At 49.0% G+C, this 141,110-nt stretch overlaps 3 protein-coding genes across 8 annotated transcripts; 1 reads left to right on the top strand and 2 right to left on the bottom strand.

The window, feature by feature from the left end:
- The first annotated feature begins 50,909 nt into the window (after window positions 1-50,909).
- SOX13 (SRY-box transcription factor 13) lies at window positions 50,910-100,499 on the top strand. Of its 4 annotated transcripts, none has more exons than XM_066261634.1 (14): window positions 50,910-51,457; window positions 85,750-85,948; window positions 87,085-87,196; window positions 87,294-87,380; window positions 91,227-91,399; window positions 91,726-91,794; window positions 92,182-92,293; window positions 95,024-95,109; window positions 95,235-95,397; window positions 96,094-96,203; window positions 96,354-96,450; window positions 96,761-96,904; window positions 97,744-97,960; window positions 98,501-100,497. In XM_066261634.1, exons 2-14 carry the CDS (start codon window positions 85,751-85,753, stop codon window positions 98,757-98,759), a joined length of 1,827 nt encoding a protein of 608 aa, XP_066117731.1. In that variant the 5' UTR covers window positions 50,910-51,457; window position 85,750; the 3' UTR covers window positions 98,760-100,497. The 4 variants fall into 4 exon arrangements, with proteins under 4 accessions (XP_066117731.1, XP_066117729.1, XP_066117730.1 ...); XM_066261632.1 differs by having other exon boundaries at window positions 92,179-92,293; XM_066261633.1 differs by lacking the exon at window positions 50,910-51,457 and adding an exon at window positions 80,653-80,671 and having other exon boundaries at window positions 92,179-92,293; window positions 98,501-100,498.
- A 3,487-nt stretch (window positions 100,500-103,986) lies between these two features.
- On the bottom strand, window positions 103,987-122,917 carry ETNK2 (ethanolamine kinase 2). 2 transcript variants are annotated; one of them, XM_066261631.1, is made up of 8 exons: window positions 122,594-122,917; window positions 120,733-120,992; window positions 117,666-117,788; window positions 112,085-112,227; window positions 111,435-111,518; window positions 108,881-108,952; window positions 106,487-106,560; window positions 103,987-105,096 (listed from the first exon to the last, which is right to left on the bottom strand). In XM_066261631.1, exons 1-7 carry the CDS (start codon window positions 122,849-122,851, stop codon window positions 106,502-106,504), a joined length of 999 nt encoding a protein of 332 aa, XP_066117728.1. In that variant the 5' UTR covers window positions 122,852-122,917; the 3' UTR covers window positions 103,987-105,096; window positions 106,487-106,501. The 2 variants fall into 2 exon arrangements, with proteins under 2 accessions (XP_066117728.1, XP_066117727.1); XM_066261630.1 differs by having other exon boundaries at window positions 108,881-109,026; window positions 122,594-122,915.
- Window positions 122,918-124,968: 2,051 nt separating this feature from the next.
- On the bottom strand, window positions 124,969-135,316 carry REN (renin). Of its 2 annotated transcripts, XM_066255158.1 has the most exons (9): window positions 135,185-135,316; window positions 132,000-132,150; window positions 131,335-131,458; window positions 130,618-130,736; window positions 129,241-129,437; window positions 126,842-126,961; window positions 126,325-126,469; window positions 126,003-126,101; window positions 124,969-125,404 (listed from the first exon to the last, which is right to left on the bottom strand). In XM_066255158.1, the coding sequence occupies exons 1-9, from the start codon at window positions 135,280-135,282 to the stop codon at window positions 125,243-125,245; spliced, it is 1,215 nt and encodes a 404-aa protein (XP_066111255.1). In that variant the 5' UTR covers window positions 135,283-135,316; the 3' UTR covers window positions 124,969-125,242. The 2 variants fall into 2 exon arrangements, with proteins under 2 accessions (XP_066111255.1, XP_066111256.1); XM_066255159.1 differs by lacking the exon at window positions 126,842-126,961.
- Between the last annotated feature and the right edge of the window lie 5,794 nt (window positions 135,317-141,110).

Raw genomic sequence — 141,110 nt, 5'->3', positions numbered from 1 at the left:
ATCACCCTAAAATTTAATGACTTAAAACTGTAAGGAATGTTTTTATTATCTCTATTTCTGTAGGTCAGGAATTTGAGTAGGGTTGGCTGGATAGTTGTGGCCTGGGATCTCTTATAGGATTGCAGTCAACTGGCTAGAGCTGGAACAAAAGGGATCTGAACAGTTTAGGGGGATGTCTCTCCCTCTCATGCAGTCACAGGACCTCTCCACATGGTCTCCTGCTTGAGCTAATTTCAGGTTGCTTCTGACATGGAGACCTCAGGGTATTGTTTACATGATGGCTGAGAACTTCAAGGATGAATGTGCTGGAGATTTAGCCTTGTAAGTCACAGTGTTATTTCTCTCACAAGTCTGCCTGGTGTCAATGGAAGAGGATGTGGAAATCACTTCTCAATGGGAGAAGTGTCAAAGTCACTTTATAAGATCACACAAGATGGGCAATGTGTCTTGCCTATTTTTGGAAAATAATAATTGTTATGCCAAGTTTGGGTTCTTATACCTTACCTCCTTCCAGGAAGTCTTGTTAGAAGGCTCAAGACCACGTTTTTGTTTGTTTATTTGTTGACCTTAATCATTTTTATGTTAAGAATCCTAGCCCAAACTGGACTTTTTACTTAGCTCCTCTTCCTGATATGTGGTGATGTGTACAAAGGCTTTGCTCTGTGTCTAAAGGGTTTAGGGAATGGAGATTGTAGGTTTTACCTCCTCAGAGGTACACTTGACAGTGTCATATGAACAAACAGCTCCATTTCAGCAGTTTAAGAGATTTATCAGGATACTACTGATGATTGATTAGATTTTTTAAATTAAATTTAGTGGTTTTTTAAAATTTTTTTTTATTGATTGATTTGAGAGAGAGAGAGAGAGAGAGAGAGAGAAGAACATAGATCTGTCACAGGAACATAGATCTGTTCCTGTCTGTGACCTGACCGGGAACCAAACTAGCAACTTCTGCACCTGGAGATGGTGCTCCAACCAAGCTATCCGGCCAAGGCTGGATTAGTTGTTGTTTTTTTCTTAATTTCTGTGTAACAAATTACCACAGTTTAGTGGCTTAAAACACTACCCACTTATCATCACACAGTTTCTGTGGGTCAAGAATCTGGCATGTTTTAGCTAGTCTCTGCTCATGGTGTCACAAGGTTGAAATCAAAGTGTCAGCTGGTTTGTCTTCACCTGGAGGCTCAGCTACAGGAAAGTCCATTTCCAACTCCTTCAGGTTGTTGTACAGGTGATTTCCTTGTTAGTTGTATGACAGGAGTCCTTATTTTCTTGCTGGCTATTAGCTGGTCTTCCAGGCCAGCTGCAGAATCTCTTTTATGGTTCAAATCTCTAACTTAAGGATGAGCCCTGTCCCTTTTAAAGGATTACCTAATTAGGTCAGGTCCATCCAGGATAATCTCCTTTTTGAATAGTTCAAAGTTAACTGATCTGTAATCTTAATTACATCTGCAGAATCCCTCCAATTTTGTCAGATAACGTAACCTAATCATGGGAGTGAAATTTATCTTATTCATGGGTCCCACATCATTCAATAGGAGGAGAGCCTGACCAGGTAGTGCAATGGATAGAGCATTGACCTGGAACACTGAGAACCCAGGTTTGAAACCCTGACATTGCTGGCTTGAGTGTGGGATCATAGACATGACCCCATGGTTGCTGGCCTGAACCCAAGGTCTCTGGTTTGAGCAAGGGGTCACTGGGTCAGCTGTAGCCCCCTCCCATCAAAGGCACATATGAGAGAGCAGTCAATGAACAACTAAGATGCTACAACAAAGAACTGATGCTTCTCATTTCTCTCCCTTCCTGTTTGTCTGTCTCTATCTGTCCCTCTCTCTGTCTCTCTCTCTCTCATTAAAAAAAAAAAAGTTATTTTAAAAAAAGTAATTTATAGAGATAAAGAGAGATTTAAATAAATGGAAAATCAAAACTATAGTAAAAGACACTCTAAAAAGAGATAAACCATAAAGTTAAAAGTGATAAGAAGAAACAAAAAAATATGCTTGAGAACAAAAAGTTTAAGTGAACAAAAGAAAGAGGTATAAAATAGTAAGAAAAGGCAGCACTTTAAGAACAATTAAACTGTGCCAAACTAGTTCATAGTAAAAAGTGATTAAGGTACACATCTCTATAGCATTTCAACTGTTTATCTGAAACCTATGTGTTCTTGTGGACCAATGTCATCTCATTAAATTTAATTTCTAAATTAAAAAACAAACAACAACAACAAAAAACAAGTAGTAGAATATCATAAGCTATATAAATTAGTAATATGAAATTAGAGGGAGAGTGAATGATTAAAAGGACTCTTGCATGTGCCTGACTGGAATCCACCTGGCATGCCCACTAGCAGGTGATGCTCTGCTCATCTGGAGCATTGCTCCATTGCAACCGGAGCCATTCTAGCACCTGAGGCAGAGGCCATGGAACCATCCTCAGTGCCAGGGCCAACTTTGCTCCAATGGAGCCATGGATACAGGAAAAGAAGAGAGAGATAGAGAGAAAAGAGAGGGGGAAGGGTGGAGAAGAAGATAGATGCTTCTCCTATGTGCCCTGATCAGGAATCGAACCCAGGACATCCACACACCAGGCCAGTACTCTACCACTGAGCCAACCAGCCTGGGCCCAAATAACTTTTTAAAGCTAAAATAATAAAAGTAAATAAAATGTAAGAAGTAAGGAACCATGATAAGAGTGTAAATATGGAGTAACACCAAATTCAAAAGCCTAGCAATCTCATGCTAAGTCAACAGAGTACTTTAAGCTGAAGCAGCCATAAAGCCCACCATACCATGTGAGTGTCTTTCTCAACCAGGGTTCCTCATTTGAACCACAATACAAAGAAAATTATTTGAGTGGTTATTTTCTCAATTCTCCAAAAGATGGTACATATTATTTAAATGCAAAGGAGATAAATTAATTCATTACTCACAGTGAAAGCCTAGAGCATCGGAGTTTAATTCTCTCTCCAGACTGGCTGATCTCTCTCCAGACTGGCTGATCTATGTCCAAAAGAATGTAACTGAGAAAGGATCAGTCTATTTGATGTAGAGTTCTGTGATGCTTTTGAGAGACAAGTGTTATGTGACAAGTGGAAACTAAAGTCAGATTCCTGGAACATTTTTTTACTCAAGAGTGGCTCAATCAGGTGATGACTGACTAAAGTACAAGTAAGTCACTTAGGATCATTTACTGAAAATAATAAAGCCATCAACAGATGTCTTGACTTTACCCAGAGGAATTCAGAGAAGTAGCAGAGAACATTCTTTTATTTGATTTTACTCCATCAGCCTCTTGGCCAAAGGCACAGGGAGGAGTTTTTTTTTAAAAAAAAATAAGACTTCTCCAAGTTCACATTGTGTTGGGCCAAAACCATCTTGTAAGTAAGGACTAATGCCAGACCAGTCCCAGATGTTCCTTTTTTTTTTTTTTTTATCCCCTCCGGCATTACATAAGTGAAAAAACAAATGACTGCTACTTTCACACAACTGTACTCCTTGCCAAGGGACCTCTACAAAAGCTTAGTTAGACTTCTTCAACTCTTGAACAATCCATAGAACTCACTGCCCACCAGAATTTCACTTATGGGTGCAACCAGCTAAATTCTGCTTGACTTCTTAGCTGCAGGGACGTGGTTGATCACTCTTTTCTTGAAACACTTACTTGATTATATTAGCTATCTTTGTTGTGTAACAAATTACTCCAAAACTTTACTCAGTTAAAACAACAAATAATTATTATCTCACAGTTTCTGTAGGGCATGAATTCCAGAGCTGGATGGTTTTATTCAAAGTCATCTACTTATAGTTGGGCTGTTGGCCAAAACTGCAGTCATCTGAAGGCTTGGCTGGGGCTGGGGACCCACCAAGATGCCTCATTCACATGGTTTTAGACAGAAGACCTCAGTTCCCTTCTGGTTCTCGGCAGGAAGCCTCAGTCCCTCATTATGTGGAGGTTTCCACAGTCTGTCTGTGAGTCCTCACAACATAGCATAACTTCCTCTGGAAAGACAAAGGAGGAATTTGTAGTCATTTCATGACGAAGCCTCCTAATTCACATATTGTCACCTCCACTTTGTTCCATTTCATAGAAGTGAGCCTTTAAGTCTAGCACATACTCAAGAGGAGGAGAATAAGGCTGCCTTTTAAATGGAGGAATATTGTAGGGAAGTATCAAACTTTTTCCCTCTACCCTCTTAGGTTTATTGGCTGGGTTCCTGCAAATTAGATTGGCAAAAGAGATTAATAAGAGAAAAACAGTTTGTTAACACAAGCAGAGCTCATACATGCAGGAAAAACAATAATGAGTAAGTCAGAGGGGTGATTAGAACTTCGGTTTATAGCATCTCAACAAAAAAACAATAAATTTGTAGAGAAGTGATAAGACAAAAAAAAAATGCGTTTAGGTTTCCAAGAGTGGCAAACTAATATATGGGGAAAACTGACGGAAGAGAAGAGTTATTTCAGTAAGGTTCGTTGTGTCTCAGTGCTATCTCTGGTAATTAAGAGCCGAGATCTGCTTTTACACAAATAATGAAGGAAGGCAGAGAGCTTTTTTTGGTGTTTGCTGTTTCTCAGTTGTCTTCAGCTCAAAATAATCCTCATGCTAAAGTGGCATATTTTGGGGCAGCATATTCTGATTCCACAATATCAAAAAATTTGTGGACATATTTTAAAACTGCCACACTTATCTTCTGCAGCAAGACAACCCTCCTGATTGTCTTCCTATGTCCCTGGCATCTTACTCTCAATACCCGTCTATGGTTTCTAGTATTATTCCTGTTCTTTGACTCAATCATACCTTTGGGTGTCTTGCAAAGCATCTGGAAGCTCCAAGTATAGGTTTTTCTGTTTCTGGTTGAAGATCTTGTTGAGTTTTGGGGGAGATTTATCGGTATCGCTTCCTACCCCGCCATTACTCTGACGTCATCTCGCCTATTCCTGTTCTTTGAATGGATTTCTCAGGCCTTTTGTTCTTCTCACTCCATGTGTTTGCTCTGGACCATCTTACACTCCTACATATCACCTTTGGGCTGATGATTCTCCAGCCCAAGTGTTGGCATACATTTTAAGAATGGGACATATGGCTTTGTGGTCCAAATAATCTCTATTACAAATATTTAACTCTGCTTCTATAGTTCAAAAGCAGCCATAAACAATGCATAGATGAATGGTCTGACAATACTTTATTTGCAAAAGAGGCTGCCAGCCTGCTGGCCATAATTTGCTGACCCCTACTCTAACCTTTTATTGCCTTCTCCGACCCTTCTCCTAGACTCCAGATACAGCCCACCGGCCCTCTGGGTATTTCTTCTTAAATGTCTCAGAAGTAGCTCAAACTTAACTTGCCCTGTATTAGACTTCCACACCTAGTTTTTCTCTTGTAATTAATATCCTCCTCTCGTCCACTGCTGGAGCCTGAAAGCTGAAAGTGATCCCTGCTCCTTCCTCTCCCTCATTGCTCACATCCCATCAGTCAACTTCCTTAAATTATTTCAGATCAATCCCCTTGGCTCCATCCCCACTGCTGCCCAGTTGAAGTTTTATCATTACCTCCTGCCTAAGATACCACAATAGCCTCTTATGGTAGGCAGAACAATAGTCCCCCAAAATGGCCACATCCAAATCCCCAGAACCTATGAATGTGCCACCTTACATAGCAAAAGAGATTCTGCATTTGTGACTAAATTAAAAATCTTGAAATGATTATCAAACTCACCTTGAGATGAGACAATTATCTTAGATTATCTAAGTAGGTCCAATATAATCACAAGGGTCCTCATAAGAGGAGGCTAGAAGGTCAGACATAGACAAGGGATGTGATGATGAAAGCAAAGACTGGTGTGATGCCCTTTGAAGATGAAGGAAGGGGCCATGGCCCAAAGAATGAAAGTAGCCTCTGGAAGATGGAAAAGATAAGGAAATGGATTCTCCATTCAAACCTCCACAGGAACCAGTCATGTCAACATCTTAGCTTTAGCCCAGTGAGTCTGACATTGGACCTCTGACCTCTAGAACTATAAGACAATACATCTATATAGTTTTAAGCCACCAAATTTGTGGTAATCTGTTACAGCTGCAATAGGAAATGAATAGGCCTTCTAATACTTCCTCTAGTGTTTCTCTGTTCCAGTTTATTCTCTACACCACTCAAACACAATATGATCTGTCATGTACCCATCTGATGTAATTACCCTGTATCCTTAGAATAAGTTCCAAGCTTTTAACAAGACTCCATCACTGGGCCCCTAGCAGTTTATGCTTTATAAATTCATACAATAAATTCTACTCCTCACTCTCTTCCCCACTAGACTCAATGCTCTCCATTTAGGACCTGCTTCCCTCCCCACTCTCACCTAAGTGCCCAAGTTAGATATCATTTCCTCAGTGATGGCCCTGCCCCCATTCTGAGTTGGGTCTCTCTGCTGTAGGCATTACCTTAGTTTCTTTCTCAAACCCCTGGGCCACTTTATTGCTATAACTTGTGAACTCAGAGATGACACAACTCTCTTGCTTGCAGTGCAGCCCCCAGCACCTAGCATGATTGTTGGCACACTCCCATGTACAGGGAATATATGTATAAATGGACCAGTGGTGAGGGGCCGTGGACTGCCCATGGAGGAGAGAGATGTGGAGCTAATAGGGGGCGGGTGGGAGTCTGAATTGCCCTCATTTCCATTCCTGCTCAGGCTGGTGGGATGGTGCTGGGAAGGGGACTGGGCTTCACTGCCCTCCTGCTACAATTAGCTGAGCCTTTCATTCTTCTTCTACAAAGAGGGTAGAGCAAATCAAAGGGAGATAAAAGTGCATATCCCACAAAGGATGTTGAGAAGAGGGCGGGAGGAAGGGAGGTTAGTGAGAGAGAGAGGCAGAGGCAGAGAGAAAGCCCTGCAGCCCAAACAAAAGCCTAAAATCAGCCAATCCCAAGGATCAGACAGTGGAGGCACAAGGACAGGAAGAGAGCAGGCCACATGGGGATCCACAACCCATCAGCCAAGGAGGAGAGGGATGAAGGAAGATAAAACGCCTATGTGAACAGCCAGGGAGGGGGTGGAAAGGGACCCCAAATGGATATGGGACAAAAGCATGAAAAGACAAGATTTGCTACCATCCCTTGAGCCACTCCACCTGGGGAAAGCAAAGAGGAGCTGGATACAAAAGCAGAGCAAGGCAGCCGGAGTGAGTGAGAGACAGCACACTGGTCCTGCCCTGGTGACGGGGCTGTAAGTGTGGGGGGTCAGCAGTGCATTCTCTGAGGTGGCCTATATTTGATGAAAGAAATCTTACCTGATTAAATTTCTTGTGTTTGAACTTTATATATAGATTTTAAAGAGATGAACAGAGAAAAGCAAGGTGGTCTTGAGAATTCCAACAGTGTGCTTTTGTGCCTGGCTTCTATCTCTCAACATTATATTATATGTAGTGAAGATAAGTCATTGTCATTGCTGTATAATATTCCACTGTGTAAATATAATGCTCACAAAAATTAAGGGATATTTTATTGCTTCATATTCATTTTGAAATATCCTCTAATTTTTGTGAGCAGTATATTTTATCATTTTTATATTCATTCTTCCCTCTGGAAGAAGATGCTAACTTAGATCCACAATCTTTAATCTGAAACCTCAGGGCCAGATGTGTTTCAGAATTTTAGAAAGATAATTAAGGTGCATGCAGCTCCTTATGCAGGGTCTATGCTAGGACCCTGTAATCAAATACATCAGTGTTTCTGCAAGGAAATGCACTAGTATTCATCCGAGAAATAGCTTCACCCCAGTGAAGGTCAGTCTTTGCCACAAATAAGTGCAGGCCAGATCAGGTTATGCCTCCAAGGAAAGGATGACAACATTTTTGGTTTTAGGATATTGGAATTGAAAATTAGGCATTTCAGACCTCTACTTTACTAGTTCCCAATCAAGTTTGCTTTGGGACATCTGGCATAAAGAGAAATTGCATACCACCTTATGAATGGATATCAGTAAAAATCAGGAACAAAGGTCTCAAAGCAGTGAGATGCGGTCTGGGAGGGAAGTTAGAAATGGCTAAATCAGGGCTAAAGCCTGACGTGTAAGCAGGGGTAGACCCAGTCCTGCTGGCTGCTGAGATCCCTGATCCCTTGAGTCTTTTGGAACACTGTAAACCTTTTTTGTTTTTATAACCTCAGCTTCTAATCTTGTAAATTGTTGACTATATTTTTTGTATAATTGAAAAGCTCATTTCTCTCTCTTAGTCTTTTAATCTGTTAGTCCTCTAGTTCTGTTTTACTTACCTCGATCATTATCTCTATTTTGTAGTTTGTTATTTTATATTACATTCTTCTATCTCATCTTCTTGTTTTGATTGTTACTGTGTTATTACTTTGTGACTGGGAGCAGACTGTTGGGGTTTGAAGGAGCCCCTCCCTTGGGTCCAGATTGCTTTGTTCTCGGGAAAGTTTCTTTCCTAAGAGATTTCTGGGTGGTGAGGAGTCCTCAAAATTTAAGCTCAAGCCTTAACCAAAAATTGGTTCTAGGACTTTTTTTTTTTTTTTTTAATTTTAGCGAGGAGAGAGAGAGAGAGAGAAGAGGGAGAGGAGCAGGAAGCATCAACACTCATACATGCCTGGACCAGGCAAGCCCGGGGCTTCGAACTGGTGACCTCAGCGTTCCAGGTTGATGCTTTATCCACTGTGCCACTGCAGGTCAGGCTGTTCTGGGATTTTTGAAGCCTTGGAAAACACTTAGGCTCAAAACAAGAAGTTGTTCTAAGTGGCGGGCATTTATTTCTGGGCAAGTATTTCTTTGTTCTGGGAGACTAGATGCAGCCTTCCCTATCCCCACATGTATGTTTTCATCATCCTTTCCTGAGCTTTCATCCTCCATGGTGAGGATGCAGCAGTGTGTATTAAATCTCTCCCCTCATGACAGATGTTTCTTTTCTGTGGGGATATGGATGGTGTTTCTATAAGTCAAGTGAGGATGTGGCCCTGTTCTAGCTACTGCTACACGGGGCGCAGAGAGGAAGCTCCCAGAGGAGGGCCAGGCACTACCTCCTCTCCCACCTGGCAGAGATGCCTTTTCACAGCCAGAATTGAGAGAAACTTAGACCAATCTCAGGGGAATATTGGTAGCTCCTCATGAAATTACTGCAGACTGGAGAACCCAACTTTGGGAAGAGTATTAAATGGAGAGAGAGAGGCTGGTTTAATGCTCTACTCAGCTGTGTCAAGTCCTAGACTATCCCTTTGGTCCCAACAGCATTGCACACAATGTCAGTTGCCCTAAGGTGGGTCAGACCCCAAGAGTGAGGGAGGTCTTGGAGAGGTGGGCTTGATAGTGCTTTGGAACTCCAAGGATACCCATAAGAAAGCCTGGATGTCCCCCTCCCCAAAATCTGCTCTTTGAGGGAGGAAAAGGCAGGCCTGAGGAATAGATGGACAGGTTGAGAATAGGGCTGGGGGACTCAGGGAGCGTACCTGGTCCTAACTCGTTTCTTTACAACTTCATGTCCCTCTGAGTTTCCCAAGTCTTCACCGAGCTTATGTCTGACAGTCTCACCAGATTCCAGCTCAGCTGTGAGCAGTTTAAGGAGCAGCCTGTGTCCTCACTTAGGACAGTGTAGTAGAGGGGAGACCCGCCTCCCCAGCTCCCCCTCCTAGGTCAGTGCAGTCAGAACAAAGGGGAATTCACGAGGACCAGCGAGCGTTTGGCTGGCAATCTCAGCGTTCACTGCTGGAGAGCTGAGAGTTGAATTGGGGGTTATTTTTAGTTCATTTCATCATTTAGTTGCACACAGCTTTTTATATCGTTTTAATAATCTTTTTATTTCTTTAAATGTATTTTATCTTTTTAATGAACTACTATATTATTCTTTTATTTTCTAATATTTATTTCTTCACCTTAATAAACTGGGTGCCATGAGGCAACCCAGCAGAGAAGGCTGGATGCTCTGCTCTTCTCAGGCTAGACCCCACATCCCTTACCAGTTATGTCTTCTCCTCAGTGGCTCAAAAACTTCTAGGGCAGGGGTCGGGAACCTATGGCTCACGAGCCAGATGTGGCTCTTTTGATGGCTGCATCTGGCTCACAGACAAATCTTTAATAAAAATAATAATAACATTAAAAATATAAAACATTCTCATGTATTACAATCCATTCATTTCATTTCCTACCGCTCATGTTCATGGTTGCGGGTGGCTGGAGCCAATCACAGCTGTCCTCTGGGACAACACCAAATTTTTATTGGATAATGTGTAACGTACACGGATCGTTGTATGGCTCTCACGGAATTATAAATACATTTTAAAATATGTGGCGTTCATGGCTCTCTCAGCCAAAAAGTTTCCTGATCCCTTAGTTAATACTCACTATTCTTATAATTAGAAAGGTAACATGTATTCTTCATCAAGAAATGCAAATATGGGAGTGTGTGAAGTAAAAAAAAAAAAAAATGTATGTCCCCCAACTGCCCTAAGTCCTACTCCAGACTCAGAGTAACCTTAGTAACAGAACATATGTGGGAAATAATCTGCAGCAGAGATATACCCATGCCCATTTACATATTTGTAAGTAAGGCCAATTGTTCCCAAAAATGCTGAGCCAATTTTTATTCTTATCAATTCATTATAAGAGGATCCCTTTCCCTCTTTGTCCTCCCCCTCATCAACACAGCAGAGGATTCAAACCAGGCCTTTCAAAATGCTTTCTGGATCAGCCGGCCCCTGCCCTGCACTCCTCCCCCTGTCCCAGGCTGCTGGGACTCAGGAAAGGGGTCAGTGCGAGTGACCCTTGTCCATTAATCACTAGGAGATGCAGTGTTCTTGCTGCGCTAGCCTCCTGCTTTGGCTCTGTTCCCAAGCAGGCTGGGCACTGCCACAAGGAAGGTCCAGCTCCTTAAGCAAATGCCAAGGGGCTCCCTTCACCCAAGCAGAAGTGGGCTCTTACTCATGCAGAAGACCCCGGGCCTGATTGAGAGTCAGTGGGTGCTTGACTTCTTGTTCATGTGGGCAAGACACCCTCTGAACATTAAATGTGAGTCATGCCTGAAAGTTGGTCTGAATTTTTCTCAATTCTGATCCTCTCCCATGGGGAGGGGGCCGAGACTTCCCTCCATCTCCATATGAAATAGAATCACATCTTTCCAACAGTGTGTGTGCACCTGACATGGAGCTGCTGCTAGGGAGGTGGGTCTCACTGCCAGCACACTGCATTAGGGTGGGCAGTATGTGTGTGGGCAGGGAGGAAATGGATGTCAACATAGTCAGCTTCTGAGATGCTTCATCCGCAGGTCAGAGAGAGTAACTGGAGGATGGTCCAAGCTAAGGGCAAACAGTGTGGCTGTGAGGTGGGACCAGGTGAAAAAGAGCTGGGTATGAGGGAAGAGGAAACGGTGCAGAGCTGCCTAAAAGGAGGGCTTTGTGTCCCGGACCTGGGTACCGTCTCTCTCACCAGGGCCCAGCAGCTGGTTGAAAGGTGAGAACTAGTCACCATCCCAGAAAACTGGTTTTACTTCCTCCTGAGTTAACTGAGTCTTTGGCCTCAAAAAACAGCCCTGAGTTTTATTACTTGAAAGCCAAGACAGACATCTTCTCCTTCAGTGGTGTGGCTCTGTAAGACAGGAACCCCAGAAAGGGAGAGATTAGGGGGCTGTAGCCCATGGTGCCAGGTGCCTGGATAGTTCATCTGGGGTCAGCCTGGTTGTGGTAAGTGAGAGGGCCCTAATAGGGGTCAGAGGTCTCTTCAGCCCCAGCTGTCCTCAAATAAAACAAAACATCTCCTTTGAGGAGTTGCCATTTAAATCAAACAACTTTGTTTTCATCATAGACTGGCTTACCCCATACCCATTCTAAATCTGCTTTTCTTTACCATTCTCTGCTCTGGAGGGTGAAAAATAAAATCCACCTTTCTTCTCTTCTGTAGCTGTAGGTGACTTTGACAATTTCCTGGCCATTTATATGTAAGCAAAAGCCTGTTTGGGTTTTGAGAAACCCTTGTATCTGGTACCATCCCTTCCTTCTTTTGCCCACCTTGAATGGGAATGTGATACTTGGAGCTATGGCATCCATATTGTGACTCTGAGAAAAAGGCCAAGAAAAATACAAGATGTTATCTTGAATATTATAATGCCTGAAACCAATGCCAGCTACCGACAACCTCCAGACTTCTTGTTATGTAAGGAAAATAAATCTCAATTTATTTAAACCTTTGTTCGTTGGCCTCTCTGTTTCTTGTCATTGAAAAACATTCCTAAGTGATAAACTTGTTTGTGAATGTTTGTGTAAGGAAGAAGGCTGAAAGGAGCCCTCCGCCTCCAGAGTTGAGCAGGGTACATGAGTCACCAAGGCCTCCATCTAAGAAAGGAAATATCTGCAAAGGAGCATTCTCCCTTCACAGCACGACCGGGTCCTCCTAGCTCTGTCCCACGTTTGTCTCATCTGGCCTCCAGATTAGGGGCTCTGTGTTGTTCCCTCGGTGTTGGATAAATCTAGGCTCCTGAGTTAAATGTCAAAGAATTAACAAAAACAGCTTCATCCTGATGGTCCCTCTGCCCCCTTCTGTTCCCTGAGGCTCCCAGAGTGTACTCTGGAAACGTGAGCCAGGTCTTGGGCCTCACTCCCAGAACAATGATAGGGCTGCTGCAGAGGCACGTTTGTCTGTTGCTTCCCTGCTCCTCCTCCCTTGGCTTCTGGGAGTGGCCAGTCGGCATCTCATGAGGCTTTCCAGACAGACTCTGGGGATTCGGGCAACCTAAAATATAAAGAACAGACCCCAAGGAATAAGTAGAATGAAACTAGACTCTTAACTATGTCATCACATTACTACATGCATTAGGGGAATGTGAATCCCCTAATTAATCTTCACTAATTTTTCCTTTTCTCTCTCCTTCAAGGACACCTCTGCTTCTTCTTTTTGGATTGCCTTCCATCCTGCACCCCTCCTCACTCTCATTCTTCATTCATTTTTATGACTGCCATTGATCCTAAAGCTCTGAATCTCTTTCCCCAGCCCAGGCTTTGCCTCCTTAGCTCCAGCTTCCAATACCCAGCCATTCCTTACGCATCTGCTCCTGGGCTCCATAAACTTAATATGTCCAAAACATAAATCTTGGCCTCAAATCTGCTCTTACCTATTTATATCTTGAGGGCACCAATACCCCCTATATTAATTTCCTTTGGTTGCAATAACAAATTATTACAAATTTAATGGCTTATAACATTATCTAACAGTTCAGAGAATTAGAAATCCAAAATGGCTCTCAATGGGCTAAAATTAAGGAATTGACAGGTCTGCATTCACTGTCGGGACAATCCATTTCCTTGTCTATTCTAGCTTCTAGAGGCTGCCCGAATTCCTTGGCTTGTGGCTGCCTTCCTACATCTTCAATGTCATCAACTGCATCATTCTATGCATCACTCTGCACCTGTCATCACCTCTCTTTCCAAATGCCTTGCCTCCCTCTTTCACTTAGAAGAATCCTCTGATTACATTAGGCCTACCTGGATAATACAAGATTATCTCCTCATTTCCAGATGCTTAATTTAATCACATATGCAAAGTCCCTTTTGCTACGTAGGTAACATATTTATAGTTTCCAGGGATTAAGATGTAAACATCTTTAGAGGTCCATTCTGCCTATCACGTTCATCTAAAATTGTTACCATTTATTGAACATATTTTTAGTTTAGTCTTTGGGCTATCTTCTTTTCTAAGTTTTTCATATATTATACATCAAATACAAAATTAAAAGAGGCCTTTGGACTCCCAGAATTCTGCTGAAAGGAAGCAAGCTGAGAAAACTACTGAGCTGCAAACACATGCTAGCTTTCATGGAAAATAAGGCGTGACACAGAGGTCAGAACCAAGAGTTCAGAGGGGAAAGCCTGGAGTCATGGAGAATCATTCCATCTGCCTTGCCTGGGTTTCAGAATTGCTATGGACCATTTTTTCTTTTTTTGAACAAGAATGTATATAGCAGCTATCTTATGCTTTAACATTGTATATTGGGTATGTAACTGGATAACTCATCTCTTTATTTAACTGGTCAAAAGGAACCTTTTATGGTAGCTGTACTTAAGGAACTACATCTGAGAGACTTTTCTTCACCTGGGCTTGATTAGAGATATATTGGGGCAAGACTTTTTGGCCTTTGGGATAGCAGGGCTCCCTGCTGGCTGAGGAAGGGGTGCGACCCAATTTGCACCTCTATGTACATTAGTGTTTTCACCTAAGTGAAACTCACTGTGTGAAACTACCCTTGAGAGAGCAAGGTGGATTGTGAGCACTGGAAATAGTCTTGGGGTTGGGTAGGTTAATGACCTCATAAGCCAGGCACTTGCACCCCAGAAAAGCTCTCTATAAATCTCCAGTGGGATACTACTGCTTCCTCTGCACCCTGGGTCCAATGGGTTCTGTGGAGCTTCCAATGGTGCGAGGACCTCTGTCTTCCTCAGGGCACTAAAAGCTGCATAATGGCCCTGCTCTCCTATCACACTGTAGTGGGGAGGATGCAGGGTGATGGCAGGGGTGACAGGAGGGAACAAATGAATAAGAGGCCGACAGAAAGTGGGGGAGAAGAAAAGGAAGAATGGGGACCATTGCTGGATTGCATGATTGAGGACTCTTTCACTTTAAAACTTCCAACACAGCCCTCTGGACACACAGCATCCTCCCACCCCAACATAAAAAGCCCTTTCTCAGAACAAAAGACCTGTCACCAAAAGCACTTATTTAACAACAATAACAGCAAAACACACAAGGTACAGAAACATTTTTCTCAAAAATTTTTCCAATTCAATTCAACAAATATTTATTTTCCTGAAAAAGCAGAGATATATAAAGAAATAGAAACATGTGGATTTTTCTCTTGTTTTTGATTGAAAAGCCTATCGGCACAACCAGGAGAAAAACATTGCCCTAGTGAGCCAAAGCACAATAGGAAAGCATTTTTAAAATAGAAAAGAACACTAATATATAAATATAGCAGGGTAATTTTAAAACACAGTAGAACCTCAATACTACAGTGGGGGATGGGTCTAATGCTCACAGGCAACCTGCGTTCTGTCTTCTGTGTAGGCTGTGGGGGCTACAGTTTAATCCAGGGTGAGTGTCCGTCGTCCTGTTAACAAACCATGTGATAGGGCGTACATGTCAAACTACCATCAATAAAGATATATCTAATTAGGGAAAACCAGTGGAAAAATAATTTAGAAAGCAAATGGGAGTCCAGAGACCTTGCTTCAAGTAAGAAAAGAACACTGTTTCCTCAACTGGCAAATGGTTTGATGACCTCTACTGTTCCTTCAGGCACTAGTAGGCATGATTCTAATGGCGTTATTCAGGAATCCAGGGGAAAACATGGTAGAGAGAATATGAAAATCCCATTAGGGGCCTATAATAGGCACCTCTGCTAGAAAATAAGGATCAGGCAGATGAATTGCAACCTCCAAACTCCTCTGACAACCATGGGTCTGGCTCAGATCCTAACAGGATGTGTAACTATGTGTTAGGCGTTCATCCTTCATAAGTTTGATTATATGTGAAATTGATCTTTGCCCCTGCTGTATTTGAGTGATGTGTATAATGCAGAACGTGGACCTGGGCAAGTTGTGTAATACAGTATACTAAATAAGATACAGCCTGTGGCAAGGTAGAAGCGAGAGGCATTGCTGAGCACTCAAGAACTTTGCCAGGATGGTGTCAGAGCAAGATAGCTTGAGCCCAAGTCTAAAGAGTAGGAGACAACTTTCCTGGACCCTGCATCTATGTATGCTGGAGCCGTGAGTGAAATAATTACGCTGACTTGTTTAGTGTTGTTTTGAGTTCTTTGAGTCCCTCCAAGGATGTTGCCTACAACCGTAGTATTTGCAAAAGTGCCAGGAACACTGTAGAGAAGGCTGAGGAAGAGGGATCCTCAGAGGGCAGCTGTCTCTGTGGGCCGCCTTACTGGGCTGAGATGGCAGACCCTCAAGGCTCACTGCAGTTATCTGTCTGTCCCTGGAGCTCTTGTCCACCTCAGCTGCCTCTTGTTCTCTGCTGCAGTTTTCTGTCCATACCCCAGGCCCACACAGATGCACCAAGGGGGGACCCTCCATATTCTCTGCCCCTTACCCCACACCTACAGACACTTTTTTCTTGAAGGCTTAATTATTTGCAGATCTTCTTTCTCTGTTGAGTCTCACAAAGTCCAAAGACTGTTCAGATAATTAAACCTGGAGGGACCAGGCGGAAGAGACCCACCCACTGGGCCTTTGGAATAGGGCTTGGGTAATGAGGTCATAACTGATCTGTATTGTTGCCAGTGAAGGCCATTTATCCCACTCCCAATGGAGTGTTTTTCACCCGCTTGCCCCACCTCCAGCTTTCTGAAGCGAAAGCCTGGAACCTTGCCCTTAGCCCAGGGACAGTGGCTGGGCTGTTGACTCATTTTCTCTCCATGGGGGCCTCAACAGTTGTGTCCTTCACCCCCAGAATTTATTGCATTTATCATTCTCATCTCTGCCACACCTTTGTCTTTCTGGCCATCTCAGTCCCTTGGGCTTCCTATCCTGATCCACCTTCTTGGGCACCAAAGCCCAGGGTCAGAGAGGAATCTGCTACAGAACGGCCCTGCAGCAGCCTCCACTCGGAGTTCTAAGAGTTTCCCAGGCATGCCCTGGAAAGGAAACTGGGGCGGAGGAATGAGGTTCCCTAAAAATACATTTAGAATTCCCAGTAGAGGGACGGGTGGGAGGGTGGAAGCCAGGGCTGTGAACTACACTGGACATTCAGCTCCGCAAGGTATGGAGGCTCCTTCAGCTCCGCAAGGTATGGAGGCTCCTCGGAAAAGAATGGGAGAGAATAAATTCTTCTACCCACAAATAAATCTCTAAGGGTTGTCCTGGGCCATGGAGATATTGTTTGTGATAATAATACATTTTATAGAGTACTCTAAAACATTTTAACTGATTTTATTCTGCTCATCAGCATGACCTCATATGTCTGGGACAATGAGGCAGGGCAGAAATCTATGTCAGAAACAAGGGAACTGGGAATAAGAGCAGCGAACTGACTTGCCCAAGTCAAAACCAACCCAGTACTTTGCCCCTTCCCCTCAGGTCAAATATGCAGCTTCCTGTGACAATATGGGAGCGTCCTCAGGGAGCTCATGACTTTCTTAAATTTCCTAGTAATACTGCCTGGAGATGCATTGTCTCCCCTGGCAGAGGATTCAAGGTTTCCTACTTCTTTTAGGCAGCAGGTCCTTCCTGGGCCTACCCACGTCATCTTGCTCTAGGGAGCAGTGTCCCTCAGAATAAAGAATCAACCACACATACCATAACTGCACACCCACTGAGTGCCAGTCTATGCCAAAAGTTTACGTAGATTATCCCACATACTTCTCCCAATAACCCTAGGGAGAAGTCTCTCTGATCACTCTTATTTCTTATTTTTTAGATGAGATGTTAGGATCAGAGAAGTCAAACTGCCCTAGGTCACACAGCTAATAGGAAGCAAGCTCTGAGATTGAAGCCCAGGACCTCCTGAACTCTGGAGTAAATGCCCTTATCTGTGAAAGATGTACTGTGCCACATATAGACATTCCTTAGAGAGCAGGGCAGGGCAGGGGACGACATCTAAGCTTATGTGCCAACCTATTAGAGTAGGGACCTTGCTAAGAGAAAGTACAGTGCAGCAAAGATGAATTCAGTGTCAGAAAACATGAGTGCAGGCAGGACTTCTAGAGATCACCTTCTGATGACCACAGAGTACAGGTGAGAGAACAGAGGCCCACAAACAGGGAGCGATTTGCTCTGGATCAAATGGCAGAGCCAGAACTAGAACCCAGGTTCTCTGGCTTTCAGGCTCACAGCTGTCCCTTGCCCCATCCTGGATCATTGGCCCCTTTCTACTTCAGCTTTATAATTGTATCCCCCACTGCCTGCCATATCAGAAGCCTTCAGCAGAATCTGTGAGCATCACTCCTTTTCAGCCTACAGAGAAACTTCTCTGATTAGAAACAACCCCCAAAACACAAGGAAACAAACAAACAATTCTTCAAATAATTAATGAGGTCTCTGAACTATGCTCCTACAAGAGTGCCCTCATAGATATCTATGTTCAACTCACATGGCCTCCTAACCCCATTCATGCATTCCCATGCCCATTCCTTCATCCTCATCCCCATTTCCACCCCCATGCCCATTCCTCCATCCCCATGCCCATCCCCATCCCCATTCCTCCATCCCCATGCCCATTCCCATGCCCATTCCTCCATCCCCATCCCCATCCCCATGCCCATTCCTCCATCCCCATCCCCATCCCCATGCCCATCCCCATCCCCATTCCTCCATCCCCATCCCCATTCCTCCATCCCCATGCCCATTCCTCCATCCCCATCCCCATCCCCACCCCATGCCCATCCCCATGCCCATTCCTCCATCCCCATGCCCATCCCCATCCCCATTCCTCCATCCCCATGCCCATTCCCATGCCCATTCTTCCATCCCCATGCCCATCCCCATCCCCATTCCTCCATCCCCATGCCCATTCCTCCATCCCCATTCCCATCCCCATCCCCATGCCCATCCCTCCATCCCCATCCCCATACCCATACCCATCCCCATGCCCATTCCTCCATCCCCATCCCCATCCCCATCCCCATGCCCATTCTTCCATCCCCATCCCCATCCCCATCCCCATGCCCATCCCCATCCCCATCCCCATGCCCACTCCTATGCCCATTCCTCCATCCCCATCCCCATCCCCATGCCCATCCCCATCCCCATTCCTCCATCCCCATGCCCATCCCCATCCCCATTCCTCCATCCCCATGCCCATTCCCATGCCCATTCCTCCATCCCCATCCTCATCCCCATTCCTTCATCCCCATCCCCATTCCTCCATCCCCATGCCCATTCCTCCATCCCCATCCCCATCCCCACCCCATGCCCATCCCCATCCCCATTCCTCCATCCCCATGCCCATTCCCATGCTCATTCTTCCATCCCCATGCCCATCCCCATCCCCATTCCTCCATCCCCATGCCCATTCCTCCATCCCCATGCCCATTCCTCCATCCCCATCCCCATCCCCATCCCCATGCCCATCCCTCCATCCCCATCCCCATACCCATACCCATACCCATGCCCATTCCTCCATCCCCATCCCCATCCCCATGCCATTCCTCCATCCTCATTTCCATCCCCATTCCCATGCCCATCCCCATGCCCATCCCTCCATCCCCATCCCCATCCCCATGCCCATGCCCATCCCTCCATCCCTATCTCCATTTTCATGCCCAACCCCATTCCTAGTCCCATCCCTGCTGTGTTTGAACCAGGGTAGAAGAAAACCCAGAACACAACTGGAGCTGTGGTTTGACTCACAGATTCTTACACCTCAGTGTGGTATAGAAGAGACAACTCTTTTAGCTCTGGCACTGGAGATCAGCAACTCCCAACTCACCGACCACTCCTGCCCCCTACTTTTTGGTCTGGGGCCATTTTCTTAACTGCTGAAATCTCCAGTCTCTGGGGGGTCTGTGTCCAGAGGGAAAACATGCCACATTTTGGCTGGGACTGCTTAGTGAGACCTAGGTGGGGTCAGGGCAACGTTGAGTGAGCCTCCACAGACCCTACCTGGAAAACCAGCTTTAAAGAAAAGAAAAAAAGGCCCTAGCCCGTTGGCTCAGTGGTAGAGCATCGGCCTGGCATGCAGGAGTCCCGGGTTTGATTCCCGGCCAGGGCACACAGGAGAAGCGCCCATCTGCTTCTCTACCCCTCCCCCTCCTTCCTCTCTGTCTCTCTCTTCCCCTCCCGCAGCCAAGGCTCCATTGGAGCAAGGATGGCCCGGGCGCTGGGAATGGCTCTGTGGCCTCTGCCTCGGGCGCTATAATGGCTCTGGTTGCAACAGAGCGACGCCCCAGATGGGCAGAGTATCGCCCCCCTGGTGGGCGTGCCAGGTGGATCCTGGTCGAGTGCATGCGGGAGTCTGTCTGACTGCCTCCTCCCTGTTTCCAACTTCAGAAAAATATAAAAAAAAAGAAATAAAAAAGAATAAGAATAAGAAAAAAAAGAGGAAGAAGAAGAAAGAGCCCTGATTTATAGAGATTACTGATTTCTATAGTGTAAAAACTCTTACCGTGGCCTTATTGCAAGCTACCTAACATTCCTGAACATTTAACACACTTAGGAGATGACACAGGCTGAGTCCAGCACACTATTGCCCCTCTGATGCTGCCCACCCATGGGTTCCAGATGTCCTGATGTAGGGTGGTTTTTAATTTTATCTCAGTCCCTGGCAGGTGTCTGCAGTCTAGGAAAAGCAAGTCCCAGACAGTACATCTCCACAAGTCTCAGGTCCCAGCCACAGGGTAAAGAAGCAAACATGAAAAGCCTTGATGTCTAAAAGGTTTTTGCTTCCAAGAACTTCAAAGCAGTTGCTATGTCTGATCTTACCTTCTAGTCCCTATACCCTGGGGAAGTGGGGAGGTAGCAGGAAGGATTTGGGTATCTTTTTCCAAAAGATGAAGACACTGAGGCCCAAAAAGCTTAGAAAGATTGGTCAAAGCCATCGGCAGTTTGGAGCAGAAGCTAGAATGGGAAGCCCAATTATGCCTCCCATTCTCGGCCTCAGGCCACTTCCCCCACTCTGCCTTCTCATGACCCCCCCACCCCCAGCAAGAGTAGGACAGCGATGGAGAATCATGAGCTTCTTCTGTGGTTTTCCCAGACAGAAGTCAGTCTCTACTTCCAAGCTCTCCCAGTCTCAGGCCACACACTCTCAGTGCCTCCAGGGGAGCTGGCCCGACAGGCTTCCCTTGGGGCTGTGCCAGCTCTGTCTCCGCTCATTAGCAAGTCTGTTTCCAGGTGGATCCACCAAGGGGTCATTAAAGCAATAAACAAGTTCCCGGATTGTCGGTGGGCTGGACCTGGCACCCATTGCTCCCTGCATTGTACGGAGTTCCAGCGGGCCCACACAACCCCTGAAACAATGCCTCACTTCCTTCCAGGAAGCTGCAGACCCAAGCCAGTCTCCTGGGCTCGCCCACATGCGCTGGCCAAGCCATTGTCTCCAAGTCAGATGCGTCCAGCCATTCCCATGACCAGGGCAATCACATCATCTTTGCCATCCAAAAGTAGGAGGACCAGGGGCTGGGAGCAAAAAGCCATAGCTCCCCGAAGGTCAGTCTCTGACCAGGAGATTTTTTGCCAACCACCTCCCCGCACACTACTCCCACCTCTACTCCCACCTGGATTTCATGCTTCAGCCTCTCCCTAGAGCAGGGGTGCAAAGAAGCCCTAACCAAGCCTCTCAGCAGTCCCGGCAACCCTTTCTCCCTCTGGCTCAGATTTCTCCCTATGCTCCCAAAGGGCTGTGTATCTACCCCCAGATAGGAGCTGAATGGTGGCAGGAAATAGGGTCCATCAATAATGTGAGCAACAAGGAGGTCATCCAGCTCTGCATGTCACTTGCCAGGAGGGAAGGAGCAAACACCGGCCAGCCCAGAGTATTCTTTCTCAGGGGATTCTAATGGGTCCTCAGTGGGCCTACGTCACATCACTGCACACCTGTATTTCTTTTAAACAGCTCTATTTGGGATTTTTAAAATGGAATGATGTCTTAGGGGCTGGAGAGGACCTGGGGCAGGGTGAGCTAAAATGTGAAAAGAAGATGAGACTCAGGGTGGGGAAGAGCCCAAGCAGCCTAGGACAGGACTGGGAAACGGCACGCAGGCTACAGAACCTGGCCCTGGTGGTCCACAGGATAAGAGGTGTTGAGGTCTGACCCTGATTGGATAGCTCGGTTAGTCAGAGTGCCGTGCAGATGCACAGAAGTTGCTGGTTCGAACCCTGGTCAGGGCACATATAGGAACAGATTCCTGTCTCTCTCACTCTCCCTTCCTCTCTAAAATCAGTAAATAAAAAATAAATAATAAAGAGGTGTTAAGGTCTGAAGGCAAAGGTCCCAGAGGCTCTGTGTGCAGTCTTTAATTCTTGCCAAGACCCAGTATGAGCTGGTAAGGCTAATATGTATGAGCTGGTAAGGCTGATATGTTCAGTTGAACACAACTTTTTAAGGCCGTTCAGCATTGGCCCCAAGCCATTACCTGGGGAAGCACAAACAGCTCATATTTAAAGCCAGCTCTGGATGGTGGAGGCTGATGAAGAAAGGTCCTGGCTGGGCATGGCAGGCGGGGGGAAGTGCTGGGAAAGAGACCTTCCACAGAGAAAGGAGCCCCTGCTGTGGCTTAGAAATATGCTGAAGGGGTATGAGAGGACAGAGACTGAGACCAGCTTCAAACCACACTCCTTCAATGTAAGGCACAGCAATACTGCATTTTCTTTAAAAAGTAACTTCATTGAGATATAATTTACTTAAAAGAAAATACACCATTTTAAGTATACAGTTCAGTGAGTTTTGACACATCTATATAAATCTATGTAGCCATAATCAAGATACAGAACATTTATTTTTCTCACTCCTCAAAAGTTCCCTCTTGGTCCTTTGTCTTCCTCAACCACTGGCCCAGGTGATCATTGATCAGGTTTCTGTCACTATGGAAGGATTTTCAAATTCAAGATTTTCATATAACCAGAGGCCTACAGTATAAGCCTTTCTGTGTCTGGCTTCACCCAGTTATTGCATATATCAGTACTTTGCTTCTTTTTGGTGTTGAGTAGTATTCCAAGTGTGACATTACCACAATTTGTTTATTCATACTTGTTAACAGACATTTGAATTATTTCCAGTTTGGAATTGTTATGAATAAAACTTCCTTCATTGTTAGTATAAAAGTTTTGTGGATATATATTTTCATTTCTCTTGGGTATACATCTTGTAGGAGAATTGTTGGGTCATGTGGTTAGTGTATGTTAACTTTATAAGAAATTGCCAGACTATTCTCCAAAGTGGTTGCAGCACTTTTTGTATCCACCAGCAATATATAAGCATTCTGGTTATATTCTGCACCCTTGCTCACACTTGGTATTGTCTTTTTTCTTTTAGCCATTTCAAGAGCAGTTAGTAAAATCTCATTACGGTTTTAATTTGAATTTTCTTAATAACTAATGATATTGAATATGCCTATTGGCCATTAATATATTTTCTTTGGCAAAGTGATTGTTCAAATCTTTTGTCCATTTATTTATTTATTTATTTATTTATTTTGAGAGAGAGAGAGAGAAGAGAGAGAGAGAGAGAGAGAGAGAGAGAGAGAAAGGGATTGGAGGAAGGAGTGGGAAGCATCAACTCATAGTAGTTCCATATCATATGTTTTTTGACCAGGCAAGCCCAGAGTTTTGCACCAGTGACCTCAGCATTCCAGGTCAACGTTTTATTTACTACACCACCACTGGTCACTCTTGTCCATTTTTTAAAATTGGATTGTCTTATGATTGAATGTAAGACTTCTTTATAGATTATGAATACAAGTCCTTTGTCAGAGATTTGTATTGTAAATACTCTCTCCCAGGTTGTGACATGACTTCATTTTTTGTTTTGTTTTGTTTTCTAAAGATATCCTTTGAGGAGACATTTCTAATTTCAATGGAGTAAAATTTATTGTTTCCTTTATGGTGTCCTAGAAATTTTTTTCTTACTTCAAGGGTCACAAAGGTTTTCTCCTATGTTTATTTTTAGAATTGTATCATTTTAGTTCTTGTGTTTAGGTCTATAAACAATATATAGCTTTATATATTATGAGGATTGAAATCAAGTTTTTTTTTCCCCATAAACTGTTGAAAAGATATCCTTTTCTCTTTAAGTTATTGTGGCAGTATTTGCCACAATTAATTGATATATCCTGCTGATTCCACCTAAGGCTCTAGCCAGACCAATGGTGGTGAAATGGATAGACTGTTGACCTGTAATGCTGAGGTCCTCTGTTCTAAACCGTAAGGTTGCCAGCTTGAGCATGGGCTTGCTAGCTTGGACAAGGAGATCCCTGGCTTAAGTGTGAGATCATCAACATGATCCCAAGCTCACTGACTTGAAGCCCAAGGTCACTGTCTTGAGCAATGGGTCACTGGCTCAACTTGATCACCCCCTCCCTGTCAAGGCAGGTATGAGAAGTAATCAATGAACAACTAAAGTGAAGCAACTATGAGTTGATGTTTCTCACTCTTTTTCCTAACCCCCTCCTTTCCTGTCTCTCTCTTTCTCAAGTCAATAAGAAATAATTTTTTAGTCAATTATCAAAACATATGTGGGCCAGTTTCTGGACTTTCTATTCTGTTCACTGATTTATGTGTCCCTACTTACATCTGTACTACAGTGACTTGATTACTGTAGCTTTATAACAAGTCTTTTTATAAAAATTCCAAAGATTTTTTAAATTAATTATTTTTAGAGAGAAAAGGACATCAATTTATTGTTCCACTTATTTATGCATTCATTGGTTGATTTTTGTATGTTCCCTCACCAAGGATAAAACCTATAACCTTGATCTGTTGGGACAATACTCTAACCAACTGAGCTACCGAGCCAGGGCTCTGTAACAGATCTTGAAGTCAAGTAATTTAAATCTTACTTTGCTCTTTTTTTTTTTTTTTCAAGATACCTAGGATATTCTGTATCTATGAATATCTACATACATTCTCGAATAAGTTTGTCAATTTCAACAAAAGTTACTGGATGATTGCCTTAGTTCATTTAGGCTGCTATAACAGAATACTATCAACTTACCATAGGGTTAAATAACAGAAATTTATTTCTCACAGTTCTGGAGGCTGGTAAGTCCAAGATCAAGGGACCAGCAGATTAAATGTCTAATGAGAACACACTTCCTCATTCATAAATGGCCATCTTTTTCCTGTATCCTCACAAGGTAGAAGGGGCCAAGGCTCTCTGTGGGGACTTTTTTAATAAGGGCATTAATTCCATCTGTGAGGGTTCTGCCCTCCTGACCTAGTCACCCCCAAAAGGCCCCACCTTCTAATACAATCACATTGGGATAAGAATTTCAAAATAAAAAGTTTGGGGTTTGCTTGACCTGTGGTGGCACAATGGATAAGTGTTGACCTGGAACACTGAGTTTGCCCATTTGAAACCCTGGGCTTGCCTGGTCAAGGCACACTCAGGAAGCAACTACTACAAGTAGATGCTTCTCCCTCTTCTTTCTCCTCTCTCAATAAAAAAAAAAAATTAAGGGTAACACAAATATTTAGTCTATAGTAATGATTATGATTGGGATTGTGTTGAATCTACAGATCAATTTTGGGAGAATTAACATTTTAACAATATTGTCTTCCCATTCATGAATATTGTATACCTCTTCTCACATTATTTTCTCACATTGTATATTTCTTTCTCACATTACTTTTTGATTCACTTAGATCTTTAATTTCTTTCAGCAGTGTTTTATAATTTTTCATATAATATCTTACACATCTATTATTAAATTTATCTCTAGTTATTTCATGTTTGTTGATGCTACTGTAAACGGCACTTTTTCATTTCTAGCAGTTAGTTACAAATATATGGAAATACAACTGAATTTTGTATATTGACTTATATTTTGCAATCTTGCTCAATTGACTATTAGTTCTAGCAGTTTTTTTAAAATTCTGTAGTTTTCTGCATACATATCATTTTAGCTGTGAATAAAGACAGTTTTATTTCTTTCTTTACTGTCTGTGTGTCCTGGATTTCTGAACTATAATATTTGGTCCTGATTTCTCCTTTTTAAATATTGCTGTGTTCTATTTGCAAAATTTTGTTAAGGTTTTGTGTCTATGTCCATGAAGGATCGTAGCCTGTAGTTTCCTTTCCTTATATTTGGTTGTGGCATCAGGGTAATTCTAGACTCATAAAATTAGTTGGGAAGTATTTCTTTCTCCTCTGTTTTATGAAACAATTTATGTATGATTAGTATATTTTATCTTTAAGTGATTGATAGGATTTTCCAAATATTTTTCAGTTTTAAGTTCAGGTTTTTAATAGTTATAGGGCTATTCAATTTTCTATGTCTTCTTGGGTCAGTGTTTTTATTATCTCTGTTTCAACTAATTTGTCCATTTCATGTAAATTGCCAGAAGTAGTCTATAAAGTTGTTAATAATACTTTCTTCTTATCCTTTTATTATCTGTAAGATCTGAATTGATGCTCCGTCCCTTTCATTTCTGATATTGATAATTTGTGTCTTCCTTTTGTTATTGATCAACATGTCTACAGGTTTATCAATTCTGTTGATCTGTTAAAAGAACTAGCCTTTGCTTTCATGATTTTCTTTATTGTTGGTCTGTTTCTTAGTTCACTGATTTCCACTCTTATTTTCATTATTTTCTTTCTCACATTACTTTTTTTTTTTTTTTTTTTTGCATTTTCTTTTCTGAAGCTGGAAACAGGGAGAGACAGTCAGACAGACTCCCGCATGCGCCCGACCGGGATCCACCCGGCACGCCCACCATGGGGCGACGCTCTGCCCACCAGGGGGCGATGCTCTGCCCATCCTGGGCGTCACCATGTTGCGACCCTCCTGGGCGTCGCCATATTGCGGCCAGAGCCACTCTAGCGCCTGGGGCAGAGGCCACAGAGCCATCCCCAGCGCCCGGGCCATCTTTGCTCCAATGGAGCCTCGGCTGCGGGAGGGGAAGAGAGAGACAGAGAGGAAGGCGCAGCGGAGGGGTGGAGAAGCAAATGGGCGCTTCTCCTATATGCCCTGGCCGGGAATCGAACCCAGGTCCTCCGCACGCTAGGCCGACGCTCTACCGCTGAGCCAACCGGCCAGGGCCTCACATTACTTTTTGAAGGTTGTAGAAAGGCATGGGTTCTTACTCCCATCTTCAATCATAAGTCACCGGAGGTCTAAATGGAAAGGGGGTCTTAGACATAATCTTGTCCAACCCTTTTTATTTCATTGGTGAACAGAACTCCTAGGGAGAAGAAATTTTCCTCAAGCAACTTAGTTTTCTTCCAAGGTCAACTCATTTTTTCATTTATTTATTCTTTCCTTTAGTAATATATTCTTATTTGTTCATGTAAGACTTATAACAAGGGCCAGAGACTGTGTTCTGTTCTAAGAACAAAGATGAATACCTCAGTCTCTGCCTTTAAAAATCTCCCAGCCCAATGAGGGAGATAGTAAACAATTAGGCAAGTACAGTGCTAAGTGCCATAACAGAGGTATAGATTCACTGAAGGAAGAACGACAAATGGGAAGATGAGGCTGGAGGTAGAGGGTAGTCAGAAAAGATGTCAGAGAAGACTTTAAAAATGGATTCACCAGGCAAAATGGATTCACTCTTCTTTACTCCAGAAAGAGCTTCGTGAATCAACTAAATGTTTGTTTAAATAAGGCAAATACAATGCAAGTGTCAGTAAACAGCCATCAGTTAATCAATTAGTTAATTTTGTGTCCAGCATCATGTTAAGAGATTCAGGAGAACATCAATTATGCAGGTGCCTCAGTCATGCTTTCCAGAGAATAAATATTCTCTCAGATTCCCAATTATTGATTTTTTTTTTTTTTGCAGACAGTCTATCCCATCCAAAGAAGGTAAATATACTTGAAGCTGTGGAGTTATTGATACTGACATTCTTATCTAATCTCTCCTTATTTATTTCTGCAAGCAAATTACCCCAAAACTTTGCAACTTTATTATCATCTTACACAGTTTTTGAATGTCAGGAATCCAAGAGTGACTTAGCTAAGTGTTTCTGGATCAGGGTCTTGTTGGAGGTCTCTCATGAAGTTAGTGGCCTGGGCTACAATCTCTAACAACTTGACTATAAGGTTGAAGGGTCTACTTTCAAGGCACTCACGTGACAGTAGGATAGGCCACAGCTCCTCACAATGTGGACCTATCCACAGGACTTCTGGACATGGCAAGAAGCTTCCCCCCAGAGTGAATAATTCAAATAACACTCTGTCTTTTATGACCTGGTCTCCAAACACACATTGTCACTTCTACTTTATTCTATCCATTAGAAATGAGTCACTAAGTCCATCTCATACTCAATGGAAAGAGATTACACTAGGAAAAATGTGCACACCAAGAAGTGGGAATTATTGGAGGCCATCTTGGATATTTACTTACCACAAATCCCCTCATAGACCAATTACAATTTTAAGAATCTAGAAGCTTAGTTCCACTGAGATTGAAATCATCAATTCATCTTTGCCTTATATTTTATTTTTAATTTTTTATTTATTCATTTTAGAGAGGAGAGGGAGAGACAGAGAAAGAGAGAGGGGAGACAGAGAGAGAAGGGGGGGAGGAGCTGCAAGCATCAATTCCCATATGTGCCTTGACCAGGCAAGCCCAAGGTTTCGAACCGGCGACCTCAGCATTTCCAGGTTTTGCCTTATTTTTTTGCACACAAAAATGTAAAGAAAAGGGTCTAATTCTTAGAAATGAAAATTTTGTAGAATCTAGTCCTCTTTATAAGTATTATATTGTTACATCCTAAAGTACAAAGTTTTTACTGAGAATTAAATACAACCCCATGCTGAGAAAAATACCCGAGATATTAGGAGGCAACTTTAAGGAATCTTCTAGATGAATGTAACCATTATCCTTTGACAGTTAGCAATTATGCAAGATTATGACTCAATTTATTTATTTTAGAGGCTGAAGAATGCAGCCATAAACAAGACAGAGAGGAGTGGGATGAGGAGTGTTATGGAATGAATGTTTATGTCTTTCAAAAATCCGTATGTCGAAGTCCTAACCTCCAATGTGATAGTATTTGGAAGTGGGACCTTTTAGAGATAATTAGGTTTAGATGAAGTTATAAAGTGGGACTCCAATGATGGAATTAGTGTCCTTGTATAGATGACAACTCTCTCTCTCTTTACCATGTAAAGATACAGGGAGAAAGTGGCCATGGACCAGCCAGGAAGAGAGCTTTCATGAGGAACCCAATTGGCTGGCACATTGGTATTGGACTCTGGCCTCCAGAACTATAGGAAATAAATTTATGTTGTTTAAGCCACCCAGTCTATGATATCTTCTTATAACAACTCAAGCAGACTGATGTAAGAGATTGTCACCTGATTGAATAGAAGCAAGGTTAAATTCACAGTATTAGGGTTCTACAGAGTTTTCAGTCTTTAGGGTTTCATGTGGCTTCTGTCTGCAGAAGGGCAGGACTGATGAAAGGGAGTGCACCAGCACCAAAGAAGTTACTGCATATGTGACTGGAGAGCATGGAAGTAAATATCTTAAGAGCCAATTTAGAGTTCTAAGTCAATAGTAGAAAATTTAGAGAAGAATCACGTTGTTGGTAGAAGAGTGGGGTCAGTGTGGTCATTCATATAGATTCCACTAATAAAATATTTTTTAAACAAAATAGTTTCTTGAGGTTTCATAAAGAGTTTGTCATGAAAAAAAATATCTAAAGTCAGAACAAATGTTAAGACCTAGATTATTTTTTCAGGACTCAAGAGAACAGGACATAGTAAAAAGGGTTACATAGACTCAGAGGTCCAGCCACGAATAAGCAGATCACCCACCCTCATGAATCCTGATGACGAGGAAGGACTCTCTTGCTTACAGAAGTAACCCAGTAAGGATGGGTTTTTTTGTTTGTTTTTGGCTTTTTTTTTGTATTTTTCTGAAGCTGGAAACAGGGAGAGACAGTCAGACAGACTCCCACATGCGCCCGACCGGGATCCACCCAGCACGCCCACCAGGGGCGGTGCTCTGCCCACCAGGGGGCGATGCTCTGCCCCTCCCTGGCGTCACTCTGCCGCCTAGCGCCTGGGGCAGAGGCCAAGGAGCCATCCCCAGCACCCGGGCCATCTTTGCTCCAATGGAGCCTTGGCTGCGGGAGGGGAAGAAAGAGACAGAGAGGAAGGAGGGGGGGGGTGGAGAAGCAAATGGGCGCTTCTCCTATGTGCCCTGGCCGGGAATCAAACCCGGGTCCCCCGCATGCCAGGCCGACGCTCTGAGCCAACCGGCCAGGGCCCAGTAAGGATGTATTTTAATTCTTCTTTAAAAGTTCTGGAAAGATATGATTCCAGGATCACCTCAAAATAAGAGAAACTTCTAGGGAAGACCTACATACTAAAGAGAACTAATTCAGCTGCTGTAAGAAAAGCCAATGTCACAGTGGCGTATTGAAGATAACAGTTTATTAGTCTCTGTTGTAATTGTCCAAGAATAAACAGTACAGAGCTTTATGGGGGCTCTGTGGTATTACAGACCAGACTCCTTTTTCAGTGTCCTTTCATCTCAGGGCCTGAAATAGTTGTTACAGCTCCTGCCACTGCGCTCACATTCCAGCCAGAAGAGTGAAAAACAGGATGGGAAGAAGTCTTGTTAAGGACACGACCAGGGAATTGCATATATCACTCTCTGTAAGTCCAATAGGGCAGAACCAGGGAGTTGTGTGTATCACTTCTGGTTACGTCCTGCAGGGTAGAACCTGGGCACATGACCATACTAAGCTGCAAGGTAGGCTGGGAAATACAGTCTTTTGAATAGCTGTCATTTTCTCAGCTAAAACTTATATTACTCTAGTTTTCGATACTGGAGGTACAACTAGCAGCTTCTGACATAATAACTTCCTGTAATCTTACCTGAAAGGAAGGCCAAGTAGAACAGTCATAGGTAAACATCCTGTCATTAGTCTATAAACTTTATGACAGCAAAGACCCCCTAGCTCTTTTTGCTCTTCACCTCATTGTCATTGCCTAGCAAAATTCATGGCACAGAGTAGGTTCTCAGTACATAGTTATCAAGTAAATAAACGAATGCGAAGCGGCCGGATTTAAGAGTTCCAGAAGACCCTCCTTGTACTCCCTCCCAGGGCCTTTTGTTGCAAGCATCAAGACCACTTAGTTTCTCATTAAAATTAAACCTAATGTTGAAAGCTCTTCTTGAAGTGGATTTCCTACCTACCACTGGCACCCTGACAGGCAGTGTGGTTTCTTTATAGCCTTGGTCTAATGTCCAGTGATGGTGAAATTTAGATGACACGTTGTATAGAGAGCAGTTTAACGGCAAATGATGTGAGCCAGCCGGGCTCTTCTGGCTGTTCTCACGTGTTATCACTACAAGCAAACCTGGTATCTTCCTAAAATGATTTTATCCTAAGATCTCCTAAATTGCACGGATTAATTCTTTTAGCTACAAGGGGCCAGGTTTGGAGGAGTGGAACAGCTAGCTATTGGGAGGTGCTGAAGGGTCAGCTCGAGCAGGCTGAGCCTCCCGCCTCCTCAGCTTGGGCCTGAGTTAGCCTCTTAGCTCTCCCCTGAGGGCTGTGTTTCCAGCCTTCGCACTTACTAAGCTGAGAGAATAAAAATGGTAAATGTGAAAAATAATATAATAGTCAATGAAAAGATAAACTAACAAAAAATAAAACAATGGGGAAAAAAGTTAAAAAAAAAAAGGCAACAGGCAAATGATAACAAAACCTAAAAATAAACCAAATAAACTTAAAAGAAATGAAAAGATAGAACAAAGAAGCAATAAAGCAAAGGTTAGAAATAAAAGATGGGAGAATAAAAAGAATACAGTAACAATAAATCTGGAAGATAAGATAAAATTGTATAAAATAGCTAGAAGACAAAACAGAGATTAAAAATGACTGAGGTAAGTAAAATCATTAAAACCAGAAAAACAAAAGACTAAAGGGATTAAAACAATAAAATGTGTTAAACCAAAAGAAATAAAAAATTTAAAAGACTGTGCTCTGTGGGAAGAGAGTAATAGATTAATTTTGTTTCCAGTTAAAATAGCCCTGCAGTGTAAGTACAAAAGCCCGTCTCTCACGCACATGCACTCCTGGAGTCCCGCATCCTCCCAGCTGTGCAGACGTCCCAACCTCTAAGCATCCATGTAAGCTGCCCTAACAAAGTGCCATGGGCTGGGGGTTTAATCAGCAGAAATGTACTGTCTCATAGTTCTGGAGACTAGACGTCCATGATCAAACTGTGGACAGCGTTGGGTCCTGTGAGCATCACGAAAAAAGACCAGTTCCAGGTCTCTCTCCTTGACTTGCAGGTGACTGTCTTCTCTCTGCGGGTGTGGAACCTCTGTGCAAATTTCCTCTTCTTATAAGGACACCAGACACATTGGATTAGGACCCACCCTAATTTCATTTTAATTTCATTCCCTTTGCGAAGACCCTATCTTCAGATAGTTGTATTTTGAGGTCACGGAGTCTCTCAAAGGAGACCTTCTAGGAAGAGAGATAAAGGCAGAGAGCAGGACTTTGACCGATTGCCTGGTTTGAGACCTCTGATGGAACTGACTTTCTTTTTCTTGATTTTAGCGTCTGATTAATATTCTTCATTTCACTTGGACCTGCAGGACAGTAATGCTGAGCTCTAGAAGAATAAGACTCTAGAATCCATAACTCATTTTCTCACATGATGTTAGGGCTCCTGGGAACAAGGGATGTCCTAGCAGCCAGAGTCCTATGGCTAATAGAGGCCCACTGAAAAGTCTGGGCTACTGTACTTGGCTTCCTAGGACAAAAAACTTCTGCTTTAGCTAGAAACACTTGTGAGATCAGAGATGCCTTCTAATTTCCCCCAAACTGGCAGCATGATCTCTCGCAGCCATTTGGAGCTTAGTGTACACTTCTTTGTCTTCTGCCTCTTCCATACAGGGAGGCCTGGGAGAGCTGGGCACCAGCCCTCACTCATGGGAATGAATTTTCTGTGCTTGGCTTCTCCCTTGCTCCAAAGGTGGAGGTCAGAACTGTGTGCAGCAGAGCGAAGCCTGAGAAGTCCTCCTTTCATCTGGGGGAAGGAAGCACAGAGTCATAGGAGAAGCAAGGCAGAGCTCACCTAGTTCAATCTCCTTGCCAATAGTTGAGGAAATGGAAATCCAGGAAGGAAAGATTCCCCCAAAAGTAAGTATTCTTGTTCCCCCTCCTTCCGTCCCTCCCTTCGTCTCTGCCCCCCCCCCACCGCCCCCCAAGCAGTCAGAGAAAGCCCAGGCCATAAAGTTGCCTTCTGACAGGGCTGGCTTGACAGCAGTCAGCCTGTGCAGTTGAATAAGCCCTGTGCTCAGAAGAACCCTGAGCTTGATTAAACGTTCTGCTGTTGCCATCTTGAATTCTTACACATTTTGGAACAGGGCTGTTATATGTCTTTCTGCAGTGGGCTCTGCTACTTCTGGTGGTCATCCCGCCATGACTCCACTTCCCACTGTGTTGTGATGAGGAAGGACCCACAGCCCCCCAAGCTCCTTTTGACCATGAGCTGTTCAGAGCAGAGACTCTGGCTACTCTCTCAGCACAAGATAAGCTTTCAGAACAGGAGGAGGATGGGGAGGATGCCTTGGAGTCAGTCCCCAAGGCTTTCTCTCTAGCCTTAATTCCCCACTGGACTTTTAGCTGGGGATTGAACCTTAGAGTCACCCACCTCGAATCTCAGCTTGCAGACTTGGCCCGTCCTAGCCCTGTTCCCTTCAATATCCCCAGTCTCTGACCCGGCAGGATAGGGGAGGGATGAAAGGAAAGTGAAAGTATCAGCCTCCCTGGATGGCCCTTCCCTCCTCCTCCTCCTCTTCCTCCTCCCTCTCTCCCCCCCTCGTTGTCATGGAGACCAGAACAAAGCCTCTCTTTCCCCTTTCTGGATTGTTAATTGTCTTTTCTCCATGGTGCCTTTGTTGATTGTTGCCAGTTCCTCCCAGGATGAGGATCTAGGTCTCCTCAAGACAGGAAAAAGGGTTAGAAATAAAAGTTAGGTGGTGGGAGTGAGGGGCCAGAGCCAGGTGATGAGGGGCGGAGGTGAAGAGGACAGAGGAGGCAGCATCAGGGTTTTTTTAATTGCCCAGGCTCCTGGAAAGGGAACACCTCTTGACCTCTTTCCCTCTCTCCCTCAATCAGCTGCCTTTTTTTCAGGTAGGGCTCAATGGCAACCTGTCTATGGGAAGGGACAAGAGACAATGGAAAGATAAAAGAAAAACAACCATTGTGTGTATGCACGTGTGTGACTGTGTACATGTGAGTGCCTTTGCCCTGCATTCATTGCACGTTGATCAGCAAGATACGAAGCCTGATCTTTACCCCCAGCGTTTGGGCCTACTAATTAAATGTACAGAGAGAATCCTGGCTGCTATGGAGGGGAAACTAATTACTCCAGCTCTCTTCCCCTGCCCGGTTCCCCATGGTGGCCAAGCATGTAAAGAATGAAGTGGTTTAGGAAGTGTGTGTGTGTTTGCGTGTGTGTGTGTGTGTGTGTGTGAAAGACTCAAGTCACCAGCATTGGCTGAGCACATGCATTGAATGGGGTCCCTGTGTGTGTGCACCTGCAAACATATTGGGGGGAGGGTGGTATGGGTTGAGTCCTCTGTAAGGTATTTTCCCACCGAGGAAGAAAGAAGGGCATAGCTACGAAGTGTGGAATAGCAAAAGCTTTATTTAGTAAAGTGCTTCCCGGACCATGTTCTCTGAGTCTGAGAGACAGAGGCCAGAGAAGTCATGCAGATTGTTCCACTGGGGGGTAATTTATAGGGTTGGTAGAGTAATGGCAAGTTGATATGACGTGGCAAAATTTCATTGGCTAACAGACAGTCATTCTTTTTCAAAGGGCTCCTGGGAAGTTTCTTTTGGCGTGCATGGGTGTGGGCGGTTCCAGCCAAAATTCCCGGGCCTGGTTCCTCACATGACCTTCCCCCATTGCCAACGACCTTACATCCTCTGTCCTTGGGAAAGTCCTCAGTGTGGGGACAGCAGTCTGACTGTTCAACTGCTAGTTTATATGGTTCAGATTTAAGGACCGTAAGACCCTATAAGAAGTGAAGATGGTACAGCAGAGGAAGCATGAATTTGAGGGCCAGAATATCTGCTTCAAATGCCAAGCTCTTGCCCCTTCACTATGTGGTACTGAAAATTTTCTTGCCCTCTGAGTGTCATTTGTATTATTTTAGTTTGTTCACTTTTATTGTTAAAAAAATGGCACTGGGCTGCCACGTGTGTGCTTGCCCTCTGAGCAGGGCAGTTGATTGCAAATTGCAGATTGCATTCCTGCTTGGGAGAGGCCATTGTTTTGCTAATGTTTGCTGGAGGAGGGGTCTTTGTGGGCCCAGCCAGTTTTGCAGGGAGAACAGAGAGAATGCAGAATGCTGAAGAAGAAGCCAGTTTTGCAGAGAGAGAAGGAGCGTAGAGGTGGCTTTAGAGCTCCACTGAGGCTGGTTGGGGCCTTTGATTCCAGGAGGAACCAGAGAAGATTTTCTGTGCTATGGAACCGGAGAATGAGTCAGGGCTTCGGGAGCTCTGAATGAGAGGGAAGCGTTCTTCCCTGGCTGTTTGCTCATCCACCAGTACAAGACTTGAATAAAGGAACGGCCCACCATTTTTTGGCTCCAGTTTCTTTACCATCTGCCTGAATCTAACGAGAACCTGCATGGCCACGGCAGCGGCCACTGGCCTTATACCCCATCTTCACAGAGTTGTCAATAGACTATAAGAGATCATGTGTGTAAGTGCAGGCCTTGAGCAAGATGTCTTCCCCTTCCCTGCACAGAGAGGAGCTGGAAAAACTTCTGGAAAGCTGATTCCTTCCAGAGCTGACACTTTGATAGGCAAACTAAACATCCTATGAATCAATCTGTGATCTTCCTGATTATCTCCCATATTCGAGTGTGACCCTGGAAAAACTCAAGTGGAAATGATTAGAAGCCCCCCCAAGCGTGGTCTAAAGGGAGTGCCTGACTGAAAAATTGTTATGGGAGGCACCATGGTGCAGACCCTCCTGGACAGATCACTTCTGACTCCCCAGTCTGAGTATACAGATCTAGAACAGCCCTTCCTTAGTCAGTACCCAGACAAGCTTCATTAGGCTTGACTTACCCTGACCTGACCTGACCTGACCTACAAGCATCCTCTCCTCCCTGTCACAGAGAAAATGGCCATTGGTTAGATGAGGGCAGCCGGTGGGGGTGGGGGGAAACAGAAAGAGCTTCAAACAAAGCAGTGAGACAGGGATTTCATTGGATCTGTCCTTCTCCCAGCTCCTCAACTCTCTGGCTCTCAGCTTTCTTTCCCTGACCCTGCTCCAGGAAAGCAATTCACACCATTCTGTGAATTTAAACCTTTTATTACTTCTCCCAAGGGAACTGGCACTTTGTACCTTGTCTCTAACTTTGGAAGTTAAAGGGAGTGTGTGGAACCCCAGCACCCTGGGCACTGCAGCCCCACCAGTGTCTCAGGACCGGGTTTGACAGCCACAGGAAGTGAACTGGACACTCACTGAAGCCAAAGTCATTTTATCAGCAAATATTTTTAAGCATCTACAACAGATCCTCAAATAACATCATTTGATTATAAGGTTGATGAGATGCCCTAGAAACTTAACTCCTATTTATATCAATTAACCTATAGTAAAATTGGTTTCTAAACCTAATTTTCCTTCAAGTCCAAGAATCTATTGACTTCATTAAATGAGGACTGACTATTCTCTGGGCTCTGGAAATGAATAGAAAGTAGAGCAGACAAGGTTCTTCCCTCACAGAGCCTCCAGTCTAAAGGGGACATAGAAAAAGCACAAGAAAACAGAAAACGGATAAAATAAGTACCACTGTGGGCTAAGTGCCATGAAAGAAGCAGGGGCGAGGAGGATGAAAGGGTAGAGGCTGATTGTAGATGGAGAGGAGGACAGATGGAAGGGCGTCTGTGTTGAGGCCAGAGGCTGAAGAGAAGCCTGCTCTGGGCAGAGCAGAGTTTGGGGAGTGCTTTCTAGGTAAAGCAGTATTTATAGGGTTTGAAGTCTAGTTTAAGACAGATGTTTCAATATGAAAAGATATGATCAGGACTGGGCAAAATTTGTGAGATAACAATTTAGGATCGGAGGACACAGAGAGGGAAGGATCTTGGAAAATAAACAACTGTTTGATGAACTAGTGCTTTGCCAGGTTAAGCAAACTATTTTCCCAAGGAGGGGGTTGTTTGAACAGTCTATTGTTCAGATAAATTGATTTTCAGGAAGTTTCCAAAGCAAATAATGAGGTTATTTACTGGTTTACAGTCTTATCTTCCTGGACAAGAAATTTCTGGAACAAATATTAATCATGTCAATGTAAAAGGTCTTAGTTAAATGATGCGGCTGCAGATGGTCTCAGTTCTGAGAAGCGGTGATGCCGTGGTGGTCTGCCTGAGAGCCGATGGTGGCCTGGGCTGGGGTGGGAATAGTGAAGACAGAGGAGTGGGTGGCTTGGTGTGTATTTTTGGAGATAGATCAACAGCACTAATTTGATTAGACAGGAAAGGGGGAATTGAGGATGACTCTTAGGTTTTAGGCCTCAGTCACTGGGTTGATGTGGTAGGGCCATTTACTGACATGAGGCAGATGGTGCAGAGTGTTAGCAGGCTTGGCAGCAGTGGCTGAAGGTTCCGTTTTGAACATGTGAAGTTTAGGGTGTCTGTGATATCCTTAGGTAGAAATGTCAAGTGTGTGGTTGGATACATGAGTTTGAAGTGTATTAAAGAGATTTTGTTTTTAAAATATCTTCTTTTTCTTTTTAAGATTTTATTTATTGATTTCAGAGAGAGGAGAAAGAGGGAAAGAATGGCAGGGGGAGGAACAGGAAGCATCAACTTGATTCCTGTATGTGCCTTGACCAGGCAAGCCCAGGGTCATGAACCGGCGACCTCAGCATTCCAGATCAACGCTTTATCTGCTGCACCGCCAGAGCTCAGGCTCATTAAACAGATTTAATGCACTTGGAAATTTAAATAAAAAATTGGGAAAATCATCAGCACGTAGTTATTTAAAACTATGGAAACAGATACAATTTTACCTAGAGAGAGAAGGTAGAAAGAAAGGAAAATGTGGGGCAGGGAAGAGCCCACAGGAGACACCCCCCTGGAGACAAAGGTGGGGAAAGGAGTATGAATAAGGAAGGCTGAGAAAGGACAACCAGTGAGGTCAGAAGAAGTTCAGGAGAGTGTGACGTCATGAAGTGAGTGTTTCAAGGAGGAAGTAGTCAACTGGGTTAAATGGTGTAGATCTGATGGTTGCTCCTAGAAAATTGTAAGATAATATAGAAAGGCCTAGAATTTTTAGAGTCCAATAACTTTTATCATTTATTGGCTAAGACCTTGAGCTTCATTTTCTCTAAAATGGGGATAATGATACCAATCTCACAGAATTAAGATAAAGTACAAGTAGATACTATATATAAAAGTAGTACCATAGTACCACGCATAAAACATAGTAGGCAGGTACTTAAAAATACTTCAGTTTAGTGGCCATGATTGTGAAGAGTGGACACTTGTGAAGTAAAATATAGGGGGTAGGGGTTGTTGAAGAGAGGACATCCCACCTCCTACCTCTCTTTTTTCCTCTCTTCGTCTGCTGTGGCTAAGGACAGCTACAGGAAGGGACCCATAATGAAGCTACCCATTGAAGATTGAGCAGGAGCCAGAGAAAAACACCCAGGTATATAAAAACAAACAAACAAAAAACACACCCAAGTTCTGTACTATATAACAAACATGGGTATGTTGGCTGGTGGCAACTGGGCAGTGGTGGGATTCAAATAATTTAACAACCAGTTCTCTACCCTAATGACCATTCTAAGTATAAAAAAAAGATATACCAAAGGGTAGTTTATTATTTCATGCACTTAATACTTAAATAATAATATAAGAGGTACACAAGACTAGATTATGTTATAAGAAAGAGTTATAAAATATCAATGGAAAAGTATTAAATAATACGTGACAAAAACAATACAACGTTATTTAAGATGTTTCCATAGTGCTTCTTGATTGGCATCCTCATTTGCAATTTTCTTCACTTTTTTCTGAGCATCATCAGCTGTGTGATTTATCCTTAACTATCCTTTCACTGTAGGAGGAGGATCCCATTCCTTTAGGGGTAGGCCGATTAGACTAATAGTCATTGTGTTTGATATATTAGAAACAGCTGACTTCTCTTTTCTGAACATACTATATTCATCTTTGAAAAACCCCTTTCTGCTTCTGCTAAACTTACAGCAATTGTTCTGACAATATTTTTAGCTCTTTGAACACTTTCAGGAATTGCATAGTTCTGGGAATTTTTAAAAACATTTTTCACGAAATCTCGATAATCATTAATATCAATTTGGTAATTAAAAATGTCATTAGATATGAGCAATTGTTCTTCAGCTGATTTCCATGGAACTCATGCCACTGCAATATTCCAGTAATCTGGCTCCAAAAATTTGAGAAATTGTCATTTATTTCTGTCTTAAAATTGGCTACTACTTGCTTTTAGATGTTCACAATCATCAGTCTTTTTTTCAAATTCATTATGATATTTTCTTAAAGTCTTTCCCGAGGAAGCCCAACAAATCAATGATTTTCTACAAATTTTATATTTTTGAAGGTTTCTGAAGTAATTCATCAACTTTTTGTTTGTATAGACCCTTTTCCTTTCAAAGTATTTGAAATGCTTTAATAGATCTTCTCATGAGTTTTTCAGCCTTTATTTTGTCTATATTTGTTTGCAGTACATTTAAAAGAAGAGAAATTTTGTTTAAAATATCAATCATCAAATCGGCCTGACCTGTGGTGGCACAGTGGATAAAGCGTCGACCTGGAAATGCTGAGGTCGCCGGTTCGAAACCCTGGGCTTGCCTGGTCAAGGCACATATGGGAGTTGATGCTTCCAGCTCCTCCTCCCTTCTCTCTCTCTGTCTCTCTCCTCTCTAAAAATGAATAAATAAAATTTAAAAAAAAATTAAAATATCAATCATCAAATCGGTTATAAAATATATATTTTCAAGATGAGCAGCCATACCTAAATACTTTTTTTTTTAAGCTGGAAACGGGGAGAGACAGACAGACTCCTGCATGCGCCTGACCAGAATCCACCCGGCACGCCCACCAGGGGCGACGCTCTGCCCACCAGGGGGCGATGCTCTGCCGCGACCAGAGCCACTCCAGCGCCTGGGGCAGAGGCCAAGGAGCCATCTCCAGCACCCGGGCCATCCTTGCTCCAATGGAGCCTTGGCTGCGGGAGGGGAAGAGAGAGACAGAGAGGAAGGAGAGGGGGGGTGGAGAAGCAAATGGGTGCTTCTCCTATGTGCCTTGGCCGGGAATCGAACCCGGGCTCCCCGCACGCCAGGCCGACACTCTACCGCTGAGCCAACCGGCCAGGGCCAATACTTTTTATTTGAATAAAAATAGTGATATAGCCTGATCAAGCAGTGGTGCAGTGGATAGAGCATTTGACTGGGATGCAGAGGACCCAGGTTCAAAATCCCAAGGTCGCTGACTTGAGCATGGGCTCATTTGGCTTGAACACGGACTCACCAGCTTGAGCGCAGGATCATAGACATGATCCCATGGTCACTGACTTGAGCCCAAAGCTAACTGGCTTGAAGCCCAAGGTCGCTGGCTTGAGCAAGGGGTCACTTACTCTGCAGTATCCCCCCCCCCCCGTAAAGGCACATATGGGAAAGCAATCAATGGATAGCTAAGGTGCTTCAACTAAGAACTGATGCTTCTCATCTCTCTCTCTCCCTGTTTGTCTATCTCTCTCTCTGTGTCTCTCACTAAAAAATAAAAAATAAAAAAATAGTGATGTAGTGCTGGATAAATGTTCCACACAACTAGGGTTGACCTTAAACCACAGGCAGCCCATTTTGTTCCCAAAACTCTATTAATCTTTATAATTTAAATTTAAATTTAAATTTCAAGTTGTTTGGATATTTCTGTAAGTTCAATTTGGTTATCATTGGATTGATGATAAATAGTATATATCTTATCAATAAATATTTTTAAATGACTTACTTGCTTTATTTCCTTTATTGAATCATCTAAAACAAAATGGAGGTGATGGTTTAAATAGTGCCATATTATTATGTTTGGAAACTCTTTTGCTATCCTAGTGCTCACTCCAGATTTTCTCCCAAGCACAACGCTGATACCATTGGAGCAAAATCCTATTAAATTTTTTTCTAGGTAGTTCTTAGTAAGCCCAACATTATTTAAACTTTCCATTGTTGGTGATGTAACTGAATCATCAACTTTTAAGAAAAGTATAACTGGTTTGCAAGATATCATTGAAGCATTGTCAATAATCATATTTCCAGATTATTTTCAATAATTTTAGTAAATATTTCTTTTTAAATTTCTTTGCAATGAAATGAACTACTTTCACAGCAGTTTTACATGAATGTAATCCTATTCCCATATCTAATCCATTTTTAATTTGTACTTCTATCTCATCCTCTATGTCTAAAAATGGTTTATGGCCTGACCTGTAGTGGTGTAGTGGATGGAGCATCGACCTGGACTGCTGAGATCACTGGTTGGAAACCCTGGGCTTGCCTAGTCAAGGCACATATGGAGGTTGATGCTTCCTGCTCCTCCCCACCTTCTTTCTCTCTCTCTCTCTCTCTCTCTCTTTCCCCCTTTCTAAAATGAATTTTTAAAAATCTAAAAAAAAAATTGTTTACATCTTTATACCAGGCTATAAACTGTATTAAATACTCTACAAGTAGTACTTAAATATTTTTCATTCATTGTATCTATTACTTTCGTTATTGAATCCTGCTCACACTTTTTTAAGTTCTCTTTACAAATGTTATGAGCTTTTGATAAAAAATGTTATTTCATTTTTTTCCTTAGAAAAGCTTTTGTACCTCTTTATTTTCCCCTGATGCCTCAATCTGAAAACATTTCCATTCTTTTGACACATGAATACTTTTCTCTTTTATGAAGTCATATTTTACACAATACTTGCAACCTAACTTTTTGTTAGAAATTACCAGTCAATCATATTTTTCTTTAAAATTGTTATATTGTTGCACTGTCCAGCATTCAGGAAGACTATATTCAATTTTGGAATTGTTATTACTTTTCATTTCAATAATTGATGTGACGCTTTCTTCAGGTTGGAGTGGTTGTGCTTGTGACTGTTTTGTACCATCCAAGGCCAATTCTGATATAACAGATACCAATTTTAGTATCTTACTGAAAAAAAGCTGTCGACCTCTGCTGCCTTTTCATCCTTTTAAGGGCTACTGCAAAAAAAATTTTAAACGTTTTATTTTAATATATTATAATATTTATTTATGTGCAGTAATGCCCTTTATTAAAGATTACAAAATATTATACAAAAATTTATTGAAAAGTGTATGTATCAAAAACCAAGCAAGGTTATGTAATAAAGAACTCAAAAGTTTTATAATATCTTAATACAATCAGCAGAAGAAATTATAGAATAAAGAGTAGGCAATAATTAGAATCGAAAGAAAAAGAATTGTACAAGGTAAGCCAATAGCTGGAACAAGACAAAAATATCACAAAAATAAGCTGGTATTGCTTGAGTAGAAAAAAAAAATCATGATTCAAACAATATGTAGAAACTACATCAGTATAAGTATTTAGAAATAAGGTATTTTGAGAATAAAGGACAAATATATAAGGGAACAATAAAATATATAATTACAGAACATGGAAAAATATAAAGTACCAACAATGGAAGTTACATGGCAACGCATGCATAGAGTCACAATAGGCAATAAAGAGTACAAGTTATTAAAATGTTGCACAGACAATAGCAAAGTAATAAACAACAAATATTATAAAAGCTGCATAATGATAAATTAATTATACTAATATCAAGAGGCAGTTCATTATATTCCCTCATCATTCTCTTTATGTCACTGAAATAAGCATTGTTTCTTCTACAGAAACTCACATTTTAAAAACTTGCTTTCTCTTGTTATGACTTTAGGACCATTAAAACAGAACATCTCCAGGAGAGCAGGACACTCAGCAGATCAGGAGTCGGGAAACTTTTTGGCTGAGAGAGCCATGAACGCCACATATTTTAAAATGTAATTCCATGAGAGCCATATAACAACCGTGTACGTTAGGTATTATCCAATAAAAATTTGGTGTTGTCCCGGAGGACAGCTGTGATTGGCTCCAGCCACCCACAGCCATGAACATGAGTGGTAGGAAATGAATGGATTGTAACACATGAGAATGTTTTATATTTTTAACATTTTTTTTATTAAAGATTTGTCTGCGACCCAGATGCAGCCATCAAAAGAACCATATCTGGCTTGTGAGCCATAGGTTCCCGACCCCTGCAACAGATCATTACAAAGTTTGTATATGAAATTTAAGTCGATCACCCTCCTCCTATGCAATAATGTTGGTAGGTTAAGTACTTCCACATCATCATGTGAGGTATATCATAAGTAAAATGGCCACGTTTATAGGATAGTGATTTTAGGAATTTGTATTATAGCCTGACCTGTGGTGGTGCAGTGGATAAAGCGTAGACCTGGAAATGCTGAGGTCGCTGGTTCGAAACCCTGGGCTTGCCTGGTCAAGGCACATATGGGAGTTGATGCTTCCAGCTCCTCCCCACCTACTCTCTCTCTCTCTCCTCTCTCTCTCCCTCTCTGTCTCTTTCTCTCCCTTTCTCCTCTCTAAAAATGAATTTAAAAAAATAATAATAAAAAAAAAGAATTTGTATTATACTCTTTCGATGCTATTTTGATGATTTTTGTACTATGGGTTCCAAACTGTTGCGTTAAATTTCAGGGTAGATTGAACCAGAGTACAGTACAGGATTCTTAGCATGTTGATGTTACAAAAATCCTTCATGAAGTGATAAAACCTAACATTTTGATGCTTTTGTTAGCAATGCCTTGAATGTGCAGTGACTATTTAGGGCATTTCAGCTCAGCCGTCATGGGACATGTTTTGTTTGCAGCTGGTTTACCCAGTGTATGACCTGTAATCTCAGATACATCGACAGAATCAACTTTAGAGAGCAAAGATTTTACTTGTTCAGCATCCTCCATTTAATGTGGTGGTTACTGAAAGTTAAAAATTATTACACTGTTGGTTCTAAGATGTCTGTCATTAGACTCTTGAGAGAACTTTTTGTTTGTTTGTGGTCATATCATAAACAAAGCACTGTGCTTATACTATTGATAAATATCAGTCAGAACAAACATTTTCTTCATTTTATTGATACTAAATAAAAATTTCTAGGCTGAATTAGTAAATGGCATAGACTATGCAGATTAAATACAATTGAATAATGTGTACAACAAACCTGATCATCACGGGAAACTTGTGAGCATTCTTCCACAGCTTCCAAAATGAGTGATAAGATAACCACTGAAATCTATATTTCTATTGGTTCATTGTGTCCTAGCTCCCTGTTGGTGTCACTGCTTGAGGAACACCAGTGCATTTATAATATCTTGAGGGAATTTTGGGTGTAACACAAAGCTGAAAGAAATGACAGCTTGTCACCCCCTGGTTGTTTGGCACTTTTTTTCTTTACGTTATGTTTACTGAAGTAACAAATGTGAGGGAATTAAAATGTAGTATTTCATCAAAGGTATAATGAGTCTTATGAAATGAATAAATAAATATTACAAGCATAGTTCCATCAACTTTCTTTCACCTATAGACGGAATGAACATTACCACAGGTGCTTAGAATACACTGTTGCGCAGATGAACAGTAAAAACGAGTAAGGAATGTAAATTTGTGATTTCCACATTGGGCAGCTGCCCAGGCATCCGCCTTAGAGAGAACCCTGATTACACATGATACTTTAACTGGTTCGCCAAACCCAACAAAAAATTAGGCATCAGTTCTGCTGAACCAGTGCAAACTGGTTGAATCCCACCACTGCACCTGGGTAACTCTCGTGGTTTCTGAAATGCCTTTATCCATAGTTATCCAAAAGCCAGACCATGAATAATTAATATCCATTTCTCTTACCTTCCTACCCCACCTGACTCCACCTTTCCATCTTCCCTACCCCTAGGATAGCACAGACCTGCTTCAAGTTATTGCCATTGTCTGGTCACTGGCCTCCTTGCCCCAGCTAGAATGATCTCAGCAGAGGCTCTTCTTAGACTCATTCTCTGACTCTCCATTTCACTTTAATCAACCCACTGATCAACAAGTATTTTTCAAGGGCTCTTTACTAACCCCTGGACACATCTCTGACCTCATGGAGCTTACAGTCCAGTGGGGGGAGATAAACAAATGAACCATTTTCATACTATATACAGCTGGGGGCTCTGGAATCCTTACAAAGATGGGACACCTGACCTGGAATGGCCTGTCAGGAAAGGCTTCTGGAGAAGCTGATGTCTATGCCGAGAACTAAAAGGTGAATAGAAAGACTCAGCCAAGAAAGGCACTGGGGAATGATGAAATCCCATGCCCTTAGAAGGTCTATGTGCCCAGCTAACTATCACTTGCTGGTACTCTGGTCACCTACCCTGTGGGCACATTACTTGCAGTTCCATGATTGCCACTCCTTTAACCTACTCTAATCCCATAGGTCCTTTCAAGACCCAGTTCACATGATACCTTCCCCAAGAAGACTCTGATCCTGTCCCCACACCCTAGTGCCTTTGGTGGGTCCCATGCTCCATGTGCTTACCTTATCTCAGCACTCTTTATGTTGTTGTTTTAATTGATTTTAGAGAGAGAGGAAGGGAGAGAGAGAAGGAGAGAGAGAAACATTGATTTGTTGTTCCACTTATACATTCATTGGTTGAGTCTTTTTATTTTTTTAGATTTTATTTATTTATTTTAGAGAAGAGGGGAGGGGAGGAGCAGGAAGCATCAACTCTCATATATGCCTTGACCAGGCAAGCCTGGGCTTTCAAAACAGCAACCTCAGCCTTCCAGGTTGATGCTTTATCCACTGCGCCACCACAGGTCAGGCTCATTGGTTGATTCTTATATGTGCACTGACTGGGGATTAAACCCGTTACCTTGGCATACCAGGGTAACCTTGGCAACTCAAGACAAGGTTTTAACCAACTTAGCTACCCAGCCAGGGCAATTCAATTTAGTTCTCTTGCACTTAGGGCAATTCAATTCAGTTCTCTTGCACTTCACTGTATTAAATGTTCACTCATCTGTCTCCTTTACAAAGTGGGAATCCAGAAAAGGCAAGGCACTCTCTCATTTATCCTGGTGTCTCCTACACCAACTGGGCCAGGCATTGTAGGTATTTAATAGATGCCATACATTGAATTAAAGAAATCCACCCCCTGTAACACAGGGAATCCAAACCTGGAAATGGGTCTGGTGTTGTTGCAGGATCCCAAAGAAACCACAAAGAGGACCAGATAGAATGGACTTAGCCTTTATTACTTACATACAGGGGCAGCACCAATAGCAGCTGGGTTGGTGAAAGTACCACACCCTGCTGGGTGGGGTTGTGGTTTAAATAGCTAAGCCCTGGGTAGTTACTCAAGCAAAACTTCTTGTCTACGTGCAAGCAAGCAGGTAAACAGTGAGTAGGGGGAAGGGAATGCGGTGTTCTGTATTGTCCCTCCTTGATACATATCTGGTGACTCAGTTTCATTGTTCTTAGTAAAACCTTAGTTACAGTTTTACTATCCTTTATCTCATGGCCTGTGGTCAGGATCTGTGACCACGGGCTCTATGTGACTGGGAGGGGAAGGGTCACATCCAGCATCAACCAACCCTACCTTCCACCTCAGCATTGCTCTTCCACCTCAAAATCTATGCACAATTCTTCCACAAGTATTCCGGTGTGGGTAGAGCATTAGTAGCACATTGCATCCAGATACCACAAGTACAGTATAAGCTACAAGCAAAAACAAGCAAAATGAGAAGGAAACCTACTACACCAGTTAAAGCATAGCTAAGATTAGCCCCCAGGGATATCTGCCAGGAAGTTAGGGAGTTGTGTCCTAGGGCCTCTACTTTGGTAGTTTCTGTGGCCATGGCTTGTAGGGCCTGCAACACATTATGTGCAGCTGGCTCTGGCTGATTATGCCCAGAGCCTGGACAGAGGCTATGGCTTGCCTAGTGGCCTGAAAAGCTGGCTCGTGGTACTCAGCCCAATCCCAAGCAGCCCCTTTCTGCAGTAGTATATAAAGGGCCCACACCATTTGGGCCAGATGAAGAATGAAGACATGAAGACCCTCCAATATCCTAACAAACCTAAAAATTCCAGCAATTTCTTGGCCCACTGTGGTTGTAGATAGGCCTGTACTTTTCCATGACCGAGGCCAGAATCACCTTTGTCTTACCTGACCAGATAACACCCAAGAATGACAGGTTAGCCAGGGCCTTATACTTTATGCTCATTGACCTCCCATCCTTGCTGTTGAAGGTGGGTTAGCAAAGAGGGAGCTGCTTTCCCTAAGGCAGGAAGAGAATCAGAGGTTAGCATATTATCAATGTAATGATACAATAGCCCTTCTGCCAGCCTGGACAAGACTGACAAATCAGTTGCCACAAGCACATGGCAGATAGTAGGGCTGTGTAGATATCCCATAAGCAACACAGTGAGGGTCCATTGTTGCCCCTTCCCAGTAAAAGCAAATTGGTCTTAACTATCTTCAACTACAGCTACAGAAAAAGAAGGCATTAGCTTGGTAGAGAACATAGTAATATGTCCCAAGCTGGTGACTCAAAGCTTTTAGCAAGTCTACGATATTGAGAACTGCTGCATGCAAGGGGTAAGGGCATGCAGTAACTCTTCATAGTCCACTGTCATGTGCCAGGTGCTGTCCAGCTTGTGCACAAGCCACATGGGCACATTGTAGGGACTGTGAATGGGACAAATTATGTTTACTTTGGCCAATTCCTGTATAGTTGCTGTTATCTCAGCATGCCCCCTTGGCAGGTGGGACTGGCAGACACTCACTACCCATCGAGGCGCTGGTAGCTGCAGGGGGACATGCTGAGCGTGTCACCGTAGCACAGCTTTCACTACCCTTGCTCTTAAGTGAAATACCTTAATGGTAGTTTGCAGACTCATGCCTACCGGTACATAAATTCCAACAATATACTCAGGAATGGGGAAGATATACATTCGAAAGGAACGAGGGGAGTGTTGTCCCATCCCAAGGGTCAAAGTGATGGCTGGCACAAGGATAGCGGATCCCCCAGTCATCCATCATGGATAAAGGCCCCTTGAAGTGTTCAGGGTTGCCATTTATGAGTGTCCATGCAGGGCCAATACCCAGTGGATATTTCATGGGGATCAATAAATGGTTAGTTTTACATGTGGCCTCCAGTCCCCAGTGGCCCCATGCACTTGGGTCCCTCAGCCTGCTTCCTAGGGGAGCAAAAAGTCACCCCCTCCCTAACAGTCATCCTGGGGGTGTGCAGGGGGCAACTGAACCAGGAAGTCCTTGATGTCTGGTAGTGGTGTGACTGACGGAGTGGCAGCCATGGATGGAGTCTACTCCGTGGAATACACACTTGTCTTAGGCCAGGGCTGCCACTTCTGCTCTTCTGTTAATTGCTGCCAAAGAGCGAGGAGGACCCAGTTGGGCTCCCCATCAATCCTGGCAGTGTCTACTCCCACTTTCACAGGTCTATTCATAGCTGCTTACAGGAAACCTTGATGGTTTCTTGCCAGTGGCAGCCTCTCCCTTCTTGTTCTTTTCCTGCTTTCTTCCCTTTATTTGTCTCACCCGCTTTTTTTGCCTCATAATCTCTACTTCTAAATTGGAGATTGTTTGGACTGCAACCTGTATAAGTTGTCCCGCATTGGGGGGAAGAATGGGAATGAGAGTGCCGAGATACATGGGAAGAACCGTCTGTACCACTTGGTCCCTCATGTCAGCCATAAAGGTCTCCATATCTGGTCCCTGCATATTAGGGTTGCAAATAGCATGCTGCATGCCTAACTCGTGGATAAGTTGCTGCAATTACACTGCCCCAAAGAGGAAGAGATATTACTTTAGTAGGCCATGTCATGTGGCACCGTGCCATCAACCAAATCCACAGGGACATAGTCTGCATGGCCTGGAAACCATTGGAGTCAGAGTCACTTTCAGTGGTCGGGTCTACCCACTTTGAGAAACTACGGCTCTGACTCAGGCCAGAGCCAAGGTGGCCCGATTGCAAGCAAAACGGCAGGCTAATTCTGTTAACTCAGGGGTAGTCAGCCTTTTTATACCTACCGCCCACTTTTGTATCTCTGTTAATAGTAAAATTTTCTTTTTCTTTTTTTTTTTTTAATTTTTCTGAAGCTGGAAACGGGGAGGCAGTCAGACAGACTCCCGCATGCGCCCGACCGGGATCCACCCAGCACGCCCACCAGGGGGCGATGCTCGGCCCATCCGAGGCATCGCTCTGTCTGACCAGAGCCACTCTAGCGCCTGGGGCAGAGGCCAAGGAGCCATCCCCAGCACCCGGGCCATCTTTTTGCTCCAATGGAGCCTCGGCTGAGGGAGGGGAAGAGAGAGACAGAGAGGAAGGAGGGGGGAGCGGTGGAGAAGCAGATGGGCGCTTCTCCTGTGTGCCCCGGCCGGGAATCGAACCCCGGACTCCTGCACGCCAGGCCGACGCTCTACCACTGAGCCAACCAGCCAGGGCTAATAGTAAAATTTTCTAACCACCCACTTGTTCCACAGTACTGGTGATTTATAAAGTAGGGAAGTAACTTTACTTTATAAAATTTATAAAGCAGAATTACAGCAAGTTAAAGCATATAATAATATCATAATTACTTACCAAGTACTTTATGTCGGATTTTCGCTAAATTTGGCAGAATAAATCTTTATAAAACAACTTACTATAGTTAAATCTATCTTTTTATTTATACTTTGGTTGCTTTGCTACCTCCCACTCTGAAAGCTGGAACGCCCACTAATGGGTGGTAGGGACCAGGTTGACTACCACTGTGTTAACTGCTTGCTCGTCTGTTCCAGCTATTTTCCCAAAAATTCTTTATTATCAGCTTGCATAAGCCACATGTCCCTTTCTAGCTTAAGTTCCTCCTCCAAACTCTATACTTTCTATTCATAGCTAACTGTGTACCTTCTGCATGCAAAGTACCCAGGAGAAGCCATGCAAATGCTACCGTGGCTCTCCTTAAGTCTTTCCTCTTACTCCATCCTAAATGTTCCCTCATCACCTTCAGGGTGGCTAGGACACTAACAGGACTTTCAGAGGCATCCCTCCAGTCCCTTGGTGGACCCAAGAGTCCACTGACATGGAAATGTCATGCCATATGCAGCTAGCTGGACAGCCTGGGATTTCCCCTGGCATTCCCTCACTTCACATGTCACTGGTAGTTGACTCAATTTAGGGGTTCCTTGGGATTGCACAAACCTGTTGGGTACACCGATTGTAATACAGGAAGTCCAGACCCAGAATTGAATCTGGTGTTGGTGTGGGATTCCAAAGAAGCCACAAGGAGGACCAGATGGAGTGGTCAGCCTTGGTTACTTACATACAGGGGCAGCATTGATGGTGGCCAGTTGGTGAAAGTTCCATGTCCAGTGGGTGGGTTTGTGGTTTAAATAGCTAAGCCCTGGGTGGTTATTCAAGCAAAACTTTTTGTCTACATGCAAGCAAGCAGGTAAACAGTGGGTAGGGGGAAGGGTATGCACTGCAGTTCTGTATGGTCCCTCTTTGATACATATCTGGTGACTCAATTCCATTGTTCTTAGTAAAACCTTAGTTACAGTTTTACTATCCTTTATCTTATTTATGGCCTGCAGTCAGAATCTGTGACCATGGGCCCATGTGACTGGGGAGGGGGAAGGGCCATGTCCAGCAAGGACCCTACACCCACCTATAAAGAGTAAGCCAGGGAAAAAAGACAAAGGACTTGTTTGCCAGTGCAAAATGACAGAACTAGGGACTGGTCTGAAACAACAGGAAGCTGTCTAACTGCGGGTGGGATCAGGTTTCTAAGGGAGATTTTTAAGTGGAAGTTTTAAAAACCTTAAATCGAGTCTATTTGAAGGGGTTAGGAGACTGGGGAGTTGGATGGACAACTTAGTGGGTCTTGCCCTAAGGAGTTAAAGAGTCTCTGTAGGGACCCTCATTCCTGGGCATTGGGAGTAGATAGAATCACGTTCTTCTTGTATTCTCTCCACCCCATCCACCCTGCCATTCAGAAGCCTTGGTTCTCTTTCCACCAGAGGTTTCCAGCTGTTGATGCCAGGATGGACCTGGCTGCAGGGAGGAGGAGGGAACTCTCTGTCCCTCCCTCCTCCTCCATCTCCCCACCCTCCCTCCCTCCCTCTCTCCTCCTCCCCCTGCCCTCTCTGTCTCCCTCCCTCTTTCTCCTCTGAGGCTGTGGAGTCTCCTCGCAGCCGCGAGCCGCGAGCGTCGGGCTCCTAGTCCTGGCTTGGAACTGAAGTGTGTGAGTGCGGGTCCTTGCACCCTCCCGGGAGCGGCGGGCGAGGTCTGAGGCCAGGCGCAGCGATCAGCCGCGGGGGGCCTATTTGGGACCGAGCCGGGGCGCGGAGCCCGGGAGCCAGAGAGCCGGGCGGCGGGCCCGCGCCGCGTCCGGGCGAGTCCTGGGCAGGACCGCGGAAGGCAGGGAGACGGCCGCAGCAGAGGGCAGAGGGCAGAGGGCGAAGAGCGGCCTGGCTCGCGGAAGGCTCCGCTCCGGACGGCGGCCGGTCGCTGGACGCGCACTGGGTCGGCCCCGAGTCCGGAGCAAGTCCCTGGCCAACAGCGGGGGGCGTGCCCCTCCCCGCTCCACGCCCGACCGCTGCGTGGCGGGGCATGTGAGCTGGAAGCCCGGGCCGCCAGCGCGAGGACAGCCGGAGGAGCAGCAAGAGCGCGGAGCAGCGAACCCGGAGCCCGGCGGCGGGCTGAGTAGTAAGTGCTCCCCTCGGCGCCCCTTCTCTGCCCTCGGAAGTTTGACACTCGCGCCTGCACGGTTCTGGGCACACGCCGGCTCTCATCTTTGAGAGTTTCCATCCTTGGCAAAGTTTTCCGAGGAAGGACGGACCCCCCATATTTCCCCAGCAACGCCGGCCAGCGGGGGCTCCTCGCGGGTACAGACAGTGTTCTTGTGTAGAGGAGTGGTCGCCTGGTGAGGCGGTGGGTGGCTGCGGTGTCGGTGCCTGTGCGCTCCGCGCCAGCCGAACCTGCGGGGTCCCCACGCCCGCCCCTGGCCGAGTGGTATCAGGTCTTTCAGACCATGCTGTCTACTCGCCCAGTTATAGGATTTCCCAGCGGGAAGCCTAAGGTACCTGTGCGCACCCCGAGTGGGACTTGGGTGCCAGCGTCGAGACGAATGCCCCCCGCCTCACTCTACCCTGGTGGTTGCGAGTCTCTAGCCAAAGCCACCCTTCCCACCCTTCCAGGTCGGTTCCCCCACCGACCAGCTGGGCGCTGCATCCTGTTTGTTTTATACTCCGGCTGTTCCCGTCTCACTCCCTCCTACCTCCCACCTAGTCTTCTTCTTACGACCCCCACCTCCGGCCCTGGGTTGTTGGAGGAGAATCTTTTCATCTCTATTTCATGTAAAGAGCAAATCTTGCCTGGGGGTAGAGAGGTGGGGGGTGGGGGGCTAGTCGCTCGGTTCCCAGCGGTTCGCCATTGTTTTCCCACCCCGCGCGTTCCGTACGTAAACATACACACATACACACACACACACACACACACACTCTCTCTCTCTCTCTCTCTCTCTCTCTCTCTCTCTCTCTCTCCCCCCCCCCCCCAATCTCTCCTTCCACCCCTCTTTCCCTTCCTCCTTTCCCCTCCTCGCGCTTCACACACACACGCACACAGTCTGCTTGGATTGCCGAGTCGCGCAGGGATCGCCCGCGGGGTCTCCAGCTGCAGGACCCAGCCGGGCAGCTGCTTCGTTACTTCATTGGAGCTGGCAGGGACTTGGTGGTGGCCGGAGAGTCCCGGGCGGGGCCGGGAGCTGTGCTTGGGCGGGAAGTGATTTTTGAACTTCAGCCCTGGACCTTTCCGGGAGGACCCCAGCGCACGAGCGGCAGCTCCCCCTCCCTGAAGGGTGGACGGCAGCTGCAAGGACTCCAACGGCGCTCTTGGCAGGGGCTCCTGGACAGGGGCTAGGAGGAAGCCGGGGAGTTTTCCTGGGAAGTTTGCTTTGACTCTGTGGGAATTTCCGGGCAGGGCGCCTCGGCGCTGGTGAAGGGATCTGGCGGAAGACAGCCGAAGATGCTGCTGCTCTAGGAGGAGTTTCCAGGTTCCCTGGCTTCCTTAAGAAGTGGCACTCCAGATGCTGGAATTCAGCACATTTTGGTCCTAATTCCGCACCTCATAAGCTCGGGAGAGTCTTTTAACTTTTCTAAATGGGCAGAGTTGTGCACACATCTTTGAAACTGGCATCCAATAATTAGTTAAGGAGTAGTGGTTTGAAAGGCAGGAACTCTAGGAAGGTAGGGACCCCTCTATTTGGATCACTGAAAGTCAAGTATTGCTTAGTGTTTAATAACCAAGGCTCTGGAGTTAGATCCAGGTATTGCCACTGACAATCGGATCTTGAGCAATTTAACCCTGCTCTGTGCCTCACTTTGCTCGTCTGTAAAAATGGGTTTAATATGAACAGCACCTACCTCACAGGATTGTCTTCAAGATTAAAAGTCTTAATAAAGTGAAGTTCATAGAAGTGCGTGGCACAGTAAGTGCTGGGGAAATGTTAACTGTTCTTGTCATTATTACTAACCTACCTTGTACAGAGTCCAGAGGAGCACTTTGGGGTTGTGCTTACTTAATCAATTATAATAATTGTCCACCTCTGGGAAGGAAGCAACCTCACATTTCCCACCCTTTCCTGTTTTGGGTTTGTTAAATCCAACTTACTCCTTGTTTAATTCCATCTTAAGGTTTTTTATCTTTCTTTTTTTGCCCTTCTCCCTCTTCCCTCTCTTCCTTCGCAATTTTTATGAAAGGCTCTTCATTCCCTCCTTAAAAAAAAAAAAATCAATCTTGGTTCAACAGCAGTGTTCTCAGTGGAAATCAGGCCCCAGGAAGGAAGTGTCTCCACCAGGGGTGTTCCCTGAATACCCGGCCTGAGTGCTGGCTCAGGATTGGACACACATTTGTATCTCTGGGGCTAGGTGAATGTCTGAAAAGAGGAGCCCAGGTGTCTCGGGCCCTGGGGAGGAGTCAGGTGGGATGGTCTGGGGCTGTTCCTGGGGAAGAGTGTCTGTGTTGCCTGTTGCTGGGACTTGCTTAGGAACCTGGAATATCCTAGCTGCCCGGGTAGAATGGATGTGGGATTTGGGGTATACGTGATGGGCCGTGTACAGTTTCACCTCCAGCTTTCCACATGCATGTAGAATATTTTCTAGGAATTTGGATTTATCACAGCTTTTGGCTGATTCTGAGCTGGGTGAGGGGAAGAGCAGGTGGCTGCTGGCCACTCACACTGTCTCACACAATGGGCTCCTTCCTCTCTCTCCTTTTTCTGACCCTCTAACTCCCACCCCAGGCATTGATGGAGGATGGCGAGGAAGTTGGTTCTTGGTGCTTGGAGATCCTGCAAATGGGTGTTCAGTGATGAGAACCAACCAATGCAGTCACCTCCATTCATTCCTTTAACAGAAATTTGTTGAACACCTATATGTGCCAGCAGGGCTTCAGGGGTGAACAGATAGGTAGTGTCCCTGCCTTCAGGGAGACTTTATTCTAGGGGCAGGCGACTGGCAGTGAGTGACTTGGAATATGTAACCAAGACAATATTAGATCCCATGAGATGTGAAAGAAATACAAGAGGGTGATATGATAGAGACCATATGTGTTGGGAGGTGGGCAGGGGTGGTCCTGGATTGGGAAATCAGTGAAAGCTGCCCTGGGGAGAGGACAGCTCAGTGATGCCTAAAGGATAAAAAGGAGCCAGTAGCACAAAAACCAGAAGAAAGTCCAGCAAATGAAAAATCCCTGAGGCCAAAACAGGGTTTGCAACAGCAGTGGCTGGAAGGAGAGACTGGAGAAATCAGAGGCAGGGACTGGTTGGACCTGGTAGGATTGGTAAGGAGCCTGGATTTTATGCCAGGGCGATGAGAAGCCGTTGGAGAGTTTTAACTAAGGACATGACATGATCTGATTTATGGTTTTAAAAGATTATTTGGTACACAAGAAATGGTAATCAGAGTTGCCCCAGGGGAGAGTAACCAGGGCTCAGGGATAGGATGGAGAAAAAATCGTGTTTTTACTGTAGACTCTTTTGTCCTTACCAATGTAGTACCATGTGCATGTGTCAGCTGTACCAAAAGAGCTCCACCCTGACTGTGTAGCTCACTTGGTTAAGAGCATCATCCAGATATTCCAAGGTTGCAGGTTCAGTGCCTGGTCAGGACACATGCAAGAACAGAGTGATGATTCTCTTTTCTTTTCTTTTCTTTTCTTTTCTTTTCTTTTCTTTTCTTTCTTTCTTTCTTTCTTTCTTTCTTTCTTTCTTTCTTTCTCTCTCTCATTCTTCCTCTCCCTCCCTTCCTCTTTAAAATCAATTAATAAATTTAAAAATTTTTTGGCCTTAGCTGGTGGCTCAGTGGATAGAGTGTCAGCCCAGTGTATGGATATCCCAGGTTCAGTTCCTGGTCAGGGCACACAGGAAAAGTGACCATCTGCTTTTCCTCCTCTTCCTCTTCCCCTCCCACAGCCAGTGGCTCAAGTAGTTTGAGGTGGCTCTGGGTGCTGAGGATAGTTGGAGTGTATCAGCCTCAGGCACTAAAAATAACTCGGTACCTCAAGCATTGGCCCAAGATGGGGTTGCTGAGTGGATCCCAGTTGGGACACATGCAGGAGTCTGCCTCGCTATCTCCACTCCTCTTTCCACACACAAAAAAATTTTTTAAGAATCAATTAATGAATGCATAAATAGGTGGAACAACAAATTGATGTTTCTCTCTCAGATCAATCAATACAATTAAAAAAAAACAACAACCCCAAAACCCAAAACAAAAAGTATAGTCATAAAAGAACAGTTTTGGTCCTGGCCAGTTGCCTCAGTGGATGGAGCATCGGCCTGGTGTGTGAACGTCCCGGGTTCGATTGCCAGTCAGGGCACACATGAGAAGCAATCATTTGCTTCTCTTCCCCTCCCTCTGTCCCTCTCTTCCTCTTTTCCTCTCGCAGTCAGTGGCTCAGTTGGTTCAAGCATTGGCCCGGGGAGCTGAGGATAGCTCAGACAGAGGTTGCTGGGTGAATCCTGGTCGGGGCTCATGTGGTAGTCTTTCTATCTTCCCTCCTCTCACTTAAAAAAATAGTTTATTACCTGAAAACTATTATAGTAAGTGTAAAAAAATGATATGAAACTATATAGTGTCGTACCAACTTTGTAAAGGTAATGATATATATATATATATATATATATATATGCATGTATATCATGCATACATAGAACGAATACTAGATGGCTGTCTTTTTACAGAGGTTAATTCAAGATACTGGACATACAGCATTTTTTTACTTCCTTTTGTATCTTCTGTTGATTTATCCAATCTTATGCAATGGTCCCAAACTGCTTTTATAAGTGAAAAGAAAAGGAAAAAAGAGAGATTGCGTCAGCTGTTAAGTAGAGGATAGCTTGAAGGGGAACAAGGATAGAAGCAGAGAGGCCTGCTGGGAGGTGGTTCTGTATGGAATTGAGGTCTTGGATTAGGGTGGGAGATTGTTGTGGAGGTAGAGACAACAGGTCTCACCAACACACCATTGCCCCATAGGATGCTCTGCTTTTGCCTAGAGAAGATTTCACCCCAACGCAGATTTCATAATCAGCAGTGCGGGAATGAGTGATGGTGAAGGGCTATTTCCAATGCTTTCTTAGCTTTGGAACTGTCTCAGGTTTCAGCTATATCCTTATCTCCATCTTAACTCTTTAACAGGGGTAAGGGGACAGGGGGCCCTCCTGAATATTTTGCTACTTTGATAATTAGCAAATTCAGGGCAACGTGATGTATAAAGTAAGTAAGAAGGATTTAGAGTTGGGTGGGGCATACGTGGTATATAACATTTCTGAGCTTCTGTTTTCCCATCTGTGAAATGGGACAAGAGCAACAAGAATCCCTGCCTCTTAGAACATAGAAGGCTCACATCTGATCATGTCTGCATTAGGGCTCTATGAATGGTAAGGGTCTGGAGTTTGCTGTTGCCTTGGGCTACATTTGAGTCTGCAAAGCTTTTCTCCTCTCAGGGGATGCTTTGAGATTGGCCCTTTTGGGTAGCTCCCTGAGTAGGTCACTAGGAAGCTGAAGCTGATGCTTCTGGAAAAAGTGGAATTCAAATGCAACTGTGCCCGTGTGCCCCTCCCCCAGCCACATTCAGGGGTGAAGCTGAGTGTTTGCAAAGGGCTCTGTGCTGGAAAGGCCTGGCCAAGCTCACAGTAAATCGTGCTTTGAATGGGAATTATTTTTTATGCTCAGTGTTTGCTTAAGAGGGCTTACTCCTGCTGGAACTCACTGTGATCCTCACCTTTTACTGGTCTCTTTCCTGGAACCCCAATGTGTTAGCCAGGTAGGCTGTCACAGTGCTTATTACTAGGGGAGGAGCCAGGGCCTGTGGGGATCACTTCCACCACTCCTGCCATTTTCCTGTCCCAAACAGGAAGACAGGCCCTGGATGGGAGTCTTTGCCTGGGTGACCCCATTTTGACTGTCTCTTTCTTAGTGCTTCTACCAGCTCTTTGGAAAGACCTGGGAGATTTGTTTTAGGCCGGTCAGCAGGGCCACCTTCAGCCTCTGCCAGCGTATCTGGTTAGGGGTGATACTGTTTTTTGTTTCTTTTCTTTTTTTAACTTTTAGTATTTTTTTTTCCAAGTGAAAAGAGGGGATATAAACAGATTCCTGCATGCATCAGGACCAGGCTTTACCCGGCAACCCCAATCTGGGGCTGATACTCTGCCCATCTGGGGCCATGCTCACATTGGAGCTATTTTTAGTGCCTGAGGTGGAAGCTCCACGGAGCCATCCTCAGCATCTGGGCCAATGCTCTCGAACCATGGCTTTAGGAAAGGAATAGAACGAGGGGGGGGGGGAAGAAGGAGGAGGGGAAGCAGTGGAGAAGCAGATGGTAGCTTCTCTTGTGTGTCCTGATTGGGAATCAAACCCGGAACATCCACAAGCCAGGCTGACGCTCTATCCACTGAGCCAACCGGCCAGGGTCTTGTTTGTTTTTGAATTAATAAAAGTACTTTCTCTAAGCAGCAATGATATGGTAGTTTCCACTTAAAGTTGGGGTGGAGTGAGGTAGAACATTCGGTTCAGCTTGAATGCCATGGACGACCTAGCCCAGAGACCCATGTGTCCATCTCTCCTCAAGCCTCATGGTGGTGATAAGGCCCTGTGCCTCCCCCAGGAAAAGGTTTCTGTCCACCCTGCATGGTTCATGGCATGGAACCTTGCAGTTGCCATCTGCTACTCCAAAGGTGTTCTTGGTTCTCTTGCCCCCTGTACACACCTCTGGTCCTGTGACCTGCCAACTTTGGGAGGGGCCAGAAGCCCTGCGGCCCCTGTGCCTACTCCTAGGTGCTATAAAGGAGGATTTGGGTAGAACAGTGGTTAGACCTCTGAGAGGCTGTGAGGTCAGGAGGAACGTGGCTGGGGTTTTCCCTGCCTCTTGCCAAGGTCGTCTGTGGGCAAAACCAAGGCCTAGACACAGCCCAGGATGTGCTGTGTGTGAACTGTCATCACAACTCAGGTGTGCACAGGGGGACAAACTGGGAGGGCAACAGAGGCTGAGATTTGTACCCAAAGGTTGAAGATTCCAGCCAGAGAAGTGGTGGGTGGGGAGAGGTGTGTATGGGGTAGTACAAGAGAAGAAAGAAGTGAGGCAGTCTCTCCCATTGCCATCTTTTTTCCTAAATATCGTCATTACCCAGGTGCCCTTGGTCATCCTGGGAAGACTGACACAGGCCACGAAATCTGAATTCAGTTCCCGTGCCCTTGATACACAACACAGCATTCAGACTCCCCTCCCCAAAGAAGTGGCATTTAAATGGCCTTGGCAGCTCTGGCCGGTTTGCTCAGTGGTAGAGCATCAGCCTGGCATATGGATATCCTGCGTCCAATTCCCAGTCACAGCACACAGGAGGAGCGACCATTTGCTTCTTCACTCCTCCCCTTTCCCCTTCTCTCTCTCTCTTCTCCTGCAGCCATGGCTCGATTGGTTCTAGCATATCGGCCCCTCTGCCTTAGGTACTGAAAATGGCTTGGTTGTGAGCATGGCCCCAGATGTGCAAAGCATTGACCCCAGACGGGGGTCGCTGTGTGGATGCTGGTCGGGGCACATGCGGGGAGTCTGGCTTTTTATCTCCCTTCCTCGCACTTGGAAAAAGAAGAAAAATAAAGTAAAATAAATGGCCTTGGCATGAAGCCCCATAGAGAACCTAAGGGTGGGGGGGAGGGTCTCAATGTTACCCGCTATCTTGAACCCCTCGTATCATCTGGGGAGATGTCCAAGGTTGGGTGAGTTTCAGCGTTTAGACTTGAAGAGAGAACAGGAAGGGGCCACAGACTGGGCAGGAGCCCTTGGCTCCCTTCCCGTGGTGGTTTAGGGCTGTGATCCCTGCCAGGCTTGGAGCTCCCTGGGGGAGCCGCCCCAGAGGAGGCCAGACTGGTCTCCTCCCCTCATCCTACCTCCCCCATCCCCGCCCCTGTTTGACTCAGAATGGAATGTGCAGCCTGTGGAACTGGATGGGGTGAGAACTGTTTTCCGGAGGGCCTGGTCTTGCCCCCTTTATGCCCCTCCACAGAAGGGGTGGGGGGCCTGGTGCTGGGTCCCATTCCTTGGCTTGGCGAGAGGTGCCCTTTGCAATTCCAGACCCTGTACTGAGTTGGGGCAGGGGTAGACACCGTGGGGTCAGGTCCAGCCATTTGAAGGGGAAGCCAGGGTTGGGGGTCCAAGATGAGAGTGGGTAGCCAATTAGAGGCAAAGCAGCCCTCGCCCAACTCCCATAGCTGCTGTGGCCTGCCTTAGCCCAACAGCTTTTGTTGACTTCTTTTTTAAAAAATTGTGGTTTGTATTTATTTTCTTACTTGTGTATTTCTATAATTTCCAAAAGTAGCCCAACAATGTTGTACTTTTGTAATCAGAATGGAAAGGATTTTAAATATATCTAGAATTGCCAAAACAGTGAAAGAGAAAAAATAGTTATCAGTTTACTTACTCTCTGGTGGACCAAAAGGAGTTGAGGCTTGACCAACACTAAATATTCTTCAGAAAGAAGGGTTCCTGGCAAGAGGGGAATAGTGGAAATATGAGTAGAAGCCTGTAAGGCTGGACTAGAACCCAGTGATAGCTGACTGGTCCCATGGCGGGCTGGGCGGCCCTGGAGGCCTCCTGCTTTGGCCTTGCACCCGGGAGGAGGTAAGAAATGGCCAGAAGCCTTGGTCTCAGCTGCCCTCATGCTGAGTCCAAAGAACTAGCTCTTGCCTGGCAGGTCCTGATCCCTCCTCAGAGTGCAGGGCGAGGAAAGTTTTGTTTTATTGTGTGGGGTGTGAAGCTCTCTTGAAACCGTGCCCCTCACCTTCCTGCTGAAGGAGCCTGAAGTCATTCACCCATCCTTTTGAGGCTCTGGTTCCGGCCTGTCCCTGGAGGGGTGAGGTGGGGTGGGGTGGGGAAGGAAGGGTGAACAAAAGGTTAGTGGGGAGGGGCTGGAAAGAAGCCTGTGAGCAGGTACAACCAGGCTCTCAGAGGCAAGTGGGGAGAGGGCAGTGAGGAATGAATAGGGAGCTGTTGAAAGCAGAAGGGAGTGGCCCTCCAGCCCCTGCCTTTTATCTGTCTTGCCTGGCTACCTTTTTCTTGGCTGGTGGAGAGGGCGTGCACGCACGTGCGTGTAAAGGCAGCTAGCTAGGGGGGCTTGGTCAGCCCCCTCTGGCCCCTGGGAGACCAGGCAATGTTACTGAAGCCCTGTGGAGACAGTGGGGACATTAGACCAAGAAGGAAAGAGGAGAGTGGATTGGGGGGCAAAGAAAAAGAGCCAGGCGGGCCTTGCTGAGGGGAGAGGGAAGGAGGCGCTCCTCTCATCCCTCCTCCCTGGGCCTCAGTCCCCCAGAGTCCCTGGGTTACACACAGTTGGGGTTTCAGTCCCAGTCTGTCGGTAGAGCACCAGGCAGTGAGCAGTCACCCATCCTTCCTTCCCTTGCCTCTCTGTAAGCCCAGCTTTTCCCTCCTGTGTCATTGTGAGCATGGGACCACAGCTGCCCCCTCACACCAGCAGTGGATGGTGTGGAAGTCTGGCCAGAGTGAGGGCCAGAGAGAGAGGAATAGTAGGGAGTCAGTGGTGAGGTCAGTGGGGTCTCCTAGCTAGGGTGGGAGGTGCAGGGAGGGGAGGCCTTTCCTCTTGGTTGGGGAGATGAGTTCAGCCTTCACTCACAGGAACCCTAACCAGGAAACAGGGTCAGAGAACAGAGAAGGGGATTCGTGTAACATCTGGCCTGAGGTAGAGGTATGGAGCAGGAGAGCTTTCTCTTTGGTATTTGAGAAATTGAAGGGCTGAACTTGACTGCTACCTGCTAGAGAATTACTGTGATAAGTATCTAAGTCTAGGTGAATGTGGCTCTTAGAGTGTGCAGTGCCCAGTCTGCGTAGCTGTGCATGGTGGCCTTGTTGGAACCGGCTCAGAGCATAAAGGACTAACGGTTATTTCTTGTTTCTTTGACATTTAGATTTATTATTTTTAATTATATTTGATGTATAATAGTACCACACATTAGTTTCAGGTCAGGTGTACAACATAGTCATTCAACAATTATGTACCTTACAAAGTGATCCCCCCTAAGTCTAGCAACCACCCGTCATCATACATAGTTATCTTATTGATTCTATTTCTTGTGCCATACATTACATCTTGTGCCTTATTTCATTTATTTATTTATTTATTTATTTATTTTTACAGAGACAAAGAGAGAGTCAGAGAGAGGGATAGATAGGGACAGACAGGAACGGAGAGAGATGAGAAGCATCAATCATTAGTTTTTGTTGTGACACCTTAGTTGTTCATCGATTGCTTTCTCATATGCGCCTTGACCATGGGCCTTCAGACCGAGTAACCCCTTGCTCAAGCCAGCGACCCTTGGTCCAAGCTGGTGAGCTTTGCTCAAACCAGATGAGCCAGCGCTCAAGCTGGCGACCTCGGGGTCTCGAACCTGGGTCCTCCACATCCCAGTCCGATGCGCTATCCACTGTGCCACCGCCTGGTCAGGCGTGCTTTATGACTAGAAGTTTGTACTTCTTAATACCTTCTCCATTTTTTACTCAGCCCCCTTCCCTCTGCCAACCATCAGTTCTCTGTATCTGAGTTTGTTTCTGTTTTATTTGTTTTGTTTTTTAGGTTCTATATTCAGAGTGGGCAAAAGTAGGTTTATAGTTGTTAGTCTACATTTATTGATTATTGTATTATTTGCCATACAAACAACTGTAAAGCTGCTTTTGCTCACTCCATATAGTGAAATCACATGGTATTTGTCTTGCTCTGTCTGGCTTATTTCTCTTAACATATTAGTCTCCAGATCTATCCATGGTGTCGCAAATGGCGAGATTTCAGTCTTTTTATGGCGAATACCCTAGGTTGTTTCAATATTTTGGCTATTATAAATAATGGTGCAATAATGAACATAAGAGTGCATATGTCTTTTTGAATCAGTATTTTCGGGGTTTTGGGATAAATACACAGAAGTGGAATTACTGGGTCATACTGTAGTTCTATTTTTAATTTTTTGAGGAATTTTCATATTGTTGTCCATAGTGGCTGCCCTATTTTACATTCTCACCAACAGTGAATGAGAGTACTCTTTTCTCCACATCCTTGCTAACACTTGTTATTTGTCTTTTTGATAGATAATAACTATTCTGACAGGTATGAGGTTGGGACCTTTGGTTTTCATAATGTGAGTTCCCTTCTTTTCCATGACCTGGCCATAGAGCCATACTCCTTAACATGACACCCCCTGATCTGGATGTGATTCTTGACTGCTGGTTACTTACTCTGTTCTAGGTATCGATTGGCACAGAGCTTGGGAACAAGAAGGGAGGGGAGGGCTTGTGAGCATGTGTGGGTATGGGTGAGTTGGGCAGTTGAGACAGGCTCTGGAGTCGGACCGTCGGTACCTTCCTTGTGGAGTCAGAGTCCTGGGTGGATGGTTGGTCATAGGTAACAGGTACCCCATGATTCCCAAGTCAAGGCTGGTTGGGTTTAGGATGGGGCAGGAAAGACTTGATAGGGCAAATAGAGAGGAGGGCAGGTTCTGCCTCCCTTGACAGGAACCCCTCTACCCGTACCTTTTGCTGGTCTTCAACCCACAGGGTCTTCTCTGTCTCCTACCTTCCTCTCCTCCTCTCCCATCATGAACACCCACTCACCCTTGCCCTTCAGGATCCTGCTCTTCGATTTCTGAGGAGATAACTGGCTATTTGAGTTTGCCAATCTAAGTTCATGTGCTGGTGACAAATTAACAGGTAACTCTCCTGAAGTACATGAACCTTTTAACCAGCCAAGGGCCTTATTAATCCAGGAGTTGATTGACACAGAGTAGGAAGGTGTGGAGGAGCAGTGGATGTTTGGACGTGTGGGGGCCTGCTCAGTTCACCCATCCACTCAGCATCTACACAGGGAGTGCCTGCCCGAGGCTGTGCCCTGCTGCTCTGGGGCTATGAGACCAGCACAGCCCTTACACAGTTTTGAGCTAGACAGAGGTAAGTAATTGACTGGACACTGACTGACAAAAGTGAAGGTGGGGAGGTGCGGGGTGGAGTGATATGGGAGAACCCAGGAGGGGTAGCACAACTGGATTTGGGCAGTCAGGGAAGACTTCATGTAAGAGGAAACATAAAGACCTGGAGCATGAGGAGGAGAGAACTTGGCAAGAACAAGTCAAAAGAGAAGATTTTAAGGGCAGACCCATCTGTCTCCCAGGGGCCCCATCTGGGTCACCAACCATATGTCAGATGGTCATCCTGGCTTTGGGGGGAGGGTGCGTATGGGGTATTTGAAGGCAGGGTGGTTAGGGGCTCCTGGCACCCACAGGTAGCTGTGAGTTGTGTGTGTCAGTCAGCACAGGGGAGATGAATTTTGGGCTTCACCAATAAGCATAGGGTGTGTGGTGGCTGCCCGAGGTGTGGTGCTGCAGGTTCAAGTAGGACTCTGGCACAGTGTGGTGTGTGGCCCATGCAACCCAGGTATTGGAAGCCCGAGCCTCTCCCAGGCAGCTGTGGAGTGGGGGTGGGATTGCAGGATTGGCTAGGGCCAACTGCAAATTAACCAGGCTGGCATTAAATGCCTTTGCTGCTTTTCTTCTCCCCTCCCGTCCCTCCCTGCCCTCCAACTGTGTCAACAGCAGGGTGATTGTGCTTGGCCAGCAGCCTCCAGGGCTGCCAGGACCAGGCAGGTGCTGGCAGGGGCTGTTGGAAGCCCAGAGCCCCACACTGGGAGCGGGCTGGGCCCGGCTGCCAGGGCTGCAGGATAAACAAGGCCGCACACAGGCTGGCCAGGAGGGAGGCCGCAGGCAGGAGGGAGAACAGGTGTCTCAGGAGCTCTGCAGACACAAAGGACCTCTTGTCTCCTCCTCCTTGTGCCAAGGGAGCAACCCCCTTCCTCCCAGCCCAAGAGCAGTGGTCAGGTCAGCCAGGGGGTGCTGGGAGTGAGGGAAGGTCAGATGCTGACCTCCAGACTCCCCCTCCCTCTCGGTGCCTGTTTTTTCTCCTTTGAGGTGAAGTAAAACCAGTCCTGACTGGGTGTGGAAAGGGGGGCGAGAGCCGCTGGGGGCGGGGCAGGACGGGGGTGGGGTCACACTAGCCCCACCCCTCATGAGGCCACAGTGAGCCTGTTTCCTGATGGAAAGCCGGCAGGCAAGACTCCCACCCCTGCTGGGCGCCTAAGCAAGAAGTGGATGGGAGATGGGAAAGGCACCTGGCACTTGGGGAGGAAAGAGGCAGTGAATGTTAGCAGTGATAGAAGGTGGGAGGACCAGTAGGGAGAACTGGGCCAAGGGGTTCCAGGTAGGATTTGGGGCTGGAGGTGGCTGGGGTGCAGCAACACCCTCCTCCTTCTGTACCTCTTTATTACTGAGCACCTACCACGTGCCAAGTGTATTCAGGTTGGGGGAGGCAAGGAGAAATAATACAGTACCAGCACAGACTGGCAGGTTCTGGAACTGACTGCCTGTGTGGTCTTTTGTAGGTAACTTAACCTCTGAGTCTCAGTTTCCTCATCTGGACTGTGGGGGTGATAATAGCCCCCACCTGGTGAGGTTGGTGACATTGTGTGAAGAGCTACCTGGTGTGATGCCTGTTGTACAACAAGGACTATAAGAGAAGGCCATCATTTTCCCTGTCTCAGAGAGTATCAGGGACTCACATCTAGCCAGAGCCTGAGAAGTAGACAGGTAAACAATAATTGCAGTCCAGTCGAGTACTACAGACCAGGATGTCAAAGGCATCTGGAATGCCCTGGAGGGACAAGCAACTCTGCTAGGATTTTATGAAGGTGGGGAACATTTGAGCTGGGCTTTGAGTGAGGTATAGGAGTTTTCTGGTCAAGTATGTAGGATAGGCCTTCTAGGTAGGGACACCGTTTGAGCCAGAGCCTGTCTAGAGGTATGCAAGTCGATGTTTATACCTACCTGGATTATGAGGACAACAGCTGGGTGGCCAGGGTTAGGCTGAGAAGGGCCTGCATGGCGGGCGAAAGCTTTAGGCTCATCTCAGCTTACTGCAGGGTGAGCCGCCAGGTTTGGCCAGTGGACACTGAGGAGACGGAGGTCCTGGTCTGGCTCATGTGCCCTGAGATCTGTCACTTGACCTCTTGGGACCTCACTTTTTTCTTAGTGTCTTTTTTCTTCCTCCTCAGTATATTATGAAAAACTAGTCTCACTCACTCTGGAATAGTCTTCAATTTATAGAGAAGATTGTTTAGTGAAACACCATACAGTTTTATTTATTTATTCTTTTTTTTTTTTTTTTAGAGAGGAGAGGGAGAGACAGAGAGAGAGAAGGGGGGGAGGAGCTGGAAGCATCAACTCCCATATGTGCCTTGACCAGGCAAGCCCAGGGTTTTGAACCAGCAACCTCAGCATTTCCAGGTCAACGCTTTATCCACTGCGCCACCACAGGTCAGGCCAGTTTTAGAGTCAGAAAATTCTGAATTTGAAGCTTCCGGATTCTGAGTCTCGACATTGGGCCATTTACCTCACTTCTCTGAGCCGCATGATGGGCTCCTGGGGCCAGGTGAGTGAGCCTTAGAGAGAAAGGTGTGCCGAGTGCTGCTGTTTCCGGCGGCAGAGTAGACAGGAGCTGTGAGGGCTGCGCTGTGTGGTCCTGCCCTTGTCAGAACCCTTCTGGCACCCCAGTCTCTGTATCTGTAATGTGGAAATAACTGTGTGTCTCCTTCCTTCCGTGATTTTTGAACTGGCAATGAGTGATGGGTAGATCAGTCAGGCTGGGAAACCCAGGACCAGAGGGGCCAGGTATTGCCCTTTCCGGGGCGGCACCAGGCCTGCTGGACCGAGGTGGAGAGAGCTGACTGCACAGCGGCTGTGGCAGTGGTACCAGTCTAGGTGCTGCTCCCTCCTGCGCCTCGGGCAGTGGGCCCCCACCCTGCCTATGGGTGTGTGTGTGTGTGTGTGTGTGTGTGTGTGTGTGTGAAGCACTGCTGGCCCTCTGACATCCTCCTGTGACTGCAGTGCTGGTGCTTAAGAGCCGGTGGGCACCTAGGAGACCGAGGCCCTGGTCTAGCTCCGGCTCATGTATTCTCAGGTCTGTCACCTGGCCTCTTGGAACCTCGCTTTTTTCATCTGCAACTTGGGAAGGCCCATCAGGACCCCACTGGGATGAAACAAGAATGCTGTGCTGCTGCGGCGATAGAGTCAGATGACAGTGACGATAGCCATCCCGGTCAGTTCTGTTGCAGTTTCGAACTCCAGATGTGTGGTCAGACCCTCGGCGGTAGCCCCGCGTCTACACTAGGCGATGCCTCCCATGGTGCGCCTGCCTCTGCTTGGCTTTTCTCAGGGGTACCTCATGAAACCAGTCAGGAACGGCCGAGGGGATCTGAGTGCCCATTTTGTGGATGAGGCAGATTTGGAGTTGGGACTCTTCCAAGTAGGGGACTTCCTTGTCCCACACTGTCTGTGGGTCTGCAGGGATGAGCTGTTCCACGTGGTATGTCTGACCCTGAGCAGAACAAGTGGAAACCCGCTCTGGGGTTTCCACTCCTGCCATTGGTTTTGAGGAACTGGTGATGGGAAGGGCTGGGGCTTTGAAGAAGGTCTGGAGCCCACTGGGTCTCCTGACATTTGCAGGAAGCGCATCCCAAGACCAGACAAGAAGGGTGTTTGCCTGGGCAGAGGCCACCATTCTCTTCCTCGTTTCCACCTTGGTTGTACCTGGCATGCGCATATCTCCATTTTCTCTTCCTCCTCTGCACTCGGGTTTCTCAAGTGGCCCCGAGATAGGGTGAGGCCAAGGAGAGAACTTGGTGCAGAGGGGAATGCCAGGAGATGTGGCTGGGACAGCACTTGGGGATGCCTTGGCCAGGGGAGCAGATAGCTTCCAAGGTAGCCCCGAGCGAGAGAGAGGCAGAAAGAGCAGCAGCGATACTTGGATTTTTTTCAGGTACAGTATATACATATTTACATGCAATTTGCATATAACCAATACACTGAACACAACTTTATAATCTATCTCTAGGCACATTCAAATTTGCCTTTTATACTACAGGGGGTCCTTGGGCTATGACAGTCTTGACATATGATGTTTCAAGTTTATGACGCTCACTCCCATAAAAACTTTAAAAAATTGAGACGTGAATGTTTCGGCTTACGTTTTAGCATCATACTTACGAACTACTTGGGCTAACCTGTTTGGTCTCGCGTGACAATACTACAGTACAGTGTACAGTACAGTATGTTTATGTCCTTTTCCTTTTTCTGTGGCTGAGTTATGTTTTTATGTTCTAGTCAGGCGTCCCCAAACTATGGCCTGCGGGTCACATGCGGCCCCCTGAAGCCATTTATCCGGCCCCCGCCGCACTTCCGGAAGGGGCACCTCTTTCATTGGTGGTCAGTGAGAGGAGCACCGTATGTGGTGGCCTTCCAACGGTCTGAGGGACAGTGAACTGGCCCCCTGTGTAAAAAGTTTGGGGACCCCTGTTCTAGATTATAGTTTTACGACTGTGTTAGGATAGGTAAGTGACTTAGGCTAGGGTGTGTTTCAAGTTACACCAAAATTCAGGTGACGTCATTGTCGTAGGAACAGAACTGTGTCGTAACCCCGAGTACCTTCATACTGTTTTTTGCAAAGGTGGCTGCTTCTCGCTCTTTGCTCTTGTTTATGCCTTCTCCCTCCTGTCCCATTTCTCCCCTGACCCCTTTCAGTGAGGGCAGGTTTACAGGGAACAGAGTCAGCTCTGGGTCACCCGCTATGGACCCACCGTCACTGAGGGTGAAGGGGGATACAGAAGGCTGGACTAGCCATGGCTCTCCAGCAAGGACAGACAGGCTGAGCCGTTCCACCACTCCCCAGCGGCAGCCCTCACCTGTGAATGGGGACCAGGGAGCTTTTGCCTCAGGTGCACAGTGCTTGACACTGAGCAGGTGGTTGATAATTGTGAAAATACAGTGAAATTAGAGACAGAAGTTACTCCATGGGGCCTGGCTTTTGTGACCGTAACTGGTGGGGGAAAGGGAGCCCCTGGGGGTCCTGGGATGGTGGGAATCCATTTCCCTCTCTGACTTTGACCGAAGGAGGCATTCTTTTCTCAGCCATGCAGAAAATAATGTTGGGGATCAGAGAATCAGAAAGGGAGGGCCAGGCCTTCTATTATTTTGTTTTCCAGATTGAGAATCTGTTATTAGCAGCAATTTATGACATCCAGGTCTCCAGCCAAGCACATTCTGTTCTCCAGTGTTGGGGAGACTCTTAGGGGCCATGGCGAGAGGCTGAACAGGAAAGAGGACAGGCCAACACTTTTATGATTGACTGTGTGGTGTCTTGGCTTGTGCTAGGGGAGTTTCAGTTCGGGGCCAATTTGAGCTCAGCCCTGTGTGGGGAGACGCCCTTCCGAATGGCGACGCATCCCCACGTGAACCCAAGTAGCTCTTGTAAGCAGGGTGAACGGGCTCCGCTCTCACATTCACGCCTGTTGGCCTCGGGTTCCAGATTTTTTCCATGAAATGGAGTCAGGGCACTGACATTCGGAACAGAGTCGCTTTACGGTTGTTGAGATGGGATGGCCCAGGGAGATCCCTACAAGGAAAGGAGAGCAGCTGTGGGTGGGAGGGCCCCCGAAGAGGGGAGCGGGCAAGAGGACCACCTCTGTGGAAAGAGTGGTGCACAAGCAAACCAACCCCCTTTCTGCAAAAGTGCTGAACTGGCGGAATTTCGCTCCGCGGCTGCGAGATTGGGGCAGTAGATAGAGCTCTGCGGTGCCTGGGCTGTGTGTGTGTGTAAGGTTGTATTGGGGGTCCCGGAAGACAATGGAGAGGGCAGGAGCAGCACCTGTGGCGCCCCCTCCACCAGGCTGGCCTCTGCACTTCCCTGGGCTTGTCACTGGTCCCCATTACTGGAAGCAAATCCCCTTTCTCCATCCACCCCCCATGTAAGTTGGTCTTATTCTTCCCTTGTTTTCTCTCATTCTTCTCCCGACTGGCTTGGAATGGACGTAGCTACATTAGCCTTTCTTCAGGGAATGGGGGATTTCTCAGGGTCAGGGTCAGGGTCAGTGGTGCCCTATCCCCTGGCCTCTGCCTCAAGTCTAGGAGGGTCCCAAGCTGCTTCAAGGGGAGTGAAACGCTTAAGCGGTTGAATCCTGCAATCCCAACAGGTCCCCAAGCTTGGTACCGTGGCATGACTGGAAAGGGCAGACGCGCTGGAGGGGAAGAAGTGTCTGTGGGATTCTGGAGAGAGCCCGAGCAGAGAATGTGTGCGTCGGGTGGTGGGGGAGAGGGATGTTGGACAGTGAGAGAATGGGCCTGGTTTCCAGCTGTGAGGTTTGGACTGTTATCTTATTATTATCCTCACACAGCTGATGGCCACTCAGTCCTGGGGCGGGTACTTGTCCTGTGTTCTCCGGTTGACATCCTCCCTGGCTAGCTCAAAGCTCTTGCCAGGGGTTCATGAAAGGATGAACTTGGAGATGCAGTTCAGTAAAGTGTGTGTGGAGCACATTTTCTGGGCCCAGCACCAGACTGGGGGCTCCATTAGCAACCGCAGTCCTGCTAAGACAAATAGCAGCAAGGCACCTCTCTACCAGGTGCAGTGGAGTCCTGCTGGGGAACACTGAGGGCCTTGGCTGGTACTGCAGGTAGGCCGAGACCGCCGGGGTCAGAGCAGGCCAAGGAGTGAGGACTTTGGTGACAGTGAGGCACCAGAGAATGTTTCAGAGAACTTTCAGAATGGGTGGCTCAGTCATTCAGGCCGAAACGTCTCTTCATTCTATGACATATTCCAACAGATCCCTGTTCTTTTTCTTTCCTTAAAGACATTTTGCTGCTTTCAAATCATGCTGAACTGCCTGGTAATCAAGATGGCTTTCCCTTTCCTGCCAGGGCGAGTGGCCTCCCAGGATGTGGGGCATGTGCAGCCCTGGGCGGTGAGGGTGTTCCTCGTCCCTCTCTGCCCTGACCCACGCCGCCCTCCTTGGCTTTGGTTCCACTGGGACCCAAGTGTGTGGCTAGCTTTCCTAAGAAGTCCAGCATGTGCCATTTCTCGATGAATGGGCAAATTTATATTGTTCAGGATGGAGGAATAGTAATTTGTAGATGTTTTTTAACAAATGGGATAGGGAATGGATAAGCTTTACCAGGCCCTGGTTATGTGAGGGTGAGGCTGGGGGAGGGACCAGAGCCTGTCCATAGGGAAGCTGTTATCTATCTAGGGAGGTGAGACAAAATCCTCAGAAACCAAGTTGCGTTGTGGGGACAAAGTCTTTCAACCGAGTTGGCCAGGGCACCAGGACTGATGGTGACAGTTCCATCTCCACAGCCTTGGGTTGGGAGGCTGGTGACAGTTGAGTCAGACATACTCAGGTTTGAGTGCTGTTTTTGTTCTAAGCTGTGTGATTTCAGGCAAACACAGAACTTCCACAGAGCCTAGTTTTCTCATTTATGAAGTGGGAAATGAATAGTGCCCCACTAGGCGAAAAGGATTCAGTGAAGCGGTGTGTGTATGACAGCACTTAGTGCAGGGCCTGGAGTATAGGAGGCTCCAGTGAGTGGGAGCTGGGATTGGTATGATGGCCATTGTGGGGTGGTTGTTGGGGTGTGTGCCGGGGTGTGGGTGGTGTGGCCCTCCCGCCTCCTTTGGGTCATGAGTATGGCCTCTGTAGGACCTGGGAAAGGAGGAGAAGCACCTGTCCAGAGTGGTGGGGAGAGACTGTCAGCTGTGACACCTCCCTTAGCTTCCCACAGTATTTTCCTTCAGATGCAATTCATGGATATGCTGTGTGGCCCTGACCAAGTTACTTAGCCTCTCTGTGTTTCAGCTTCCTCAACTGTAAAACACTGTTGACAGGCCTGCATGTTGGGGGGATTAAATGAAAAGGATTAAATGAAAAGTGTTCCGAACAGCATCTGGCACATGAGACTCCTCTCCAGGTACTTGGTGCTGTTACTGTTGCTGTAGTTGTTGTGTTACTGGAGTGAACCATTTCCTCCAAGAAACAAGGGTGAGAGCTGCTCTCCAAGTGGCCCAGGAGCTGGGAGCAGGGGCGGGGCTGTGGTTGTGGGGTGGGCATAGGAGGGGACCCTTACTTGCTGGTGCCGAGAAGCTCAGAAAAGGGAACACACTGTTTCTCACAGCCTGGCTTTGGGCAGCGTGTTGCCAGGCATAGCAGAAATGACAGTCTGTCTCAGAGCACACTACCTTTTGTCCTTTGCCCAGTGTGGCCCCTTAAAATGGTCACTAAGGGGGGCAGTTCTACACCAAGTGGGATGGATTTTTATAAAAGCAATGAAATTTACATGTAGTTGGGATCACTTTGAAGCCAGAAACTACCACATTCACAAAACCCCAGCTACTGGTGAATTCTAATAATTCATAGTAATCAACAGCCTTTCACTAATCTTTGGACTCTGGGTGTTCAGGAGCTGCCTGCAGGAGCCTGGCAGGAAATGAAGGCTGCCCTGTTGGCACCCACGCCCACAACGAGAGGGTTAATTACTTTTGCAGTGTCTGTGGGTAGCAGCCTCTTCTCCCAGATCCTTGTGCTTGGGTCAGGCAGACCATAAATGCGACTCCACCTTCACAACTCAGCTTCAGTTGCCTCATCTATAAAATGGGTTTTGTCATTGCTGAAAATATCTGTGAAGTGCTCAGCTTGTGGTAATCACAATAAATGGCAGGTGCTGTCAGTATCTTTCTGCCAATTTGGCTGCATCCTGAAGGTGGGGATCAGGGGCTTAGCAGCACCTGTATTTATTTCACAGCATCAAAGTCCATGGCGCCTCCCCCACTTATGGTTTTATCTCTGGGGAAGAAGAAAGAATTCACTCCACGTGCAAATGGAAAAATTGAGAGCTGGGAAGGTGAGGTGGTGTGTCCTAGATCCTGCCGTGAATTAAAAGCATCCAAACCCTCCACCCCCATGTGTGATGCTTTATAAACCAACCATCAAGTATATGAAGTGCTTTGACATTTAGAAGATCACTCTGCCAAGGTACCCAGCAATCTGGTGGTGTGTATTCTGACTCCCAATTTACCAATAGGAAAACCCAGGCTCGGAGAATTAAGGCTGAGTTTGTGGCAGAGGCAGGGCTGAAGCAGACATTCTGCCTCCCAATCCAGTGCTTATTTCCACCGGGCACTCAGAATTCTCATCCCCGGCCAGCTAGACCCTCTCGGCAATGTTTCCCCCTTCGTACAGGCAGGTCAGTTAGGGTGAATAGTCACGAGCCGGCAGCAAGAGGGTTAAATTCCTCCTAAGCGACTGAGCTGGTTTGGAGCTGGCGCCTCCAGTGACCCCATCACTGACCTCCATCCCCTGGGTCAGGGCCGAAGGCTGTGGGGGGAAGGGCAGAGAGCCTCTGACAGCCCCGGGCTGGGTAATGGTGGTGTAGAGAGAGGGTCTGGGGAGGCAGGACAGGGGAAGCCACACTCATCTCTCTTCCTCTTTGGACAGAGATGCTGGTGGCTTTTTTGGTTTCCATAGGAAATCCTTGAGGGTACCTGGTGGTAGCCTGCTATCCATGTGGCCTGCACCTTTTTTTTTTTTCAAATTACTCGCTCTTATTTATTCATGGGGCAGTGTTTATAGCAGTGCATTATCACGGAGCAGTGCCGCGGAGCACAGGCCACTCTTAGAGACATTGAAACCTGGTGATGTATTTGGGGTAACTTTTACCTGTAAAGGCACTGGTCATAGAAAACGGAACTTTCAAATGAACCTTAGGCCTGGATGACACTTTGGTCCCAGCTTGTCACTCATGGAGGAAGACAGGGATGATCTGGTGGCCCACAGAAGCCAGCATCTGTAGAATAAGTGGGTGAGTCCCTGTGAACTGGCACGGCTACTTATTTCCCTCCTTCTCTCCCCAGGTGGCCCCCACCCCAGACGCCCCCCGCCCCAGTCACCCCCTTTGTTAGCACAGACCTTCTTTTTGGACCATTGTCACTGTGTCCTCTCCAGATGGTGAGGACACCAGGAGTAAACCTCGAGAGAGACCCAGAGCAGGAGGATAACTAGCCCAGGGTAGTGCAGGGCGAGGACACACCTGTTCTGGAACCAGGTGTCAGCCCAGTGTTTTCCTTGAAAGCACCACCCTGAGAAGGATTTCTGGGAAAGCTGAGGAACTGATTTTGAGGGAAGACTAAATCTCTTCCTCTCTCCCCATCTTCCTGTCCCCAGATCCCTTTCCCTCCCCGCTGAGGGATCCTAAATATACCTTGTGTCTGCGAGGCAGGTGGAAGCCTTTAATCGCTGCTGGTAGGGAGGCTTCGAGGGGAAGGCCTTCTAGCTGGTGGGGCAGGTCTGGCACTGTCTGGTTTGGGCCTTTTCTAGACGCTTCAATTAGTGATGTTAATTATGGCTTTGTGAGTGGGGCAGGCTCTCCCTGGTGCCCAATCTGACATTCATCCCCAGTCTGTGAGCTGTTTGTACTGTCACCTCTGCCCATCTGCAAGATGGAAGGTGCTGTGAAAGTGCAACTTACTAGCAGTTTCACATCCTCCATTATTTTTTCATTGTAAATATGCATAACAAAATTTACCATTTCAACCATCTTTAAGTGTACCATTCAGCGGCGTTAAGTACATTCTCATGTTGTGCGACTATCACCACCACTGCCCTTCTCCAGAACTGTGCTTTATCTCAAACTACATTTGTGCCCATTAAACAGTAGGTCCCTCTTTGCCCCTTCCTGCAGCCCCTGTAGCCTCTCTTCTACTTCCTGTCTCTGTGAATTTAACTACTACTATAGGTACCCCTGAGAAGTGGAATCATGAAATGTTAGCCTTTCCCTGTCTGGCTTGTTTTACTTAGCATAGTGTTTTCAAGCTTCATCCATGTTATAGCATGCGTCACAACTGCCTTTCTTTTTAAGGCCTACATTCCCTTATATATAACTATCACATTTGTTTAGCCATTTCTCCCCCCACGCACACTTTGGTCCATGTTTCTGCTTTTGGCTGTTATGAATAATATTGTATGAGCACCAGTGTACAAACCTTTCTCCAAGATCCCGCTTCCATTCCTCTGGGTACACACCCAGAAGTAGAATCGCTGGATCATGTGGTCATATGGTTATTCTGTATTTAATTCTTTGAGGAGCTGCCATCTTGTTGTCCGCAGCGGCTGTACCATTTTCCATTCCCACCAGCAACTGTCCGCATCCTTGCTAAGACTTCTTTTTTTATATATGTAATTGTCATTGTAATGGGTGTCAAGTAGGGTCTCATTGTGGTTCTCCATCCTTTAAAGGGAAAGACAGCCCTCCCCCTTGCAGAGGTGGTCAGACATTGGCCCCAGCTTCCGGCCCAGTCAGAGCCTCCGTCCTCCATCCCCTACTCCCCAGCCCATCAGCAGGAGGCAGGGGAGGTGCTTCTCCTGCCGTGCTCAATCCGCTGACTGTCGGGGCCCCTTTCTTCTTCACCTGTCACAGAAGCAGAATGTCCGGGACCCGCTAGAGTTGGCTGGCCATGGAGGAGAGGCGGAGGAGGAGGTTTCAGTAACAAGATTTAATGAGTTGATTGTTTCAACCATGGCCATTGGTAAATTATGATGTGATGTGGCCATAGAGTGGAAGATGTACGACCAATACACGTGGTTTTATAAAGAATTTTTAATAATGTCCAATTTTTAGTGACCTGAGAAATCCCCTGAAATAGTCTATTAAGTGTGGGGAAAGTATAAAAACTTGCTTATGAGCTCAGTGAAGAAAAAGAAAACCGCATAAAAAAAAAAGATCTGGAACTGTGTCCAAGTGTTATCAGTGGCCTCCTCCAGGTTGATGGGAAATGGGCGGCTTACTAACTTTTCTATTATTCTTTATGTTGTTATAAATTTTGCAGATTTTCTACAACGACCACACATTCCTTTTTTATTTAGGAAAAAAGTTACAAGACAATGAGAATGACTGCAGCCACTCAGGCATATGTGTTGCGGGGTCTGCGAAGTGCATTGCTCTGCTCGGTGCTGTTGAGAGTCAGTAATGCCTGAGAAGCTAAGGAAGCAGGGGCGGAGGCGTGGGGACAGATGGCATGGAGGGATGGCCGGGAAATAAAGAAGTAATAACTAAGGGTGGCCAGGGACAAGGCAGCCCTGGGACCTCCAGAACCATGCCCCTGATTCACTGGGAAGGTACTGTGGTGGGGCCCCTGGCTATGAGTCCCTTTATCTCTGCATGGGGTGCGGTAGGTGCACTGACCCCCACCTGGTGTGGCTGGCGGGAGTGAGGTCTGCAACCTGTGAAACCAGGGCTTTTTTGGTCCCCAAATTTGCTTTTGACTTCTTTCACATCAGCTGAACTAGGACCTCATGCTAGCTACATTGACCCAGCAGAGGTTGGGAGTTAGGAGCAGGCAATTCAGGCCTCAAGAATGATTTTTCTATGGTTCTTGGGACCTCAGACAAGAGGAAAAGAAGATCATACGGTCCGCTGCTTAAAAGAAGGGACTTAACAGCCGGTCTCTGGCTTGGTTGGTGGTCTTCATCGCTGTTCACTGGCCATGGCCTTGAGCAACCGCTTAGCTCCCTTAAGCCTCCAAGTCCTCATTGGTAAAACAGAGATGATAGTAACTATATCTCAGGGCTATTGAAAGAAGTAAAAGAGCTAATTCTTACAGTTGGCACTTAGCATATTGCGTGCTCCGATCCTGTTGTCTGACACTAGACTGCTTGTGCTCTAGTTACCTCTGTGCCTGGATATCTGTGTCTATAAAATGGAGATAATGATACCATCTACCTCAGGTGATTATTGTAAAGATTTAATAAATTGATGTAAGTAAAATTGACTCAAGCAGTGCTTGATACCAAGTAAATGCTCAGTAACTATTAGCTATGACCAGAGGGGGGTCTTAGTTAATACACGTCACCAGCGACCACCAGTTATTGGTAGCTGGCATCTGCCAACTCTTCTGATTGTCCCAAGAGTCTCATCTAATTGATTAGTGCCTAGCACTTGTTAAATCCTTGGAGTCTACAATGATTATTTTATTATTATTAGCATCGTGGACTCCAGATGTTAAGATTCTTCCCCAAATCATAGCTTATCTCCCCCCGTTGCCTGAGCTGGCTCGTTCCTTGCTTGGGGTGGTGGTCTTGCCTCAGTTTGCAGAGGGTGTTGGTGCAGGAAGGTTGGGTCCCAGGCCAACTGGGGTGCAGGCCACTGCTTTGGGGAGGGTTGTGGGGTAAGCATTTTAGATGAAATCAGAGAATATGATACTGCTCTCCTCTGCTTGCTTCTCTGCCCTTTTGAAATGGAGTCAAAGTGAAGAAAAAACATAACCCATAAATAAAAGGGACTATGAAAATAAAACGAGAGAAGAAATCTTGCTTTTGCAGCAGGCTTGGCTGCCGATGGGGCAGATAATGGGAGAGGAAATGCGGCCTTTGCAGAGAAAAAGAGAGAGAAAGAACGGAACACTTTGTTCACTGGAAGAATAAATGCTGCTTGAACCCGAGAGGCTGACTGGGGTTTCCGATGACTGAGCTTGTCTGGAGAGATGCCGGTGATTAGGCGCACACCGGCACAGGAGGCGGCCCACCCAGCACCGCCGCGGTGGGGAGGGGAGGCCGAGGAGAAGCAGCGGACCTGAGTGGGATGGCCAGAGGGGAGGCACGTGAGCCCAGGTCCGGCCCCTGGGGCTCTGCCACCATGACCGCTGCCTTCTGGTTCCCCCATCGTCTGGTCCATCTGCGGAGCTAGATGCCTAAACCCCTCTGGAAACCCCCAGGCCTTCTCCGGAGATGTATTTTTGGAGGGGGGGGGGTGAGGATGAAGTGGATGTGCTGATTATTGGCATGCTGACCTTCTGGCTCAAGGCTGTGCTTCTGTCAGTACTACCTGCTGGCCTTCCTGGAGACCAGCATTTACCGACGCCTCTTTCCTTCTTGTACCACTGACCCATCTTGATTGCTGACCCGTTTCCCCGCCCCTGCAGTGGGTAGCTGAGGCAGGGAGAGGGACAGGAACTAGGGGAGGAATCAGACACGTTTGTGAGTTCCCGGGAACCCTTAGAATGATGTGTGGAAGTTGATAATTGAAATACCTTTAAGAAAAGTCTTCAAAACACAACAGTGGCTTGGGGCTGAAAGTTCTGACTGGAGGTTCTTTGGAAGCACAATCATTCATTCATTCATTCATTCATTCATTCATTCATTCATTCAACTGCAAGAATACTAAGCGCCAGTCTGCTGCGTGCCAGATATTGTGCTAAACAATTTTATATACAGTATTTATTCTGAGAATCCATGGTGTGAAGAGATTAAGTCTCAAGTATTCATTGGGCTCCTCCAGAGAGCAGTATGGAATTGGGTGACTCCTCACCTGTCCTGCCTCACCCTCCAACTCCAGATTATGGTGATAATGTCTATTACAGGTGTTCCCTGTGGCTGTGCGCCAGGCACTGGCCTTTGTCTCTGTGGTGTTTCTTCCTCGCAGCCACCCTGTTGGGTATTTATTACTAGTCCTATCTGCAGATAAAAAAAGTGGTCGGTTTAGAGAGTAAACTGGCCTGTCCATGCTGCTGGTGAAAAGGGTGTTGGGGCTGGAACCAACTACACGTGTCCCCAGAGCCTCCATGTCACTCTATACCGTGAGACTTCAGCCAGCTGGTTTCCACTTGTCCTTTTCCCTCTGTAGTCATCCCTCTGGTCTCCACAGCGAGGGCTGCAGTGGTTAACGGAACGTTTTACCCACTTGGGCTCTGGAGGAAATGCAGGAGCTGACGGGGCTCATGAGTTCTGCAGAGCTTTTGTGTCCTCAGCTGGGAAGGGAAGGCGCATTGGCTTGGCCAGATACATGGTGGCACTGAGTATGTGGGCTTTCCTTGGCAAATTCTGGTTCTTTCGGCCTCTCTGCTCCATGTAGGGCCTGGGCGCCTGACTCAGTGTAAACTCCTGCCGGACACATTCCCAGAAGATTGGGACAGTGACAGAACGTTCAGACAACCTACATGGGGTTATGAGACCTTCAGGGGGCACACGAAATGGGGAGAGGGCAACGTGTCCATGCAGAGGTTGGGGGAGCCTTCCCCAACGTGTGGTGAGAGGGTCCAGGAGCGAACTTTTTTTTTTCTTTTGGTAAACATCACATTCAATCCTCCTAATAATTTTTCCAAGATAGTTATTTGTTTTTGTTTTAGAGTTGAGGAAATGGACACTTCCCCACGTTTACACAGGTAGTGCATGGTAGAGCCAGGCTTCAAACACAGATCAGGGTAACAACAAAGCCCATTTTCTTTTAGCCATGCCAAGATGCCTCCCAGCAATGCCAGCGGGTCACACCCTCCTGCTCCCCAGAACTCTGGGGGTGGGGGCAAGAGACACCCTTTGCTGCTTTAGGTCTCTCTCCCCTTCTTTCCTCCCCTGCACATATATTCTGTACCAGATTCTTTAATTATATAGTATCTTCTAATCACAAAGTAGGTACTGGAATCTCCATTTGCACTTGAAGACACTGAGGTTTTGAGAGGTGAGTCTTTTCTGAAAGTTGCCGCAGTGGCCTTGCTTTCTTTGAACTAATTCTTCTTTGCCATGACTCAAGACAGAAACAACTCGAATCCTGTGACTGGTGCAGACAGTGGCAGCTCTTTGCTGGACCGGATCCTGTAATGTGGGGGAGAGGCAGAGTGGGCCCGGGGCATCTGTGAGGCCTGGGTTTAGATGCCACCTTCGCTGGCCTGGGGTAGGGCGGGGAAATGTGTGGTGAGCCGCTCATTCAGTAGTGAGCCCAAGTGAATGCTCTGCCATGCCATGCGTTTTTTCTTTTGGCCTCCCTCCCTTTGGTCAACGTTCACAGCTATCCCCAAAGGGAGGCCTTTGACAAGGCCAGCCAGCCCTAGTTGCACTATTTCTGCTATGTGCCGGCCCCTGGCTGGGCACTACTAATGCAGAAGACCAGACACACTCCTCTGTCCAGGAAGTCGCCTTGGACCTGGCCACTAGGAGACAAGGACAGGACCTGCAGCTGCCTCCTAGCACTGTGGGTGGGCTGCTGATGGAGCACAGGAGGGGCTGGCAACAGTACCAGGTCCTGCCCCCAGGGAAGGGACCCCTGGAGACCCTGTTTGTTTATTCTCAATTCTACGCAGGCTGGTCGGGCAGACACTCATTCCCTTGGGAATCTCAGTAGCACTTCCAAGCCTGTTAGAAGTCCCCTCTGTCCCCTCTCTCTCTCTTCTTGGGCTTTCTCTCTGCACTGGGAGAAGGCTCAGGTGCCGCAGTGGTCTAACAACCGGACGGGGCTGTGGATGGGGACATCACAGCTACTGTGTCTCCTACTCCTTCAGTCCTTCACGCCTATGGGCTGGGGGTCAGCTGAATTCTGGCAGCCCTATTGGGAGCTGGACTTCTATGCCAGAGGTGGCGGGGAAGCTGCCTCCTCTTGCAGGCAGGACGGGAAGTTGGGAGTTTAAGGAGTGTCTGTTGACTAGTGTTGGCTGCTCTACAATGTTGGCCAGTCCCAAACAGCCCAGGGTCTGGGAGTGTTGGATGTGCCCCCCCCTCTAAGCTGGGCTAGACCAGATGGGCACACTCCCTGGGCCCACAGAGGCAGGAGAAGGTGAGGGGGCCTCTCAGGAAAGCTTTGTCCCAAGTCTGCAGCTGGCCCAGCCCCCAGCTCCAAGTAAACATCAGAGACAGGATCGGGTGTAGCCAGGAAGGGGTGGCAGGGTGCGGCCTGGGAGAAGAATGGCAGGATGTGGCACCGGGGCACCGTTCTGGGCACCCACGCCTCGGGCTATTGTTTAGGGCTGCCTGAGGCTCTCAAGTCTCTGGAGCTTTGAGAGGAAGTGCCATTCCCCTGGGACTCAGGTCCTGCCCCACCCCTGCGGCATAGGCCTCTTCGTGGCAATGCCCGTGGCACCGCCCACTCAGGGCCAGCTTGGGACTGGGAGCCTGCAGTCCAGGGACTTGGTGTGTACCCAGTGGGGAGGCATAGTCATTGGCTCCCCTTAGGAGGGTCTGCCTGTCTTTTCTGCTGTCTTCCTGTACTTTGGGTCTGAGTCACCCGTCATGCTTCGATGACTGGAATTTATCTCTGTCTTTATCTGCATCTAGATTTGGGGTGGGGAGTGGAGGGGGCGTCATGGTGGAGGGAGGAAGGGCTGAGTGAAAACTCCTTTGATTCCAGTCCAGCTGGGCTGCTTGTTGGTTGATTGGGGAGGAAGTGGCTGGTGATTTGTTTGGGGTAGAAAGGGGGCTCGGTGTGCGCGCCTGTGGGTGGGCAGGCTGGGAGCGGGTTGGCTGGGGGGGGGGGAGAGAAAGGAGAATGCACCTGTAGTGCTGCTCTGAGCCATTGGCCTTCTGCGAGGGCAGGTGTCTCTGTGCCTTGACCAAGGCACTGGATTGGGGGCCCCAGGGCCTCTCAGGCACCATCTCAAGTTTCTACAGCATCAAAGGTGAGGATGGCGGAGCCCTCTCCCCTCAGGGACCTTCACCTGTAATGGATGCTCAGTTGAACTAAGGTGAGGAGAAGGAAGCTAGCAGAAGGCCTATGGGGCATGTGGGTTCCCAAGAAGGGAAGGGAGGGTAGAGCAGGGATACTGCTCATGTCTTAGCTGGTTTGGGGCCTCTGACTCTGTAGTTCCGAAGCAGCGCTGCCCCCAACAGCCATGTGAACATGACCTGCCTGGGCCTCAGTTTCTCCATGTACAAAATATTGAATTGAGTCTGGGCCAGAGGGAGGTGATCAGGTAGATGGGAGCACCTCCACCAGAGTGGGTGGCTGATGGCGGGCCTGTGCCCTTGTGGCCTCAGACGAGGACCCGGGCGGGACCGGGGGTAGTCCAATAACTCACATCTATCTGTGTGCCAGGAGTCCTTGGCTACTGGGGTGCCAGGGAAAGAGCTGCTGAGTTTAGAAACTTCTGTGAAACTGTGTGGATGGTTGAAGCGCAGAGCATGCTTGGTTAGGAGGAGGTAAAGGAATCTGAGGGTGTTTTTAGTCTTTGGAGAAAAAAGTAACTTCAGGGAAGGCTCCAACAGAGTTTTTAAGTCTGAGAGGTATGGAAAATGTTTTTACCTGTCCCAAAGTAAAAACAAAAGGAAATGGACTTGCTTTGCTGTTACGGGATTTAGGTCACTCATAGGAAGATCTTAGATGCAAGGAAAAGGCAGCTGAGGATAAACGTGTGGGAGGCGGAGGTGTGGGAAATAAGCCTAAGAGAGCAGCATCTGTCTAGTAATGAGGGTATTACAGCTGTCCGGATGCATCCAGGTCTGCCTTTTGTTATGCAACTGAGCTATATTATACTTTCCCATCATCGCACAGATATTTATTGAGCACCTACTCTGCTCCAGGCACTGTGCTAGTTCTGGGGCCACAATGATGAGCAAAAACTGGTATTTTCTACAGCGCCTTGAGTCTGGTTGTGTGGCTAGTGGGTGAGTCAGAAATAAATTAAGCATGTAAGATATCATTACCAACTATGATAAGTACTTTGAACTGCCAAGTTCAGGGTGCCATAAAAATGTAAAAACAGGCATGTTTTACAAGGTCTAGAGCAGTGGTTCTCAACCTTTCTAATGCTGTGACCCCGCAATACAGTTCCTCATATTGCGGTGACCCCAAACAAAAAATTAATTTTGGTGGCTACTTCATAACTGTAATTTTGCTACAGTTATGATTCGGAATGTAAATACCTGATATGCATTATGTATTTTCCGATGGCTTGTCGCGACCCACAGGTTGAAAACAGCTGGTCTGGAGCATTAGTGGAAGGCTTATCCCTTTATATTGTGTGTGTGTGTGTGTGTGTTTTACCAATTTCTATTTTACTGAGAAGGAAACTGGGATTCAGAGAGGTTAAGACACTTGCTCAAAGTTGCACAGCAATTAATTAAGCAGAATTGGGTTTTAAATATACTCAGGTCTCTCTGACCCCAGAGGCTTTTCTCTCAACCACTTGACTCTAGGAGAATCCTGGGCTTTCAACAACTGAGTGGATGCTAGCCCTGCATTATTTCATCTTCATGGATACCTGAGCAATGTGGGTTACTATGCCCAGTATATAGTTGAGTAAACGGGTCCAGAAGTTAATTAACTTGCCCTAGGTCATTCAAGTCAGCTGGTGGCAGGGCAGGAATTTGAACCCAAAAGCCTGTGAGTTTTCCACTCCATTCCACTGATACCTCCCCACTCCTGGGGAATCTTGTTTAACAGATCGAAGAACTGTATAGGGACACTCAGCTGCAGTGACCACGGCTATATGTCCACTCCATATCTTCCATCTCATTGTCCTTTCTCTAGCTTATTATCACATGCAGCTTTTGCTCTGCATTCAGAAAGAGCTCAATGGTTGGGGTCCGGAACCTGGTACCCACGCTCCTCAGAGACTTTCATCTCTGTGGGTGTCAGGCTTGAAAGGGAAAGAGACCTCTTCTTGAGCAGGTCAGTGCTCGGGGCGGGGCAGGGGAGGAAAAGAAGTGCCCGTGGACCCTCTTCCCAAAAGGTGGGACCCAGGAGGCGCTTCCCAGGAGGAGCCATCAGGCCTGTGCTATTGCGCCTCCATCAGCAAATTGGGTCAGAGAGGACCAGCCGAGAGCCAGGGCCCGGTGCCGGCCACCGAGTTGGAGCCTGTGGGTGTAAAGGGCCCTTGTCTGGGCAGCAGGCTCTGGCAAGGTTATTTGGTGGGCATCACGCCCTGGTGAACAGACTGACACCTCCCAGCCAGGTTGGCTGGTCACCAGGACCCATTTTCTTTGTTACCAGGCGCTGGGCCGGAGGCCAAGATGAGCCATTGGGAGTTCCAGGAGACTGGCTCCCTAATATAAAGATAATCCACTGTGCCCACTGGAGGATTTTGAGGGGTGGTGTGGGTAGAAAAGACCGTAGAGAGAGGAAGAACCTGTCCTAATGCAGCACTGCCCAACAGAAATATAATACGAGCCACACACATCACTTTCAAAAGGAACAGGTGAATGAATTTTAACAAGGTGTTTTATTTAACCTAGTGTTAACAAAATATTGTAAATTCAACAGGTAATCAATAACCAGTTATTTACAAGCTATTTTATATTCTAATCCTTGAAAACTCGGGTGTATTTTACACCAAGCCTATTTCCATTGGGACTGGCCAATTACAAGTTCTCAGTAGCTGCATGTGACAGCGAGTGGCCGTATTGGGCATTGCTGACCAAGAGTTAATTAGAACAGAGAATCACCTACGCTGTCTGCACCTTCACATGGGGGGGGGGGGGTGTCCAGAGGGGCGGCATCTGGCACTGGGGAGAGGCAGCCCAGTTCCACCAAGGCCTTGAGGCCTTAGTCCCGCTCATCAAAGCTCGCACGCGGCCACGGGGGTTTCTGGGCTCCCTGCCTTGGGAGGAAAGGCTTGGAGGTAGAGGCCAAAAGGCCACGAAGTTGGGACAAAATGGAGGAGAAATGCCCATAAGGACCCAAGTCCAGAGCAAGGAGGTGACCCGGTGGCCGGCCTGCGCCAAGGCCGGCGGAGCAGTGGGTGTGGGGCGAGGTGGCGCGGAGCCGGGCAGGATCAGAAGCCCACAGGCCTGCATTGTTCGCCTGTCACACTTCCTTTGGCTTTATTGCCTTTGTCCAACACCCTATTGTCTGGTTTCCTTTTGTCCCCCTTTCAGCCCTGCTGCCTTTTATTTCCCAGCCAGCCTGGTTGTTTTCATTTCTTTTGTCTGAAGTTCCTGAGAGGAAGGTTTTATTTTCAGCGGTTTGATTAATTCACAGCTTGAGCCGGGGTTTGTTTGTTATGTAATTGCTGCCCTCAGCTTCAGGATAATACCCCTCAGCTACCCCTCCCCCAGCGGGGCCCACCGGCTGGGCCTGGCTCCGCGCCCCTCCCTGTGCCCTGATGGGCCGAGCTGCCCACTTCCTGGATGTTCTCCACGTTCTGGGGTGATGGGAGGGCACCCAGAACTGGACCCAAAATCCTGGTGGGCTGGGTCGGGGTCTCTTCTTTTCTTCTGGGCTGACGTTCCTAGGGTCAGGTATGCCCCTCCTCACCCGGCAGTGCCCTGTCCTGGGTCCCACACCAGCCCGCAGGGTGCTCTGCCCTTTGAAAGTGGCCGGAGAGTCTGGGTTGATCCATAGGATGGCATCAAATAATTTATCTCATGGGTTGTATGCAGCACATCATATCTGTCACTCATTACATGTTACTAAGAAATATTTAGCTGTAAGTGTTGATGCAATATACAAATGTACATAGTACACCTGCAATTTAATTTAAGGGATGTTTCACTACATCTGATTTTTGCCTTATACTCCCCTCCTAAAAAATTAATGCCCCTGTAAAGAAATACCTAAAAATATTATTTAACAATGCTTCTCAAACCCAGTATGTATCAGATCACCTGGAGGGCTTGTTTAAACAGATTCCTGGCCCCACCCATAGAGATTCTGATTTGTGAGGGACCCAGGACTTTGCCTCTCAGGCCTCCAGGCCCTGCTGAGGTTTGTGCTGCCTCCCAGTTTGCTGTGGTTAACAGACACCACATAGGTGCTGACTGCAGCTGGGTAGTGTTCCAGACACCGTACAAATAACAATTCGTAGCCCGTTTTGTAGATGAGGAACCTGAGGTGTGGAGAGGTTAAGTGACCCAAAGTCACTCTTCAGCTAATTGAGTGTCCTAGGTAGGACCCATGCATCCTTGGTGGAACCAGCGGCGTGAATCCCCTGGTCTCATCTTGGCGCCTTTGAAGGGCGAGCAGGGGGACAGCGGGGATCTGGCTCTGTGGCCCTGGGCCCGGCAAGACCACTGGAAAGCAGTCCCAGGCCCCTGTGATCGCCCTGCTCCTCTATGGATGTGACAGGTGGGGAGGCAGCAGTGGAGCGTGGGCTCAGTCTGCCTACAGCAGGGGTGCAGAGTCCTCCTGGGGCCAGCTGCCAGAGAGAGACTAGTGCATATATGCAAATGTTGCTCTTACAGCCACTGGCCCACCTCTAAGCCTGTTTAGTTTCCCACTTCTGGTAGATACAGGGATATGAGAAATAGTTCTCTTGTATCTTGTCTCTACTGTAAGAGAAATAAAGAATAAATGTATTGCATAGGGTAGTTGTCACTTGGTTTCCCTTTTTAGGGAGTGGTGGGGCAGAAAGCAGGCTGGCCTGTTCGAAGGGGTACCTCACTTCTAGCCAATCGTTTACACAGCCCAACTTCAAGAGAAATTCAAGTCCCCATTTTCATGGGATAACCTCTTGATTTTTAAGTTTGGTAACTACTTACAAATATGTATACACACAGACACACATATCTGTGTGTATAACCTTGGCTTTTGGGGGCTGAGAACTAGCCCTTTGACAATCTCTGGTTTCCTTAGATAGACCCATCAGCCTACTAGTCCCAACATTGCAACAGGCAGGGAGCACCAAGGTTGGGCCCAGCCTTCTCTACAACTTCCTATTAAAAAGAAGAAGAAGAAAGGACTGAAGAATCATTTTAATTTCCCTCTGTAGGTCTCCAGGGGGGGCTCCGACCTTCTATGGTGTGTCCACGTGGGGCTGGGACAGGGCGGGACTGCGGTTTCCGGGTCTCAGGACTCGCCTCACTCACTCTGCCCCTCCTCCCTCAGGATGTCCATGAGGAGCCCGGGCTCTGCCCAGCTGGCCTTGGATGGTGGTGGCACCATGGTGAACTGCGCTGTCAAGTCTGAGGGGAAGAAGGAGCCGTGCCACGAGTTTCCCCAGGGCCTGGCTGCCACCGCTGAACCCCAGCCCGGAGACCCAGCACGAGTCACCCAGGATGGTGCTGACCCCCAAGCTCCAGCCCAGGTGCCCAGCACTTCCCCGGGGCTCCTGGGTCAGTGTCCCTAGTTCCCCAGTGTCCCCACCACCTCCATGCACCACCCCTGGCCTCTGCTTTAGGCCAGGCAGGCACCCGCCCCTGCCTTGCTGGGCGGAGGGGGCAGGCAGAAACGGGCATCTCTGGGGCAAGACTTAGGTGAAGTGGAGACGGGGCTGCCAAGTGTGTTCGGGCCACCTGTGCTAGTGGATGGACACAGACTCCCTCCTGCACTCACTCCCCGGATATTAATGCTCACCTGTGTGGCCAGTCCTTCCCCCGAGGACTAGTTGGAGGTAGGATACACACACTCACAGCTGGGCTTAGAGGTACCAACTTCTTCATCTGAATTAAAAGTCAGTCATATTACAAAGCCAGAGTTAAACTGCTGTTTAAGACAATGTAGTTCCTCATCCAGTAAGGATTCTGGCAGCTCTTAAAAATTCTATGATCCCATGTAAGAGATATAAAAAGGACATATATAATGAAAAAAGCCAAATGAGGAGAAAATAGGAGAGTTTTAGGGTTCTGAATAGGCGTCAGCCTGGAGGACTGTCTGGTAGAGGGTTAGGAGGCTAGGTGGGGATCAAGGAAGACGTCCTGGTGAAGGAGGTCCTCAAACTGGACCTTAAAGAATGTAGTGGAGTCAGACGAGAAGAAGAGAGGGAGGGGTCGGTGTCTCAGGGAAAGATAGGGCGGGGCCCTTGGAGTGACCAGCCCAGCTGGAGTGCTGGGCATGTGAAAGGGGTTGAGGTCACAGCTGGCTTTTGGCCGCTGGCTTTACAGTGGCAAACCTTGTCCACATGCATTTGTTCCCTTGATTCCAGCGCGATCCTGTGACAGGGACGAGCATTTCCATTTCTAGCAGAGGGAAGTCAGGTTCAGAGAAGTTCAGGGACTCATGTGGGATCAAGTACCTTGTGAGTCACTGAGCCTGGACTGTGCCAGGTCTCTTGTCTTGAAACCTTTTACTCTTTTTTAGTATGTCAGGCAAAGTGAAAGCAAGGGGAGGGGAGGTGGGGAGGGAGGACCCTGTGGTGTACATCTCCGGGGTGCTCTGCCTTGCGCAGCCTGCCCCCCCCCCCGACCCCCTAGAGGTGACAGTCACACTCAGTGTGTCTTATAGGATTGTAGCTCACCAGAGAGCAATGGGTCCCCAGAACCCAAGAGACCAGGAGGCCCTGAGGCTGCTTCTGGAAGCCAGGAGAAGCTGGACTTCAACCAAAATCTAAAAGAAGGTAAGATCTGCCGTAGTTAGAGCCAGGGGCCTGGGGCAGGAGGGCTGGGGAGGGGAGGGTCATGAAGGGCGGTGCTCATCTGCCTGCTGTCTTCCAGTGGTTCCCGCCATCGAGAGGCTGCTGTCCAGCGACTGGAGGGAGAGCTTTCTGGGAAGGAGCTCTGTGGAAACAAAAGATGTCAAAGGTGAAGGCCATGGGGGCTGGGCCGAGGAGGGATGTCTGAGCCCCTGTCCCTTCTCCCAGCCTGGCCACACAGTGTGGGCCCACAGGGCAGTTCACTGTGCTCTCTGTGCCCTCAGACCTGGCCTGTGCCACGCTGACGCCTGGGGACCACGCATTAGGTCTGGCTCCTTCTCGTGTGGGAGAGCCCTAGTGGGAATCAAATTGCATGGATATGGGTTTGGGCTCTTACCAGGGGCCCTTGGTAGGTTGGGCATATCATTGCCACTTCCCAGATGTAACTATAAAATGATCCGAACATTCCCTTTTACTTTTGAAAATTAATTCTAGGCCAGCAGTACTTCACTAAGTGAATAAAAGGGCTGTTTAATGAGTTCATTAGAGTGATAATGTTCCCAGTGTGGTTGATCACACTCACAAAGGGCATTTTATTTATTTATTTGCAAGAAAAAAGAACCAGATTTAATACATACATGTATATGGGAATCGCACAGGCACAAGTTAGAGACCCCACATGCATGAGGTTCAGAGATGGAAAGGGACCATGGGTACACAAGACACTCTGAGCTGGGGATGGGGTAACGTACCCTGGGGGCTTCACAGTGTCAGTGCAGGGTGATAAGAAGAGCAGATGTTTCATAAATAAAATATTGCCCTGCCATATATGTGGGTCAAAAAGAGATTATCACTGATAATTTTTTTTTTTTTTTTTTTGTAACAGAGACAAAGTGAAAGAGAGAAGGACAGATAGGGACAGACAGGAAGGGAGAGAGATGAGGAGCATCAATTCTTTGTTGTGGCACCTTAGTTGTTCATTGATTGCTTACTGATATGTGCCTTGACCAGGAGGCTACAGCAGACTGAGTGACCCCTTGCTCAAGCCGGTGACCTCAGGGTTTTGAACCTGGGTCCTCCGCATCCCAGTCCAATGATCTATCCACTGCACCACCGCCTAATCAGGCTCGCTGATAATTTCTTATGGGCAAGGCCCCTAATTCAAGTTTTTCTAGGTAGATAAAGGGAAGGGCAGAAGTTTCTCTTGAGCCTGAAGTTAAACTTGCCTTTAACTCAAAATATCTATATGCCACTGAGGCACATCTTGGGTCCCCTCCAAAGTCCCCTCCTCAGAAACATCCTTGGGAGTTTCACATTCCAGAAGATGGGCCGATCGACAGTACTGTGATCAAACTAGTTTTAGTCTTGAGAAAAGTTCAGTTAAAGTTGTATCTCATTTCAGGAGGTGGTGATGCCATTGGGCTCCCAAAGTGAAGCCCATGGTACAAGCCATCGGGTGTTTAATAAGAGGTATCTTTGAAAACAAAAGAAAAACAAAGGTTACTGATTGGAGCAGACTCATCTCGGTTTCTGAGTTCTGAAGGCAGGCAGTCAAGAAGATTTCTAGATGTCCGGCTGGAAGCACCTTCAGATGGAGGGGAGGCAGGCAGCTCCGGGCTCAGTCTTCTGTCTGCAGCAGCGCAGGCTGTCCATAGCTGGGCTATTGTTTACACCCAGTTGTCCCACTTTAGCTTCTGTGGCCTTAGGAAAAGGGCACTTCTAGTTCTCAGTGGTTCCAAGTCAAAGTGGGGGGAAATGAAAATGTTCATTTGGAGGGTTGCAGCCAAATTCTTAAGAAAACTGGAAAAACTCAGCATCCAGACCAGTTGGTACGTAGAAAAATTTAAAAACTCTAAAGACAATGAACAGTGCTAGACTCTGAGAGCCACAAGGTATATTGTACTTTGTATTGAAACAAATTTTTTCTCTAAAATGATCCCCATTTTTAACCAAAGATAGCCAAATAAAGGCTTGCAAAGTAAGTATAAGTTTAATAAATTTGGCCTGATTATTTGTTTAAGTCCATCAAGGATAGTAATTAACCACATAGGCTCTTTTTCTCTCTCTCTTTTTTTTTTTTAAGAGAGAGAGACAGACAGGAAGGGAGAGAGATGAGAAGCATCAACTCATAGTTGTGGCTCCTTAGTTGTTCATTTATTGCTTCTTGTATGTGCCTTGGCCAGGGGTGAGGGGGGCTCCAGCTGATCCAGTGACCCCTTGCTCACTGATCCAGTCACCCCAAGCCAGCAACCTTGGCTTCAAGCCAGTGACCTTTGGCCTCAAGCCCATGACCATGAGGTCATGTGGGTGATCCCACATACAAGCCAGTGACCCTGCGCTCAAGCTGGTGAGCTTTCATTCAAACCGGATGAACCTATATTCAAGCTGGTGACCTCAGGTTTTCGAACCTGGGTCCTCAGAGTTCCAGGTTGATGTTCTTGTCCACTGTGCCACCACCTGGTCAGGCTGACCACATAAACTCTAAATCTGCTTTGCTGGATATTTCATAAGGATTCTCAGGTTGAATTTAACAAGGCCTCTCAAGGCCTGAAAAACCAAGGCAAAGACTTGCCATCAGATTTTGTCTGCAGTCCTGCAGTGCCTATAGGTTTGGGTGAGTTCCCCTTTTCTCCTAAAGTGTCTACACCTGCCAAGAAGTGATATTCTGTACTCACACGGTAATGCTGCTGTGAACCGTGTAAGCAAGGTACCAGGCCAGTGCAGTATTTCCAAAGGTTTTTTTGGCTTCCATACATCAATCTGAATTCCTCTAAGGTGTCTGTTCATATCTGAGTCTATGCATCTCTCCCAAATATGACTTTCCCATCAAAGCTTTGGTAGTAAAACCAGTTTCTAGTTATGTCCTGTTATAGAGGGAACAGAGTCTTACTGAACTTATGCAAATAACCATTTTGCCATAAAATAATACTACTTACTAAATTTCCAGATTCTGGAGGGATCAGGTAGGCAGAAAATATATAAATGTTTTAACACTGTTTACAAAGGTCTAACAAAAATACGAAGTCATAGGTAGTTTAAGAGAAACAAGTTTCCTTTTATCTGGAAAACAAAATTTTAAAAATCTGTAATCTCAAACAAAAAAATCATTAAATCTGTCAGTTCATTCATTCCTATTTAGTTCAACTTATTCTGCTTGAATCCAGTTTTGCCATTAGTTCTCTTGACCTTTCCTGATAATTGAGGGTGGTAGTGTCAGTGGTAATTCTATGAAGTTTGTAAGCAGTCCATCCAGGTTTATATGATTTGGTCAGTGAAGTGGGTTTCTCCATCACAGAGGGCACTTTAAAACAATGCAGATGCCCAGGCCCACCCCACCTACTGAATGAGAACCCCAGAAGATGGGGGCTTGGGCACTTGTGTTTTCCAAAGGATCCCTGAGTAATTCCAGTGCAAATGGTCTGTGGCCTGGCACTTCTGCATCTGATATTAGCTAATGCCCGGAGGGCAGGGAAGCACTAACAGTTGTTGGTGAGGACCATGTGCCAGATCCTGGACTAAAAGTTTTACATTCATTGTCCCTTTAACCCTTGCAGCAACCCTGTGAAGTGATGTCTAATGTGCTCATTTGTAGATTAAAAAAACTCAGGTGCAGAGAAGTTGGTAACTTGCCCAACAGCTCCCAGGCAGGATGGGTTGAAGAGGGGATTTGATCCCTGATCTGTCTTGGTCCATGGCTGACCATGGCTGGGCTGCTCCTGGGAGGATGGCTGTGCACCCTGACCCTGTGGCACTGGGCACTTGAGGATGTCTAGGAGGCAGGCAGGGTGAGATACCCCTATCAGCATTTCCAGTGGCTGGTGGTAGCACATCTAAGGCTGCTAGTTGTCAGATAGCAAGGCAAGGAACCCCTCAAGAGCAAGGCTCGTGTGTCAGTCACCTTTGTCAGGCCCTAATGGGCCTGAGACAGAGCAGTTGCTTAATAAATAACAGATGATGGACGGCTAGACAGAAGAACAAATAAAAATTCTCAATGGTGGCTGTTTCACTGAAACAGGGACCCAAGAGAGCCTGGTAGAGAAGGAGCTTCAGCTTCTGGTCATGATCCATCAACTGTCCACCTTGCGGGACCAGCTGCTGACGGCCCACTCGGAGCAGAAGAACATGGCGGCCATGCTCTTCGAGAAGCAGCAGCAGCAGATGGAGCTGGCCCGGCAGCAGCAGGAGCAGGCAGGCTGGCTTGGTGTCTGGCTTTCTTTTCAGGGGAGGGGTCTGTCAGGGCCTAGAGGGGAGCACCTGGGGGGGGCTGGCTTAGCAAGTGCTGGCTGCGGCCCAGGTACAGGTGGGGGAGGGGACTTTTGTGGGAGGGGACTGTGGGCCTGCTGGCTATTCATAATGCATTCTGAGGGTTGGCCGAGTTGCATCTCGCCACCCCCCTTGGCTTTCCTCCCTGTTTGCTCTCTGGAGGGCAGGGTGTGGTTGGGGCTGAGAAGGCTCTGGGAGGTGGGGCCCGGGGCCTAAACCCATTAGCCCTTTCCTCCTCTTCCGTGTGCCAGATTGCTAAACAGCAGCAGCAGCTAATTCAGCAGCAGCACAAAATCAACCTTCTGCAGCAGCAGATCCAGGTGATAAGAGCAGAGGACTGGGTGGTGGGAGAGCTGGGGGCTGGGGGCTTGGTTCCTGCCCAGAGAGGTGCTGGGGACATGGAGGGACAGGCAGTCACTCAGGCATGACCCTGAGGAGAGGGCTCATTCCTGCTCTGTTCCCCTCCTCTGTCTTCCCCTATTTCCAGGGAGGGGCCCAGAATAGCTTCCTCCCTAGCTAGGACATAAGGGCAGGTAGACAGGGGCCCACAGAGGTGGCATAGGGTCAGATAGATCCTTTGGAAGACTGTCCCTGCCCCGAGCCCTGTGCCTCTTATCCCTGGGTTTCCCCTCTGTCCAGGGCTGACCACAGCTGGGTAGCCATTTGGACATCTGGGGACTCACACAGGGTTTCTTTGCTCTCAGCAGGTCAATATGCCTTATGTCATGATCCCGGCCTTCCCCCCAAGCCACCAACCTCTACCTGTCACCCCTGAGTCCCAGCTGGCTTTGCCCATTCAGCCGATCCCTTGCAAACCAGGTGAGTGTGGGAGGCCAGGTCCTGAGGTGAAGGATGGAGGTGTGGAACCACGCTCATCCACTATTTTGCAATGCAGCCTTTCTGGGCCCGGGCTGAGATCTGTCCCATGGAAGAGGAATCTCTTGTTTCTGAATGTCACTGGGAGAATGGAAAATGGTCCATTGAAAACCGTTAAGAACTTTCCACACTTAGCCAGTCTAGGTCTAGTCTCCCCAGTTCTGGTACAATTACTGTCCTAGAATATTACTATTTTGAATACTAGCTGAGATGTATACATCTTGTACATTCATGTTTCTGTCTTTGTCCTGACCATGTTACTTTTGCCTTCTGCCCTGTCGCTAAAATTCTGCAAACACAACTGGGCACTGACTACATGTCAGATGCTGTGTAGTTGTTGGGTGGCCATGGGGGTGATGAAATATGGACTTTGAGCTCAAAGAATTTACAGTCTGGGGAGGAAGAAGGTAGTATGCCAACAACCAGGCAATCTGGGAATGCTTCTTGAGGAGGTGGCACATGGCTGGGTCCTGGGAGAGTGGAGTTGGGAACAGAGGGTAGAGGGCACCAGAAAAGGCAGTCCTGGTGGAGGCCCTGGCACCTGAGACACAGCTGTTACAGAGGTGCCAATGTAGCGGGGTCTTGGCTGGGGGGGACAGTTGAGACTAAGCACAGAGTTTGGGATTTATTCTGTAGAATGTGGGGGTACTTAAACCTGTGAGCAGAGGACGTGTTGTCATGCTGACTGATAGGGAATGGAGGGGGACCAGCTGAAGTAGAACTGGGTGGGGGCTGTGAGGTGATGTTGGCAATAGGAGATGACAGTCTGAACAAGGGCAGGGACAGGAGAACAGTAGGATAGGATTATTAGGTCATGATCATTGATTCCTTGTGAGTGGTCATGGGGACAGGGCAGAAATGCTGCCTATAATGGCACCAAGAGGGGGGGTTGCTTTTCAGTCAACCCCTGTGGCCCACACAGCCTGTTCCACGGGAGAAAGAAGGCAGGGGAAATCCAGCCGGGTGAGTTCCTACAGTTCCACCGTCAGGCGTGCGGGCCAGGGGCACAGTTCACTGGGCAGCCCCACCGACTCTGCTTGAGGGGAGATTCCGGGAGGGGAGGGTTGGAGGGGGAGGGGAGGGCAACAGCACAAACCTTCACAGTTCCAGGTGAAGGTGGAACAGAGCTGCGGGAGTGAGGAGGGCAGGGGTGTGGTCAGGGCAGGGGCCACATCCTATCTGGACGGGGCAGGCAGGAAATAAGCTGTAGGAGGCCTGGGCTGGCCAGGCTGCCGGATACCCCTTCCTAAAGCTGCGTGAGTGAGTGGTCCTCAGTTCCCAGGCCTTAGATGGTGTCTCGTGCCTGTAACGGTGGTTTTCAACCTTTTACACTTGGGGACCAGTGAAGACAGAATTGTTTCAGGGCCTGCTAAGGCAGAATCACCCTGAGCATAAGTGAATTCGAGTAAGATCACTGAGTCTATCATCTTCATATGACATCAGGTTGGTTAACTCGTTCATGGACTGCCATGAAATTTCTGGCAGACCAGTCCGTGGATCAGTGGTTGAAAAACACTGACCTATAACATGGAGTCCAAACTCCTGAGCTCAGCCTTCTCAGGCCTCTGCGCCCACCTTGCCCATCCGACGTTGGCCTCATTTCCCATTTCTTCTTTTTTTTTTTTTTTTTTTTGTATTTTTCTAAAGTTGGAAACAGGGAGGCAGTCAGACAGACTCCCGCATGCGCCCGACCAGGATCCATGGGCGGGAGGGGAAGAGAGAGACAGAGAGGAAGGAGAGGGGGAGGGGTGGAGAAGCAGATGGGCGCCTCTCCTGTGTGCCGTGGCCGGGAATCGAACCCGGGACTCCTGCACGCCAGGCTGAGGCTCTACCACTGAGCCAACTGGCCAGGGTCCTCATTTCCCATTTCTTGCTCTCACACCCCACCACCTCGTCTCTCCTGTCCACCTGCCAGCGTTAGCTCACATCTCAGCTTCCCCCAAGAAGCCTGCTCTAGTCTCTCCATTTGCAGCAAAGTTGTCTTGCATGCTAGCTGCTCAACCCATATCACCACAAGCGTGGTTAGTGATTTTGTATATATGGCTGTCTCCCCATCTGAACTGTCAACTCCTTGATTCTGGCCTGGTTGAGGAGACTGAGATAGACGAGGAAGAAGAGAGAGCGCCGTGCAGAGGGGAGAGGACAGGCTCTGGAGTCTAGGGGAGCCAGGTTCAAATGTCATTGCTCCCATTAATTAAATACGTGGGCCACCCATTTGACCCCTCCAGGTCTGTGTCTTTATCTGTAAAATAGAAAAATGTATTGAGCACCTATCATACACCACGTAGTAAGGATTATTGTGAGATAACGCACAGTAGACAGGCTGTACAACAAGTAACTGCTTTTGTACCCTGCACATTGTAGGTACAAAATGTAAGTATCTGTAGAGTGAGTAGATGGTGTCCCTGTTCTTTCACTGTGGGTTTGGGACTCCAGACTCAGTAGGTTGGGAAAGGCAGGACAGGATGACGTTGCCTGTTGGCGTGCAGGGCATTGGTGGGGAGGGCATAGGAAGCCCTTTGCAGCACTTTGGGACTGGCATGGGCAATGGTTGGAAGCAAGCTGGGACAGCTCCAAGCCTCTGTCCACTTTGTGCTGCTGGGACCTCATCATGCAGGGTGTCTGCTGTTCTGTGCTCATCCAGGACTTTTCTCCTTGCCGCCTTTTCCACAGTGGAGTACCCGCTGCAGCTGCTGCACAGCCCCCCGGCCCCGGCTGTGAAGAGGCCTGGGGCCATGGCCACCCACCACCCCTTGCAGGTACTGCTCCACCCTCCCTAGCCAGGATGGCTGGCTGCCCCCTTGTCTGTTCTGAGTATGCTTGTCCCCTCTGTCCCTCTGTGAGGGTCTCTGTTGGTGTCTCTCACCCTCTGCCTCCCCCCTAGGAGCCCTCCCAGCCCCTGAACCTCACAGCCAAGCCCAAGGCCCCCGAGCTGCCCAACACCTCCAGCTCCCCCAGCCTGAAGATGAGCAACTGTGGGCCCCGCCCCCCCAGCCATGGGGCTGCCACACGGGACCTGCAGTCCAGCCCCCCCAGCCTGCCTTTGGGTAAGCGTTAGCAATGACCCTTGCCCTCTGCGGGTCTGACTTGGCTCTGGTCAGTGCCTTTTAGTTTCAGCATTCAGTGTCTCAGAAGACCCGTTTCCTGCTTTTCCCCACAATGTCTGTGCACCCTGTCCTCCGGTGATTCAGGCCACTGGGTTGTACAACTTCAGGCGTCCTATTCTTTTTTAATTTTTTAGATTTTCTTTTTTATTCATTTTAGAGAAGAGAGAGAGAGAGAGAATATGAAGGGGGCGGGGGAGCAGGAAGCATCAACTCCCATATGTGCCTTGAGCAGGCAAGCCCAGTGTTTTTTGTTTTTTTTTTTAATTTTTTATTTATTCATTTTAGAGAGGAGGGAGAGAGAGAGAGAGAGAGAGAGAGAGAAAGAGAAAGGGGGGGGGGGAGCAGGAAGCATCAACTCCCATATATGCCTTGACCAGATAAGTGCAGGGTTTTGAACCGGTGACCTCAGTGTTCCCAGGTCGAAGCTTTATCCACTGCACCACCACAAGTCAGACCCAGGCCTACTATTCTTACGTCTAGTCTTTTGGCACAAAAGCCAGTATAAACAGTGTCCCCTTGGGGATGTGCAGTGCGACAGTCTTGGGATGGGGCAAGAGGAAGCACAGAGGGACATAGCATGAACTGGGGTGACCCCTCAACTCCCCTCCCATGTCCCTATTCTTCCTGCCCACATAGGCTTCCTTGGTGAAGGGGATGCTGTCACCAAGGCCATCCAGGATGCTCGACAGCTGCTGCATGGCCACAGTGGGGCCTTGGAAAGTTCCCCCAACACGCCCTTCCGTAAGGTATGGGCTCCCACTCCCGTTTGCCTGGGAGCAGGGAACAGAGAGCACCCAGGGGTGGAAGGCAGAATTTGAGGCCATCACAGGGAGGGGTGGGGAAGGAAGTGGGGTGACACAGAGAGGCTGATGTAGAGGTTGCCCCGTCAATCCCAGGACCTCATCAGCCTGGACACATCCCCAGTCAAGGAGCAGCTGGAGGAGAGCTGTGTGCACCCGCTGGAGGAAGCCATGCTGGGCTGCGATGTGGACGGTGAGGATACTGGGCACAGGGCTGATGGGCAGGAGGGCCCCGCTCTACTTCCTGCCAGGGCTAGGCTGGGTCAGGTCATGTCTGTTTCCTGTTCCCTCTCTCCTTTGTCTGTGGAGTCCCTGTATGTACCTTTCTGTCTCCGGGTCCGTGGTTGGGCCTCTGCTGACATCTTGCTGCTGGCCACCCCTGGGTGCTGAGGGAGCCGTCCAGTACTCCCTACTGGTCCCGTGTGGGGTGTTTCTCTCTGCTGGCTCTGAAGGACTGTTCTTACCCTAGACCTCTGCCCAACTGATTCCACCCTTGTCCCCAGGCTCCCGCCACTTCCCTGAGTCCCGAAACAGCAGCCACATCAAGAGGCCCATGAACGCCTTTATGGTGTGGGCCAAAGACGAGCGGAGGAAGATCCTCCAAGCATTCCCAGATATGCACAACTCCAGCATCAGCAAGATCCTCGGTAAGGGCCGGCGGGTAAGGTCTGTGGGGCTCTGGGGCTCCAGGAGCCACAGTCCAGCAGGATGCAGTTGCAGGAGCCAGCTGGATCCGTTAGGGGTTTGCTTGGTGATACTGAACTCTGGTGGAATCTGATGGAGTATGGGAGTCAGGAGGGATGTGGGCAGCTGGGTTCTAGGGTCTTATACCATTATCTGGCTCTTCTGCTTGCACCTGCACTCGAGGACTTAAGGAGTATGTGTGCATGTGCATACATGTACCTATGTACATGTGACAGAGAGCCCCCCCCCCCTAGTTTCTGCCTAACTAGCCTGTTCCACTATTTGGCTCTGGCAAGAAACAGGATACTGGTATTCTTGGTATCACAAGAATGGTTTTTAAATGAGGTATCCTGATGGGAGGACAAGATGGGATGTAGGTGGGGCCAGAGTCTTGTTTTCAAGACTGAGGCTCCTCCAATGTCTGTGCAGGTCCCATGTGAGCACAGACACCGGATATTTTGTTCTGAGCAGGGAGTCTGTGTTATTGGGGGCCTGCAGTAGCTTCTCTTTTGTTTATGCAAATTGTGCAGACCAGAGGCCTCCCGGAAGTTGCTGAGTAGTTTGGAATGTGTGTGCTGGTGCTTTATTTTAAGCTGTCATTTGGATGCCCATATATACATGCCAACTTCATTCATTCATTTGCTCGACATCCAAGGACCATCCACATTGGACCAGGTTCTTGCTAAGTGCTTGCACATATATCTGGGAACCGAAACCTTCTTGGCACCCCCAGGGCCTGCCGGGGGCTGGGGGTGGTCGGCAGAGCCCGGCGCTGACTGCCTGCCCCTGGGGGCTGGGCCAGGATCCCGTTGGAAGTCCATGACCAACCAGGAGAAGCAGCCCTACTATGAGGAGCAGGCCAGGCTGAGCCGGCAGCACCTGGAGAAGTACCCTGACTACAAGTACAAGCCCCGGCCCAAGCGCACCTGCATTGTGGAGGGCAAGCGGCTGCGGGTGGGCGAGTACAAGGCCCTGATGAGGACCCGGCGCCAGGATGCCCGCCAGAGCTACCTGACCCCGTGAGTGGGCCAGCCCCAGGCGGCCGAGACCGTGTGCGCAGGGCTCTTACGTGGTTGGGCCTTCGTGTGCGGCTGCAGGGGTGACCGTGTGGTGGGTACCTAGTGGGTCAGGATATAAACTTGTGACTGAGTGGTTGTGGGGGGACTGTTGTGTACCCGGAGACATGTGCCTGTGGATCTCATTTCTGACACACTCGGTAAAAACTCAGCAGTACTAAAAACCAAGGTACTCATCAAAGGATTGCTGGCTTGACCAAAGCAAGCATTTAAATATACAATTTCCAAAAGTGGGACTCACACACAGTCCTCCAGGAATATCTTTTGAATACATGCATGGCCCCGAGACTACACGTGTGGTTAGGGCTGTAGCCGACGATGAATGTGGCCACCAGAGAGCAGACTGGGGTGGGGGGTTGGGCGGGAGCAGAGTGTGTATCTTAAAGCAAAAGGCTGTGTGGTGAGAGGGCAGGGCCTGAGGAGGCCTGTTGGGGGGTGGGGGGGTGAAGGCACTTCAGTAACCCACCCCTTTCTGCCCTGTAGCCCGCAGGCAGGCCCGGTACAACTGAGCTCCCCAGATGTCCTGTACCCTCGGGTGGCACAGCCTCCGGTGGAGCACTACGTGCCCCGAAGCCTGGACCCCAATATGCCCGTCATCGTGAACACCTGCAGCCTCAGGGAGGAGGCCGAGGCCACGGAGGACAGGCACTCCGTGGCCGATGGGGAGATGTACCGGTACAGTGAGGACGAGGACTCGGAGGGCGAGAAAAGTGACGGGGAGCTGGTGGTGCTCACGGACTGATCCGCGCGCCTCCTGGGAAAGACCTGGCCCCAAGCCAAGGGGCACAGCCAGCCCACCTGGACTCTGTTGGTACTTGGACTTGGGTGTGCCAGGAGATGGCACAGCTGTGTACTTGTAGATACAGGCCCCTCCCCACCGTACTTGCAGGCACGCCTGAGGAGCTGTAGGCATAAATGGGCAGGGCTTGCATGGTGGTGAAGGCTGAGCTAGCTGAGCGCCTTGGTCCTTGGGGCTTATGGCCAAGGGACACTGTATGACCCTCCGTTCCTGTAGGTCTACCTACCCTAGGGGTATGGCAGCTCCAGACCTGTCCCCCTGGAGCCACATGCTTTGTTTCCATTCTTGTCCTGGCTGGACCAGTCACCATGGGACCAACACCCCCCCCCCCCCACCCCTTCCACATACACACATCACTTCTCTATCACCAGGATCACTTGTACTTTGTGCAAAAAGGTCTGGCCGTCCTTCTCTGTTTTTATCTTCTTCTAGCCTGCTGTGCCTCTTGGCTGCTGTGTGTTGTATGCATGTGTGCGTGTGTGTTTCCATTTGTTGCATATTTATTGAGTGCCCACTATGTGTCAGGCACTATTGCTGAGTTCTTGTGGGTGTGTCTCTTGATACCACTTTTGCTTCTCCGGGGGCCTCTTTCTGTGCTCTCCTTGTCCCCAAATTGCTACCTCTTTGTCAGACTGGGTGTCTCAGGTTCTGTGCGTCTGTGTGTGCATTTCTCTGTCCTTGTCTCTGCCGGCCCTGCTGTGTGCCTCTCCCTTCCTTGGTGTCAGACTCTGTCCTTCTGCCTGTGGTCACGCTGGGTCTCTAAAGGCCCCTGGACCACCCTGGCCTCCCCCATCCACCTCTTTACCCCTCCCTGACTCTTTCTGGCGGGGTCCCGTAGCGGTTTTTAGCTCTGCAGCATGGGAATGTGCGCAGCCTCTGAGGAGCTCTGTCCTGGTGCTGCAGACCCGGGCTGGCTCTGAGTGCCAGAAGAGGGAGCAGGAAGCGGATGGGACACCCCCCCCCACCCCAGCTGTCAGTGACAAGTCCTGGAGAGCAGGGCTCCCGTGGCAGCTGGTCTGCATTCCTCCCTCATCAGCGGGGGTGGGAGGGCTCTCTGGGAATGGGGAGAAGACTCCTGCCCCGTCCCCTCCCACAAAGCTCTGCCCTCTCCCTGCCTGTCCTTCACTCCACACTGGGAACTTGCCTCCACTCCTGATCACTTTCACAAGTTATTTCCTTAAGAAAATTAAATCTCATTGGTATGCCTCCCAAGACCCAGGTGGGACAGGGTGAGAAGGGAACCCCAAACCCCACAGGGGCAGATGTAGAGTCTGTGCCTACCCCTCTCCCTTCTCCCCAAAGCCCAACTTCTGTCCAGGCTGTTTCTTTTTTTATGACTGTAAACATAGATAGTGCTTTATTTTGTTAATAAGATAATGATGAGTAACTTAACCAGCACATTTCTCTTGTTTACACTCGGGAAATTTTTTGTTTTCTGTTGGTGTAATAAAGGCAGACTATTTCAGAATGTGGCGCTTGCATGGGGGAGGGGGAAGGCAGGCTCAAGTCAAGTGTGCCTCAATGTGCCACCAGCCCAGGCACCACTGCCCCCTGGTGGCAGCTCAGGAGGCTTCAGGTGTGGGGCCAGACAGAACATCTGAAGCAAGCAAGGGGACCTCCCCCTCCACCCCCGGAGCTCATAGCACACACTGTGAATGAGACATTGCTCTTGCCTCAAGGAGGAGAGCCAGAGCCAGACCTCACCACAGTGTCCACCCAGGTCCTAAGAAAGAAGACAGCGGTAAAAAACTACATGAGTCAGGAGGCTTGGGTTCTCCCCGGAACTAGCCACATGGCCTTGTATGTGTGTGTATTGGGGGGGGGGGGGGGGCGGCGGGGACTTCCCTGCCGGCATCATTGGCCTCATCCAAAAACGGGGCGGTTAAATTAAGCCTTATCAGCCCTGGCCGGTTGGCTCAGCGGTAGAGCGTCGGCCTGGCGTGCGGAGGACCCGGGTTCGATTCCCGGCCAGGGCACACAGGAGAAGCGCCCATTTGCTTCTCCACCCCTCTGCCGCGCCTTCCTCTCTGTCTCTCTCTTCCCCTCCCGCAGGCAAGGCTCCATTGGAGCAAAGATGGCCCGGGCGCTGGGGATGGCTCTGTGGCCTCTGCCTCAGGCGCTAGAGTGGCTCTGGTCGCAACATGGCGACGTCGCCCCATGGTGGGCGTGCCGGGTGGATCCCGGTCGGGCACATGCGCGAGTCTGTCTGACTGTCTCTCCCTGTTTCCAGCTTCAGAAAAATGCAAAAAAAAAAAAAAAAATTAAGCCTTATCCATGGTTCTTAACCTCTTGGAAGAGCCCTATGAGAACCTCATGAAAGTCATGGGCCCTCCCTCATCCCAAAGTGTTCACAGGGACAATCCAGACCCATGTGTAATTATGTAATGAATGACCAGGGTCTCTAATGATGTGTTTCAGGGCTCTGTCTGTGACCTTATGCTTTAAATGAGGATTTTAAAGAACTACATATCACACCAGGAGAAGTAAATCCATTAGACCTGAAATGTCTAGATGATAGATTAAAACTCTCAAAATACATATCAACAGGGGTCAATAAAAAGACTAACTCTTGTGGTTAAAAAAAAACTAATCCTGTTAATATGGGATGGGGGCAGCAAAGCTGAGTGGCATTTCTTGTGAAGGAAGAAGCATGTGCTCACAAAGAGGGAGGTGGTGAGCCAGTGTACATCACACAGGCCTGGTCCCAGGTGCGTACGGCAGTCCTAACCCCTCGGTAGAGAAGGCCGTCGTCACACTAAAGGAGCCCAGAAGGAGGCACCCTGCAGAGAAGAGGGCTGGAGGGGACCTAGTGGACGTGCATTAGAGGTGTGGCTGAGGTCAGGGATGCTTGGTCCAGAAAAAAGGAGTCTAAGGTAGAGCTTTAAGAATAAGACTTTCTTCAAAGCTGTCAGGTGAGCAACAGTCTGCAGCTATATGAGGCAGAACTGGCTTCTTGATGCTTCTCGAGGGTCAATATTTCGCTTAACATAAACTTTGACAAAGGTGTCTAAGTGGTAGTGTACTTTCCAATATAGGAAGTAATTAAGCAGAGATTTTTTTTTTTTTCCATTTTAGAGAGGAAAGGGAGAGACAGAGGAGAGACAGAAGGGGGGGAGGAGCTGGAAGCATCAACTCCCATATGTGCCTTGACCAGGCAAGCCCAGGGTTTCGAACCAGTGACCTCAACATTTCCAGGTCAACGCTTTATCCACTGTGCCACCACAGGTCAGGCAGCAGAGACTCTTAAATGCTGGAAAAGGGGTTTCTAATTTGGAAAGGGTGGTGGGGAGAGAAGTTAGGTATGTATGGTTGGTTGCAGGGCCACAAACTTGGGACTAAAGAGTCCTCAATTAGGGTCCCAACCTTTTGATCTAGGGAGCATCCTGGCTGCTAACCTTTGCTGCTTTAGCCGGTCCTCCCAGAGCTTTGGGCCTTCTTGTTCCTCCCCACAGGGGAGCCCAGCTTCCCTGGCCGCTTGAAAAGATGCCGGCAGTCTTTGGGAAGAGAGGAATGTCTAGCTGCAGTGCCTGCCCTCTAGTGGTGATGTAGGAGAATTGCTTATTTTAACTTCTGTCCATCTACTCCCACCTCTCCAGTCTCCACTTATCACCCTTGTGTTCCAAACCAAATGTGGGGAGCCTGATGGGACACTCCTAGCTAGGCTCACCCCCACCCTCTCCACCAGTCCTGAGTTCCTCTCGCTTCCTTATCCCAGGTCCTCTGTGGCCTTGGGTGCCTGAGACCTGTACTGCCCACCTCCCACGCCAGGAATCCTTGTCCTGCTCTCATTCCACCTCCTGAGACAGTCATGCTTTTAGGATGAGAAAAGCCCTCCATGGGAACCTGTGGTTGGTGCCCTGGAGCCCCACCCCCTGCCCCAGGAGAGGCAGGATGAGAGCAGGTGGGTTGCAACACCAGGAACAGAGTGTCCTGATAATTACCAGGAAGGCTGGGTCACGAGCCCGTTCTCTGCCCTCTCTGTGCCTCTCTTGCTGTGGCCAAGGGTCAGAGCCCAGCAGAGATGAATTGTGCCCAGGCATGCTTTGCCGGCAGAGCCTGCTAAGGGTCAAGAGGCCTGGGTGCTGTTAGTCTGGAGTGATGGTGGGACTCCAAAGCTTTGTGTGTGTGTGTGGGGGGGTATGCCTAAACTCTCACCTACCCTGCGCCCACCTGCCCTCCCTTGGAGAACTGAGGAATGAGGATAGCGCCTGCAGGTGAACTCCCTCGTGCAGGTGGTGGCCTTAGGGGCCAGCATGATACCTGCCCCACCCCCTGCCCCCCACTACAACACCATCTCCAACACTATGATATCAAGGCCCCAGGAGGCGGACCTGAGAGGAACGAGGAGGGCGGGCACTGCCGTGTAGTCCGCAGGAAGGCTGCACCCTGACCCCATGGGGCCCTTGGGGGCCCAGCACTGGCACTATCTCTGTGCTGGGCACAGGTCTCCATGTTTCTCCTGGCACCTCTAGCTCAGTGCTACCGCCCATTGGGGCTCAGCCACGCTGATCATGGTGACCTTGAAGGCAGCTAGTTCCAGCTGCAGGTTCTAGCTCAGTTTCAGCAGCTGCCGTGGCACCCCAGTACTTCGCAGGCAAAAGCCAAACATCCAGAGCTGACAGGCAGCTGCTGCCGTCCCTGAGGGCACTGGGCATCCTCCAGGGGGCCCTGGAGGCACTGCTGTCCAGTCATGGGGGGCAGCCCTACTGAGAGGAGTACCCCAGCTCAGCTTTGAGCTCCTGCCCTCCCCTCCCGCTGACCTGAGAAAGTTACAGATTGGTTCCAGGCAGAGCAGACCCCCCCACACACCCCCAAATACTAGGAGCCGGAGAGGATAAGGAAGAAGTCCAGAGTACTTCCCCTCAGGGCCTCACCGGTCCGTCATCTGGATAGGGCCAAGTTCTTGGAATCCACAGCCTAGTTCTCTCCAAGCAGCATCCTCCCAGGACCAACTGATTCTAGCAAAACCGTCAAAGGCAGAAACCACCAGCCCCGCCCAGGTCTATCCCAAACCAGGAGCCACGGCCTGGTAAGCATGGTGCACCAAGGGCATGGTGGACAGTGTACAGCCAACGGGACCTCAGAGAGGGGGGAACTTCCCGCCCCCCCCCCACAGGCATACTAATCACACCCTCCAGTCAGACTCATCAGCTGCACTCAGACACAGTGATCCAGAAGTGGCCATTTTAATGCAGAAAATCAAGATAATTTACAAATTAATCACTTTATGGGCCCAAGGTTAGGGCCCCAGGGGCTGTGAGGGCAGAAGGAGGTGGAGGCCATTGTGAGTCAGGGACAATGGTCTCAGCACCTTCACAACAGATCCTACCCAGGCTCTTTCATGCCAGGCGAGCCCTGATCCCGGGCCCCTGCCCCTTGACTCCCACCAGTCAGTCCCAAGTGGGTGGACATGGAGAGACAGGTCCTTGGAAGTGAGGGCCTGGAAGGTAGAAGGAACAAGGCTGCCGGCTGCTGTCCCCTCCTGCCGAGCCACAGCATGAAGCAGGGCCAGGCTCAGGAGGCCGGGCCATCACCTCTCCTTTGCCTTCCCTGCCAGCAGGCTGCAGAGGATATACCACAGAGCAGAAAGGGCCCAGGAGGAGCACTAGTCCTTGGACTGAGGTTTGGGAAGGGGCTACTTGGTCAGATCTGGCTGGGAGAAAGAGATCTCAGATGAGGCAGCTGCTAGGAAGCTGTCAAACAGCCCTAGACCCTCCCTCCCCAAGGTATGTACATCCATCTGGTCAGACTTGGCATGGTGCTGTTTGGGCTCAGCACTTCCCGTCCGGGGCCTGTGGGAAGATGGGCTGGAGGCTCAGGGCACTGGAGGTAGAAAGGAGCCCTCCCACCTTCCCCCTTCCCCCAGCCAGGAAGGTCAAAGACACCGGTAAGACACCTCTAAGGCCAGTCCCAACCTGGCCTGGGCCTGGGAACACTGGGCCTCCCAGGGGTGGTTGTCCTCTGAGTTCTGGCTGGCTGCAGGCACTTCGCCCAAGTCTGGCTAGGTAAAGGGGACTCAGCTAGTCCCTCAGCCCCTCCAAGCAGCAGAGTGTGGTCACAGCAGCGCCCCCTGGGGGCTGGCAGTCTTCCTCCTGCATACCCACCTGTTCCCCTCCCACTTTGTCCAAGGGTATGGACGCAGAGCAGAACTGGGCCCAAGAGAACCAGCCTGCCAGGCAGACGGGGAGGGGAGGGAAGGGAGGGTGGTCACTTTGGCATCTCCAAGGCAGACACGTGAGGCTTCACCTTGAAGTACTGGTTGAATCGGATCACTGCGTACCTGCCAGGAGACAGGGAGGGGACTGGGGGTGAGAGGGACGCCATGCTGGGGCCTACACCGTGAGCAGAGTTCCTTCCCATCTTGGTCCGTGCAGGTCAGCCCCAGCCCAGGTGGGGTTTTTTTCTTGTTCTACTTCAACTATAATTTTATTTTTCTTCTTAGAGCAGACTAGATAGATCAACCCTTCCCCAAACAAGGTCATTTTTAAAATTTTTTTAGTTCAGTAATGTTAAGTCCATTCATACTGTTGGGCAACAGCTCTCTAGGACTTTTCCATTTTGAAAGCCGAAACTATACACCTTAAGCAGCAACTCTCCACTCCCCCTTCCCCAGCACCATCACCTGCTTTCTGCTTCTATGAACTTGACTGATTTCGTTACCTCATATTAGCGAAATCAGTTTCTGTCTCGGTAACTGGCTATGTCACTGAGCACAAGGCCCTGAAGGTTCACCCACAGGCAGCATGTAACATGGTTTCCTCCCCTTTTAGGCTGAGTGTATTCCACGCAGGAACTGACCACACTGTGTGTGGCCCACTGCTGGACCACACAGGGAGTCTAGGTTTCATTCTCTGCGAAGGCACAGTACTGTCCCCATAGCAGTCTCACCGGCAGCTCTGAACCGGGACCCAGTTCCTCCACGTCCTTGTCAACACTTGTTATTTTCTGTTTATTTGATAGTAGCCTTCCTAGTGGGTGAGGTGATGACACCTCATATGGTGCTTTTGGCCTGCATTTCTCTAATAGTTGTGCACACTTTGAAGTTAGCCTTTTTGGCTGAGGGTGGATGGGGAAGAGACAGAGGAGGAGACTGGACCAGAATGCAGAACAAAATGATCCCTAGCCCTTAGGGACAGACATACCTCACTCACATGATGGCCCCTCCACCAAGGAATGAACAGTCTAGTACAGCATCAGTATAGCCCATAATGCATCACTAGGGGCCACTGACGGGGGAGATGGGTCTGACACCCCACTAAACCACCGAGTGACCTCAGTGAGTCACTTGCACTCTGAAACACTGACCCCTCTGCTATAAAATGAAGGCTGGGCTCATGATCTCTCAGACTGATACGCAACAACTGCATTCACCACCAGGCCCTGTGGATTAGTGCAGCGGAGTCGCAGGAGGACGTAGGGAAAGGGCCGTCGCCCACCCGGAAGGTAGGGCGGGTGGGAGAACTTCAGTCTCCTTCCCAGAGCTGCTCTGGCTTCCTGCGCCCCCCCCCCCCCCCCCCGGAGTGTGGCCCCTCTGGCCATGGACTTGCTGCTCGGGGATGAGTTAGAGTGAACTCCGGACATTCTATTCGGACTGTCCTTTGCTCCCTACACCTTTGGCTCCTCCTTTTCTCCCCTGCCCCACTCTGCCCCAGGTTGTCCCCTGGGCTTACCTGAGGAAATCGAAGTCAATGGTGGAGAACTGGTTCTGGATGAGGGCCCAGAGTGCCCAGAAAAAGTGAGATGCCTGGAAACAGATCAGAGAGGGTCAGCATGGCGATCCTCCTGAGCCTGTCAAGGACCCCATGAGCTAGAGGAACACAGTCACTCTGGGAAACAGAACACTAGGAGAGACATAGTCACAGGTTGGGAAAATTCAGGTCACTGGGTAGTCACTGGGTAGCATTGGGGGACTCACCTCTAGGTGACCTCCTAGTCACCTCTAGGAAAAGGCATCATCCAGGGTGACATGAACCTCTACACCAGAGCTCAGCCCTGCTGGCCAGTGGAGGGGCTGGAACCCTTCAGCAATGCCCTGGCCACATGGCCATCAGCTAGAGATCCCCTAAAAGTGCCCTTTCCCTCTCTTCCATCAGGATGTGGACTGGGTTGGAAAATGAGTGTAGATGTGGGAATAAATCCAAAATCTGGGCACTAAGCTTTCAACTGCTTTCCCCACAGCCAGAAGTGCCTTTGGGACCCATGTCACCACAGGTTCTGGAAGCTAGAGAGTAGCGCTTCCTGCTGCCCCCAAAGAGCAGCGACACCAGTACCTTCCCTCACTGCCCCCGCCCCCCGCCACACCGGGAGTCCTGCTTGCTCTGCGGCTGACTGTACAGTACCTCCCTCCACTGTCTGTCCTTTATAGGACTTAGAGCAGGGGTCCCCAAACTGCGGCCCGCGCATGCGGCCCCCAGAGGCCATTTATCCAGCCCCCGTCGCACTTCCGGAAGGGGCACCTCTTTCATTGGTGGTCAGTGAGAGGAGCACATTGACCATCTCATTAGCCAAAAGCAGGCCCAGAGTTCCCATTGAAATATTGGTCAGTTTGTTGATTTAAATTTACTTGTTCTTTATTTTAAATATTGTATTTGTTCCCATTTTGTTTTTTTACTTTAAAATAAGATACGTGTAGTGTGCACAGGGATTTGTTCATAGTTTTTTTTATAGTCCGGCCCTCCAACAATCTGAGGAACAGCAAACTGGCCCCCTGTGTAAAAAGTTTGGGGACCCCTGACTTAGAGGGGGTCTACATCACTTAGCAAGTATGAATGATTACTAAAAACATTAGCAAGAGAAAAGCTCTGCGTGGAACAGTTAAGAGGAAGAACCTGAAGGAGAATCAGCTTTGTGCTGATAAGAATAGAATAGGTGATCCAAAACCCCGGGTGAGCAAAGATTTTACTTAAGCTCTAGGCTGTGTTGTGAAACTTGAGGCAGCTGACTTATCTTCTTGCTTACGCATGGCAAACATCAATAAGTTAGCAATCGCCTCTGCACTCACCAGTGGAGACCTGGCATGAAACCACGTACCTTGGATAAGTGGCACTCAAAATCAAGAACTGACAGCACAGTGACTGGAGCAGAAAGAGTCGGGTGGGGAAGGCTCACAAAGAGTTCTGAGTCGGCAGAGGAAGCTAACAAGGAGGACTAGAGCTGACACTCTGTATTTCCTCCAAAGGCTAAAAAAAGGGGGATGTGTTTAACTGCACCATGAAGGGCTAAGGTTAGACACTAGAAAGAACCTATTGTGATGAAAAATGATTTGACTTTGCGTGACGGGCACACAGCTCAATCAATAGTTCAAATGCTATAAAGATGTTTACCTGAAACCTCTGAACTCTTATTGATCAATGTCACCTCGTTAAATTTATTTTTTTTTTTAATTTTTTTTTTTTACAGGGACAGAGAGGGATAGATAGGGACAGACAGACAGGAACTGAGAGAGATGAGAAGCATCAATCATCAGTTTTTTGTTGCGACACCTTAGTTGTTCATTGATTGCTTTCTCATATGTGCCTTGACCGTGGGCCTTCAGCAGACCGAGTGATCCCTTGCTGGAGCCAGTGACCTTGGGTCCAAGATGGTGAGCTTTGCTCAAACCAGATGAGCCCGCGCTCAAGCTGGCAACCGTGGGGTCTCGAACCTGGGTCCTTCTGCATCCCAGTCTGACGCACTATCTACTGTGCCACTGCCTAGTCAGGCAAATTTAATTTTTAAATAAAAAAAAAGGACTACTTGTCCAAATGAGAGAACTTCTAAGTAGAAAGCCGAGGTCTCTCCTGAAAGTAGTTCTCAAGTCTAGGGGAGAGCCTAGACCTGGTGGCGTCGGGGAAGCAGGAAACAGGGTGTCTTAGTATCATGGGGATGCCCTAGATGGCTTTCCCAGATCTCACCTCTAGGGTGGGGTTCAGGAGCCCATGGCAGGGCTGCCCAAGACCTCACACCTGACCCTGGGCTCTGCCTCCCGCTCCACAAGGCTGTGAGAGGGTAGGAGCTGGGGATGGGTACTGCATCCCACCTCCCGGCTCCCCCTCTCCCTCCCCCTCCCAGGCACAGGCACTCACCAGGGCAAACTTGTTGACTTGTACGTAGAGCCTCTCCACCTCCCTGGAGGTCACAGCCATCCCCTTTTGTGCCTGCAGGTAGTAACGCAGCCATTGCAGCTGGGTATCCCGTGCAGGGTAGTGGCAGTAATCGACTTCATTCACACCTGATGTGGAGGCAGTGGCACACAAGTTGCTGGGAGATGGCCCACCTGGGGGCCTCCTCCAGCTCAGGTGTTCCCTGCTTTACTGAACACGTCCATCAGCACTGCCATGTGGGCGATGCCTAGGAATGCAGCTTGTCTGATCACCTACAGTGTGTAGAGGGTCGAGCCCCACTCCAGCTGGGGCACTGAGAGAGGCAGGCTGGTTGAGGAGCAAGGGACAGTCCTGGGAGTGATGGGGACCCATCAGCACCACTTTCTCCCCTGTGCCCTATATAAAACGATGTCACAGAGGAGGCACTTGGACACAGCACTGAATCAGAGCCTGGATGTCTTAGGTCCAACTCTAACCTCCAGTTAACCGCTGACAGGCCCCTTCCTTTTACTGGCCCAAATCTCTCCTCTGATAAAAGGGAGGGGCTCTGTCTGTCCCAAACTGCTTCCTGCATCAGTGTTGAGCCCACTAATTCAAATATCCGTTGGAGAGCTTGGTAACAACATAGATCCCAAGGCACCCCACCCCCGGCCCATCTATCCAGATGCCTGGGAAATACAGCCAGGTGTGGAAGCCCCGGTCCCTTCACGTGTGCCCTTCCCGGCGTCCTCAGCGGCCAGCCCCACACACACAGCCTCAACCTGGGCACAGGGCCGAGGCCCTGCTTCAGAGCAATATGGAAAGCAGCCTTTTTAAAGGCAGAATTAGGGTCACACTACCTTCCCCAGTCTCTTCCTCCTTCTTCTCTCCTGTCCTTCCCAAGCTTCACATTTCTGGAGAAGCACACTCAGTCTCCTAGGGCCCCAAGACTACAGCTGGAAAGGACCTTCTCGTGCAGATGCAGAAGCTAAGGCCCAGAGAGAAGAAATGTGCTCGAGGTCACACCCAGTCAGAGGTGGGCTCAGGGCTGGAACTCATCTCCGAGCTCCCAGTTCCAGGTCCTCTTGTGCCCAAGAACCCCAGCGGTCCCTCTCCCTAGCTCCCAATCTGCTCCCTCCCCTCCTCCCCCCCCCCCCCCATGGTCAGTTCTCCTTCTTCATTCTCAACTTAGGAGCAGGACACAATCTGCCCCTTTGGAGAAATTCCAGCTGGACTTTGCTCTGTGTGGTGGGCGAGAAAAACTTAAAATGTTTGAGAATGATCCCTTCTGGAAAGGTCAGTGGGTCTGGATGCTGAGCATGCACAGGCCCAGGGCCCTGCTGGTGCCAGCCCCAGCTCTGGGCCACCCCCCACAGTTCAGCTGCTCTGCCTAGCTGCGGCCCCATGGTCCCTCGGGCTCCTAAATGCAGCTGGTGGCCACACTGGGGAGATATACCCTCAGGAATAATCAGTGCTTGACAGAACCGATCACCTGGGGTTCCAAACGGGTCATGATTGGCCTAGATAGGGCTGGGGAGCAGCTGAGGCTGAGCCAGGTGGTGGCTCCACAGCTGACTCACCTATCCTAAGCCTCGGGCTGGCACATCATGTTGAGCATTTCATAGTGCCTTTCTGGGGCTGTCCCTCCAGCCCCATGTCCAGGGGCTGGCTTTTTCTGTCTCATCTAATTGTTTTTAAGAATCCCTCATTCTGGAAAAACCCACCTTGCTTCCTTTACACAAATGATTCTACTGTACGTACTGTGCCTTTAGAGAACTGCTGTCTACTCCTGGGAAACCCTTCCCTCGTTCTACCTCCCTAGGCCTGCTCCAGATGCCGAGCTGCAGAAGAGCTTCCCTTCCTAGCATCAGCAGCAAATACTACGATACGCTTAGTCTGTGCAATACCTGTGTGCGTATCTCATACAGCTACCCCCTCATATTATCTCCATTTACAGGAGCACAGAGACAGGAAGTAACCTGCCCAAGGGTCAGACAGCTAGCAAGCAACAAAGCCCAGACTTACAGTTGAGGAGTCAAGTTGCAGAGTATACACTGTTAACTAGTTCCACCTAGATTATTTTTATAATGCCATTAGGCAAGTAGCTACTTTACTGCTTGTTCTGCTCCTTACCTGCATGCTGGGCTCTATTTACAATTGCGCGGTTTGTACTGGGCATAAGTGGAGGCTGAGATTGTCCTGTGCTGGCCTCGTGGGCATGGGCTGCATGTACCCAGAGGAAGGGGTTTTTTTCTAAATCAAATGCCAAGCCTCAGGAATCCTGCAGTGGGCACGTTTTCCTAATTCGCAGGAAACCTCCATATTGGCTAGCAAGGGCGTGCTCTATGTAGGTGGGCCCCGCCTGCCCCAGGGGACTCGGCGCTCTCTCATAGCAGGCTGTCTTCCCCCTCGAGCTGAGACATTTCAGAAGACAGGAGCTGTCTAGCCTCTACCCCCCCCCCAAATACAAAACCCCCTCTCATCCTCTCCTTGAACTTGGCCATACATTATCAGGAGGGTATCTTGGGCACAGGCCAAATAACAATGCCCCTCTCACCTGCAAACTCATTGAAATGGTTGCCAATGTCAAAAGCCTGGTAGTTGTAGCCAGCATATTCATAGTCAATGAACCGTACGTGACCTGCGAGAGAGAGGAGAGACCGTGAGCGCTGGCCCCAGACCTGGACAAGTCTGCCAAGCATGCACGGCCCTCCGGAGTTCACGCTGTCTCTGGCTGGCCTCTGCAGCAATGCACCGTACCTGACCTCCTCAGCAGCAATCTCCTAAGCTGCTTCCTCTGTCTGTCCATTTGCCCACCTGCCCTCCCCCCAGCTCCAGCTGTCACCCTCGCACAGCTGGATCCTTGGGCTCTCCCCATCTAAAAACATCTGTCCTCAGCATGGTTGAGGACCAGACATAAAGCAAAGGATTCCCTGGGTGAAGCTCTCATCAGGAGAGGTTCTTCCTGTAAGGAGGCTTGGAGCAGCTAGAAAGCCCTGGGAGCCCAAAACATTCAGGGGCAATAACTCGGATGGCCTAATATGCTACCTCCACAAACCAGGACCTTGAGTTCCAAGTGGAAGTTTGTTTCCTTTTCCATTTCTCTCCTACAAATTAAGACCTAAGCCAAGGGTCTCCTGTTGCTTGTCCAAGTACTAGCCTCGGGAAGAGAATCCTGCTGGCCAGCCAGGGCCAAAGAAGCCGTACCTTTGGTGCCATCATAGATGATATTCTTGCAGAGCAGGTCATTGTGACAAAACACCACAGGGGAGTCCAACTGGGACAGATGTTCCTTCAGCCAAGCCAGCTCCTGTTCCAATACCTCTATCTTAGGGACATCTGCAGAAAGGCTGGCAGTGGCGGAAAAGGTGGTCAGTAGAGGGAGGGCTGATAGTAGGCAGGTGCTTGGCCTCAGAAGCCAGGCCTCCCCACTACCTCTTACTGCAGAGGGACCCTGGACAAATGACCAATCTTTTGTCATCTGCAAAATGGCACTAAGGCTTCCTGTCCTTCTGATGTCCTGTGGTCACTCGAAGAAGCTGATTAAAACAATGGCTTAAAAGCGTTTGGCAAAGCACCATAATCTCTGACTGAATAGTGTCCCTGCTACTTTTTTGAAAGGGACAGGGAGATAAGAAAGGAGGCACAGGGGAGGACAGGAGAGAGGTAAGGAAAGATGGTTGGGGAGAATGAGTGTCCAAATTCACTCATCTCAGACTAAGAGGACAAAGGCAGTAGAGCAGAGATGCAGGCAGACCTGCTCTGAGGATGTAGCAAAAATTCCTAGGGGAAGGGGATGCTCTCTAGCAGAATTCCCCTGGCAAAGCCCCTTGAGTGGAGGGACCCACTGCCTGGAGAGGGCTGGAGTGTGGGCGCTCTCTTGAGGAGGCTGACGTTATGTCCTGGGACATCTCCCTCACGCTCTAGCAGCTGGTGTCACAGAGAGATCATAAAGTTTAACTTCACATCCCACAGAGAGACCTCTCAAACTCACATACGAAAGCAAAGAAGTTGCTTCTTGGACTCACTCCTACAAGGTCAAGGAGACGTCAATGGAAAAGTACTGCTGTGTAGCCGCTTCCACCTTGTACTAGGAATATGAGTTCCCTTGACCCAGACCCCTGCCAGACTGCCTGTGGGCAACGTGAGGGCAGGGACAAAGATGCATGGAGGCCACACTGGCCCACCCCACCCACAGCACACAGAGGCACTGCTCCTGAAAGAAACACATGCTGGCGAATGCATGAATGGGTCCATCAGAGGCCATGGGAAGCTGAGGATACACTGCACACAGAAGTTCTGAACTGTGGTCCCCAGGAAGCCCAGGTCCATGTACACTGAAAAGCCAGAAAGTCAGCAGAACCCTTAAAACTGCAGAACCACCAATAGGGGAGAGGGTGCTGGGGCTTTATCTCCATCCACGAGTCTCCTGTTTGCTCTCTCATCTGGGGCAGTGAGAGTATGTGCAAGGAGATAAAAACGAGACAGGCCCTCCTTACGGTCCCATGGGATGGCCCCACCACCCCCTCATTCAGCCTAGAAACCAGAGCATGCAGAAAGGCATTCAGCGACTAAGGTGTCCTCATGCCTAGAAAAGGACGAGCAGCAGGCTCCCTCCCAGGCTTGGGAAGGTCAAAGCTAAAGAGGATCTTAGGTCTCCAGTCCAACCCCATGGAGAAACTGAGGCTCAAGGAAGTGCAGTCTTCCTTCCAACCTCCAGATGTCATTGCACAGCTGGACCTTCTACTTCCTCACTAAGGATATCAGTCCGCAGCTCGTCCAAGGATCTGAAATCAAGCCAGGCCTCCTAACCTGGTGCCCGGTGCCCCCCAGAGGCTCTGCACAGGCCACTCCAAGCCTGGGCATGTTAGGCGCTGATGGGGGCGGGGGAAAGAGGGAGGCCTCCCACCCCCTGCCCCACCCCACCGCACTGGAGTTTATCTGTATGTACAGGGCTATATAGAATGCATTTTCCTCTTGGCTCTCCTTAAGGAGCTACCTTTTAAGATTCTTTTATTTCTTGGACTGAGACTGTCCAAAAAGATAAGAATTAGGAGGCTTCCTTTGTTTGCCCGGGTCTCAGCCTGAAAAACATGGCTCTGACATCCAAGATGCCTGCTGCCAGGCCCTGACCTCTGTCTGACCCCCACACTACCCACCCCAAGGCCACGCAGATGGTTACTGTGGGAACAATCCTGGCCTTCTCCCTCCCTCCCCCAAGCACCTGAAACATCGCCGTCACGGCTTCCCTCAGCCCGGACACCACCACAGCCTCCCAAGGCTGTGAGGTTGGCAGAACAGTCCTCCCGAAAACTTCCCACCCCAGGCAGAGCTGCTCCTCTGTCCATCAGAGGGCGCAAGAGGGGGGTTCTGGGGACCGAGGTTGCTCCTGATGAAGGGACTGAGGCCTGGCGAGTGTTCACTCAGCTCTCGGGATCAGAGCGGGGGAATGGTAGACTTTTCTAAGTGTGCAAGCTCATGTCACCTTTGCCCTCACACCCCTCAGCCTATCTCAGTCTCCACTTGATGCCCCAAAGCCATTATCAACCCCCCATCTTCCTGGCCACCCAGATACCCTCCATGCCTACCCGAATGCCTAGACCACCACTCTTTCTACAAGGCCTCTGATTCAGCCCTTACACTCCACCCCCCGTGGAGCTGCCTACGGCAGGGCTCCTCCAAAAGTGGTTCCCTGAACCCCACCTCACAGTCACCAGGGGAATCTGTGAACTGCAGACTCCTAGGGTCCAATGAGAGACCTCCCAACACTCTCCACGGTCAGACTGGGAACCTGCACTTAGCAAGCACCCAGAGTAATCTCATGCTCAAGTTTGGGAAACCCTAGTGCAAGATGTTGCCCATTCAGTTCCAATACTCCTCCAGCTGGTCTCCCTAGCTCAGATCTCTGCTTCCTCTAACTCAGACCTCCACCACAGTCCTGGTCAGGTTACTGACCTGGTCCCCTGTTCAAATTCCTTCACAATCACTTTTCACTACCGCTAAATTCACTCTTCATTTCTTTTTTCTTTTTCTTTCTTTTTTTTTTTTTAGGTGAGAGAAGGAAAGATAGTGAGACAAACTCCTTCTGCATGTGCCCCAACCAGGATCTGCTCAGCAACTGCATCAAGGGCTGATGCTCGAGTACCAAGCTATTTTTAGTGCCTCTGATGCATTTGGACCAACCTTGCTATCCTCAGCACCCGCAGCCATGCTCAAACCAATTAAGCACTGGCTATAGGAGGGGAAGAGAAAGAGAAGGGGGATGGGGAGGGGGGAAGAAGCCAATGGTTGCTTCTCCTGTGTTCCCTGACTGGGAATCAAACTCAGGACATCCATATGCCAGGCTGATGCTCTATCCATTGAGCCACTGGCCAGGGCCTCAATCTTCATTTCTTAATCTGACATTAAAAGCCCCTCACAATCTGGCTCTAACTCACACGACCTCTGCATTCTCTCTTCCAAGAGCTCTCCCAGTCCCTCCTGAAGATCTGCTCCAAGCAACTCATGTACTCGTCATCCGTCAGCAAACTGTGCTCATGCTGCCTCCTCCAGCCAGAGGGCCTCCCTTCCCATCTCTGCCCAGCATGCACTACACACCCTGCCTTCTTCCATAGCTCTGCATGGGCAGGCCCTCTTTGTCCAGAGGGCTCCTACACAACTTCTTGGCAGGGCCAATGCCATTTTTTTTTTTTTGAGAGAGAGAGACAGGAAAGGAGAGGGGGGGGAAAGAGAGTGATAAGAAGTATAAACTCATATCACGTTAGTTGTTATTGATTGTTTCTCATACATGCCTTGACTGGGGGCCCAAGCTGAGTCAGTGACCCCTTGCTCAAGCCAGTGCCTTGGGCTCAAGCCAGCAGCCTTGGGCTCAAGCCAGTGACCCTGTACTCTAGCCAGAGACCTTGGGATCATGTTGATGATCCTGCACTCAAGCCGAGATTCTGCACTCAAGCTGTAACCCCACACTCAAGCCAACGAGCCCGTACTCTAGCCAGAGACCTTGGGGTTTCAAACCAGGGCCCTCAGTGTCCCGGGTCAATGCCCAATCCACAGCACCACCACTGATCAAGTCGGTGTCACTTTTGTATTTTTTGTTGTTTTAAATCCCAATCAATCAGCATTTATGAAATGAAAAATGGATCAAGTCAAGGTTATTATTAGGCAAGTTATAAGACAGGGTTATTGTGGAACTCAGGTGCTCATCTCATGCAGGTGCGTGCTCACTGCAGCCTGCTCTGGGATAGGGCAGGCATCATTCCTTAAAGAGGCTCAAAAAAGTGAAGCAACTTGATTTGCCCAAGGTCAAAGGTGTGACAAAGGCAACTGGTCAGCTTTTCTCCAGAGCCTACTCCCCACCCAACAAAGTCACACCCCACGAAGAGTACATAGTGACCACGGAATCAAAGGAAGCCACAGTAACCAGGGTTAGGCCTGAGTATCAGGCCTCGACTCTAGTCATTGAGCTGCCACTGATCCTGCTCTCTGTGTGCTGTTCTATTCCTCAGCAGCAAGCCAGTTCTTGCCCCAGAGATAACATTTGACATAGAAGGTCTACACATGGGCCACACTGGACAAATAGTCCCAAGTAAAATGGGGAGATACTGTCCCTGACCCTAGGCCCTGCCATAACCATAATGACCCTGGGTAAGTCTCATCCCCATCCTGGGTCTCAGTTTCTTAGTCTGTCAAATGAAAGTGATGGGCTGAGGGATCTGAAGGTCCTCTTGGCTCAGACACCAGAGGGTCCCCCTCTGTGTGCTGCTCTAGTCCTCAGGGGCAAGCCAGTTCTTGCCCCAGAGATAACACTTGACATAGAAGGTCTACACATGGGCCACGCTGGACAAATAGTCCCAAAGCAGCGCTTAATAACCCTTGCATGAGACCCAGATAAAATCATCACATGTGCGAAAGTGTGGCAGAGACCCACCATCAGGAGAGGCCACTGTTGTCTTGTCATCTTCAAGGAGGAAGGGAGATGTCTGCCCCCAAACCTGTGTACCTCACTCCCATGAACATCTAGAACAAGGGTCTTCAAGTCTTTTTTTGGAGGGTGACACTACTCTTTTCTTCCTTGCCCCCATTGTCTCAACAATGGTATGCTGGTGAGCCAGGTGTCTGAAGGCTAGAAGGACTCTCAGCTGGCCAGCCAGACAGCGTAAGGGAAGGTCCTGAGAACCCTGTCTTATCTGGGAAAAGGTGAATTCAGGTTGGATGAAGAGAACAGAGAGAAAACAGCAAGCTGTCAGTCTGAACAAGTTGGGAAGCATGGTCCCCAGGGGCAAGTGGGGATGAGAGGCATCCAGGAAAGTAGCAGGAGTGTTGATGTCCCAATGGCTTGTCAGTGGATGAGCTGACTGCTTCTGAGTAACTCAGCTCACCCCATTCTCAGAGGGCCGGCCCTCCCTCTTCATGGCTCAAAAGGCAGCTCAGGGAGATAGGGCCCTGGGCTGGGAACAGAAGCCTTGCCACGGACTAGGCCCCAACACTGGGCAAAGCTTAGTCTCTGAGCCTGTCTCCTTTAAGTAAAATGGGGAGATACTGCCCTTGACCCTGGGTCTTGCCATAACCAGAAGACTCAAGGAAAAATAAGCACATGGATCTAAGCTTCTCAGTTTTTTTCCACTGGCCCAACTCTTCTTGGAGACAGAATCTCAGCAGTCATGACTGAAATCCCTAAACCTCCTGTGCTGGGGGGTGAGGGGGTAGAGTAGAGCAAAAGAATGGGAAGTGGGATCACATTAAGGAGGTAGAGGCGGTGGCAGCCTCGGCCCCTCCCAGATCTCTGTACCTGGGATTGATCTCGTTCTTCACAAGGGTGAAATAACTGTGCATCTTGTGCCAGAGGGTGGGCTTGGGCAGGCTGCCGTTGGTGTGAATGGTGTGAATCTTTGCCATTTCCAAGGCGATTAGCCTACAGCAGAAAACAGGAAGGGCAGAGTATCAGTGTGGGATGGGCACTCCCCACTCAGCCCCTCCTGACCAGAAAAGGGGTCCTACACTGTCCATGAGGGACTAGCCAGAGGGCAGAGTGTGAGACTACTACAAATCTTTTAAGAGCTCTCTGCACCTCAGCAGAAGGTGTGAAAATGAGATATAGTCTTTAGGCTAGCAGCTCCCTTTTCAGAACCAGAGCTGGGCCTAGTTCAGGTAGCAGAAGGGCAAAGCAGTGGGCTGTTGGCCACAGGTCAATAACTCTGCCCCACCCCAAGGTCATGTACCTACAGCAACCCCTGAGGACAGAGGGGTCACCAGGGGATGAGGCAAAGCTCCTCCTCCCCTCTGGACTCTGACCCATGCCCTCAGGGGGAGGTGAGCACAGGGCACCAAGGGGGGGGGGGGGTAATGCCCGGCAGAAAGAAATGTCCGCCTTTCACGAGCCTGGCCGAGGTAGGGAGGGAAGCAGGCAGGCTCAGGGCAGCCCCTTCCTCTGTGGCAGGGAGTTGATGCTGGAGGCTGGGTGCCAAGGACGCAAAACAAACCAGTGCTGTATTTTCAAGTTCTTCTGTGGACATTATCCAAGGTCCCAGGAGAGGAGGAGGGGCGGTGGGGGGAGAAGGCAGCTCAGGGGAAGGCTGCTGTGAGAGGGCGGGGGTGGATGGAGGGCTGACCAGTCAGAGAGGGAGGGCCCTGATAAGGACTCCAGCATCTGAGGCCCTGTGTCCCAGCTGGGCTCCCCCAGGCCTCTGCCAGCTCTCCTATGGAGCCCCACCCCCCACACCCTGCCAAGCCTCCAACATTCAAGCTTCCCTCGCCTCTGCCTGTTGCTCAAATAATAATCACGAGGAAAGACAACAAAGGCATTGGCTGTCTGAAACCTTGTTGCCAAGCTGTCCCAGCGACACCGACACCCCCACCCCTTGCCAGGTCCTGGGAAGGGGCAGTCCATCACCCAACAGGATAACAGGGCACTCTGGGGGCTCCTCCTCCGGAAGCCACCAGAGCTCCCACCTCTTAAAGGGTGAGGGGGGCTGGGGGTGTGGCAACAACTGAGTAGATGAGAGACGAAGGCTGTGCTTTCAGAGGCCAGAGGCCCTGGAATAGGAGGAAGCCCACTAGGGTTGGGCAAGGTGGGAAACAGACCTGAGACCCAGGCCTTCCCTTCCCAAAGGAAGATTCTGAATAGAGCACCAACAGTGTTTCCTTGAATATCAATAGGGATGTTGTCTGGAATAGCAATGAAAGGTAACCTCAACACTCAGCATTTTTGTGTTGCAAAGCCTCAATAGGCCAGGCAAGGGTGGGACGTGGTGGTGGGGGGGTCAGGACAATACAGTGAAGTGGCTCCCTAAGGCCTCCCACTCCACACCCCCACCTTCTCTGAGATCCACAGTTACCCCAGAAAGATAATGGTCCATCCTAGGAAAAGTATCAAGGGAGGGCAACCTCCTACACTTGGCCCAATTTCTGGCTTTCCCCCAAATGTAATAGTTCTAATTATTGAAACTAAATCCATCCTCAGTATTCCTGACAGTGGTAATTGTTTTCATGAGAGAATGAGTGACAACATCAGATCCACAGGAGTGGCAGACACTAGGAATGGTGAAGACCTGCCGATATTTGAACTTATTTGTATAAAAGCTGGGGGGAGTCGGTGAGGGAAGCCTAGACAGGGCTCCTCAGCCCCCTCCCGTGGTCCGAGCTCACCTCTCCAGGCGGGTGCCTGGGGAGATGCTCAGCCGGAGTCTGAGAAACCCCTTGCATTGATTTACATATCTCCCACTCCCAGGCACTAACACACAGCTAAATATACAACTCAATAGAATATCCTGAATCAGAGTTCAGGAGCACTGGGGGTGGAGGGTAAGGCTCTTAGATTCACTTCCCTCTAAGTCCCTAGAGAGCCTGACAGGAGTTTCCTGCAAATAGGGCAAGGCGCATTAACTTGGGGTTCACTGTAGCAGGTGAGGGAGCGAAGGAACTTCTCGGTCTAGTCCCTAGCTGGGCTTTGTTATTTCCCCTTGGAATTTGGAAGGCTCCTTCCCTGTGGGTGGGAGAGAATAGAGCCCAAGGGTTCCGTGCCATTGTCCCCAGCGTCAGGAGTAAGTTTCAGCCCACCTGGGAACTCTCGTCCGAGTGTCCTGCACAGGGCTGGAGGGAGGGAGGAGGAGCCTGCCTGAGCTCTCTGCCCAGCACAATCAGAGGAGAGTACACCATGGCCTCTTCTTTGGTTCTCCTCCTTCCAGGTCCCACAGCCACAGTATCCACAGGGCTTGAAGGTCCTACACAGCTAGGCATTTAACAGGAGTGGCTCCCTGGGAACCATGGGCTCTGTAAGCTCCTGGAAGCCTCAGCAGCTCCCCAAACCTGGACTCCCACCTTGTCAGGGAATCTGAAAGGAGCTCACTCACACTGGGGGAGGGATGGCATCCCTCTGGGCTGCTAAAGCCATGCTCACCTTGATAGGGCCATTCCCCTAGCATGCCTGAGCTCTCAGCAGGGGGAGGGGCAGGAAGCTCTGGGGATTTGGCTCAGATTTCATTTCCTAGGCTCAGAAATGTTTCCAGGTCAGAATGGGGTGGGCAGAAGGCTGAAGCACAGACCAGGAAGGCGATCTCTGCTTGAATTTAGGGTGCTAGGTCCTTTGGTTCCCTGTTCATCAAAGTTCTCATGCACCTCTCTCAAGAACTCATCCTTCTAGAAGACCCCACTGAAAATATATACAAAGCTATATTCCCTCTTTGCATAGCAATGCACATAAACACACATCCACTTTTCATGCAGTTTCAGAGTTCACAGATCTTATGACTCATTCATGGATTCCACTTTTCACCATGGAAGCTGGCCAACGATGTCAGAGCCCAAGGCCTGAGAAATTATGTAGATGAATAATATAGTACCCTAGGCACCCTCCTCACCTGAAGAGCCGGGGCTCACGGATGTGCTCAGGCCCCAGGGCCATGCCCCGCATGTACTCATAGCATAGCCCGTTCTGGAAGGTGCAGTAGAGTTTGGGGGCACAGCCATGTGCTTGCAGCAGCTGGAAGTTCCTGATCTCGTTCTCCCGGTCCACCAGCAAATCCGTCCGCTCCCCATACACCCGAACCAGCACACAGTCCCGCATGTCCTCCTCCACGTAGCAGGCCACCAGCTTGTTGGTGATGCCATCAGTGAAGCGCTAGCATGGGGAGAGGGCAGCGCAAGGGTGCGTGGGGCAGGATCTCTGCTCTTGCCCCATGGCTGCCCAGCTCCAGCACAGGTGCTTGAGCACAACCACAAAGAACCCCATCCATTACCCTCTCACTTAATAAAGAGCTCAACACTGTCCCCAACACTTGGGATCGACTAGAAAGTTCAAAAAATAGTGGCAAGTAGCCTGGCATCAGCCCAGACACCCTTATTTCTCCTGGGTCTGCCTCCCATAGATGAAATTTAGTGGTAGAGGAATCTGCACATCACTTGATGGTTAGAAGCCCCCTTCCCCTCCTTCCTCCTCCATCCTGGACCTGAAAGAAACCTCCACGGACCAGAATGTCCTGGCAGAGGAGGGCCAGGATCACCAGGACATCCCCCGCAACTGCCTCTCACCACCTCTAGGCAGAGGGTTTGTTGCTGTCCCTTCTCCCCATTGAGCATATTGAGGTTAGCACACACCGCAGGGCTTTGGTGGTCAGAGCTTCTTAGGGAAGCTAAGAAGAGACAACAGACCCTGGGCTGAAACCAGACCAGGTTTTTAAGGGGGTGACAAGGAGGAATGAACCATGGAATTTATAGGGCACAGTGTGTCAGAGCTGGAAGGGGCCTTAGAGAACATCTGCACTAATTCTAGGTGGGGAAACTGAGAACCTAAGAAGGAGAGGCTGGCAGATAGAATGTTAGGCCAATATTGGAATTAACCTCAGGCCTGCTTGATGCCTTGATACTTTCACTCTAAGGCAGGCCTTTTATTTTGAAAATGCTGCCTGCCCACCCCTCTCCTTAGAGGGATCTGTCAGCCTCCCCACTTGGTCCTGAACCTCCCAGAACGCCCATTATCATGGAGCCTCTATCACTCCAGCACAAGCTGCAGGTGCTTCCCTAGTACCGCCCCCCACCCCCTGGGGCCGCTCCTCCACTGGCAGCTCCCAGAAGAGATGAAGAGATGGGAGGGTGGGCAGGGGATGCAAGTCAGCTGGGAAGTAAGCCTGATGGTCCTCAGTGAATGACTCTGCCCATCTCTGTCCCAACGAATGTGCCCATCTGGGGTTGGGGAGGTGCTGTGTGTGTGTGTGTGTGTGTGTGTGTGTGTGTGGCGGGGTTGGGGTGGGGGGCTGAGCCAAAGCCGGGACGATGGGGAGGACTTCCACACAGCGCAGGGCTGGCCCGAATTCCTGGGCCGGCAGAGGCCGCTCAGAGCCTGGAGGCTCTGCTACCATCACAGGGTGCAGAAGGGGCAGCAACGTGTGTGAGTGTGTGGGGTTTCCTGAAAAGTTCCTGCCGCCGCAGGTTTCAGAGCCAGCTGGGTACGCGCCCGTGGGCAACCGGTAGGCAGGCGGTGGGCAGCCAGGGGCAGCCGCGCGCCGCGACTGGGGGTGGGACCCACACGCGCAGCACGCTGACAGCGGGCAGGTGGAATCGCGGGGGGCCTGCCTGCGAGCCCGAATGGAGCGCAGGAGGTGGATGGTGGACCAAGCACACAGACAAACCCGCACCTCACCCCTCCTGCCCAGCGGCCGCGCCCCCTGGGACCGACGCCCGGAAGGATGCGCGGATCCAAGTCCTGCACTCCCACTGGGGTACCTTGGTCCGAACTTGCTCGGGCTTCCAATGCGGTCGCAGCTCCTGGATGAGGCGCAGGGCGCCGGGCAGGATGTCGTCCTGGTGCACCGAGATTCCGAAAAACGGGACGGCGGCGGCCCGCAGGGGGCCCGGCAGCTCCCGGCAGCGCGCGCCGGCCGCCGCTCTCTCCTCCATGCCCCATGAGCACTGCGGGCTGGGCGCCGGCCTCCTCAGGTAAAAGGGCGAACGCGGCACGGGAGCCGAAGGGGGCGCAGCCATTCCCAGCGGCCGCCCCCTCGGAGCCGCCGCGCGCACGCTAGCCCCGGCGGGGGGGCCGGGCACGGGGGGCGGCGCGGTGGGGGAGGGGCCGGGGGCAGGCCATGACTCTGGGGCCCCTGCCTGCCGCGCTCGCCGCCTTTCAGCCCGCCGCCCCAAGCCGACCCGGGAACGCCGGGGCCGGCCGTGATTGTGACATCACGGGCGCGGGCCGCGGGGCGGGGGCCGTGGAAACGCCCCCTTCCGCCCCTTCTCGGCCCAGGCCCGCGGGAAGCTCTGCCTGCCACCCTCGGCCGCTACGGCGCCGCTACCTGGAGCGCGGGGTTGACGCCCCCCGGGAGGCCGCGGAGCGGGGGCGGGGCCGGGGCCGGGGTCGGGGCGGTGACACAAAGGTGGGGGCGGGGCAGTGGCCAGGACTAGAGAGAAGGCCCGTGGCTAAAGGGCAAAGTGCGTGGGCGCCCCCGGGTCCCGGTTTGGCCCGCTTGGGTCGTCCCGCCTCCACCCAGGGCTTGCTCCCTGCTACCTTGGCTGGAGCCTCTCTCCCTGGTGTAGAGCTCTTCCTGTTCCCCCATGCTATTCTGCTGTAGGGAGAAACGACTGTGACCAAGAAGAGGTCAGCTTGCTTGGCCCACCTGTGCCCAGCTCTCTGCCTCTACTCCCTGGAAAAGGCTCTGCGGGACCTTGCCTTGCAGGGAAGTGCCCAAGCAAAATATTCTCCTACACACACACCATGAACAACACAACGATGGAGAAGGGACATTGGGTGATGTCTGTTGGAGGTGGGTGTGCTAATGGTCATCTCACTAGTTACCAGCCTGGTGGGAGAGTCACTGCCTCACCCAGGAAAGTCCCTACAGAGAAGGGGTCCGTTTCTATTTCCCAAAGTTGTCTCTGGCCTATGGATTTCAACCACAAGACCCCATCATTAATGCTGTCGGGAATCCAGCTCTGCCGGGATGAATTTCTGTGATGATGGAAATGTTCTATTTAGTGTTGTCCACCAGTACAGTGGCCATTAGCCACCCGTGATGATCCAGCACTTGAAATGTGACTGATGTGACGTTTAATTTTAATGTAAATAGGCACATATGGTTATCATAGTGTAGAATATAGGAGATGATGGTGGTGGAAGGGCTGCTTACCTAAGGTCAGGGAGCCTCAGGACGTGGAGCTGGAAAGGACCCTGACTCTGACCTTTTTTGCATATGGAAGCCAGGCAGGCAAGCAAACTTAATCATGCTCTTGGCTCTGCAGAAGGATGCTATCCATGCAAGAATGCTGCCCTAGAGGAGCCCTGCGGTCCCACACAATCCCAAGAGGCTGCTGTTCTAGGTTCTAGAGGTGTGAGGTTTTCGACCTGGTCAGGCTACTCAATGCATTACCCTTTTTGGTCAGTAGAGGGGTGAACAGCTACCATGAAAAGAGACAGCATAAGTGGCTTTGGGTGGATGCTGCTTCCTGCTACAGGAACTAGACATTCCTGCAGACAGCTCAAGTGGTAGGAATGGGAGAAAGTTTCATCCTGTTCCCAGTTCATGAGACAGAGAGAGCAGTGTGTGTCTGTGTACCTGGGCACATGGCCCCATGCCAGGGTGTGGGGGCTCTCCCTGTCAAGGTTTGCCTGCTTGTGGCAAGGTAGAAAGCCCCTAGGGCCCGAATCTGATGGAGTGGATTCTAGTCTTGATTTTTTACACTTCACTGAGAGATTTCAGCCAAACGCCTAACATTCTCCCAACCTCAGTTTCCCCATATGTAAAAAGGGAATGTCAATCAGATCTCTGCTGTTCCACTTTTTAGGTGGTGGTACCTTGGACTGCACTGTAAATAGCTCTCGGGGTGGAGGTGGGTGGGGGTTGTGTTAGAGGTCTACAGTGCAGGAAGAGGCAGGCCTGGCTTGCTCAGCAGTGCAGAGCCTGACCTTGGGGCAGGCTTCCATGAGCTGGGAGCATCTTTCTGACCCACAGCCCACTGTCACAGCATTAGCCTTGGTCCTCGAGGGGCTAGAGGGAGAAAGGGGCTGGCTCTCTGCAAACTTCTCAGCCAAGGTTGTGTAAACAACTCTATTTGAGCCCTGCAGACATCAGGTGAGTGTGTTTGTCATTCTGTGCCACATTCCTGTCTGCACGTGATCACTTTCCAGAGTGACAGAGGTTGCCCTTCCTTCTGGTTCAAACATTAGTGGACCCAGGTGCAACAGGGCTGTGAACATGAAGTCTTTATTCCATTTGTCCTCAAAGCAGGGAAGAGCTGATGCTGGGGCAGGGCAAACATCCAGGAGGAACTCCACACCCTATACCCCCACATGAAGACACAAGCTCAAGCAGGGACGGTCTTAGAACGGGCTCCAGCTCTAGGCCAGGGCAGGGGGGAGGGGGCGCAGGGCAGCAGAGGGCCTCAGTGGGCCAAAGCAAAGCCAATGCGATTGTTACGCCGATCAAATTCTGTGTAGAACTTGCGGATGAAGCTGGCTCCCAGGACCCAGACAGGCCCGGTGGGTGGTGGGACGTCCAGACCATGGAGGGCCAGTGTGCACAGGTCATCAGTACTGTAGGGATCCTGGCAAGAGGCACACAGTTTTCCCCACTGCCCAGCATGTGACCGTTCTGCCCTCATTTTGCCTGACTCCAGCAGCCTTCCTCAGCAACATCGCCCTAGCACTCCCCCCTCCACACTGCACCTCCTTTGCATCCTGGACCGCACCCCTCTGGGATGCAGGCGCTGTGCTAGACGCTGGGCACACAGAGCAGGAGGCACTGCACTATATGAGTTTGCTGTCTGGCAGAGCTGATCCTGAGCAAGTAAGTCATTTAACGTCTTTAGGTCTATTAAGTATAAAAGGGGGATTGGAATACAGGAACACGGCATTGATTAGAAAACAGACAAGGCACCAAGCACAATGATTCCTAAACTTGGCTGCACATTGGAATCACCTGGGGCTTTTGAAAACATGCTCAGGTGCTGCCCACGGAGGTTCTGATTTAATAGGTAGGCGACGTGGCTTGCTGTTGGGATTTTAAGAAGCTTTCAGGTGACTCCAACAGCGAAGTTTGAGAGCTGCTGGCCTAGTAGGTAGTCTGTCATGATGACCTGTCGCTTTCTGAGGGCTCCTGCCCACCCTTCCTGCCTGCTGCCGGAGAGCAAAGTGGAACCTCACCTGTAGTGCGTAGTCTGCACTGGTGAGGGTGTAGACTCTGCCTCCGAGGTAGAAGGAGATGTCAGGGAGTGTGGGCACCTGGTTACAGTTCACCACATACTGGGAGGAGAGTCAAGGAAGGCCCTTTTAGTATGTGGGGGCCTCCTAGCAGAGACACAGCCCTGTGCCCAGGGAGGACCCAACCACACATGAAAAGTGTGAGAGGTGAGGAGTTGAAGGCTGGAAATGGCCTCATTTGGGACCTAATGGTGCCTGGGGTGATTTGGGGGTCTGGACCAGGTAGCACTCCCCCACCCCTGGTACCACATCTCTAGCTTCTTACTTCATCTGTGCTCAGCTCCTTGGCCCCCAGAGTCTCCATGAGCAGCCTCAGGGAGCTGGTGGGACCTGAGATGTAGGACGCGCCAGTATCCACCACCGCCGTGCAGCCCTCCTCACAGAGCAAGATGGCTGACCTCACAGACACCCTGGGAGAGGCCATAGTCAGACGGACAGACAGACAGACTGATGAGCACCACCAGGCTGCACAGCTCTCCAGAGTGACCGCAGGTGACGGGAGGCCATGCTGGGGGTCCAGTGATGCAGTGAAGGATGTGTAAGGCAGGAGCTGGAGGAAGAAAGGTACTGCCCTTCCCTCAGCATGTGCTTAGTGACCCTCTACCTCCTCCCACCGCCCCTCACATCGCAGTGTTCCCCATCCCTAGGCAGAACAAATGTTGGCTGTGCCTTAAGAAGTCCCTGCACCGTAAGAGGGCAGGATGGCAACGTTGCCCCTTCCCCGCCCCACCCGCGGTAGCAGCAGCATTTTTGGAGAGTGGAGAGGGTGGAGGATATCTGACCCTTTCATTTTGATCTGCCAGGAGCCAGTCTTGCTGATGCTCACGTAGTGAAAATTCCCTTGGTAATACTGGGGATCACTGCCTCCCAGCACAATCTCTCCCCCCAGCAAGTGGGAATTCCTAAAGGAAAGATCAAAGGTTCCTGGAGACCTAAGGACCTCAGCACAAGGGGAGTTGGGCCCGGGTTCAGGTGGGGCCCAAGAAGGCAGAGACGGCAAGGCTGGGATGCTGGAGCACGTGCCGCTTCTCCACTTCGCCCCTCCCCTAGCCCAAGTCGTGGCGTTTTCCCCCATGAAAGTCCAGCTGCACCCAATAGAGCATCACCATCGAGGTCACAGAAAAGAACAGGCATCAGGACAAATAGTAGAGAGCAAACAAGACACAAATTGGCCCCAACCTCACTTGGGTTTCTGTTTGGGTTTGGGTTTGCTATAGGTTGAACGGGTAAATGTGGGTTGAACGGGTATATAGGAGGGGAGCTGTTGGGGGGGGGGCATGAGGAGAGTGGGAAGGAGGGGCAGAGGACATCGGCATCCAGCAGAGCCTAGGCCTGTGAAGTGAGTTTTGGGCAGGTGGTGGGTATGGTTCTGGGCCAGGTGCTCTCGAAGGTCTGGGCCATGTGGGGCCTATCATCTCCTTACTTGGAATTTCTGCAGAGAAAGAGACACAGTAGAAAGGAAGCTTTTGTTTCAATAGAGCCTCACGAGCCTGGTGGTGGTGGTGAGGGGGTACTTTGCACTCTTCTTACCCCTCAGGCAAGTAGGCAAGTGTGTCACCAAGAGGTGAAGTCACTTGCCTGGAGTCCTCCAGCATTAAGTGAGATGATGGGGGTGGGGGCCCTTGGGCCCAGTCTAAAGCTGATCCCCATTGCCTTCCTCCCCTCCGACCTACACAGTACCAACCACGGTTCAGTGCCTACCGTAGGGCTGGTTCCTCTGTGTATGTGATGGGGTTTCCAGCATTTAAAACCAGCAGCATGTGTACATGCTTTTGTATATACAAGTGTGTAGCTATGCACATGCTATTTGTACAAGTACAGTTAATTGCACTTTTACAAAGCTAGTATGCATGTGTGTGCTGGTACAATTTCTCTCTGCCCCTCTCCCAACACTTAAAGATCTCTCTGGATGTTCCCTTCCATCAACAAGGCTGCCTTCTTTCTGGTGCTGACCCTCCTCCCTTCCATGGTTTGTTTCCTGGCTCCTGTGCCCTCCATTGTCATCTCTTTTCCCACATTTTCAATCTCCTGCTTTCCCCTGCCTTCCCTCCACCTGCAAGCATGCTCAGCTTAGGTATCCTCTAGCAGTCTAGCTGCTAAACACCCACCCTCCTTTTCCAGGCTTCTCTCTTTATCTCTACCTGCACCCCTATCTGACATCCCTTTCCCTGTTGAATTTCTCAGGGCAGCCTACATCTGCCCTTCACTTCCTGACACCCATATTCACCGGTTAACTCCTTGCCATCCTGCTGGGCTCCACCTCTAAACCAGCTCTTCCGAGACTCACCTGGCTGCAGAGCCAATTGGTAGCCTTTTCTCAGCATTTCCCTTTCTCTCACCAAACCAGACATTTCATTTAACACTGAGCTGTCTCTGGAGTCTGACCCTCCCCTCTGTCCTCACTGCCACTGGCCTGGTATTCTTGCCCTTCTGATCCTTGTCTCTAGCTCAGACCATCTTTCTCAACCCAACAGCTTGGAGCAGACCGCAAACCTGGCCAGCTCCCAGCCGACCTGCACAACAGCTCAGCCTCGAGTTGGAAAGCCCCGCAGTTTCAGCCCTGTGCTACCTGCTGTTGCATCGAGGTGTCATGTTTCTTGTCCTCCCTGCGAGACTGTAGGCTCTGAGAGGGCCAGACTCTGTCTTGTACATGGTGTTCATGGTTGTACCTTAAGCACCTTGCACAGGGCTTGGCCCACAAGTGCCCAATATTTATTGAACCATTGAATGAGCAAATAAATGAGGGAATTAAGGAATGAATGAGAGCATTTCTCTGTGTGAGAGGAACCATAGGCCCTGAGAGGGAAGGCCCCCAGGTTACAGCAATCCTTTTCCATCACCCTTCCCCGTTCCCTCTTGTTCCCAAGCAGTGCTAACAGACCTTTCTATAGTGATGGAAATGTTCTCTGTTTGTGCTATCCGATATGGTTGCCAGTAGCCACTGTGGCTTTTGAGCACTTGAAATGTGGCTAGTGCGACTAGGGAGGGAATTGGATGCCAAATTGTAGTTAATTTCAATTTATTTAAATTTTAAAAGGTGGCTTCCATATTGGAAGCTCTAGATATGGATGGAATACCACCTAATCATGAACACGTCAGGATCCCGGTCCAGCTCTCCTCACTCTGCCAGCTCTTCTGCCTCCTTCCTCTTCCCTCCCCCGCCGCTCAGTCCCAGGCCCACCTGCTGTAGTAGACAGAGAAGACGTCCTCCTTTAGCACCCTCTGCGAGAGGATGTGGTCAAAGACTGGGGTGACCCCACCAACGGCCTGTGCAGGAAAGCCCATGCCCAGAACCCCATCAAACTTGGCAAGCATGAAGGGCATCAGGGGTAGCTCCGTGACCTCTCCGAACGTCTGTGTCACCGTGATTCCTCCCACCTGTGGGAGGAAGGACCAGAGGAGACCAAGTCCACTACCCAGCCGACAGCTGGGTTCTAGTCTGGGCTTCCACAGTGGGGGCCTCGGGGATGCATGTGTTCCAGTGTATAGCAATTGGGGTAAGCTCATTTCATCAATCCCCACACATTTCCGCTCTCCTAATATGCGTCTAGGGCCCAGTGGTCTGCAAACCGCGGCTCGCGAGCCACATGTGGCTCTTTGGCCCCTTGAGTGTGGCTCAAAGGCCAGCTTAGAAGGACCCTAATTAAGTTAATAACAATGTACCTACCTATATAGTTTAAGTTTAAAAAATTTGGCTCTCAAAAGAAATTTCATTCATTGTACTGTTGATACTTGGCTCTGTTGACTAATGAGTTTGCCGACCACTGGCTAGGCTGTTGGGTCTACAGAGAACTGGGGCTGCCCAGTGACTGGAAGAAACAAAGGCTGAGAGGGTGGTGCTTCCAAGCAGTAATAGAAAAGCTACCAGGAGCTCCCAGGCCCCCTCCCCAATTGGCCCAGCTTTCACTTTGGCAGGACTGGGTCTCAGGACCCCACCTGCATTTGGCCTGTGGGTTTCTTCAGCACAGCCTGGCCTGCCTTTCATGTTCCTTTCCCCCTGGTTTCACAGACAAGGGGAGGGGTAAGAGCTCACACTGACTTCCTCTCAGGTTCTATGAGTAGCCCTTCCCTATCTCTGACAGACCAGGAGCTAGAGAAATCCTAGAATGGAGAAGGGATCAGACACAGGCCAAATGGAAAAGAAAACCAGGCCCTGACCCTAATCCTATATTCTAGCCTTAAGTAGGACCTTAAATTCTGTGACCCTAAAACTAACCTGACCACAATGCCAACAGGACAGCTGACCCTATCTCTGACACTGATTTCAGTCTGGGGCCTGGTGAAGAGTTCAGTCCGAGCTAAGTGACCTCTGGCAGGTCACTTGAGTGGAGGCTGCAGGGCTCAGACAAGCCCTATGTGTGAGTTAGATGCAAAAGTCTGTATAAATCACCCAGTGCTGAGCCAGGGGCTCAGGTTTGCTCTGTCCAGTGGCAGAGCCTGTCCCCAGACTCCAAGGGCATGGGATGGCATCTTCCTCAAGTATGGACCTTAGAGTGGCAGCTGAAGTCTGGAGACAAACAGGGCAGGGGGTCAGATGACCTGGGCTGGTCCCACTTACAGTTACCATGTCCTGGCTCAGGAAGCCTTTGACTTTTCCAGATCCATAGTGGATGGTGAATTCCGTCCCATTCTCCATGTAGCTGGAGGATTCCGAGGAGTCATAGAGGCTGTGAATCTCTGAGAGAGGGACATAGGCTCAGGTCTGTCCCAGAGAGGTCCAGGCAAGGGGGTTCAGAGGCAGGTGCATATGGGTACGGCTTCTGTGGTTGAGGACTTAGGTGCAGGGAGGGGGTGGTCCTGAGGTTGGTTGAGGGCTTGGGAAAAAATGTGTTTTATCAATCCAGGAATGTTTTTGGGGCCCCTGCTATGTGCTCGTGTCTCTGAGAATTTTGCCTCTAATGAAGCATTTTAAAATAATTCCCAACACTGGGGTGAGGAGAAGATTCTGGTTACAGTGAGCACTCAGTAAGAAGTTGTTGACTAGGGAGAGCGTGCCTGGAGGGCCAGAGAATTCAGTTCTCTCTCAGTCTCAGCAAGGGTGAGAAATGGCTTTCTTGGTGAGCTGGGGTCTCCTGAAGCTTGTTGTTTTGCCTGGGATGGTCATATTCAGAAAATGGGAGGCATTTCCCTCTCTCCTCTCAGGGGCAATGGGAGCAGAGGCAGAGAGGAAGCAGCTCAGATGGCAGCAGGAGGGGTCTAGCTGGGTGTGAGGCAGGACTGCCCAGGCTTGGCAGGCGCGGGGCGTGGGGACTGACGCTGCGGGTCTGGGGCTCACCACAGGCTGAGTAGAGAGGGCTGCACTTGGTGGAAGGCACCCAGAGGTTGGCTGAGCCTGTGTCGAAGATGACTTTGAAGGTCTGTGGTGGGGTGCCAATGCCAATCTCGCCATAGTACTGGGTCTGCGGGGATGAGAGAAGGAGGCGGCAGGAGGGACTTGGGGAGCATCGGGCCTTGGCGTCTTGCTCTGTAACCCCCCCCCCCCCCGCCTTGGCACTTGTGGTGAGACCCGGCAGGTCACACAGCCTCTGTGGGTTTCCATTTTCCAGCAGGGCCTGAATGGTAGGCTTAGCATCGTCTTATGACTTCCCAAGAAGTGAGACAAGAGGGCGAAATAAAAGTACTGAAAACGAAGTCAGTAGGTTCTCCAGCCCTTGAGAAACCACTCAGTGGTTTGTGCTGAGCCTAGTCACAGAAACGTGTGTCTGAGCTCACATCTCCTGTCCCAGTGACTCCCGGGCTTGAGGCCCAGAGCCTGGATTCCCAGTTCTAAACCTAACCCTCTTTCCTGCCCCCCCGTGCCTCAGGCTTTCAGCTGTAAAATGGGAATTTGGTAGGGTGCTTAGTGATCCTCAGCAACTCGGTCCAAGACAGCCAGAAAGAGTGAAGAAAGCCATAGGCTCAAGAGGGAAAGGAGACAGGAGGGCCAGGGACGGGACTCACGTCCAGGTAGTTGGTGAGGGCCACGGGAGAGGTGCTGTTGCTGACGGAGAGTCTCGCGGGGAACTGGCTCCCTTCAGCCCTGAGCCTGACCACATCCACACCGCGCTCCTTCAGGCTTTCCCGGACTGAGGGCATTTTCTTGAGGGAGATCCTGGCCCAGAGAAGAAAGGAAGAAAGAGAAGAGCTCTGTACTCCCCCATAATAATGGAAGAGCCCTGGGGACATCTAGGACCATAACTCCTAACCTTGGCCCAGGCACCTAAGAATGACTCTTGTGCCCTTAGGCCTCTGAAGGAGAATTTACAAACCTCCACGAGTCACCTACACTAGTAGTAAATAACCCTCAACTACCTTCCTCCTATTGTCTAATTTTGATCACTGTGAGGCCACTTGTTCATTCATTCATTCATTCATTCATTCCATATCACATGTTGAATACCTTCTCTGTGACTACACGGAGCTGGAGACTAGAGATATAATGATGAAGGTCATAGCTGCCTTCAAGAAACTCCATCAGGCAGGAGACAGAGGAAGAAACACAATGACATCCCCCTTAACTAGAGGAAGGCTGGGGGTGCCCCCTCCAGCTGGACAGGAAGAGGCAGTGCCACATGAGACCTGTAGGTGGCAGCAGACACCGGCAGCAGCCTGAGGGTTGCTGAATGCCTGGGGCAGGCGCCCAGCCAGGACTATGGGGTGGAGCCAACCAATTGAATTGGGTTGGGCAGGGGGAGAGAGAGAGACCACATCGCCAGAATGCCCGTGCACCCTGTCCTTGGAAAGATGTGCCTTTCTGAGCCTAATCCCCGTCCCTAGGCTTTTTGTCCTGAGACCTTCCTACCACCTTTGGGAAGCAGAATTAGAGCCTGAAAACTCACAGCATACTGAACTGCCACTCCGCCATGTAACCTCATGACAACCCAGCTGACTAGGGTTGTTCTTACTTTGTAGGTTCACAGCGATGAGGAAGCTCAGAAGTACTGGAACAGGGACTTGAAGTAGCAGCTGTCCCTAGTTCCCAAAAAGGGCCCCCTGTTTTGCAGAAACCTGAAGGAAGATGTTCCTAGCTGCTGGGGGAGGCCGCGGTGCGCGCGGGGCGGGGGGTGGAGGTGGGGGGTTGGGGGGATGGGGGTTGGAGGTGGGTGGGGGGCGGGGGCGGATCGAAGCCTGGGGATTTACGCAGACTCCCTCTTCTCAGCTTCCAGTCCTGCTGTACTTGTTGTCTCCCCTCATTCTACCTACCCCGTCATGCCCGTGACTATGAATACCACTTTTATATACCGTATGGAAGTCACATTTCATATGCCTGTCTGAATAATATTTTAATGGGCATAACGTCATATATCACAGTTTACTATTCAAAAAGTATTTTTGCAATTATGATCTTATTCAATTCTCAGCCTTCCTGAGAATTACCTGGTGGGTAATTTTTTTTATTCCCGTTTTACAGATGGGAAATGGAGGGGCAGAAAAGGCTTGACCTCAAAGGAATGAATGCATTTCTCGCTATTTACTCAGAACAGAACAGCCTCTGCTCTTGGCCTTCACTTTTACCATTTTCCTTTCAGAAAGTCCCTCTCTTCTCACCCCACCACAAAGTTCTTTTCACATGCCAGTGAACTCCAATTCACCCTGACCTCGCGTTTGCTTAGGCTCCTTCTCCGTGTCCCATGGTGGTCACAGCCTGCACCACACCCCCAACTGCTCACAGAGGTGGTGCTGTCCGGTAGTGAGGACACAGTGGTGGTGGGGACATGCTTGAATTCCTTACTCCCTGTGTAATTCTGAGCAACTTGCCTAGCTTCTCTGGGCCTTGTCTGAGCCCCTGTGACCTCCTCTCTAAAAATGAACTTAATGGTAGTACCTACCTCGGAGAATCAGTGCACAGATTAAATGAGCTGCCCACCATGAAAACACCTTGAGAAGGGAGTCCTGTCTTCAGGTCTCCCAAACTGTCTGGTATAATGCGTGGCCCATAGCAGGTGACCAAATCCTTATAAGCTGTATTCCAAAACATGACTCCCTCTCCACTCCTGGCCCCATCCTACTTTTCTCTTTGAAGAGAAAAAGAGAATGTTTTTACCTCTCTCTGCCTTCACCCTGGGGGTGGAGGCTACACCCAGACACGTACTGCTGGGGCACCCCAGCTTCTCACCCACGCCCCCAAACCAGCTGTTGCTCTTCGGAGCCTGGGAGCAAGGAAAGAGGCTTTGGAAACAAAAGGCCCAGTGTGTGTCAAGGTTCAGCCTCTACATGTGACCTCTCTGAGCCTCAGTGCGCTCATCTGTAAAATAGGATTGTTGGGAAGATGATTTGAGATGAGAAAAGTGAAATGATTCTGTGAAACGCTAAGCATTTTATATGCTTCGCAACTATTACTTTTTGTAAAGCCCGCCCTTTTACCTGAAGCTCTCTGGTGCATTTGCACTCCCCAAACAGAAGCCCTTCCCCACTGGACTCTGTCCCACCGGCCTCTCTCCTTTGTAGCCTGAATGAATGAATTGATTGTTTCCGCAGGGCAGCACCGCCTGAGCTAGGTCTCTCTCCTCTCTCCCTTTGGGCTGCCTCAAACCTTTCCGTGATGTTTGTAACAACTCACCCTGCAGCACTGCCCCGCGGGGCTTTGATAGTGTGCTGGCACCATGCACAGGCTTGACCTGTGCCAGCCCAGTAACTCTTCAAAGCAACTCTAGAGAAGTGGGTGCTGTTATTGCCTGTTTTAAAAATGGTAAACTGAGACCGGGAAAGTTAAGCAACTTGTCACTGGTTCCAGAGCTAGTTAGTTCTGTTAGTGGAGCAGAATTTAAACCAGATGATTCAGCTCTCGAAGCCTTGTGGGTAAGCACTATTTTATGCTTCTTCCTTGGTAGACTTAACCATACCACAGCCTTCTTAATAATTAGGTGATGACCTCCTCACAGGCTGGGAGGTGCCAGCGTGTCTTGCTCCTCTCTGAGTTCCCCCACAGTGCCCAGTAGGGTGATCTATGCCAGAAGCAAAAGGCATGGCTTCCAGGACCCCAGGGCCACTACTGGCTGTGGGTCATTGGCGAGGCACCCGACCTCTCAGACACTATACCTCCCTGCTCAGCTGGTTGTGAGGACTGGATGACATCACTTGTCTGAAAGCCAGCAGTATTAGGAAGGTGGGAACCCCCACACCCTGCCACCCTCTGCCCTAGTTACCTTCGGAAGGCGCCAGCGTCCGTGGGGAGACTGAAGGTGCAGGAGCCCCAGAGCACCAGCAGAAGGCCCCAGCGAGGCATTCTGCTCCATGGGTCCATGCTTCCCCGGGTCCCTGGCTCTCTCTGGGATCCACTGAAGCCTTGTGGCTCCCAGAACCCTTCTCCTTTTATACTCTCCACACTTGCAATGGTGGCAGTTCTGCTGTACCCTGATTTATTACCCCAGGGGAGATGGCAGGGCAGCCAGCAATGAACTCTCCAGCAAGGTGGGTAAAGGGTAACCAGGGTTTTGATGGAGCGGAGGAGCTAGAGGAAGTAGGGCTGTGGGAATACAATGCTGTATCCAGTGACGCCAGCAGCCCAGTCTCGACCTGGCCCTCTGTGACCCCTGCAGGGGACAGAGGCTGATGAGAAACAGCACTGCTCAGGAGCAAGATTAAGGCTGGGACAGGCCTAGAGCCTGAGTTTCCAACCCTCAGCAAGACTCTACCCCATGCCCTTCAAGCTTCATCCCCTGTATTAACCTTGGCTATGGCCTTCTGCCAGACTGCATCTCAGTGTTCCCATCTGGAACATGGGTGACTCCTCCTGGGTTACACACCCTGACGAGCCAGACCCATGGCCTCTCTGCTGCCACCTTCCAGGCCTGTCAACAGTGGCTATTTATGGGAAAGCGCACCTAGCATAGCCTGCAGGGAGCTGGGGACAAAACTGTCTGTCCTCTACTGACCTAGTGTTGATGGGAGAGAATGGCAGCTCTCAGGGGCTTAGGGAGGTTTTTGCAGAAGATAGGTTGGGGCAGCTGCTCTTCCAACTTCTAATCCTCTTTCTGCGTGGCCCTAACTTTCTTCAGGACACTGTCTCTGCCTCCTTTTAATTTTCTTGTAGTTTACAAGCAGTCTGGACAAATCCCCAAGCCTGGTCTCTGAATCCCAGGATGGGTGTGATTTCTTCACACCCGGGGCTCTGCCCAGACTCTCCCAGCTTCTCTCTGCTAAGTCTTCAGGGCCCACTTCAGTGATCACCACCTCCTCCATGAAGCAGGCCCTGCTTTAGCCAGAACTGACTACAGCGTGGTACAAGCCCTCTTATGCAAGCATAGACATCAACTGTCCTGTATCCAAGTTTTTTTCTGTATGTATGCATCCTCCTCTTACCCAAAGTGGTGCTTAATACCTATCAAATGAATGAATGAGTGAACTGTGATGGGCAGTGCAAAGGGTCCTGGGCTAGTTGTCAGGTACCTAGGTTCTCATCCTGACTCTACCACAAACTTGCTGTGTGACATTAAACCCCTCCCTTCCCTCTCTGGGCCTCAGTTCCTAAATCTGAACAATGAGGTAGATGCTTGGTGGTCCCCAAGGTGCCTTCCTGCTCAGATACTCGAGTGTTTGTTCTGTGCCTTCAGGGTACAGAATGCTCTCTGCACCACCTGTGGGCAATAAAGGCTTAATCACAGGAGCTCATCTCTTGCTAAAGTGTCTACTAGTGAATGTTTAGGCCTCAAAAATTATAACACCCTTACCAAATGATGGGAGAATTCGGTGTTTCTTGGATAAACTCTAACTGGAGAGTTATTAGGCATGGTGGTTGGCAGAGGGGGAAGTATCTGAGGTTGAGGGAGACTCTTTAGAACTTCTTAAGTGGGGATGTGTCTTGTCAGATTGACTATGTATTAAACAGTCTTAAAGGCCTCTGTGTGTGTTCATTCTTCTTTCATTCATTAGTAAATATTCACTGAGTATTTATGATTTGTCAAACACTTTTCAAGGTGGTGGAGTTACAAAAAGAAACAGTTTCTGCTTTTGTGGAGATAGAGTGTTCTTATCACAACATAAATGCAAAATGCTAACAATGACCAGTACTGGTCAGGGAGTTCCACGAAGTTTCCCCCAAGAAAATTACATCTGAGTTGCATTCTTTTTCTAATTTTTTTTCTTTTTTCTTTATTTTTAAGTGAGGGGGGGGAGATAAACAGATTCCCACATGCACCCCAACTGGGATCCTCTGGGTAACCCCATCTGGGGTTGATGTTCGAGTACTAAGCGATTTTTAGCACCTAAGGCCAACACATTTGAACCAGCAAGCCATCTTCAGTTCCTGTGGCCACACTTGAATGAATTGAGCCTCTGGCTGCAGAAGGGGAAGAGGGAGAGAAGCAGGTGGTTGCTTCTCCTGTGTGCCCTGACCAGGAATCAAACCCTGGATGTCCATACACTGGGCTGATGCTCTATCCACTGAGCCACCAACCAGGGCCTTAAGTTGCATTCTGAAGTCTGCACAGGCAGGCACTGAATAGCTGAAGAGGAAAATAAAAAAAGTCAGTGGGGATAGCATGTGCAAAGGCCCTGAGGATAGAAGGAACATGGTGAGAATAAGGGCTTAAAGAAAAGCCAATGTGGCTAAATGGAGAATAGAAAATAGGGGAGAGATGGGTAGGGAGAGAAAAATCTAACACTTATTGCATGTATCGTAATATATATGTCAGGCACCATTCTAAATGCTAAATGCATTTAATTCTTATAACAACTGTATGAGGTAGTACCATTATTACTCCATTTTACAGGTGAGGAGGATTCGGGGAGTAACTTGCCCAGGGTCACACTGACAATAAGTGATGAAGGCAGGCTACAAATTTAGGCAGTATAACTAGAACTCATTACATAGCTGACTTGAGTGTAAAATCATAAAAGTTCTTGAACTCCATGCTATGTTTATCCTACAAGCAATGGGTGAACAAGTTTAAGGAGAGAGTGATGATGTAATTAAATATGTCTGCAAAAACATTCTGGCTCCATGTGGACTTGGGAGTGGTCTAGAATAATGGGGCATATACCACTTAGAAAACCATGGCACTAGAACTAGCTTGGACCAGGGGAGGTGGGCCTGGTGGAGATAGAGAAAATAGATCAAATTAAGAGAAATTTAGGAAATAAAATCTGCAGCATTGGGTGATGGGGGGACGTGATAAGTGAGGGAGATGGCGGTTTCGGGTACCTGGTAAAGCATGGTGCACAGTGGGAGAGAACCGGGATTCCAGGAGAGAAGAGGGTCAGGGAGACCATAGTTTGAGGACCTGTGTCTGTCCCCAAGTGGCCAAGGCCTATGGCAATGGTAGGATAGGCAGAGAACAGGGCGTTAAGAGCTAGGTTCCTTTAAGGTATTCCAAGGTGATGTTAAATGGCAGGTGCATATGTGGGCCTGGATGAAGGATTTATGTGTTATTTGCAGTTGGTATTGATACCACAGGTATGAATGAAGGTAACCAGGGAACAGGGTGGGGAAAAGGCCCAGGACTCCTAGATTTAATGGACCAGCGGTGGAGGAAGAGTCTGAAGAGGACACCAAAGAGGAGGGGCCAGAAGGTGGGAGAAAACCATCAGTGTCCCTGAAGAGAGGGAGGACGGTAAGGTAGACAGCGAGCAGAGGTGGTGCTGCCAGCAGGGCAGGTAGGACACAGTTACAATGTAGACACGTGGCCACTGGTGCTGTTAGTGGAGCTGTTTTGGTGAAATAGATGGACAGAAGCCAGAGGGGGGTGGGAAGCAGGGTGATGAAGGCAGTGTGTATAGTACAGCAGCTATTCTGAGAAGTCGGGCTTTAATGAAGAAGGGAGAGGGTTATAGCTGGAGGGGAATGAGGACAAAGTGAGGGGTTTTCTCTCTCTTCTCTCTCCCCTCCTTTTTCTTCCTTTCTCTTCTCTCTCCTCATCCCTCCCCCCTTCTTTACCTCCTTTCTAATGCTGGGAGGGGGCTGACCCTCTTTAAAGGCGTAAGAAGGTCTCCGCTGAGAGGAAGGTGCAGTCAGTGCAGTGGGATCCCTGGGCAGGCAGCAGCACATAGGTAGGGTGTGCTGGAACAGGAGTGAGGAGAATGGGAAGGGGGCTTGTGTGGTGTCCACAGTTTGATTCACATTGGAAGTGGGGGCACTTTCTGTCTGGTGACTTATCTGGAAGCAAGGATGTCTGTTGAGAGTTGGGAATGGAAGGGGGTTTGGAGGCTCGAGGGAAATGGTGAGGGTTTAAAATAATTATGGAATGTGGAAGGTGGGAAGACGCTGACCAGAGGATCTTGGACAATTAAATGGTTATAATGGCTAGAAAGCATGACTTTATGGGAAGCCAGTTTGCCCTGTTCTCTGCCTATCCTACCATTGCCAGAGTGCTTGGCAATAGTGAGTTTCCTCACCTGTAAAATGGAGTAATAATGGTATTACCTCATACAGTTGTTATAAGAATTAAATGCATTTAGCATTTAGAATGGTGCCTGACATATATATTACGATACATGCAATAAGTGTTAGATTTTTCTCTGTCTCCCCACCCATCTCTCCCCTATTTCCTATTCTCCATTTAGCCACATTGGCTTTTCTTTAAGCCCCTATTCTCACCATGTTCAGACACAAGGAAATGCTATGGCTGGTGTCATACAGGGCTGGGGTGAGGCCAGATGTGGGACAAAGGGACCTAGGGTTGTAGCAAAAATGTTATTGAATGGTGAACTGTGGACTAGAAGGTGGGTATGGCGGAGGCGTCAGGACAGGACAGGATGGATGAGCCGGAAGGAAGCAGAAGACCGCGGACAGAGGAGAAGAAAGAGCAGTAGTGAGGATTGTGGAAGCTTACATCTGCACAGCAGAGAGCTGGCCAAGAGTGGGGTGTTTGAGATGGTCTTTCTGGAGGTGGAACAGTGACAAAGGATGACAAACCCAGAGCGGGATGTGGGAGTGGGTGGCTGAAGTGGAGTGGGGTGAGGCCACCGGGAGGAGGACACTCAGGAAACTGAGGAGCGTGGGTGCTGGATGGGCACTGTCTGTGTGGTTGGTGATGCCATACAGGAGGCTCACAGAGGGCACAGGGTGGGGGAAGGCTGTAAGTCAGGAGCCATGGCCTTCGATAAATTAAGGGGTGTGAACTGCAAGTCCAGTAATGACAGCAGCAAATGAGTGAGGAGAGAAGGTTCAAAGTGAAATGAAAGAGCTTGAAAGGAGAGTCTTCTCCTAACGTCCACGTCAGCCCTGGGCGGTGAGTGGCCCGGTATCCTTGGAACACAGGGGGAAATCAAGATCTAGGGGGTAAGTAATATGTCCTAATCCATAGCTGGTAAGGGGCAGAGCAGACACTTGCGTCTCCCATGTCATATCCTGTGTTACATGTGGGTCCAGCTGCTGAGGTAATGGGTGCCCTGTCCTAGAATCTCACCTGTCTCCACACTGAGGCCCTCTGCTGATGGAGAGTCTGTCAGGAATCTCAGGAGAGTAGCTTAAGAGTGATGTTATCTCCTTTTTCTCCCTATTTATTTATTTATTTATTTATTTTTATTAAGTGAGAGGTGGGGAGGCAGAGACAGATTCCTGCATGCACCCCAACTGGGATCCACCCGGTAAACCCCCTCCCAGGCAATGCTCTGCCCATCTGGGGCCGCTGTTCCATTGCTTGGCAACCGAGCTATTTTAGTGCCTGAGGCGAGGCCACGGAGCCATCCTCAGCACCCGGAACCAACTTGCTCAAACCGTTTGAGCCATAGCTGTAGGAGAAGAAGGGGGCAGGGAAGAGAAGGGGGGTGGAGAAGCAGATGGTCGTTTCTCCTGTGTCCCTCACCGGGAATCAAACTGAAATTTCTACACACTGGGCTGATGCTCTACTGCTAAGCCAACCGGCCAGGGCTGATATTGTCTCCTTTTTTACCAGTAGGCCTTCACAAGATTCTAAGCTGTCATGGCCAGTGAGGGTAACTGACCACCCATCCTTCCTCTCCTTCCCCTCTCCCCAGAGCAGGAAGAGCAAGGAGCAGAGCCAGAGCAGGTGGGGCGATGGACGAGGTCAGCCTGGAAGCTGCGTCAGAACATCAGAACGAGAGTGTCCTCTCTGAACTGAGGTCTTCTAGTGCCCTGGGCTGTGGGGGGAGGGAAAGTGGGTAGGGAACTTT

The sequence above is a fragment of the Saccopteryx bilineata genome, chromosome 2, assembly GCF_036850765.1.
Source record: "Saccopteryx bilineata isolate mSacBil1 chromosome 2, mSacBil1_pri_phased_curated, whole genome shotgun sequence".
Classification (NCBI taxonomy): domain Eukaryota; kingdom Metazoa; phylum Chordata; class Mammalia; order Chiroptera; family Emballonuridae; genus Saccopteryx; species Saccopteryx bilineata.
This window is presented reverse-complemented; position numbering and strand designations above follow the sequence as displayed.

Bases quoted from the DNA above. Each gene is read 5' to 3' on its own strand.
- SOX13 (XM_066261633.1), top strand. From the start codon at position 85,751: ATGTCCATGAGGAGCCCGGGCTCTGCCCAGCTGGCCTTGGATGGTGGT. The intron at 85,949-87,084 runs GTGCCCAGCACT...TGTGTCTTATAG, and splicing joins ACCCCCAAGCTCCAGCCCAG to GATTGTAGCTCACCAGAGAG. The intron at 96,204-96,353 runs GTATGGGCTCCC...CGTCAATCCCAG, and splicing joins CCAACACGCCCTTCCGTAAG to GACCTCATCAGCCTGGACAC.
- ETNK2 (XM_066261630.1), bottom strand. From the start codon at position 122,851: ATGGCTGCGCCCCCTTCGGCTCCCGTGCCGCGTTCGCCCTTTTACCTG. The intron at 109,027-111,434 runs GTGAGAGGGGCA...CCTCCACATCAG, and splicing joins CCATTTCAATGAGTTTGCAG to GTGTGAATGAAGTCGATTAC. The intron at 106,561-108,880 runs GTGAGTGCCTGT...ATCTGTTTCCAG, and splicing joins AAGTCAACAAGTTTGCCCTG to GCATCTCACTTTTTCTGGGC.
- REN (XM_066255158.1), bottom strand. From the start codon at position 135,282: ATGGACCCATGGAGCAGAATGCCTCGCTGGGGCCTTCTGCTGGTGCTC. The intron at 132,151-135,184 runs GTAACTAGGGCA...TCTCTGGGCCAG, and splicing joins GACGCTGGCGCCTTCCGAAG to GATCTCCCTCAAGAAAATGC. The intron at 131,459-131,999 runs GTGAGTCCCGTC...TCATCCCCGCAG, and splicing joins CCCTCACCAACTACCTGGAC to ACCCAGTACTATGGCGAGAT.